The 130,287-nt window shown below is 57.0% G+C and overlaps 4 protein-coding genes across 4 annotated transcripts; 2 read left to right on the top strand and 2 right to left on the bottom strand.

Annotated features, from left to right (window-relative positions):
- Positions 1-23,799: 23,799 nt before the first annotated feature.
- PIGR (polymeric immunoglobulin receptor) lies at positions 23,800-32,251 on the top strand. Its single transcript, XM_054176422.1, has 10 exons — positions 23,800-23,962; positions 24,183-24,515; positions 25,669-25,998; positions 26,676-26,999; positions 28,106-28,420; positions 28,832-28,979; positions 30,196-30,314; positions 31,059-31,184; positions 31,297-31,355; positions 32,093-32,251. The coding sequence occupies exons 1-10, from the start codon at positions 23,881-23,883 to the stop codon at positions 32,222-32,224; spliced, it is 1,968 nt and encodes a 655-aa protein (XP_054032397.1). The 5' UTR covers positions 23,800-23,880; the 3' UTR covers positions 32,225-32,251.
- Positions 32,252-36,850: 4,599 nt separating this feature from the next.
- Positions 36,851-39,084, bottom strand: LOC104297264 (interleukin-20). The gene is made up of 5 exons (XM_009897171.1): positions 38,926-39,084; positions 38,752-38,817; positions 37,852-38,004; positions 37,040-37,114; positions 36,851-36,931 (listed from the first exon to the last, which is right to left on the bottom strand). The coding sequence occupies exons 1-5, from the start codon at positions 39,082-39,084 to the stop codon at positions 36,851-36,853; spliced, it is 534 nt and encodes a 177-aa protein (XP_009895473.1).
- A 23,668-nt stretch (positions 39,085-62,752) lies between these two features.
- IL10 (interleukin 10) lies at positions 62,753-67,461 on the top strand. Its single transcript, XM_009897170.2, has 5 exons — positions 62,753-62,914; positions 64,259-64,321; positions 64,565-64,717; positions 66,003-66,068; positions 67,369-67,461. Exons 1-5 carry the CDS (start codon positions 62,753-62,755, stop codon positions 67,459-67,461), a joined length of 537 nt encoding a protein of 178 aa, XP_009895472.2.
- Positions 67,462-74,144: 6,683 nt separating this feature from the next.
- Positions 74,145-108,757, bottom strand: MAPKAPK2 (MAPK activated protein kinase 2). The gene is made up of 10 exons (XM_054176379.1): positions 108,275-108,757; positions 82,136-82,275; positions 79,344-79,408; positions 78,535-78,614; positions 78,301-78,427; positions 77,015-77,090; positions 76,703-76,827; positions 76,014-76,099; positions 75,546-75,626; positions 74,145-74,400 (listed from the first exon to the last, which is right to left on the bottom strand). The coding sequence occupies exons 1-10, from the start codon at positions 108,530-108,532 to the stop codon at positions 74,257-74,259; spliced, it is 1,182 nt and encodes a 393-aa protein (XP_054032354.1). The 5' UTR covers positions 108,533-108,757; the 3' UTR covers positions 74,145-74,256.
- Positions 108,758-130,287: the final 21,530 nt, after the last annotated feature.

Genomic DNA, 130,287 nt, shown 5'->3' with positions numbered 1-130,287 from the left:
GCAGCCCCAGGTCTTCCCCTTTCTGCTTGCAGGGGGAGCAGGGAAGCAGCCTCAGCCACAGCAGCCGCTCTTAATGACAGACACTGCCTCCCTGAAGCAGCTTTGTCGCAGGCATCAGCAGGAGCCTTGGGGCTGCTGTCCCGCAGGAGGTCAGGGAGGTGGCTCGGCTGCTGCTGGCCCAACCTGGCTCCAGCTGGGGAGCATCAAACCTGGGCTCTGAGACCCAAAGTCCTGCCTGAGCTCTGTGGGAGAGGACTGGGGGTGTCTGAGGGGTTTTAAACCACAGCCCAGCAGAGTTTGGGCCATGACTGGTAGCTGAGGCTCTGCCCTCTCCCTGCTCCTGTGCAGATGGAGGGAAGGACCCTCTCCAGCCTCAGCTACTCTGGCATGAGAGAGGCATAAATTGCCCCTGTTTCAAGGAGTGTTGGATCCCTCTCTGCTTCATAAAGTCACCACACTTCCCTTTGACTCACCTCTTCCTCCTCCATTTGGTGCTCTGGGGTGGTGTCCAGTGATGGGTGGCAAAGGGAGGAGGCATGGGGAGTGTCCCTGTGCCCATGCAATGGCAGCTCCTGCAGTCACAGCCCCCATGGATGACCACACAAGGAGGGAGGCAGTGGGACTCAGACCCTGGTGTCTCTGCAGGACCTCAGGGTTTGGGCTCACCCAGCTGTGTGCTGTGTTCAATGCCACAGGCTGCTGCTTCAGCTGAGCTTCTGGGCAGTGCCCTGATCCCTGTGGGCACGCTGAGCACCTCCAAGCCTCTTGGTGGTTATGGCAAACTGAAGCTTTGGGGAGTCAGGCATGGCAGAAAGGCTGCTGGGCTTCAGCTGCTGGTGGAGCCCCCATCCCTGGAGGGGTCCAGGGAACCTGTGGCCATGGCACACTTGGGGAGGTGGTTTAGAGGCCATGGTGGGCTTGGGTTGCTGGCTGGACTCCCTGACCTTAGAGGGCTTTTCCAGCTGAAGGGATTCTGTGATTCCTAGGAGGGGCTGCTTGTTTCTACCCCTGAGATTCACCTCTGTCAAAGGCAATCTGCCCCCACCCCAGATTTCTTGCCACCTCTTTGCTGTTCAGATCATCTTGGGCTGTACCTGGCCTGACTGGCTCCTCTCAGGAGAGCTTGTTCCACAGCAGTGGCTGCCTTTGATCTCTCCTTGCTGAGGCAGGAGGTGCCCTCCTGAAAGGCAGCCTGCATGCTGTGGGGGTGGGTGGCCCTCACCACTCTCTCAGTAAAGACATTTTTCCTCATACCCAACCTAAAGCTCCCCTGGTGCAGCTTGAGGCCATTTCTCCCTGTCCTGGCATTTGTTACCTCAGAGGAGAGACCAACCCCCAGCTGGCTCCAGCCTCCTTTCAGTGAGAGCTGGAAGGTCCCCCCTCAGCCTCCTCTTCTCCAGACTAAAGACCCCCAGGTCCCTCAGCTGCTCCTCACCAGCCCTGCTCTGCAGACCCTTCCCCAGCTGCTTTGCCCTTCTCTGGACCTGCTCCAAAGCAGTTTTCCAGCTGGGGACTGCTGGGTTTTCCCCCTGCTCACAGGCTGCAGCACAAGCAGAGCAGTGGAAGGAGCTCAGTCTGATACTCACAGTCTTGGGGTAGCAGGCAGAAGCTCCAACCTGCTCCAGGGTCAAACTCAGGAGCTCTGCAGAGAAAAAACCACAAACAGCTTTGTGGCTTGGGTTTGGATGCAGATGTGAGGAGCAGAGGTTGTGGATGGAGCTGGGAAGAAGCCTGCTGCTCCCTGGGGGTGGGCAGAGGGCTCCTCGTTGGCTCCATCCCTCCTCAGAACCCTCAACCCTTCCCCCGGGACGCTGCTCTCTGCAGGCTCATGAGAGCGGCAGAGCAGTGTCAGCGCCTCCGGGATGCGCTGCCGGTGGCCGGCTGCGACCTCGACGCGGGGTGGCACTGCGGGTCCGGGGACAGGCTGCTGGCCGCGGGAGCGGGGAGGGGAGGAGCTGGGGGGAGGGCGATGTTGAGAGGGTGGAAAGGCTGCAAGGACGATGCTGAGGATCCACAGCCACCCTGTGAGCCCGGAGTTGACCAGGGGGCTGCTACTGGGAGCGTGAGCAAGTTGCTCACCTGGGATTCAGTGGGGTCAGACCCACACCCCACCATCCCCCCAGCCACAAGGTGAAGCATGGATAAAGCCCAGGGCTGGTCCTGGCCCTCTGTGCACGAATCCGGCTGGGAACTGCAGCCAGGGGCAGTAGGGATGGGGACAAGGCAGAGCTGGCCAGGCTTACCCAGGGCAGGGGCTTCAGCTCTCCCAGAGCCGAGGTCACACAGAGAGTTGGAGAGGGGCAGAGAGCAGGGGGGGGGGGCAGGAGGAGCAGAAGGGAGGGGGCAGGAGGAGCAGCAGGGGGGAGGGGGGCAGGAGCAGCAGCAGGGGGGAGGGGGGCAGGAGGAGCAGCAGGGGGGAGGGGGGCAGGAGCAGCAGCAGGGGGGAGGGGGGCAGGAGGAGCAGCAGGGGGGAGGGGGGCAGGAGCAGCAGCAGGGGGGAGGGGGGCAGCAGCAGCAGCAGGGGGGAGGGGGGCAGGAGCAGCAGCAGGGGGGAGGGGGGCAGCAGCAGGGAGGGGTTTGTGGTAATTAACCCTGGTACCAAAGTTAAAATGAATTCTCAGGAGAGGCTTTGCCTGACAGGAAGCAATAAACCAAGGAGCACAACCCCTGAGCACACAGAGCAAGTCCCAGACCCGGGGCACAAGCTTGTCCCCCAAGTCCCTTTGGTGCACCCCCCCAGAGCTCGGTGTCTTCTCAGGGTGGCTGCAGGTCCCCACCCCTCACCCTCACCACAGCAACAGCTTGACCCCAGCAGGGTCCTGTGGGGGTACTGCTGCTGGGCTGAGCTTCACCACTCCTCACCCTGGCGAGGTCAGCTGGGGTGAGGAGGTTGGAGGAGGCAGAGGAGGCTGGAGGAGGGCAAGGGCAAGGATCGGCAGCTCAGCTCTGGTGCACAGCTTCAGCCTTCTCTTCCTTGCAGAAGTGGCATCAGCTCTGCTTCTCCTTTGGCACCCTGAATGCCAATCTGCCTCTCTTAAGCGCTGAAGGAAGGAGCTGCACCCCCAAACCATCAGCTTCCCCTTCTACATCTCTCAGCAGGCTCTCACCAAGGAGAAGGTCTCTCAGGGGTTCCGGGCAGGCCACTTCCAGCCACATTTGCAGCATGGAGAAGTGGCACTGAGCAGTCCTAGGGGCTTCCCACCACCACATCTTTCTTCTCTGGCAAACACCAGAGCAATCCTCTTGCTTTGCTGCTGGCAATAAAGGTCCTCAGAGGGATTAATTCTGCAGAAGCCTGATCAATACTGGGCCATTAATTGCACAGATATGGTGCAAATCAGCCTCAGTTACTGCCACACAGGTCATTATTCGATGCCAAAGCAAGCAAACCTGCTTGGCAGAGATTTCTCTTCAGCCAAAGAGATTCCAAAGTGCTTCTGTGGTTGGCTTGCACAAACACAGCCTGGCTTTAAAGCAGGCCTGCACACAAGGAGGGCTAAAGCAGGACCTTTGGACCATCACACCCTCAGGTCAGAACAAAGTCATTTCTGCCACCTCTCCTGTGAGCACTCTGAGCCCAAAGCCTCTTCTCAGTGTGATGCTGCAAACCCTGGAGAGATGCAGAGGGCTGGGAGCAGCTCAGGGCAGTGGCAGGAGCAGATTTTTTCCCCCCCCTCCAATCTATCCATTTGTTTTTAATTCTTCCTAACATCCAGCCTGAACCTCCCCTGGCACAGCTTGAGACTGTGTCCTCTTGTTCTGGTGCTGCTTGCCTGGGAGAAGAAACCAGCCCCAGCTCCCTCAGCCTCTCCTCCCAGGGCTGTGCTCCAGACCCCTCCCCAGCCTCATTGCCCTTCTCTGGACACCTTCAAGTCTCTCAATGTCCTTCTTGAACTGAGGAGCCCAGAACTGGACACAGGACTCAGGATGTGGCCTCAGCAGTGCTGAGCACAGGGCACAATGACTTCCCTGCTCCTGCTGGCCACACTGCTCCTGATGCAGGCCAGGATGCCCTTGGCCTTCTTGGCCCCCTGGGCACACTGCTGGCTTATGTTCAGCCTGCTATCAACCAGCACCCCCAGGTCCCTCTCTGCCTGGCTGCTCTCAGCCACTCTGCCCCCAGCCTGGAGCACTGCCTGGGGTTGTTGTGGCCAAAGTGCAGCCCCTGGCACTTGGATTTGTTGAATGCCATCCTGTTGGCCTCTGCCCATCTGCCCAGCCTGGCAAGGTCCCTCTGCAGAGCTCTCCTTCCCTCTAACAGATCAACTCCTGCCCCCAGCTTGGTGTCATCTGCACATTTCCTGCTGATGCACTCAACCCCCTCCTCCAGATCATCAGTGAAGATATTAAACAGGCTGGGACCCAGCACTGATCCCTGGGGGACAGCACTGGTGGTGGTCCCCCCCCACTAGACCACAGGAGTTGGGGGGAACAGACCCAAAGCCCTCAGCTGCTGTGAGGTTCTGCCTGGAAGTGGCTCCCAGCACAGAGCCTTTTGCTGCCTGTGTTCAGAGCTGCTTTGTGCCCAGCTCTGCTGGCTGGCTGCAGAGCAGGGGAATTCCTCTCAACCTCTTGCAATTTCTGCTCCTGGCCTCTTCACCTTTTCCTTTTCCCCTTTTCCATGATGTCACTCACATCATCAAGCAGCTAAATATGCCCAGTTTGGGGTCCCATGCTCAGCACACTGGTGACACCTCTGCTGTTCCTGGTCAGGCTTTTGACCCTCTCCACTTTCCTCTGCTTTTAGTGCCTCCACTTTTCAACTCTGGCCCCCAACAGAGGTCAAAAGCCTTAACCCTGAAGATCTGAGCACAGACCAACTGAACTGCAAGCTACACAAAAGAGTCAGAATCCACTGTAAGAAACTAAACCCAAGCTGGAAGGCAGAGCAGGAGAAAATTCCCAGCAGCAGGAGCATCACAGCCTAAGGTAGGTGACCTTCATGTTGTCCCTAAGTTACTACAGGGGACTAGAAAGGCCAATGGCATCCTGGGGTGCATCAAGAAGTGTGTGGCCACCAGGCTGAGGGAGCTCCTCCTGCCCCTCTACTGTGCCCAGCTGAGGCTCCACCTGGAGTGCTGGGTGCACTTTGGGGCTCCCCAGTTCAAGGAGGACAGGGAGCTGCTGGAGAGGGGACACCAAAGGGCTACAAAGATGCTGAGGGGACTGGAAGAGCTCTGGTGAGGAAAGACTGAGAGAATATGAGGACAGACTGAAGGAGTTGGGGCTGTGCAGTCTGGAGAAGAGAAGGCTCTGAGGTGACCTCATTGTGGCCTTCCAGGATCTGAAGGGGGCTCCAAGAAGGCTGGGGAGGGACTGCTCAGGATCTCAGGGAGTGATGGGACCAGGGGGAATGGAATGAAGCTGGAGGTGGGGAGATTCAGGTTGGAGGGGAGGAGGAAGTTCTTCCCCATGAGAGTGGTGAAGCCCTGCAATGGGTTGTCCAGGGAGGTGGTTGAGGCCCCAGCCCTGGAGGTGTTTAAGGCCAGGCTGGATGAGGCTCTGGCCAGGCTGATCCAGTGTGGGGTGTCCCTGCCCATGGCAGGGGGGTTGGAACTGGCTGATCCTTGTGGTCCCTTCCAACCCTGACTGATTCTATGATACTATGAATTTGGGCTGGTTGGCTTGGAGAAGAGAAGACTGAGAGAGAAACTGATCAATGCTGATCAATACTCACAGGGTGGGTGGCAGGAGGATGGGGCCAGGCTTTTCCCAGTGGTGTCCAGGGACAGGAGAAGGGGCAAGGAGCACAAACTGGACCATAGGCAGTTCCATCTGCACATGGGGGAGAACTTCTTTAGTTTAAGGGTGCTGGAGCCCTGGAGCAGGCTGTGCAGAGAGGTTGTGGAGAGATTGAAACCCACCTGGATGTGTCCCTGGGTGACCTTCTCTGGGTGACTCTGCCTTGGCAGGGGGGTTGGACTGGGTGGTCTCCAGAGGAGGTGCTTAAAAAGCCACATGGATGTGGTGCTGAGGGGCATGGCTGAGTGGTGGTGGCTCAGCAGCAGGGGTGGGATTGTGAGCTCCAGGTGAGCAGCCAGACTTGATGCTCTCCAAGGTCTCCTCCAGCCTCAAGAGCTCTGTGGCTCTGTGTTCCTCTCACATGGGTGGAAAACAAAAGAGGAGAGGAACCTTTCTGAGGAGGATGCTGTGCCAGCTGCTCCACCACAGCCCTGGAACAGGAACAGACCACTTCTGCTGGCCCATCCCACACTTCTGAGCAGGGGAGAGCTGGATGGGAGCTGAGTTGGCAGTTCAAAGCTGGGGCAGATGCATGTTGTGTCCCCCCAGGACACAGAAGGCACAGCAAGGGATGGGTGCAAGGCTAAGCCTACCTCCCACTCCTCTGCAGGAGGGTGGGTAAGAAATGGGCTCCTGTGGGCAGCCAGCTCAGGATGCTCCTGGCAGGACTCAGCTCTGCACCAGGGCAGGAAGGACTAGGTGGTGTAGATGGCCCTGCTCTAGACGACCCCAGTGCCTGAAGGGGGCTACAGGGGAGCTAGGGAAGGGCTTCTGACAAGGGCTGGGAGTGACAGGATGAAGGACAATGGCTTTGAGCTGGAAGAGGGGAGACTGAGACTGGAAATTAGGAAGAAATTCTTTGCAGTGAGGATGGGAAGATGCTGGAGCAGGCTGCCTGGGGGATGCCCCCTGCCCAGAGGTGTTCAAGGCTGGATGACCACCCTGGTCCAGTGGGAGCTGTCCCTGCCCATAGCAGGGGGGGTGGAACTGGCTGATCTTGAAGGGTACTTCCAACCCAAACCATTCTGTGATTCTGTGCCCCTCAGAGGTTCCTTCCAACCCCCAGCACGCTGGGATCCTGTGACAAAGGCTCCCCAAGGCATCAAGCCTCTGTCCCTTCCTTGTTCTTGTTTCCTGCTTGCTTTGAAGTGATGCCAAACATCCAACAGGCATTCAAATAAAGCACGTGATTTCCACCTCCCCAGGTCTGAAGGGCAGGGGTGGGGGGTGGGGGGGGTTGGACAAACCTCTGGCAAAGGATTTTAGTAGAGACCCTTGAGGATAAGGCCCTGCAGTGATCCACAGCCAATGCTTAACTGACATGAGGAAGGAATTCCTACCTGAAAGGAGGCTGGAGCCAGGTGGGGCTCAGTCTCTTCTCCCAAGGCAGGATGAGAGGAAAAGGCCTCAGGTTGCACCAGGGGGAGGTGTAGGTTGGACATCAGAAGGGAACTTCTTCACTGAAAGGGTTCTCCAAGCCTGGCACAGGCTGCCCAGGGAGCTGGTGGAATCCTCATCCCTGGAGGGGTTGAAAAGAAGCAGAGATGTGGTGCTGAGCACCTCAGAGCCACCTGGGGGGGGGCAGGTGGGTGTTTACCCTGGCAGATCCCAGCCACAACCTTTCTCTCCTGTTTGATAGGCACCAGCAGAAGCCAGGAGCCAGGGTGAGGTCTGTGGAGCTTGCTGGCTGCCCAGCTGGCCATGGTGGTTCTCCTCCTCTTAGCAGCTTTGCTGCAAGGTGAGTCCCCAGCAAACCAGCTCTGCAGCCTCTTACACCTCTGGGAACAGGCAAAGCTGAAACTGAGGCCTCACTTGGACACTAGACCTCTCCAGCTGAGGAATGGAAGCTGGTCAAAGCTCCCTGCCCACTCCAAGGCACTGCAGAGAGCTGGCAAAGGCATGGCCAAGCTGGGAAGGAGCAGATGATGCCCAGCCCCTACCACCCTCTGACTATCTGCCCACTGCTTGGTGCTGCAGCCACACTTCTGCTCGTGCAGGAGGGAGAGAGAGGCCAGCTGAGGTGGTCTGCAGATGCTGAAGGTTGCCCTTAGGTGTTGGTTCTTAGCTGCTGTCCTCAACAGGGCTGATGGGCACTTGGGGTGCCAAGGGGGAATGGAACAAAACTGGAAGTGGGGAGATTCAGGTTGGATGTGAGGGAGAAGTTCTTCCCCAGGAGGGTGTTGAGAGCCTGGCACAGGCTGCCCAGGGAGGTGGTGGAAGCCTCACCCCTGGAGGTGTTTGCAGCCAGGCTGGATGTGGCTGTGAGCAACCTGCTGTGGTGTGAGGTGTCCCTGCCCATGGCAGGGGGTTGGAACTGGCTGAGCCTGGAGCTCCCTTCCAGCCCTGACAGCTCTGTGATTCTGTGATCTGTGCTGTGGCCTCTGCAGCAGCAGCTGTCCTCCAGTGGCACTGAAGGAAGGTGACACATCACATCCAAAGTCAGCTCTGAGCTTCCTCAGCCAGCCCTCCCACTGCTGCCACTCACAATCCCATCCCTGTGCTGGGGTTTCCCAGGTGAGGATCTGGTGGTCTCTGAGCATCCAACAACATCTGTTTCACTCTTTCTTTCCCCCCCAAAGGACCAGCCTCAAGCACTTTGTTTGGCCCCAGCTTTTTGACAGGGGAGGTTGGAGGCTCTGTCACCCACCAGTGCTTCTACTCCACCACCCCAGCCAACAGGCACGACAGAAAGTACTGGTGCAGGGTGGCAGGAGGTGGAGTTTGCTCCACCATCATCTCCACAGCTGGCTACACCTCAAAGCACCATCAGGGACGAGTGGCCCTCCAGGACATCCCCCAGAATGGGACCTTCATGGTGACAATGGCAGAGCTGACAGAGAATGACACAGGGATCTACAGGTGTGGCATTGGCAACACCAACAGAGGCCTCTTTGTCTACCTGAACCTCACTGTTTCAGCAGGTAGGACAGGGGCAGGGGACCAGAGAGCTGCTGGCTCGCAGGGGGTGGCCTGGGGACACTGGGGCAGTGGCTGGTGGAGCACCAGCACACATCAGCTTTTCCTACCCTGCCAGGGTGGGCAGGGGACTTGAACATCTCTCCCATGAAGGAAGGCTGAGAGCCCTGGGGCTGTTGAGCCTGGAGAAGAGGAGGCTGAGAGCCCTGGGGCTGTTGAGCCTGGAGAAGAGGAGGCTGAGAGCCCTGGGGCTTGCTGGGGAGCAGTTCCTGGCCAGAAGGGTTCACAGCACTCTGGCAATGTGCCCCTGTGACCAAAGAAGGCCAAGGCTCTCCTGCTGTCCATGAAGAAAGCTGTGGCCAGCAGGTTGAGGGAGGTTCTCCTGCACCTCTGCTCTGCTGAGACCACACCTGGAGTGTCCAGTTCTGGGCTCCCCAGTTCAAGAGGGACAGGGAAATACTGGAGAGAGGTCAGCAAAGGCTACAAGGATGCTGAAGGGACTGTGGGACACCTCTGTGAGGAGGAAAGGCTGAGAGCCCTGGGGCTGTTGAGCCTGGAGAAGAAGAGGCTGAGAGGGGATCTGCTCAAGGTCTATCAATCCCTGAGGGGTGGGAAGCAAGATGAAGGTGCCAGGATCTTTTCACTGCTGTCCACTGATAGGACAAGGCACAACAGTGATAAGCTGGAAGCCAGGAGGCTCCATCTGAACAGGAGGAGAAACTTCTTTGGTGTGAGGCTGCTGGAGCCCTGGAGCAGGCTGCCCAGAGAGGTGGTGGAGTCTCCTTCTCTGGAGAGCTTCCAAAACCCACCTGGACACAGTCCTGTGGGACCTGCCCTGGGTGGATCTGCTCTGGCAGGGGAATTGGAGTGGATGATCTCCAGAGGTCCCTTCCAGCCATTCTGTGATTCCACCCTGAGCCAGATATTTGCAGCCATGGGATGTAGAAGGGCCCAGATTTGGTCCAGTCCAAGGTTTCTGGCCCTGGCTGGGGGTTGCACGCAGGGCAGTCACACAAGGATGGGGGCTGAAAGGATAGGATAGGGTAGGATAGGGTAGGATAGGGACCAGATGGGGGCTGAAAGGGACCATGTCCATGTTCTCTCCCTACAGATGCTGGTGCAGTAGTGACAATTGAGCTTGTCCAAGGACAGCTCCATGGCTCTGTCATGGTCCTGTGCCCAGCTGGGGGCACCCAAAGCAGGGAGAAGAGACTCTGGTGCAGGGTGGGGAGGGCCAGCTGCCTGCCCATAGCTGACACCGACGGCTACGTGGCCAAGAGCTACCAAGGCCGAATCTCCATCACCCCCCAGGAGAGCTCTGGAGCCTTCAAAATCTTGATAAATGACCTAAAGAAGGAGGACTCTGGGCTGTACAGGTGTGGGACAGGAGGACTGAGCAGCTGGCACGGCCCACAGCTGGTGGCTCTGCAGGTGACCACAGGTAGGACGGGGAGCTGCGAGGGCTCCGCAGGGACCTGGGTGAGGGTCACGGGATGCTAACCCTGCCCTCTCCAACCTGCAGCCTCCAGCCTTCCCAGGAGGCCACAGCTCCTCACTGGCACGGTGGGAGGCTCCCTGTCCTTCAAGTGCCACCATGATCCCAAGGGGAGCTACGAGAAGAAGTACCTGTGCAGGTGGAGGGCAGGCAGATGCTCACTGCTCCTGGACCTGGATGGCTTCGTGGAGGAGTCCTACAAAGGGAGAGTCCAAACAGCCAGCAGGCAGCAGGAGCCTGGGACCTACACAGTGGTGCTGAGCCAGCTGAGAGAGGAGGATGCAGGATGGTACTGGTGTGGGGCTAGGAACAGGCACACAGAGCACACATCCCCACTGAAGCTGCTCATCCAGAAGGGTAGGTGGTGGGCTGGCTTGGAACACAGCAAAGCCTTTTGCCTTCTCTCTATTGCTCTTTCCTCTGTACCTTCAGTGAATCCTTGAGGCTGCAAAAGACCTCTCTGAGGTCACCAATCCAACCATGAGGCTGCAAAAGACCTCTCTGAGGTCACCAATCCAACCACGAGGCTGCAAAAGACCTCTCTGAGGTCACCAATCCAACCATGAGGCTGCAAAAGACCTCTCTGAGGTCACCAATCCAGCCATGAGGCTGCAAAAGACCTCTCTCAGGTCACCAATCCAACCATGAGGCTATAAAAGACCTCTCTGAGGTCACCAATCCAACCATGAGGCTGCAAAAGACCTCTCTGAGGTCACCAATCCAACCATCAACCCAACACTGCCATCACCAGTGAACCATGCCCTGAAGTGCCAGCTCCAGGGGCACAAGGAGAGCAGTGCCTCCTTTGGACTGGGCATAAACACAGAACCAGAGGTTCACAGAAGGCAGCTCAGAGATCATCTGCTCCAACCTTCCTACCATGAGCAGGGACACCTCCCCCCAGCCCAAGCTGCTCAAGGCCTCTTCCAACCTGACCTTGAGCACCTCCAGGGAGGAGACATCCACAACCTCCCTGGGCAACCTATCCCAGAGTCTCAGCAGCCTCATACTGAAGGACTTCTTCCTAAGCTCCACTCTGCCTCAGCTGCTCCCTGTAAGGCAAAAGAAAATCAACTTGCTTGGCTTTGCTCATGTGCTGCATTGTGGTTTTTTGCTGCCAGGGTGAAAGGTGGAAGCCTTTGGTTCCTCTCACAGTTTTCCTCTGCAAATGCCTGGGTACTGAAGCCTCCAAATCATTGTCTCCACAGAAAGCTGCTCCTCCCAGCACCTAGCAAGAGCCACTCCTGTGAAACCCACCTCAACAGGTCCAGCCCCCTCCAGCAGCCCCCCAGAGAGGAGCTCCACAGGCCTGAGGCACACAACAGGCAGCACCACCGCCAGCACCAGCCCCCTGCTGCCCACTGCCTCCCCCAGCACCTTCAGCACCTCCCCAGGCAGGATCTATCACAAGAGGTCAGTTTGGGGCCAGGCTTCTGCTTGGTGCTAGCTTAGACTCCTAGAAGGCACTGGGTTGGAAGGGACCTCTAGAGGTCATCCACTCCAACCCCCTGCAGGCAGCAGGGACATCTCCCACCAGAGGAGGCTGCTCAGCCCCTCCTTGAGTGCCTCCAGGGATGGAGCCTCCACCACCTCCCTGCACAGCCCTCAGTGTACAGAGCTTCTTCCTAATGTCCAACCTAAACCTACCCTGCTCTGGCTTAGAGCCACTGACCCTCAGCCTGCCCCTGTCCAAAGTCCCTCCCCAGCTCTCCTGTACCCCATTCCAGGTCCTGGAAGGCTGCTCTCAGGTCTCCCTGGAGCCTTCTCTTCTCTAGGATGAACAGCCTCAACTCTCTCAGCCCTAAGGGAGGCTCTCCAGCCCTCTGACCATCTCTGTGGCCTCCTCTAGACCCTCCCACCAGTTCCATGTCCTCCTAAGCACTGAGGGCTCCAGACCTGGACACCATACTCCTGGTGAGGTCTCACCAGAGCAGAGGGGCAGAATCACCTCTGTCAACCTGCAGGGTTCTGGCCTGCCTGTCCCATCTCCCAGGACCCCCCCGAGGCTGTGTACAGGTTGCAGAGGAGACATTAGAGAGGCAGAAGAGAAGGCTATCTCCTGTCTGCCTGTGGCAAGGATCTTTGACCTTGCCTTCCAGGCTGCTGGTGCTGGCCAGATCCTGCAGAGCAGCTGCCAGAGCCAATAGCTGTGCTGCTGTCTGTTTTCCTTGCCCCAGCATGGAGAGAGGACGTTAGGAAACACCAGGCTTGAGCAAGGCTGCTGGTGAAGCAGCAGCTGCCACACACTGCACTGCACACCACAGCCAAGCCCCTGCAGGCAGCCAGTGACCAGGGGGGTGCCTGGGGGCTCAGAGCTGTGTAAGGAGCTGGCTTTGGATGAGGTTGGCCCTCCCTAAATGAATTTAAGAAGGACATTGAGGCTCTTGAAGGTGTCCAGAGAAGGGCAACAAAGCTGGGGAGGGGTCTGGAGCACAGTCCTGGGAGGAGAGGCTGAGGGAGCTGGGGTTGCTTAGCCTGGAGAGGAGGAGGCTCAGGGGAGACCTCCTTGCTCTCTGCAACTCCCTGCAGGGAGGTTGGAGCCAGGTGGGGGTTGGACTCTTCTCCCAGGCACCCAGCAGCAGAACAAGAGGACACAGTCTCAAGCTCACACCACAGCAGGTTGCTCACAGCCACATCCAGCCTGGCCTTCAAAACCTCCAGGGATGAAGCTTCCAGAACCTCCCTGGGCAACCTGTGCCAGTATCTCACCACCCTCTTTGGTGTCAAAACAACTTCCATTACCTTCAGCCACCCTGTAGGCTGAACCAAAAGCCAACCCAACCCTCCTGCTTCATCTCTGCAGCTCCTCAGATGAATCACATCTGCTCCCAGTGCTGTTACCAGCTCTCATTTTACTGCTTCTCATCACTAGCACTTTCCTCATCCTAACCAAAATAAAGCTGCAGAAGGAGAGAGGTAAGTTGGCCAGGCTGGGTTGTGGTTCTGTTTTGCAGCAGCTTTCCTTCTCCCTTCCCAGAGCTGCAGCCTGAGCCCTGGAGATCTCCACCTCTGGGGTCAAGCAACCATTCTGCAATCCCTTTCCTTGCCAGCTCCTAAAGCTGCAGCCTGAGCCCTGGAGATTTCCATCTCTGGGGACATGAAACCATTCTTTCCTTGTGCCTTCCAAGAGCTGCAGCCTGCTGAGCCCTGAAGATCTCCACCTCTGGAGTCATGCAACCATTCTGCAATCCCTTTCCTTGTACCTTCCAAGAGCTGCAGCCTGCTGAGCCCTGAAGATCTCCACCTCCAGGGTCAAGCAACCATCCTGCAACCAGAGCAGCCTGAAAGTGCAACTGCAGCTGCATGGAAGCCACGTCCTGGAGAAGCTGCTTTGGTTTTCCCTGCCTTCAGTCTATGAGAGACACCAAGTCCTCAAGTGCTACTTTTTCTTTCCCTTCCACCTCTTCCTCAGAACTGGCCACACCTTCAAAATCGAATCCTTTCAGCCCAAACCCAAGCCAGAGCAGCAGTCCAAGGCTAGATGCAGATTAGATGCCCTGCTGCAAAGTGGGCTTTGGTCTGAGGAAATAAAACCAATAAATCAAGAGGCAAAGCCAGCTCAAGGCTGTTTGCTTTCTGGAGGTGCCAAAGTGCTTTGGAACCTGTGACTTGGCAGGAGGATGCTTCCTCCTCAGTAAAGGTAAGTAAATATATACACAGGGGACAACAGATTGCTTTTCCCAGAAACCTTAAAGGTGAAGACAGTGGTTTGGGTAAAGAAACTCTTCAGCCACCCTGGACTCTTCTTCCTCAGGATGAGTTGCAGGACCCCACAGGTGGTTGCTGCCAGGGCTTCCCCTGCCCACAGCCATTCCACCTTCCTCCAAGGCCACACCTTGAGTTCTGGGCCCCTCAGTTTGGGAAAGATGTTGAGATGCTGGAAGGTGTCCAGGGAAGGGCAAGAAAGCTGGGGAGGGGTCTGGAGCACAGCCCTGGGAGGAGAGGCTGAGGGAGCTGGGGTTGCTTAGCCTGCAGAAGAGGAGGCTCAGGGGAGACCTCATTGCTCTCTACAACTGCCTGAAGGGAGGTTGGAGCCAGGAGGAGGTTGGGCTCTTCTCCCAGGCACCCAGCACCAGAACAAGAGGACACAGTCTCAAGCTGTGCCAGGGGAGGTCTAGGCTGGATGTTAGGAAGAAATTCTTCCCAGAAATAGAGGTTGGCCCTTGGGATGTGCTGCCCAGGGAGGTGGTGGAGTCCCTGAACACCTCCAAGGATGGGAAGAGCCTGGATGAGGCACTTGGTGCCATGGTTTAGTTGATCAGATGGTGTTGGGTGATAGGTTGGACTGGATGATCTCAAAGGTCTTTTCCAACCTGGTTAATTCTACTCTGTTCTACTCTGTTCTGTTCTACTCTACTCTTCCTGCACACCCCTCATGAGCCCAGGCTTTGCCTGACTCCCTCATTAGGAGAAATCCCTGCTCTTGCATCACTGCTGCAGGGTAAAGACCCATCCTCCACAGTACAAAACCTTCCATCTTCATTGATTTGACTTTCTCACACAGTTCCTCTTCTGTCAACCCAGCAGAAGCCAGGTCAGTCCTTGCAGCAAGGAGCTCTCCTGCCTGGGATGATGGGAAACAGCTCCAGGGTGGTGTTGCAAAGCCAACAAGGAGGAGGGAGCTGGCTGGACCCTTGTAGGGTTCCCCCGGTGCCTTGGGCATCTTCAAGCCAAGCTATCCCAGCCGCCTTCAAAGTTCCCTGGGTGCTGTCCAAGCAGAAAGCTGTCTCAGAGACACTCTGCTGCCAGCAGAGCAGAAGACCTGCCATGGATCTGACCTGGCAGAGGTGCCCTGGCCCGTGCCTGCTGCTCACCCTTGGGGCTGCTGTTGTGCAATGTGCAAGCAGGAGGCCAATAACGACCTGCAGGCTCCAAGTGCCAGCAGAGCTGGGCTGGGCACCAGCAGCGCTGGGCTGGCCGTCGGCTCCCCGGCTCTCACGTGGGCTGTGCTCACCTGCCAGAGCTTTTGGATGCTATTCCTTTAAGGCACAACAGGTGGAAATACAGGGCTAGAGGTCCCAGGAGTATTTAAAACAGCCTGGCACTGCCAGAGCCCTCGTCCAGCTGTGGCAGGGAGGCAGGACACCCACAGCAGGACCCGGGGCTGGCCACCGAGACAGCAAACACAGGAGTGGTCAGGCCCCAGGAGAAAGCAAGGAGGCCAAGAGAGTCTGCAGGAGCAACGTGGGCTGTAAGTAAAGCTTCTTCCCTGGCTCTCCTGAACTGCAAAACCTGCTGTGCCACTGCTTGGAGAGGAACACAAGTGCTGAGACACTGCTAAGGGGGAGCAGCAGGAGGTGGTTGTGCTGGGGGGGGGAGGCTGAATTCTTCTGAAAGAAGGTCAGAAGCCTAGGAGCAGGTTTGAGATCTTACAGGTTGGACTTGATGGTCTTTGAGGTCTTGTCCAACCTTGTTGATTCTGTGATTCTATGTTTTCTTCTCTGCTGCAGATTTGGAAGCTCTCCTTTAAAGAAAAGGGGAGGGGGGGAAGAGAGAGAAAGGTTAATCAGGATAAGATTTGCATTTGGGGTTAAGGTAGACAATAACTGCTGGTAGTAAGGCTTGGTCCGGTGCAACTCAACCTGTGGCCACTGCAGTCTGGAAGCACAGCATGGAGGTAGTTGTTGGGCTTGAAATGGAAGAGGAGAGCTGGTGCAGGGATGTGCTGCATGAGCTCTGAAGGAGCACCACCCTTGGGCATTCAGAAGGGGGAGAAGGAGCTACCAGAGCAGAAGGGAAGGGTCCTGCAAGGGGAGTCAGAGAGCTGCCAGACTCCTTTCACATCACACCAACAGTGAAGGGGGAGGCTGCCCAGAGAGGTGGTGGAGCCTCCATCTCTGCAGGCATTCAAAACCCACCTGGAGGTGTTCCTGTGTGACCTTCTCTAGGGGGGTTGGACTGGGTGGCCCCTTCCAAAGGTCCTTTCCAACCTCTACCATTCTGTGATTCTCCACACCTGAATTCTCACCCTGCAAAGGCAATGCAGCAGCAGCCTTGGTAGTGTTGGCTAACCATAGAACCAGTCAGGGTTGGAAGGGACCACAAGGATCATCTAGTTCCAGCCCCCCCTGCCATGAGTAATGGTTGGACTCAAAGAATTCAGGATTCATTGAAGGGTTTGGGTTGGAAGGGACCTTGAAGATCAACCACTTCCAACTCCCCTGCCACGAGCAGGGACACTTCCAGGTCTGGCCTCGAACACCTCCAGGGAGGGGACATCCACAACCTGTTCCAGGGTCTCCCCACCCTCACTGGAAAGAATTTCTCCCTCATCTCCAGCCTCAATCTGCCCTCCTCAAGCCCCAATCCATCCCCTCTCATCCTATCACTATCTTAAAGACCTTCAGCAGCCCAAACAATTCTGTGGTTCTCTGCAGGACCTTTAATCCTTTCCATCTAAAGGACCCAGGGATCCCATCTCTGAAGAGCCCTCATGCTGCTGCTAGTGATAGAACAGAATAGAATTAGCCAGGTTGGAAGAGACCTTTGAGATCATCCAGTGCAACCTATCACCCAGCACCGTCTGATCAACTCAACCATGGCACCAAGGGCCTCATCCAGGCTCTTCCTAAACACCTCCAGGGATGGGGACTCCACCACCTCCCTGGGCAGCACATCCCAATGACTAACAATTCTCTCTGGGAAGAACTTTCTCCTCCCCTCCAGCCTAAACCTCCCCTGGCACAGCTTGAGGCTGTGTCCTCTTGTTCTGGTGCTGGGTGCCTGGGAGAAGAGACCAACCCCCACCTGGCTCCAGCCTCCCTTCAGGGAGTTGTAGACAGCAAGGAGGTCTCCCCTGAGCCTCCTCTTCTCCAGACTGAGCAACCCCAGCTCCCTCAGCCTCTCCTCCCAGGGCTGTGCTCCAGACCCCTCCCCAGCACCTTCCAGCACCTCAACCTCTTACCTAACCTGAGGGGCCCAGAACTGGACAGCCACTGATGCTCTCTGCCCAGGACAGGCTCTGCAGTGGGCTTGGATCACTGGAAGTTGCTGCTCCTTGCAGGAGGAAGAGCTTTAGACTGGAAGAATGCTTTAGCTGTGTGGAGTTGGTTTCACTTTCCAGCCCAGGTCAGGAGAAACAGAAAGAAAGCAGCAAATGAGCCTGGGAGCTGAAGGGCAGCCAGCTGGGGTGTGGGGCTAGCACAAGGCAGTTATGGGAGAGCTGACAGCTCAAAGGAACAGAACAAGACAGCAGCAGCACAATCTCAGCTGGGATTTCAGTCACTGCCATCAGGGATCTCTGATCAGTCTTTAGCATTTGTCTCCCAGAATCATAGAAGGGGTTGGGAGGGATCTCCAAAGCTCATCCACTCCAGCCCCCCTCCAGTCACAGGGACATCCTCCACTCAGAACCCTGTCCAGCCTCACCTTGAATGTCTCCAGGGATGGAGCCTCAACCACCTCCCTGGGCAACCTGCTGCAGTGTTCCAGCAGCCTCCTGGGGCAGAACTTGCTCCTCACATCCAATCTCAATCTCTTCTCTCATTTCAAACCATTGTTGCTCATCCTATCCCTCCAGGCCTTTGCAAACAGTCCCTCTGCAGCCCCTTTCAGGTACTGGAAGGCTGCTCCAAGGTCTCCCTGCAGCCTTCTCTTCTCCAGGATGAACAATACTTATTGGGGCCAGGTTTCCCTGGTGCTTACTGAATGTTCTCAGCTGGGAGGGTCACAAATGCTGCAGAAAGGACTAAGAAATCAGCAAGGTTTAGGAAACTGAGAAGCTCCAATGAGACCTTCCCAGCAGTTTCTGCTCAGTGCATGACAAAGGCAGCACCTCCTGGTTCATCTCTTGCCATAGAGCCAAGGAGGCATTGGCTTGGAGCAGGAAAGGTTCCCTTTCTGTCTGTTGAGGTCAGCTCAGTCATCCTTCCTCAAAGCTGATTGCTCAGCCCTACTTTGATGAAGATGAAGTGGCCTGGGGGCTTTCCCCCATCCCACTACAGCAAATAGACCTCACAGTGAGGCCATGACCTCGATGGGTAAAGATGTAGAGAGCCTCAGCCCTGTGCAGAAGGTTCACTGCTGTGACCTTCTTCTGGGCACAGAAGTCTTCAGCACTTCCATAAATCACAAATCATTGTGGCTGCCTCCTCCCTGGAGGTGTTCAGGGCCAGGCTGGATGAGGCCTTGAGCAAGCTGGGCTGGGGGGAGGTGTCCCTGCCCGTGGCAGGGGTTTGGAACTGGATTGTCTTTAAGGTCCCTTCCAACCCAAGGCACTCTATGAATCTCTGAATCACAGAGCAAATGCTGCTGCTCAGCCTGACTCTACAACACTTCCCATCTCTACAGCTTCCTTAGGGGGTCAAGAGCTTGTGTCCAGAGAAGGGCAATGAGGCTGGGGAGGGGTCTGGAGCACAGCCCTGGGAGGAGAGGCTGAGGGAGCTGGGGTTGCTTAGCCTGCAGAAGAGGAGGCTCAGGGGAGACCTTCTTGCTCTCTACAACTGCCTGAAGGGAGGTTGTAGCCAGGTGGGGGTTGGACTCTTCTCCCAGGCAAGCAGCACCAGAACAAGAGGACACAGTCTCAAGCTGTGCCAGGAGAGGTTTAGGCTGGAGGTGAGGAGAAAGTTCTTCACAGAAAGAGAGATTGGCCATTGGGATGTGCTGCCCAGGGAGGTGGTGGAGTCCCCATCCCTGGAGGTGTTCAAGAGGGGATTGGATGTGGCCCTTGGAGCCATGGTTTGGTTAGCCAGGAGGTGTTGGGTGACAGGCTGGACTTGATGATCTCTTAGGTCTTGTCCAACCTTATTGATTCTATGCTTTAAAAGGATTTAAGGAAGGGAACCAACTCCTGCCTCATTGTCCATGTTGTTATTTCTCAGCTGTTTTAATAACAGGAAACTTTCTGCAGGACAAAAGGGATCCAGAGCTGGAGTTACAAATGTGACAGCTCAGTCTCTGTGCTTCTTTGATCCCCCAGCATGGCCTTGACACTGGGCATTGTTAAGAGGACTGGTTAATAGCTAATGGATTGGGCTGATCCCTGGCAAGCAGCAGCAGGGGTGTAGGCAGCTCCTCCAGGGCTCAACTTTTGCAGCTGAGTCAGCAGAATTTGGGGACTGAACTCTGGCACCTCAGACCCAGCAGGAACAGCTGCTTGATCAGGTTTGCATAACTCAGAGGGGCAGGGCCTGGGCTCCTTGCAATCGTTGTAAATGTGGAGATCATAGAGTTATGGAATGGGTTGGGTTGGAAGGGACCTTCAAGATCATCCAGTTCCATCCAGGGACACATTCTACCAGCCCAGGTTGCTCAAAGCCTCACCATCCAGCCTCCCTCCAGGGAGGGAGCATCCACAACCCCCCTGGGCAACCTGTCCCAGTGTCTCCCCACCCTCACTGGAAAGACTTCTCCCTAATCTCCAGTTTAAATCTGCCCTTGCTCAAGCTTCAATCCATCCCCTCTCACCCTATCACTACAAGCCCCTGTAGAAAAGGTTCTTCACAGACCTTCACAGCTGCCCTTAGTGGGGTTTCAGCCTCCCACATCCATGGTCACAAACCTGGCAACTCAAGGTGGGCATGGAGCTGGGTGGCCAGGAGGAAATGAATGCCACTTCCCTCTGTCACAGAACGCTCTGGGCTGGAGGGGACCTCAGAGCATCCATCTGAAGGCAAGCTACAACTAAACATTTGGGTTTGCTGGTGATTAGCCCACCCTGGACCGGTCTGTGTGTGGTATAACTCTTTGGAATCCCAGCTGCTTTGTACACACAGCCCAGCAGCAACTGCAAACAGCCAGAGAGCACCGAGCCAGCGAGCCTGGCACAACCTCCCTGCCAGGGCCATGCCATTGCCCTGATCCTGGTGGCATTGCTGTCCAGAGCCTGGGTCATGAGTGGCCAGGTCATGCACCAGCATGCAATCTCCCAGCTCCCCAGTCCAGCTGCAGTGTTGCTTTTGGGCTCTAAACCCTCCAGAAGCTGTTGTGCTGGGAGGGGGAAGAGAGGGCAGCTGACAGCTGGGCCGATGCAAACCCAAAGTCAACACAGAGGAACAAGTTCTGCCCCCCAAGAAACCCCAACCAAACAAAGGAGCACAGCCCCAGCCCACGCCTGGGCATCATCCAGGGGACCACTGTTGCAAGAGGGACTCTGCAAACACCAGCCACACGTGGCTGTGCAGCTGAAAGGCCTCCCCATGGCTGCTGCTCAGCCAGAGGAGAGGTGGAGAGCAGCCACAAGGGTTTAACCTCTGCCCCCCCTTCACCTGTCCAAACCTTTTTAACTGACCACAAAAAGCCCCCAGCAGGCCACAACTGCTCCCTAGTGGGAATAACTGGGTTCTCCTCCCTGCTCTCCACCTGCACCAGTCCACTGCTCTGCCTTGCAGGCAGGGTTTGGTGATGCATCAGGTTCAAGGCAGCAGCTTCCATGGATGCAGCAGGCACCACCTCCAGGCACACAGCAGGGTAAGGGCACTGCAGACCAGCAGCACATTTCCTTCCCAGCTGCTCTGGGGGCAGCACACACAGCATTTCCCTCTGGTTTCAGCCCTCTTGACTCTTCCATAGCCCCCTGCAAACCTCTCACCTCCCCCCTCCTTTTGACTGCCCCTCCACCTGCAGAGCCATGACTACAAACCACAGCCACTTACTTGCACTCCCTTTCAGCTCAGCAGCTTTCCTCTTCCCTGGAGCTCTGAGCTTTAGACCTTGTGCTCTGCCTAGAGACAGCCAATCCAGCAGCAAATGTCCTGTGAAAGCAAGGAGGAACATCGAGATCACCTTGATGAAGCTCTGCTCCAGCACCTCCACCAGCTGTTGCTCACTGCATTGAGCAGCAAAGCCCATCTGAACCATCTCTGTGGGTGGGGAAGTGTCAGTGTGTGAGTGCCACAGGGTGCCAGGAGCAGAGAGGGGGTTTCCAGCCACCCAGCTGGCTGGATCAGCATGGAAACACAGCCCAGATTTGTATGCAGCTGGTGGCTGTGCTTGCTCAGACTTGCTCTGCACAGCAGTTCTCTCCAGTCACTGAGCAGGGGAAGGTTTCAACAGCATCTGGGAGGTATCTGGCCCTCAAAAGTTGCCCCAGGGGAGGTTTAGGTTGAATAGTAGGATAAACTGCTCCACTGGAAGGGTTCTCAAAGAGTGGAACAGGCTGCCCAGGGAGGTGGTTGGAGCTCCATCCCTTGCAGGTGTTTAAAAGCCACAGAGATGTGGTGCTGAGGGACATGATTCAGCATCAGATTTGGTAGTTAGAGAAGGGTTGGACTGGATGATCTCCAAGGTCTTTTCCAACCCAGATGGTTCTGTGATTCTCTAAGAGGACTAGAGGCAGCTCAGAGTGGCAGATGTTGGTCATGCAAGCGCACAGGGACCACTGGTATTGTTGGGGCACAGACACTGAGATGCAAACATTCTTCCCTGCACATGAACAGCCTGAAGCCACCACCCTCAACCCCTCTCTCTGCACACAGCTCTACCTTTGTTCCAAAAGAGAGGTCTGGGGAGCTCTTCCCAGCCTGGCAAAATGATGTTGTCTGTCCCTGGAGCAGCCAGGGAAAGAACATCAATCCAGATAAGTTGGACTTGATGATCTCAAAGCTCTTCTCCAACCTGGTTAATTCTGTTCTGTTCTACTCAGATTGCTCTGGGAAGGAATCAGCCTCACAGATGACTCTAACTTTGCCAAGAGAGGGAAAGCTGAGCTGGGATCCTGCTCGCCCTGCAGAGCCATGGGTGGAGGGTAGCGAGGTGACCCTCAGCCAGAGGACCTGCTGTGGGCAAGGGGCAAACCTCAAGGCCCTTTTCGTGCCCTATTGTTTGCTCTCTGCTGAATGTGTGATGTTTGTCCTGCTGGCTCCCTTCTGGGAGATGCATGAAAGAGCATTTTTCATGCTCAGTGAGTTAATGATTAGCCCTGGCCAAGTGGCCAGGGAGCAATCAAGACAGCACAATAACAGGAGGAAGAAAGCACAACAGAGCCTCTTTCATCTCCACACGGAAACTAAAGCCTTCTCTTCTGCTGGGAATTGCCCCTCATAAAGATGTCACTTGACACCCTGAAAGCAAGTCCCTCTGAAGGCATTCCTTGGCATCTGGCAGCTCTAGAGCTTGAAACAGGCAGGTAGGGCAACAGCCACGTTCAGGAAGAGCTCATTCCCATCACCACAACCCCCCCTGAAGTGGCCAACGACATGCTCCAGGCAGGCAAAAGGAAAGAGGAGGGGAGAAGGAGAGCCTGGAGGGGAGAAGGAGAAGGAGAGCCTGGAGGGGAGAAGGAGAAGGAGAGCCTGGAGGGGAGAAGGAGAAAGAGAGCCTGGAGGGGAGAAGGAGAAAGAGAGTCTGGAGGGGAGAAGGAGAAGGAGAGCCTGGAGGGGAGAAGGAGAAGGAGAGCCTGGAGGGGAGTGAGTGAATCAAGAGCTTTGGCTTCCTCCAAGCCATCAATTCAAAAGGTCAGAAATAAGAATCCTGAAGACTATGGACACATCCCAAGAGATTCACAGGTTGGTTTGGCAGTCTCCAACGAGGAAGAAATCTTCACAGTGAGGGTGGTCAGGTGCTGGAAGAGGTTGTCCAGGGAAGTCAGAGATGCCCCAGCAGTGGAAGCGTTCAAGGTGAGGTTGAATGAGGCTTTGAGCAACGTGGCCTAGTGAAAGACATCACAGCCCATGGCCTTCCTGGCACTGTGTGGAGGATCTTTTCCAACCAAAACAATGCTAGGAACAACACTGACAGGCAATCTGACCCAAGTTATGGAACCCTCAGACGCAAGGGTCAAGTGCTCAGCTGGTCACTTGACCCTCCTGGCAAGAGCCAAGTGACCAGCTGAGCTCTTGGTTGCCACCTAACTTTCCTGCCTGACAGGGCTCAGAGGCTTTTGGACCATATCAGCCTGGTGAGAAGCTGTCCTGATTCCAGATCCACCTCTGATCTTGATCCAAGGTTCTTCTAGTTTGGCCCAAACCACTTTCTGTGCTGTTCACAGCAGCCCTGTTGCCAGCCCAAGGGACACTCTGCTCTGATGGACACACTGGTGGCTCGCAGGCATTGCATTATCTTGGGCAGAACAACTCCTCCTCTCATTTCCTAGAGGGGAAGATTGGGATGAGACCCACAGGCAGTCATGATGCCATGGAGCAACACAGGCAAGAGCAGAGCCATCAGCTCCCTCTTTGCCATTCAGCCCTTGACAGAAGGGATGAAATGCTGCATTTCCCTCCAGCTCCAGAAGCCACAGCCTGGGCAACAAAGCTGGGGAGGGGTTTGGAGCACAAACCCTATGAAGAGGCTGAGGGAGCTGGGGTTGCTTAGCCTGGAGAAGAGGAGGCTCAGGGGAGACCTCATTGCTCTCTCCAACTCCTTGAAGGGAGGTTGGAGCCAGGTGGGGGTTGGTCTCTTCTCCCAGGCAAGCAGCACCAGAACAAGAGGACACAGTCTCAAGCTGTGCCGGAGGAGGTTCAGGCTGGATATGAGGAAGAAGTTCTTCCCAGCAAGAGAGATTGGCCATTGGGATGTGCTGCCCAGGGAGGTGGTGGAGTCCCCATCCCTGGAGGTGTTCAGGAAGAGCCTGGCTGAGGCACTTGATGCCATGGTTGAGTTGATCAGATGGTGTTGGGCGATAGGTTGGACTGGATGATCTCAAAGGTCTCTTCCAACCTGGTTAATTCTCTTCTGTTCTATTCTTCCTTTCCTCCAGGCATGAGGACTATTAGATGAGCTGCTCAGGTAACCATTTTGCAAGTGATTAGTCACCAACTTCTGTGCCTCTTCCAGGGAATGAAAGAAAAATGACCCTTCTGGTGGTGTTCTTCGTGCTCACCCTCCTGCCAGCCCAGTCTGCAAGCAGCAGATACCTCCCCAAGTCAGCAAGTAAGTGGAACCTCCCTGGGGCACAGCTCTTGTGGGTGTCCTGAGACCAGTTTTAAGGGGGAAGCAGGGTTCAGGGAGTGTCTCTACCTCATCAGTGCCAGGGGACCTTGGAGACCACACCAAGCTGGGTCCGTGCCTGCTGCGGTGCACCCAACCTGCTCTGCAGTGCCGGCCGGAGGTGGAGCGCTTCTGACACAGCCAATGTGCTTTCCTCTTGCAGTCTCAAGCCCTGTGTTTGGACCATGGCAGGTCTATGGTCTGCTCAACGGCTCAGTCACCATCACCTGCTTCTACCCTCCCACCAGTGTCAACAGACACGACAGGAAGTACTGGTGCAGGGAGTCGGCCATGAGCTGCAGGACCGTCGTCTCCAGCAGCGGCTACGTGGCTGCAGGCTACGAAGGCAGAGCCTCCCTCATCGACTACCCGGAGTCCAAACACTTCCAGATCACCATCTCTGGGCTAACAAAGGCAGATGAGGGTGCCTACCTGTGTGGCATTGGCATCAATGGCCGAGGGCTGTCCCACAAAGTCAGCCTGGAGGTTTCTGAAGGTAATGACAACTCCTGGGGCTCCTTAAAGGGTTATCTTTTAGATAGTGCTGGGTGATAGGTTGGACTCAAAGACTTCAAAGGTCTCTTCCAACCTGGTTTAATTCTATTCTATCTTAGGTTGGATGTGGGGAAGAAGTTCTCCATAGAAAGAGAGATTGGCCATGGGGAATGTGCTGCCCAGGGAGGTGGTGGAGTCCCCATCACTGGAGGTGTTTAGGAGAAGTCTGGATGAGGCCCTTGGTACCATGGTTTAGTTGATTAGATGGTGTTGGGTGACAGGTTGGACTCAATCTCAAAGGTCTCTTCCAGCCTGGTCACTTCTATTCTATTCTATCTTCCTTCCCTTGTTTCCCCTCCTCTTGACAAGGCTGCACAGGGAGGCTGCCCAATGCCCAAGAGCTCAGGGTGCTCCCACTGAAACAATTCCATGCTTTCCTCCTTTCCCTCTGTGCTCTCACAGGGTGAATTTTTGGACCCCAAAATCTGGCATCCAAATCCAATTAAATGAGGCTCATCTCCCAAACATTGCTTAGAAACTTCAGCCTCCTCTCAGCCACCAAAATGTGGGGAGGTGCCATCAGAAGGTGGCCATCACTCCAATGTAGCTTCCAACCCATGGCTGTAAGCCAAGCCCTGGGACAATTCCATGTGGACATGGTGCACAGGACGAGGCCCAGGGTGCAGAGCATGCTGCAAGCCCCTGGAAGAAGAAGGGTCTGGGTTAGGGCAGTGATACAGCACAGAGACCTCAATCCTCAAATGAGGGACAGGCACAGGACAGAGCTGGGGAGACCATGGAGTACAATCATAGAATCATTCAGGCTGAAAAGAGCTCTAAGATCACCCAGCCCAGCCATCAACCCAACGCCACCATGGCCCCAGGTTTCTTGAACCCCCACCCAGGGATGGGGACTCCACCACCTCCTCAGGCAGCCTGTTCCAACCCCTGACCACTCTTGCAGTCAAGAAATTAGTCCTAATCTCCTACCTAAACCTCCCCTGGTGCAACCTGAGGCCATTTCCTCTTGTCCCATACGACCCAGCAAAGCAGAGAGGAGCTCTGCTGGAGAGAAGCCTTCAGAGACCCCAGGGTGCTGCACACCCTTGCGGACAGAGCAGGCAGCAGACTCTGATGGCTCTCCCTGTGCACAGGTCCACGTGTACCCGAGGGTGCTGAGCTCTTCTACGTGGAGCTGCACAGCACTCTGACCATGACCTGCAACTTTGGGGAGGAGACTGCAGACGAGAGGAAGTTCTTGTGCAAGCTGGGCAGGAGCGGCTGCCGCAACATCATCGATACCTACGGCAACGTCGACGAGGACTACACAGGGAGGATTCTGATGAGCAGTGAGGACACTCGAGGCTCATTCAGCATCACAATAACTCAGATGGGCTGGCAGGACTCTGGCTTCTACCTGTGTGGGTATGGTGTCCAAGGGGAGAGCGGAGAAACGAAGGAGCTGGACGTGCATGTCTATGAGAGTGAGTAAGCTCTTCCCAGGGAGCTTTGCCCTTCCCAGAATCCCAGAGCTGCCTAGACTGGGAAAGACCTCTAAGATCAGAGAGATCCACTGAGCCAGCACTGCCAGGTCCTTGGCTAAACCATGTTCCCAAGCACAATGTCTGCACAACTCTTAAATACCTCTAGGGATGGGGACTGTGGCAGCCTGTTCCAGTGCCTCACCACTCTTGCAGCTCCTAATACCTAACCTGAACCTCCCTTCCTCCTGTCACTCATTGCATGTAAGAAGAGACCAGCACCCACCTCACCCCAACCTCCTTTCCAGGGAGTATTAGAGAGTGAATTCTGGGAGCAAAAACAGCTCTAAGAGACACTTTAGGGCAACTTCCTAGCATCAGAATTCCACCACTGAGCTATGGAGCACTGGGACAGGCAGCCCAGAGAGGCTGCAGAGTCTCCTTCTCTGGAGACATTCAAACCCCACCTGGACATATTCCTGTGCAGCCTGACCTAGATGTACCTCCATTAGCAGAAGATGATCTCCAGAGGTCCCTTCCTTCCAGAGGTCCCTTCCACCGTTCTGTGATGCTGTATCTGCACCCCTTAGCTTCACCCTGCTGGGCTTGCTCTGATCTCTGTCCTCTTGGGAGAGTGCCCCAGGGCCCCTCACAGCTGCTCCTTTCCCTTTTGCCTCCAGAGACCGACGTCCCTCAGGGCAAGCCCACAATCATTGCTGTCAAAGGGAGCTCAGCCACTTTTGAGTGCCACTATGCACCCGCCAGGAGCTCCTCCCTCAAGTACTGGTGCAAGTGGAGGCAGAACGGCTGCGGCCGCATCATCGACAGCTCCGGGTTTGTGGCACCGCTGTACGAAGGGAGGGTGGCCATGTACGACGACCCAGTCAACAGAACCTTCACCATCATCCTCAACCAGCTGAAGGACAGCGACAAAGGCTACTACTGGTGCATGACAGAAGATGAGAAGGAGCAGCAGTCCTCCACCGAGCTGAAGGTCATAGACGGTAGGAGCTCGCGCGCCGGCAGCGCTCTGCCTGCTCAGTAGGTACAAAACAACCTCCTCAGCACCCCAGGGGAGCAGAGCTGCCTTTGGGGGGAAGAGATGTGAAGTCCACCTATGGCTTTTTTACCTCATTGTGGTCATTCTCCCCCCAGTGCCTTTCAAATGGAGACACAAGGTTTTATGGGGAAGCAGGAGAGGCTGAGGGAGCTGGGGTTGCTTAGCCTGCAGAAGAGGAGGCTCAGGGGAGACCTCACTGCTCTCTCCAACTCCCTGAAGGGAGGTTGTAGCCAGGTGGGGGTTGGTCCCAGGCAAGCAGCATCAGAACAAGAAGACACAGTCTCAAGCTGTGTCAGGGGAGAGGTTTAGGCTGGATGTTAGAAAGAAGTTCTTCATAGAAAGAGAGATTGGCCACTGGGATGTGCTGCCCAGGGAGGTGGTGGAGTCCCCATCCCTGGAGGTGTTTAGGAAGAGCCTGGCTGAGGTCCTTGGTGCCATAGTTGAGTTGATCAGATGGTGCTGGGTGATAGGTTGGACTGGATGATCTCAAAGGTCTCTTCCAACCTGGTTTATTCTATTCTATTCTTCACAAAAGCTTCTCACACAAGGAGGTCTCAAGCCTTACCAAAGCTCCCCCCAGCTTCCAGCCAGAGGTGAATATAGAATCATAGAATTGTTTTGCTTGCAAAAGTCCTCTGAGATCAGCAGCTCCAACCATCAGCCCAACCCCACCATGGTCACTGAACCAGGTCCCCAGGCACCATGGCCTCACCTATCTTGAACACCTCCAGGGATGGGGACTCCACCACCCCCCTGGGCAACCTCCACCCTCACTAATTTCTTTCTAACCTCCAGTCTAAATTTGCCCTCAGCAAGCTTCAACCCAGTCCCTCTCATCCTGTCACAACAAGCCCTTCTAAACAGCTCCTGCCCAGCTCTCCTGTAGCCCCTTCAGGTACTGGAAGGCTGCTCTAAGGTCTCCCCACCACCTTCTCTTGCCCAGTCTGAGCAGCCCCAACTCTGCCAGCCTCTCCCCACACGGGAGCTGCTCCAACCCTCTGATCGTCTTTGTGGCCCTCCTCAGCCTTGACCTTCTGTTTGCCCTTGCAGGAGAGCCTGGGCTGCAGGGCCAGGAGGACGTGGAGGCACAAGTGGGTTCCCCGGTGGATTTGACTTGCAATTACCTGTGCAAGTACTACTCCTACCAGAAGTACTGGTGCAGGTGGAACAGCACCGGCTGCACCCCCATGCCCGCTACTGACCAGCGGCAGCCGGGACCGGACGTGAGCTGTGACAGCGACAACAGGACGGTCACCCTCAGCTTCGACTCGGTGACCAAGGCAGACCAGGGCTGGTACTGGTGCGGAGTGACCCGGAACGGCCGCCTGGGGGAAACCAAGGCCGTGTACCTGTCTGTGACCGAAGGTGAGCCCCGGGAGTGCTGCGCACGGAAGGGTTTCCTGCTCCTCAGGGCTGCGCAGCCTGCTGCCGAGAGCGAAGCCCTCTCCGTTGCCACTAGGCAGCAGCACCTCAAAGGAGAAGAGCTCTCAGCATCCCCGGCTGGGCGCTGAGGTCACCCTGGGTGCGCCTAACCTACAGCATCCTGCAACTGCTCTCTAGAACAGCCCCCTACGGTCAGCAAGTCCACCTTACACCACCCTGCCCAGCCGAGCCACGTCCCCAAGTGCCACATCCTCACGTTTCCTGACCACCTCCGGGGATGGCATCCAGCCAGAACCCACCACAACCCCCCCCCCCCAGCTGCTGTGTGTGCCACCACCTCCACACTGCTGCTCACACAACTAACCAACCACTCTTCTTCTCTGGGAGGCACAGGGCACAGTGATGACCACAACCTGGAGATTCAGAGCCTTGATGCCCCCTCCAGCCGTGCTGAGCCTCCCAGCCAGGCTGAGCCTGGTGTCAGACCCCAAGGAAGAGCCTTCAGTGATGCTGGGGTGCAAGGTGCAGCTGGCTCAGAAAGGTTTGTTCTCTCCAAGGCTCTCTCCTGCCTCATTTTCATAGCAACCCCTTGTCAGCTCTCTGTTTGCACACTGCCCATGGGGCTTGGTAGCAAAAAGAATCACAGAAGCATGCAGGTTGGAAGAGACCCTCAGGATCACCAAGTCCAACCCAGAGCTCTGCTCTACAAGGCTCACCCCTAAGCCATATCCCCAAGCACCACATCCAAACCACCTTTAAACACATCCAGGGCTGGCAACTCCACCACCTCCCTGGGAAACAAGAAAGATTCTTGTCCCTAAAGGACTTGTCTTAAAAAAAACCATCAGGAGAGGAAAATGTTCCAGCCAAAGGCAGGATGGTTTGAAATGTCTCTAGCTCAAGGCAAAACCAGTCCCAGGAGGGAATGCTTAGAGAGTCAAGAGCAGAGGGCTTCCCTTCACACATTTCTAACCAAGCTGCTGATGTAGGAACAGTGTGGCCAGCAGGAGCAGGGAAGTCATCCTGCCCTGTGCTCAGCACTGGTTAGGCCACACCTGGAGTCCTGTGTCCAGCTCTGGGCTCCTCAGGTCAGGAAAGATGTTGAGATGCTGGAAGGTGTCCAGAGAAGGGCAACAAAGCTGGGGAGGGGTCTGGAGCACAGCCCTGGGAGGAGAGGCTGAGGGAGCTGGGGTTGCTTAGCCTGGAGAAGAGGAGGCTCAGGGGAGACCTCCTTGCTCTCTACAACTACCTGAAGGGAGGTTGTAGCCAGGTGGGGGTTGGCCTTTTCTCTCAAGCAACCAGCACAAGAACAAGAGGACACAGGCTCAAGCTGTGCCAGGGGAGGTTTAGGCTGGAGGTGAGGAGAAAGTTCTTCCCAGAGAGAGTTGTTAGCAATTGGGATGTGCTGCCCAGGGAGGTGGTGGAGTCCCCATCCCTGGAGGTGTTCAAGAGGGGATTGGATGTGGCACTTGGTGCCATGGTTTAATCATGAGGTCTGTGATGCCAGCTTGGACTTGATGATCTCTGAGCTCTCTTCCAACCTGTAGCTGCTCAGGCACAGCCTCTCTCCTCCATTTTCCTGTGGGTTTGTTTTTTTCTCCTGTGCTCTGAGGCCCAGTTCATTCCCTGAAGCGCAGCACACTCCCCCTCCTCACCATCCTCTCCAGATGTGGGCTGCAGGACACTCACACACAGGATGGAGTAATGAACCCCAAAATGCAGCTCACAGCTGGGTGACATCTTCCCCTCCATTCCAGCCCTGCCCAAAGCCAAGGCCCCAACACTCTTGTGCTAAGCCTGAGCCTTGCTGGTGCTGTGCTCCTGGTGCTGGTGACAGCCTTCGCCGTGTTCAGATACAGGCAGCTGAAGAGATCTGGTGAGTCCCTGTCCCACTGCCCCAGGGGCTGGCAGCCACCAAGGCCAGTTGAGAGGTGTCCCTGCCCCTGCAGGGGGGTTGGAACAGCTGATCCCTAAGCTCCCTGCCAGCCTAAGCCATTCTCTGATTCTGTGAAGATGAATCATGGAAGCATTAAGGCTGGAAAAGAGCTTTAAGATCATCGAGTCCAACCCCGGCAACAGCCGAAGGCGGCACCCTGGGCATGCCACAGCCTCTGCTGCCCCCCTGCTGCCCCCCACGCAGTGGGCAAACAAGGGACCCTGCCTCTCCCTTTGACCACATCCATAGGGCTCCAACACCCAGCACAGGGGGGGTCTGGGCTCAGACACAGACCTCCCCCCTCCGCGGGCACAGGGCAGGAACCACTCCCCCTCCCCTCCGCGGGCTTAGAACAGAGACCACCACCCCCATGCGGGCTCAAGACAGAGACCAACCCCCCTTGCAGGCTTAAGACAGAGACCACCCCTCCATGGGCTCAGGACAGAGACCACCCGTCCATGGGCTCAGGACAGAGACCAACCCCATCTTGCAGGCTCAGGACAGAGACCACCCCTCCATGGGCTCAGGACAGATACCAACCCCCCTTGCAGGCTCAGGACAGAGACCACCCCCCCACAGGCATTACCCAGAGGTGCTTAGATGGCAGGGAGCTTTCACCAGCTCCAAAGAAGCCTGTGGAGCAGCTCCCTCAGGTTATCTCACGTTTCTCCTCCCTCTCCCCAGACCTGGTGTCTGTGGGCAGCTACAGGACCAACATCAGCATGTCAGACTTTGAAGGTGTGAAGGGCTACACAGCAAGCAACAGTGCCTGTGTGAAGGAGAACGAGGAGACCCAGATTGGAGGGGAAGGTAGGTGGCTGCCCCAAGGGCTGGGCAGAGGCTTGCAAAGGACCCTGCCACAGCCACAGCTTGCCCACCCGTGGTGCCTACACCCTGATGCCTTCCCCTTCTCTCCCCACAGAGTTCATCACCACTGAGGTCACCCCAGAAAGCTCTGCTGAGACAAAGAAGGCAAAAAGGGTAAGGAGGCAGGAGAAAGCTCACTGACCTGGGAGGTGACACCACAGCCCTCCAGCTTCTGCCACAGGAGCTGCCCTCTCCCAGGGGCCTTTGTTGTACCCAGGTGCTCTCCATCCCTGGGGCCTTATTCAGACCCAGGTGCTCTCCATCTCTGGGGTCTTGTTTAAACTCAGGTGCTCCCCATCCAGCAAGACTCAAAGTCAGCCCCAGGAGCTGTCAGGAAGGTTGGGATTGGGTTGTTAGCATACATATGAAACAGTGGCACAAGCACACAGCCAGAAGGCAGAGCACATCCCATCTCCCATCCTTACCCCCCTCTGTGGACACTGGTTCAGAGGGCAGAGGTGGGCAAGGAGGTCACTGCTGTTGCAAGGGCTGTGACTTGCTCCTGTGAACCTATCTTCTCCCTGCTTTCATCTGTCTTTCCCTACCCCTTGTTTTGGTTGGAGAAGACCTCTGAGGTCATCCAGTCCATCCATCAGTCCAGCACCACCATGGCCACCAAACCCTGTCCCCAAGTGCCATGGCCACACATTCCTTGAACCCTTCCAGGGGTGGTGACTCCACCACCTTCCTGGGCAGCCAATGTTCTCACACCAGCACCAGCACGACCTCCTGGATTGTCCCCCTTGTCCAGTCTGTCCCTACCCTCACAGCCCACAAAACCCTGCCCTTTCCCCTCCACATGCTGCTGTCCATCCCAGCCCACCTACCAGTGTCCTCCTGTCCTTCCCCAGAGCTCCAAGGAGGATGCTGACCTGGCCTACTCCACCTTCCTCCTCACCTCTGGCACCATCACTCAGGGTGGCTCCAGAGGGGACAGCGCTGCCCCAGAGGTGGCCTCTCCAGCCTGGGAGGGTCAGATCTGAAGGCAAGGGACCAAGAGGTGACAACAACTGGGATTGAGCTCTGCCTTGAAGATCAGAGCAAGCCCTCAGCAAGCAGCACTCTTTATTGCTACCACAATTTGCTACAGCTTGACCTTTTTTTTTATGGTTTGGGTTTTTTTTGTTGTTGTTGTGCTTGGTTTGGGGTTTTTTGGTTTGTTTTGTTGCTTCAATTCAGCTTTCAGCAGTGATTTAGGGAGGAATTGGCTGATCCCAAACAGGGCAAGCTGGGCTGGTTGGACTGGGAAGTGGCAGGAGCTTGAGGGGTTTAAGCCACCCTCTAGCCCCACCGGTGCCCTTCCACCCCAGGGAGCTCTCAAAGGGCAGAAGGCACACTACAAAAAAAGGCAGAATAGAATGGAATGGAATGGAATGGAATGGAATGGAATGGAATGGAATGGAATGGAATAGAATAGAATAGAATAGAAAGGAATAGGAATAAACCAGACCAGGTTGGAAGAGACCTTCAAGATCATCGCATCCAACACCACCTAATCAACTAAACCATGGCACCAAGCACCCCATCAAGTCTCCTCCTAAACACCTCCAGCTGGCAAACCCTCTAGAATAGTCTCCTGCTTCTGATTCCTCTAAGCTTCCTCCTCCAGAGGACCACATCTGTGGGCTGGGCACGGTCTGGAGGGGCTTCTGTGCACAAGCAATAAAGACCATCACTGGCTTCAGCAGAGCAGGGGACTTGGGAGTGCATGGGGAAGAGAGCACCCAAAGAGGGCTCCTCAGGGTGCACTCGTGGCGGGGAGGGGAGGGTGTTTCTCCTCCTTTCACTGCAGCAGTGGAGCATCAGGTCTGGTCTTGCAAGCAGCACAGGATGGGAGAAGAAACCTACAAGGGACGGAGAGAAACAGGCGAGGCTCTGAGTGATGTTTCACAGCTGCCCTTGCACCGGCTGCGGGGATTGATCCCAGCGTGGCATTAATTAGTCTGACAACCTATTAGCAGCCCCTGTAGCTGATGAAGCAACAGGCACCGGTGCTGGCTGGGGCTGGGTCATTTGCACAGCACAGACCTGAGGCCCCAGGGCAGCTGAACCAACACCCTCCCCTCTCTGACCTGGAGGTGGAAGAGCTGAGCCCAATCCCTGCTCCTCTGCCACAAGCCACCCTGCTGGGGGTGGCCTTGGAAACCCACCCTGAGCTTCCTACACCTGAGCACACATCGCTCTCATCACTTTCCCTGGCTGACTTCGTGTTCACCCAGGTGGAAAGGAGGATGGCTGTAATTAAAGGTTGTCTCTTGGCCTTGTTTTGCAGGGGGGGGGTGGTGTGGGGTGTGACTGAACAGGGGAAAAGAGTTCGTTGGTGTGTGGATTTCCAAGCAGCAGCACGACTCTGCTCTCAGCCAGGGGGAGGGGGCTGCAGAAAGCTGAGTACCTCGCTGACAAAGTGATGCAGGAAGCAGCAGAGGAGGAGGGGCTGGGAGAAAGCAGGGAAGCAGTTTTCCATGAACACCAGGAAGGGGATGAGCTGGTGCCAGCCTGGCACAGAGAGGGGCTCTGGAGGTGCCTGGCAGGACCAGAGCTGGGAGAGAAGGGGTAGAAAGGGGGTAGAAAAATGGTAGAAAAGGGGTAGGAAGGGAGAGGAAGGGGTAGGAGGGGGTAGAAAAGGGTGGAAATGGGGTAGGAAAGGGGTAGAAGGGGGTAGAAAAGGGGTAGATGGGGGTAGAAAAGGGGGTAGGAAGGGGTAGAAGGGGGTAGGAAAGGGGTAGATGGAGGTAGAAAAGGGGGTAGGAAGGGGTAGAAGGGGGTAGGAAAGGAGGGAGAAGGGAAGAGAAAAGGGGATAGAAGGGGGGAGAAAAGGGGGAGAAAGGGAATAGGAAGGGGTAGAAAAGGGGGGAGAAAAGGGGGTAGGAAAGGGGTAGAAACTGCACAGAGAACCCCAAATTCCTGAGCCTGTGTTGGTTCCATGCAGCTCTGACAGCAAACCATCGAATGCAGAGGGTGATGAGCATCCCCTTGGCAACAGGGTGGGAAGGGGCTTAGCTATCAGGAAAGGTGTGGAGGGGCCAGGGCAGGTCTGTGCCTGCCCGGAGTTGCCCGAAGTGAATGAACGATTCTGGTGCAATAAGGCAAGGTGTGAGCTTGGGAAGTGTCCCTGGGGGTGAGCAGTCACCAAGCTGCAGGAGAAAGCTAAGGTTTGGAAATTTCTGAGAGGAGAAAACCCCTTCTGCTCTCCCTTTGCAAATCCTCTTCCTCTCCAGGTGCCTGCTGGCATCCTTCCCTCAGCTCAGCTCCTCCCGCGCCGCTCTGGGAGCAGCAGGAATCAGCCAAGGGCCCAGGAGAGGGCCAGGGGCCGTGGGTGGGCTGAGCATCCTGCCAGCTGCCCTGCTGGGCAGTGGGTGGGGAGCTGTAAACCTGGTTTGGACATGAAAGCCATGAAACAGGCATGGGCTGAGGCAGGAAACCTCAGATCCAGCCAGGAGCTGAAATCAATGAAATCTGATAAAGGAGATTAGAGCAATGGGAGCTGAGAGCCTGAGCTGAGGCGGAATAAAACCCCCACTGCTCTCTCAAGCTGTGATCCAGGCACACCATGGATCCACCAAGGAGCTCCAGTTCCTTCTTTCCTGCAAGAGTGGTCAGGGATTGGAACAGGCTGCCCAGGGAGGTGGTGGAGTCACCATGCCTGGAGGAGCTCAGGAAGCCTGTGGCAGTGGCACTTGGGGACATGGTTTAGTGGCCACGGGGGTGTTGGGTTGATGGTTGAGCTGGGTGAGCTTTGAGGTCTTTCCCAATCAAAACAACTCTGTGATTCCTTCTGACTGCCCTGGTTTGTGCTGGTAAGCAGCATTTAGCTGGGTCTTGACACCAGGAGTCCACAACCCCTTGTGGCTGCTGCATGAAGAGATGACTTCTCTCAGGCAAGCAGCACCAGAACAAGAGGACACAGTCTCAAGCAGTGCCAGGGAAAGATTAGGCTGGAGGTGAGGAGAAAGTTCTTCATATAGAGAGTTGTTAGCCACTGGAATGTGCTGCCCAGGGAGGTGGTGGAGTCCCCATCCCTGGAGGTGTTCAAGAGGGGATTGGATGTGGCACTTGGAGCCATGGTTTAGTAGTCAGGAGGTGTTGAGTGAGAGGTTGGACTTGATGATCTCTGAGGTCTTTTCCAACCTTATTGATTCTATGATTCCATGAAAACAGAGCAGAGCTGTACATAATGCACACCAAAAATGGTCTCAGGGACAAGCTGGGGGTCTTGAGCAGCCTGGTCTAGTGGAAGGTGTCCCTGCCCACAGCAGGGGGTTGGAATTAGATGAGCTTTAAGGTCCCTTCCAAGCCAAACCTCTCTAGGACTCTATGATTCAGCCTCACTCAGGTCCAAGCTTTGGTCTCCCTGGCACACCAGGAGTGCTGCACCAGCCCTGGGGTGGGCAGGACAGCAGGAGGGACAGCAGCTGCTAGGAAAGGGCAGGCTGGTGAGCTGGGCAAGTTTCAGCAGCAAGAAGCACCTAACTCTTCAGAATTTCAACACATGGAGTCAGCAGAGTTTCCAGTGGGGTTTATTTACAGTAATTGCAGCAGGTTTCCACCAGCCTCACAGCTGTCAGTAAATTACCCAGCACACACAAGAGCCTTTTCTCCCTTCAGCAACCACATCTCTTGCACAGACATTTAGGTTTTTCTTTCTCCCACTGATAAGGCAGAAAATGGCATCTAGAAAGGCAACACAGAACCTCTGAGGTCTGGCTCACAGGCTGGGACCTCATCTTGGAAGCTTTTCCCACCCCTTGCACCTGGCTTCAGCCAGGACAAGCAGCAGCAGCAGCCTCATGAGGCTGAGGGCAGAGTTTGGAGCACTGCTGTGCTGCATGGACTACACCAGAGTCATTCCACAGACACTCAGGGAGAGCTGGCTGACACCCAGCCAAGCTGTGCTACCACTCAGTGGGACCTGGACAGGCTGGAGAGCTGCACCTCAAGAAGTACAACAAGGGCAAGTCCTGCACCTGGGGAGGAAGAACCTCCTGCACCAGTATAGGTGAGGGGTGACCTGCTGGACAGCAGCTCTCTGGAGAAGAACCTGGGAGGGATGGGGGACAAGTTCATCATGAGCCAGAAAGGTGCCCTCATAGCCAGGGAGGGCAGGGGTGGTCTGGAGTGGATTAAGAGCCAGCCAACAGGTCAAGGGAGGTTCTCCAGCTCTGCTCTGCCCTGGTGAAGCCACAAGTAGAATATTGTGTCCCATTCTGGGCTCCCCAGCTCAAGAGAGACAGAGAACTACAGGAGAGGGTCCAGTGGAGGCTGCAAAGGTGCTGAAGGGCCTGGAGCAGCTCTGTGGGGATTTGTTGAGCCTGGAGAAGAGCAGCCCCAGAGGGGATCTGCTCAATGTTCAGCAAGAGCTAAAGGGTGGGGGGCAAGAGGCTGGGGCTGGGCTCTCTTAGATGGTCCCTTGGAGAGCAACCTTTGAGAGAGGTCAGCAAAGCAAGTGCAGAATTGAGCCTGCTCCATTTTCCCATCCCAATGCAAGACTCACCAAGGCACCTGGCTAGCAAAACCCTCCATGCCCTGCAGTCCATGGGAACCTGCACTGAGACAGGACATCATCACCCTGCAGCAGCCCCACAGCCTCCTCAGCCCTGTCCTGCGGCTCCTTAGCTGCTCTCCTTCTCCACCCAGTCCAGCAGGATGTCCAACTCACCCAGGGATTTGATGGCTGCTGATGTGACATTCAGCTGGAAGGAGAGGAAAGAACAGGCTGTCAGGAAAGGTAGTGAGCAAAACCCCATGGAAAGAGGAGCTGGAAGAGCTGTGTTAATTCCTGGACTTAATCCCCAGCTTACCCCCTCATAGTTCACAAGGATCTGCTTCAATTTCTCTGTGGATTCCTGGCCACACACACACTTGTTCTGCTCGTGCTAGAGGGGCAAGAGAGAATTTGTTGGAGAAGGGAAGGCTCCAGGGAGACCTTAGAGAAGCCTCCCAGTACCTGAGGGGAGCCACAGGAGAGCTGGGGTTGGGACTTTTGACAAGGGCTGACAGGATGAGGGACAATGAGCTGGAAGAGGGGAGACTGAGACTGGAGAGTAGGAAGAAATTCTTCACAGTGAGGGTGGGGAGACACTGGCACAGGTTGCCCAGGGAGGTTGTCGATGCTCCCTCCCTGGAGGTGTTCAAGGCCAGGTTGGATGAGGCTTTGAGCAACCTGGGCTAGCAGGAGGTGTCCCTGCCCATGGCAGGGGGCTGGAGCTGGATGATCTTCAAGGTCCCTTCCAAGCCATTCTATGAGTCTATGGTCAGACACTGCAACAGGCTGTGCAGAGAGGTGGTGGAGACCCCAGCCCTGAAGACATTCAAGGTCAGACTTGATGGGGCTGTGAGCAGCCTGAGCTAGCTGGAGCTATCCCTGCTGACTGCAGGGGGGTTGGAGGAGATGATCACCAAGCCCAACCATTGACCCAACACCACCGTGGCCACTAAACCCCTGTCCCCAAGTGCCATGGCCACAGGTTTCTCGAGCCCCTCCAGGGCTGGGGACTCCACCACCTCCCTGGGCAGCCTGTGCCAGTCCCTGACCACTATTGCAGGGTAGAAATTTTTGGCTAAGATTCAATCTAGCAGAAGAAAGAAAAGCACAGCCATACTCCAGACTTACACAGTGCTGGAGGTTCCTCCTGACACTGAGGAAGGAGTTGGCTATGCTGCTGATCTTCCTGTTGATGTAGGAGTCCTCTGTCCTGCAGTGCTTGAAAACTTTGTCCACGTAGAAGGTGAAGAGCTGGTGAGTGATGCAGCATCTCTCTGAAGACTTAAGGAATACCTTTGCTTGCTTCAAAAAGCTCTCCCAAAGTGCTTTAAAGCTGGAGCCACCAAGCCCTCCTGGGGTGGTCATCTCAAGCTCTCATTGAGAGGCCTCGAGCACAGCCCTGTGAGGAGAGGCTGAGGGAGCTGGGGTTGCTTAGCCTGGAGAAGAGGAGGCTCAGGGGAGACCTCATTGCTCTCTCCAACTCCCTGAAGGGAGGTTGGAGCCAGGTGGGGGTTGGGCTCTTCTCCCAGGCAAGCAGCACCAGGACAAGAGGACACAGCCTCAAGCTGTTCCAGGGAAGGTTTAGGCTGGAGGTGAGGAGAAAGTTCTTCCCAGAGAGAGTTGTTAGCCATTGGGATGTGCTGCCCAGGGAGGTGGTGGAGTCACCACCCCTGGAGGTGTTCAAGAGGGGATTGGATGTGGCACTTGGTGCCATGGTCTAGTAGTCAGGAGGTGTTGGCTGACAGGTTGGACTTGATGTGCTTTGAGCTCCTTTCCAACCTTCTTGATTCTATGATTCAAGGTTAGGCTTGATGGGACTCAGAGCAACCTGATCTGGTTGGAGATGTCCCTGCTTACTGCAGCAGGGTTGGACTGGATGGCCTCTAGAGGTCCCTTTCAACACAGTGCATTCTATGATTCTCTGCCTGGAGGAATGGTCACAGAGTCACCAAATGGTAGGGGTGGGAAGGGACCTCTGGAGGTCCTCTAGTCCAGGATGCTCGCTGGAAACATCATAAGGACACCTACCTTAACCTTGTGGAGAGAATGGGGGTAAGACAGGATGCTGAAGGTCCTGATGGGGTCTCTGGCTTGCTGCATAGGAGAAGACAAAGATACAGATGATGCTGATGGACATGCTGGCTCCAGATGAGCTTCAGGAGCAGCTTGTTCAGCTCCACAGGAGCCCAGAGCCATACTTACGACGCTGGCTTTAATCGCGTTGAAGCCAGACCTGATCTCAGCCATGCTCATGGGCACTCTGCAGGGCCCAAAGTGGAAGATTTTGTTCCCAGCTGTTGGCATCAAAGTCAAGCAGCAAGTCGTGGAGAGGAGGCAGAGGAACAGACAGGACCCCTTCATGCTGCCTCAGGGTGCAAACACAGCGAGGTGCCTGGGAGACCTGCTCAAGGGAGACAATACTGCCTCGAACAGCTCAGTTGTGATGCTTCTGGGACTAACCAGATTGGTTTGCTTAGCACTTGTACACTGCAAACCCCACTCTGAGCAGCATCTCTTCCCCATTTCCTCTTCACTCCCCATGTGCAAGAGAATAAACCCAAATATTCAGCAGAAGAGAAATCAAACCCAAGCCAAATCAAACCCAAACTAAACCAGCCCCGACCCAAATCGAACCCAACCCAAATCAAAGCCTGAACCAAAGTAAACCCTGAAGCAAATCAAACCTGACCTGACCCTAAACCAGCCCAAACCAACCCCAGCACAAATTAAACCCAAACCACATTAAACCCAAATTAACTACAACCAAATGAAATCCAAACTAATTTAAACCCAACCCAAATTAAACCCAACCCCAAACCAAATTAAACCCAAACCAACCCCAAACCAACCCCAAACCACATTAAACCCAAATCAACTCAAACCATATTAAATCCAACCTAAATTAACCCCAAACCAACCCCAGATCAAATTAAACCCAAACCAACCCCAAACCAAATTAAACCCAAACCAACCCCAGATCAAATTAAACCCAAACCAACTCCAAACCAAATTGAACCCAAACCAACCCCAAACCACATTGAACCCAAACCAACCTCAGATGAAATTAAACCCAAACTCCAACTCAAATTAAACCCAAAACAACTCCAACCAAATGAACCCCAAACCAATCCCAGATCAAATTAAACCCAAACCAACCCCAGATCAAATTGAACCCAAACCAACTTCAACCAAATGAACCCCAAACCAACCTCAGAGCAAACTAAACCCAAACCAACTCCAACCAAATTTGAACCCCAAACCAATCCCAGATCAAATTAAACCCAAACCAACCCCAACCAAACTGAGCCCAAACCAAACTGAACCCTAAACCAAACCAAAGCAAGCCAAACAGAGGACAAAAGCTCCCAAAGGAAAGAAAGAAAGAAAAAGACAACAAAAGATTGCATGGAAACAACCAAAGTGCTCCTGAGCAATGCTCAGCAGAAAAATGATTGGAGATGAACTGAGCTGTTTGAAGCCCTTTGCCTGGGAAGCAGCAGGAGAGGACTGCAGCCGCAAGCAGCAGATCCCCGAATCGCATCCCCAAGGGAAATGCTTCCCCTCAGAACTCTCCAACTGCAAGTGCTGAAAATGAAGGTTATTCATGAAAGAAGAGGAAAAAGAAAGAGGCCTCCTGGAGACAACCTGCAGGACTGAGAGAGGAGCCAAAAGCTGCCCCCAGTGCTTTACCTGCTGCTTGGAGGTGGGCTCCCCCCGCCCCGCTGGCGTCCGACCTGCAGAGCTCCGCTTTTATCCAGGCATTGGGAGGAAATAACTCTTGGCTTCACTTTTGGGATTTTTCTTGCTTTCCCCAGCACCTATTTCCCTCTGTCGTTGGCTGAATTAATGAGGGAGTGAAAGGGACCAGCTCCTTCACCCCCAGGTGTTTCCCGAACCCACGGAGGCGGGAAGAAGTCTTGGCACTGCCGCGCCGTTTGTCATCCGGGGAGAAGGACACGAGCGAAAGGAGAGGCCGTTGGGGGGGGTTCCATCCCCAAAGCACCAAGCTCAGGGGCTTCCCCAGGATGAAAACACACTCTCAAGCCCTCCTGGAAAGGGGCTGGTCCCAGCTCATCGAGGAGGTGTTGGGGATCTGGGAAGCTGAGTGGCATCACCCCCCCGCCCCGGGATGCCGGTGGTCCGAACACCCCAGGGCTACTGGCAGCAGGTCATGGTGGGTTAGCAGAAGTAGAGTGACTCAGGAAGCTGCTGGCAGGACCTTTCTCCATCCCTGTCCTGCTACATGGGACCTTCACCCATGAGGTTATGAGGAGCTGTGCAGACAGGCTTGCTCCTCAGGTTGGTGGACAGCTGTCTCCATCAGCACAGCCCTGGTGTTTGGAGCCTGGAGATGCAGGGACGCAGGAGGGGCAGAGCTGTGGGCTGGCAGCTCCCAGGAGAAGTCACTTCGTTTTCAGGAGCACAAATGACTTAGGTGATCATTGTGGACAGCCCCAAGCTTTCCCCCTGCAGGAGGACAGAAATAATCACTCAGCCCTCCAAAAGCCACAGCCCAGTGGCAGCAGGGGCAGCCCCACAGCAAAGACTTTGCAAAGCCTGCCGCAGGCAATAGCTGCTGAGCAAACCTGATGCAGCCTAGGTCCTTGAGCAGACCAGACGTGTTCTCATAGCAGTGTCCCAGATCCAGACTGTCCCCAGGGAGCCAGAGTTTGCCAGCTGGGCCATGCTGTCACATGAATGTGGCATTACTCCTGCAGAACCCAGCCTCACCTTGCTGTTGGCTCTGAGGCCGATTGGGTTGTTCCTGTAACCCCTCTGGAGATAGCTGCCTTCAGTCTGCAAACAAAACTGAGCAGGTAAAAAGATACCTTGGACTATTTATGCTCAGAAGAGAAGGTAAGATGGACTTGGAGGGTATGGACGTGGCAGAGAGACCTTTCTGATCCCACAGGCAACCTCTGGAGCAGCCCTGACACTGTGGTGAGCAGCAGCAAGCTGAGGGATGTGAGTGTGTCAGTGCCTGTGGGCCAGGGCTGTTCTCACAGCTCTGCTGGGTGAGTAATTTATTGATAACCAAGCTGCAACTTGAGCAGCTACCCGTTATCAGGGGAGGGCTAGGCAAATGCTTCTTATGCCCAGGCTAGTCAGAGTATTGCACACCCAGCAGTGCTGAAACCACCCTAAATGCACCCAACCTGCCTCCCTCATCCCACTCTGAAACACCCAAAGCCAGGTCCAAATTGGCAGCAGGTCACAATGACCCTCGTGGGGGTGTTGGAGGGCTCCTCAGCAGCACCAGGTTGTCCATCTCTGTCATCCTCTCCCAGTGCCCAGCTGCTGCTAGCTGCAGGTTTTGCTTGGAGCAGAGGAAGTGGCACCAGCAGCATTCCCAGGGGGCCTGGTGCACACCCAGGCTGGGTGAGGAAAGGAGGGAAGAGGTGAGGAGCTGTTACCTCATTATGTAAATTGTAGATGAGAAGGGATTTCTTTTTGGGTTGGTTTGGGGTTGGTTTTTCCTTTTGGTAACTGAGCTGATGCCCAGGACAGGTCAGCCAGATGCTGACAGGCAAGAAACACCCCTGGGCTACAACTTGCCAACCAGGCTGGAGGAGGAAAGATGCTGGAGTGATGCAGGAATGGAAGTGAAATGTTGCACTTTCAGGGGGCTCCACTCCAGACCTCTTCATGGTCCTGGGTGAGGAGCCCTTGACCTTTCCATCCTGTCAATGACCACATGCAAAGCAGGGACCACAGAGTGACCCTCATCCAAGGGCAAGGAGGAGAAGAATGGCATCAGAGCAGGGAGACAACCCAGGCATCTTCTTGTCTGAGGATTTTAAGTGTGTGGAGTATTGATTACCCCACGTGCTGGCCCTGGGGGAGATCTGAAACCATCTCTTATCAGGACAGATGTGATGGCATCAGCAGGGATCCTGGCGTGAGTTGGACCAACTCCCGATGGGAGCCAACCACCCAGGCTTGGCTTTCCCCTGGCAGCCTGCCCAAGGGAGGCTCTCACCTACCTGCCAGCCACAGCAACGTGAAAATATCCTCGGCAAAACAGCAAAGCCCTTCCTCAGATGCTCTGGGGAGGAAGTGGGAAAGCAGATGCAGGGATTTCTGAGCTGCAGCAGCCTGCAGATGAGCTCAGAGAGTGAAATGGGAGCCGACTGCCCCAGGCACTCTCACAACGATTAAACATTTCCTGCTCTGCAGCACCTGGGAGCCTGCTGGGAGCCTGCTGGGAGCAGGGAAGGGGTCCTCTCCCCGGGAAGCCTTCCAGGCAGCTCCCAGCTAACAAAGGAGGACTCCTCCCTCGGGATTTTATGGGAGATGTGTTGTGAAAGGGCACGGTAAGAGGGGTGACAACCCAAACAACGTGCAGAGGCAGCACAGAAGGTTGTTAGCCAGCTGCCAGCGTGCAGAGGAATTCAAACCCAAGGCCGGTGGCTCACTTATAAGTGAGAAATCCTTGGCACAACGTCTGTGGTGAGCAGCACAGCTCCTGCACCTCTCACGTCCGCGGTGATGCAACTCAAAAAGGCACAAAAGGGACTGGAAAACCACCCTTGGGGCAACCTCCTCGACCACTCCAGCTCTCAGCAGCTCTGACCACAGGCAGGGCTGACGCTCAGCCTCATAGGAGGGTTAGGGCTTGGAAGGGACTTTATCTTGCCGAGGAAGTGGCCGCGTTCCCATCGCCAGCAGCACGCAAAGCTGGCATCGCTGCCATGGTAACGGAAACAGCTCAACAACAGAGAAAGCAGCCGGCTGCTGCAGACGAGTGCCTTGCTGAAATGACTAACAGGGCAGACGTTCCTGGAGAGCCCAGGACCGTGACAGGAGATGAGACACTCACTCACCCGCAGCCTCTTGCATCAAGGAAAGTCAGCGGCAGCTCCCAGCCCTGCTCCGCCGCTGGGGCTGGAGCTGGAGCGTCAGGACCCCGGTGCCAGGAGCCGTCGCAGCCCTGCGCGCTGTGACCCACTGCTGACCCAGCCTGAGTCACTCCCAAGAGCCGAAAGCGTTTGGCTGACCCTAAAATAATACAGAAAACCTTTAAAACAACAACAGGCACCAAACAACAACCCAAACAAAAACGCCAAACCCCGAAGAAAACCAAACGAAAGCCCAAAGAAACCAAACAAAAGCCCAAAGAAACCAAACAAAACCCCAAACAAAAAACAACAAAACAACAAACAAAAAACAACAAAACAACAAACAAAACCAACAAAACCCCAAAGCAAACCAAAGGAAAACCCAAACCAAACCAAAACCCCAAACAAAACCAAAAACCCAAACCAACAAACCCCCAAACAAAACAAAAAAACCCAATCAAACCCCAACCAAACCCCAAACCAAACCAAAACCCAAATAAACCCAAACAAAACCCCAAATAAATCCCCAAATCAAACCAACCAAACCCCAAAGCAAACAAAACTCCAAACAAAACCAACAAACCCCCAAAGCAAGCCAAACAAAACCAAACCTCCAAACAAAACCAACCAAAACCCCAACCAAAACCAACCCAAAACCCCCAAACAAAACCCCAAACCCCCAACCAAAACCCCAACCAAAAATCAACCAAAACCCAAACAAAAAACAACCAAAAAACCCCAAAACCCCAACCAAAACCAACCCAAAACCCCCAAACAAAACCCCAACCAAACCCCCAAACAAAAATCAACCAAACCCCCAACCAAAACCCCAACCAAAAATCAACCAAAACCCAAACAAAAAACAACCAAAACAAAACCAAAACCCCAACCAAAACCAAAACAAAAAACAACCAAAACCCAAACAAAAAACAACCAAAACAAAACCCAACCAAAACCCCAACCAAAACCAACCCAAAACCCCCAAACAAAACCCCAACAAAAATCAACCAAAACCCCAACAAAAATCAACCAAAACAAAACCCAACCAAAACCCCAAAGAAAACCAACCCAAAACCCCCAAACAAAACCCCAACCAAACCCCCAAACAAAAATCAACCAAAACCAAAACAAAAATCAACCAAAACCCAAACAAAAAACAACCAAAACAAAACCCAACCAAAACCAACCCAAAACCCCAACCAAACCCCCAACCAAAACCCAAACAAAAATCAACCAAAACAAAACCCAACCAAAACCCCAACCAAAAACCACCCAAAAACCCCCCCTCCAAAACCACCAAACAGACAAAACCCAAACCAAAACCAACAATAAAAATCAATCAATGAACAAAAGAACACCAAACCCAAACAAACCACACCCCCACCCCCAACCAAACCCCCAATCAACCAACACCCCCCCCCCAAAAACAGCCAACCAAATCAATCAGTAAGCTGCGGTCTGCAGGAGCCCAGACTGTCAAAACCGGACCACAGGCTCTGGTTTAAGCCTAGACTTCCAGTAAAGGGTTTCAAGGGTGGTGAGGACCAGTTTCAAGAGTACATTTCGAGGCGGTTTTGAGTGATAAGAGGAGCTGAAAGCTGCTTGCAGCATGCTCTTGGGCTGCCACTCTTTGTCACCGGCCCTGTTTCGCAGCAGGGCGGCAGATGGGAGGCTGATAATGGGCTGGAGGTAGGTCCCCCCCAGCGTGGGAACCCAGCGTGGGAACCCAGCGTGGATGGGAGAGATGCCTCCTGTAGCAGGCAGTCAATAATAATCAAGAGGCAATTAGAATAGTAATAATCGAGGCTTAATAATCATAGAGTCAATAAGGTTGGAAAAGACCTCAGGGATCATCAAGTCCAAGCTGTCACCCAACACCTCCTGATGACTAAACCGTGGCTCCAAGTGCCACATCCAAGCCCCTCTTGAACACCTCCAGGGATGGGGACTCCACCACCTCCCTGGGCAGCACATTCCAACAGCCAACAACTCTCTCCTTGAACAACTTTCTGCTCACCTCCAGCCTAACCTTCCCCTGGCACAGCTTGAGACTGTGTCCTCGTGTTCTGGTGCTGCTTGCCTGGGAGAAGAGCCCAACCCCCACCTGGCTACAACCTCCCTTCAGGGAGTTGGAGAGAGCAATGAGGTCTCCCCTGAGCCTCCTCTTCTCCAGGCTAAGCAACCCCAGCTCCCTCAGCCTCTCCTCACAGGGCTGTGCTCCAGACCTCTCCCCAGCCTCATTGCCCTGCTCTGGACACAGTCAGGTAGCTCAGTCTCCTAAATAATGAAGTACAGCAGCAGGATCTGAGCCCAGGAACTCTGCCTGGTATCCTAAGAATGGCCTGCTTGGAAAAGACCTTAAGATCATTGAGTCCAGAGGGCCAGGGGTTTGAAATTAGAGAAGAGGAGATTTAGACTGGATGTGAGGAACAGGTTCTGCACCAGGAGGCTGCTGGAACTCTGCAACAGCTTGCTCAGGGAGGTAGCTGAGGCCCCATCCATGGAGATCTTCAAGGTGAGGCTGGACAAGGCTCTGAGCAGCCTGATCTGGTGGAGGATGTCCCTGCTGAGTGCAGAGGGTTGGACTGGATGAGCTTTGGAGATCCCTTCCCACCCAATGTGTTCCCCATCCCTTCATCACAGAATCACAGAGCGATAGGGGTTGGAAGGGACCTCTGGGGATCATCCACTCCAAGCCCCCTGCTAAAGCAGGGCTCTCACAGCAGCTTGCCCAGGAGCACAATGGCCAGGGGGGGTTGGATGCTCTGCAGAGGAGGAGACTCCACAACCTCTCTGGGCAGCCTGCTCCAGGGCTCCAGCACCTTCGAAGTGAAGAAGTTCCTCCTCCTGTTTAGATTTAACTTCCTATGTTCGAGTTTTCATTCTTGCCACTGGCTTCTGCTTTGCTTTTCAGGGTGGAAAGGTGCTCTGTGGCTTCCAGGTTCCCCAAACCTGGCTGCTCTTCTCCCTCCTAATCAGCCCAGCTCATTACCAGCAACTACGCAGGGGCCACCTGTAATTCCCTGCATCCCTACAGCTCCCTGCAGCCCCATGGCTCTCTCAGCCCCACGGCTCCCTGCAGCCCCAGGGCTCCCTGCATCCCTACAGCTCCCTGCAGCCCCATGGCTCTCTCAGCCCCACGGCTCCCTCAGCCCCAGGGCTCCCTGCAGCCCCAGGGCTCCCTGCATCCCTACAGCTCCCTGCAGCCCCATGGCTCTCTCAGCCCCATGGCTCCCTCAGCCCCAGGGCTCCCTGCATCCCTACAGCTCCCTGCAGCCCCATGGCTCTCTCAGCCCCACGGCTCCCTCTGCCCCAGGGCTCCCTGCATTCCTACAGCTCCCTGCAGCCCCACGGCTCCCTCAGCCCCACGGCTCCCTGCATTCCTACAGCTCCCTGCAACCCCATGGCTCCCTCAGCCCCATGGCTCCCTGCATTCCTACAGCTCCTTGCAGCCCCACGGCTCCCTCAGCCCCACGGCTCCCTGCATTCCTACAGCTCCCTGCAGCCCCACGGCTCCCTCAGCCCCATGGCTCCCTGCATTCCTACAGCTCCTTGCAGCCCCACGGCTCACTCATCCCCAGGGCTCCCTGCAGCCCTACAGCTCCCTCAGCCCCATGGCTCCCTGCAGCCCTACAGCTCCCTCAGCCCCATGGCTCCCTGCATCCCTACAGCTCCCTGCAGCCCCAGGGCTCCCTCAGCCCCAGGGCTCCCTCAGCCCCAGGGCTGCAGCACTGCTGACAAAAGTGAAAAAAAGAAAAAAAAAAAAAAAAAGAAGAAGAATTCTAATTCTTTTTCTCAGTAAACTCCAGAAATGAGTCAGCAGAGGCTGTGTGAGGAGCTCTGGTGACAGGTGTGGTACATCGTGTGCCCTCCGCTGGGTCACGTTTCTAAACCATAACCACTTGAAGAACTCTGCAAATCAAACACCGGGGACTGCCTTTTAGGGAGCCACCAGCCAAGGCAGGGCTCAGCTTCGAGAAGGGCAGCTGTGCCTCAGCCTAGCCCAAGGGATCTCCAAAGCCCAAGGAATAAAGCTCAGGTTGCTGTCCAGGACCTCTTCCCAAGCAGCTCTTGGCGGCTGTAGGATCTGTCCTCACGAGCACAGAGTCAGAATCATAGAATCAATAAGGTTGGAAAAGACCTCAGAGATCATCCAGTCCAACCTATCACCCAACACCATCTGCTCAACTCAACCATGGCACCAAGTGCCTCAGCCAGGCTCTTCCTAAACACCTCCAGGGATGGGGCACCACCACCTCCCTGGGCAGCACATCCCAATGGCCAATCTCTCTTGATGGGAAGAACTTTCTCCTCACCTCCAGCCTAAACCTCCCCTGGCACAGCTTGAGACTGTGTCCTCTTGTTCTAGTGCTGCTTGCCTGGGAGAAGAGACCAATCCCCACCTGGCTCCAACCAAGTGCCACATCCAATCCTTTCTTGAACACCTCCAGGGATGGGGACTCCACCACCTCCCTGGGCAGCACATCCCAGTGGCCAATCACTCTCTCTGGGAAGAACTTTCTCCTCAGCTCCTTTCCAAGTGCTGAGGGACTTTGGGAGAGCATCTCCCACCAGGAGCTGCCACCTGAATCACCCTGCCTTAGGGCCTCACCCATCCCTGTCCCTCTGGGGCTGTTCCTGCCGTTTCCTCCCCCTCGCCGCCCGACCCAGGACGTCCCCAGGTGCAGGAAGGGGCCAGAGCCACCTCTACCCAAGGGAAGGGCACCAGCTTGGGGTGGGTGGCCCCAGGCCCACCCCACCCCTCCCTGCTTGGCCTCAGTTGCATCATGGTTGGCTCCTGGCCCGGGGAGGGCTGCATGTCACAGAAAGATGACACTGCTTCAGCCACCCCCCTGATGGAGCAGACGTGACACTCAGCGAGGTGAGTCACCCGTGGCAGCGCCAGCACCGAGCCAGGGCTTCACCCAAAGAAGGTAAAATGCACTATTTAAAAGTGCCTCTTTTTTTTTTTCCCCTCCTCCTTTTTTGGGCTTTTGGGTTGGTTTTTTTTCTCCCTCTCTAAAATTCACCTTTGTGCAAGGGGAAAAGCGTGGTGGAGGATCTCCTAGAGCAGCATCTCTGTTCTGTAGAAACCCATCTGTTTAGTCACCAGGGTGGGGGGGGGTTGAAGGTTGCTCCCCCTGACCTGAGCTTTGGTTATCAGAAAGGGCATCTCCCCCCTCCCCCCAAAGGGAAATGCAACTTTTCTAGGGTTTTGAAGCCTGTAAAGAGCAGCTCCTGCAAGCTTTTCTCCAGCTGGCCAGCACCTGGGGCTCAGCAGCCACACTTGTGCCCAAAAGGAGTGTGCAGAAAGCCAGTGGCCCAGCCACAGTGCTGCTGGGCACAAAGCTGAGCAAGCACACGAGGTCTGTGTGATGATGCTTCTCCCCTATGCTGGGCACTCACCTTGCCAGGCTGCTGGGCCACCTCATTTCAACTCCTCCATCACCTAGAAAGGTTGGCCCAGGTGAGCCCTGGGGGTCCCTTTCAAACTTGGCACCGATTCTGGGATGCTAAGGAGCAGCCCAAGGGTGTTCAACACAGCCCTGCCCTGCTCAACACACAGCCCTGCTCTCCTCAACAGCTCTGCTCAACACACAGCCCTGCTCTGCTCAACAGCTCTGCTCAACACACAGCCCTGCTCTGCTCAACACACAGCCCTGCTCTGCTCAACAGCTCTGCTCAACACACAGCCCTGCTCTCCTCAACAGCTCTGCTCAACACACAGCCCTGCTCTGCTCAACAGCTCTGCTCAACACACAGCCCTGCTCTGCTCAATAGCTCTGCTCAACACACAGCCCTGCTCTGCTCAACACACAGCCCTGCTCTCCTCAACAGCTCTGCTCAACACACAGCCCTGCTCTCCTCAACAGCTCTGCTCAACCCACAGCCCTGCTCTGCTCAACAGCTCTGCTCTCCTCAACACACAGCCCTGCTCTGAACAACACAGCCCTGCCCTGCTCAACACACAGCCCTGCTCTGCTCAACACACAGCCCTGCTCTCCTCAACAGCTCTGCTCAACACACAGCCCTGCTCTGCTCAACAGCTCTGCTCAACACACAGCCCTGCTCTGCTCAACACACAGCCCTGCTCTCCTCAACAGCTCTGCTCAACACACAGCCCTGCTCTGCTCAACAGCTCTCCTCAACAGCCCTGCTCTCCTCAACACACAGCCCTGCTCCATTCAGGAACTGGCTGGACAATCAAATTGCTGCTGAGACATTTTTCACCCCCCCAAAAAACCCTGCAAGGGGATTGATCTGGAAGGCTCTGCAAGAGGATTGATCTGGAAGGCTCAGCAGCTGCTGCCTGGGTGCATTTCACCCCTCTGTGACCATCTCTGGTTTCCCAGGCAGAGTGTGAATTTCAATGGTTTGGGTTTCCCTTCTTTTTCTCCCCCCCTCCCAGCACGGTAAGGAAATTGCCTCTTTCAGCCAAAAATAAACCCCAATAAAACAACATGATACTGAGGTAGAGTTGGCTGAAAGCACTGTCCTGGGTTGGAGATGAAGAGCAGCACCCTTGAGAGGAGGATGTAAAACCCAACACCCACGCTGAGGTTTGCAGTGGCCTCCAAACCTGCCTCTGTCTGAAAGGACTCGAAGCTAGCAAGGAGGTTAAACCTGGGCTGCATCAAGGAGGCTTTTGCCGTTTCCAGGAGGTTTCAGGAGGTGTTTCCTGTTTGATGTGGGCACCTGACCTTAGCAGTTGGGCTTCTCTAAGCAGACACCAAACCAACATACAGAAAACGCTGCAGCAGGGTCATGGTCCCAGCTGCTGCGGTGGCCTGGGAGGCTGTGGCTGCTGGGAGGCCAAACATTTCACAGAGAAATGAAACTCCCTTGAAAGGGATTTCTGGAGGGGAGAGAGAGAGCTGTGATCAGCAAATAGAGGGGGGTGGAAATTGCTCTGAGCAGCTCAAACTGCCACTTCCAAAAGGCACAAGAAGCCCCTGGGCACATCTGCCCTGCAGCGCTCAGAGTTGTTTGCTGTGGGTTGCAGCTTTCCCCTCCTCCCCTTCTTTCTCTCTTGCAATTAACACAGCAAGCAGAACTTGCATCACCAGCCACACCTTGGGGCTTCACCTCTTCCTCAAGCCCTGGGCAGCTCCTGGGGGACAGGCTGCCCAGGGAGGTTGTGGAGTCTCCTTCTCCGGAGACACTCAAAACCTGCCTGGATGCATCCCTGTGTGACCTGCTCCAGGTGATCCTGCTCTGGCAGGGGCCACTGGACTCAATCTTTTGAAGTCCCTTCCAGCCCTTAACATTCTGTGGGTTACAGAATCATAGAATGCATCAGGTTGGAAGGGACCCTCGAAGGTCATCTTGTTCCATCCCCTGCAGTGAGCAGGATGTCTTCAACTCGAGCAGGCTGCCCAGAGCCCTGTCAAGCTTGACTTGGATTGTCTCTAGGGATGGGCAGCTCACACACACACACAGAGTACATTAGAGGTTGGAAGGGACCTCAAGAAACCATCAGGTCCCTGCCAGAGCAGGATCACCCAGGGTAGTTCACAGCAGGAATGCATCCGGGGGGGGTTGGAAGTCTCCAGAGAAGGAGACTCCACAACCTCTCTGGGCAGCCTCACTGTAAAGAAGTTTCTCCTGATGTTGAGGTGAAATCTTCTGTGTTCAAGCTTGAAATTGTAGTTCCTTGTCTAATTACTGTGCACCACCCAAAAGAGCTTGGCCCCCTCCACTTGACACTCACCCCTCAGACATTGATAGATGTTGATCAGATCCCCTCTCAGTCTTCTCTTCCCAAGACTTCACAGCCCCAGGCACCTCAGCCTCTCTTCAGAGGGGTGATATGTGAAACTGGATAGGAAGGTGTGCTCATGGATGTGCTCTTTGGGGCCAGAGGAGAGCCATGAAGATAATCAGAGGGCTTGAACAACTCCCCTGTCCATGAAGATAATCAGTGGGCTTGAACAACTCCCCTGTGGGGACAGGCTGAGAGAGCTGGGGCTATTCAGCCTGGGGAAGAGAAGGCTCTGGGGAGACCTTACAGCAGCCTTCCAGTATCTGAAAGGGGCTGCAAGAAAGCTGGGGAGGGAATTTTGGCAAGGGCTTGTAGTGATAGGGTGAGGGGGAATGGCTTTGAGCTGGTTAAATTTAGACTGGATGCTGGGAAGAAATTCTGTCCAGGGAGGGTGGTGAGACACTGGAACAGGTTGCTCAGGGAAGCTGTGGATACTCTGCTCCTGGAAGTGCTCAGGGCCTTGAGCATTTTGGTCTTTCTCTCACCACCTCTCTGGGCAGCCTGTTCCACTCTTCCACCACCCTCACTGGAAAGAACTTCCTCCTAGTGTCCAATGACTTTATTATGCTGCTGAGCTACCAAGTTGGCATCTTGGAGTGTGGGCAACCTAAAAGAGAGAGGAGACTGAGAACCAAAGAGGAGACAAAAGTCAACTCAGCCCAAACTGAAGACAAAGAACTCATTCTCTTTTTTTCAGTGGTGCCCAGAGACAGGACAAGAGGTAAAGGGCACAGACTGGAACCCAGGAGGCTCCATCTGAACTGGAGGAGAAACTTCTTTGGTGTGAGGCTGCTGGAGCCCTGGAGCAGGCTGCCCAGAGAGGTTGTGGAGTCTCCTTCTCTGCAGAGATTCCAACCCCTCCCTAGCCATTGTGCTCCTGGGCAAGGTGCTGTGGGAGCCCTGCTTTAGCAGGGGGCTTGGAGTGGATGATCCTCTGAGGTCCCTTCCACCCCTATCACTCTGTGATTCTGTGATGAAGGGATGGGGAACACATTGGGTGGGAAGGGATCTCCAAAGCTCATCCAGTCCAACCCTCTGCACTCAGCAGGGACATCCTCCACCAGATCAGGCTGCTCAGAGCCTTGTCCAGCCTCACCTTGAAGATCTCCATGGATGGGGCCTCAGCTACCTCCCTGGGCAAGCTGTTGCAGAGTTCCAGCAGCCTCCTGGTGCAGAACCTGTTCCTCACATCCAGTCTAAATCTCCTCTTCTCTAATTTCAAACCCCTGGCCCTCTGGACTCAATGATCTTAAGGTCTTTTCCAAGCAGGCCATTCTTAGGATACCAGGCAGAGATCCTGGGCTCAGATCCTGCTGCTGTACTTCATTATTTAGGACACTGAGCTACCTGACTGTGTCCAGAGCAGGGCAATGAGGCTGGGGAGGGGTCTGGAGCACAGCCCTGTGAGGAGAGGCTGAGGGAGCTGGGGTTGCTTAGCCTGGAGAAGAGGAGGCTCAGGGGAGACCTTGCTGCTTGCTGCTTGAATTGGATGATCTCCAGAGGTCCCTTCCAGCCCTGGGATTCTGTGGTGGAGAGCTGGCAGTGCCACCAGCACCCAGCCTTGCCCTAGAGAGTGAAATGTGCTGGTGGTGCAGCAAGAAATGACGCTCCCTAATGATCTGGGGAGCAAATGAATCACTCCAGGGGCCAGGCAGAGCTGTCATCGATTCAGCTTTCACCAAAACTGAAACCCCTGTGTCAGTAAAGTGAGCTGAGGGTGCTGCACACAGCCCAGCTCCTCAGCACAGGTTTCAGTTTTGGCTGGTTTGGTGCTGCCTTGCCTCCACATTTATCTTGAGACTCGAATCAGTCTCAATTTCACAACCACCAGGGGCCAGAGCTGCTGTCCTTGGGCTCCCCCAGTTCAAGTAGGACAGGGAACTGCTGCAGAGGGTACAGCAAAGGGCTGTGAGGATGACCAGGGTGTTAGAACATCTCTCTTGTACTGCAAGGCTGAGGGATGTCAGGATTTTAGCCTGGAGAAGAGAAGACTGAGGGGAGATCTGATCAATGCTGATCAATATTTCAAGGGTGGGTGGGTGGCAGCAGGATGGGGCCAGGATGTTTTCAGTGGTGCCCAGGGACAGGGCAAGAGGTACTGAGCACAAAGTGGAAGAGAGGAAGTTCCATCCAAAAATGAGAGCACACTTCTTCAGCCTGAGGGTGGAACAGGCTGCCCAGAGAGGTGATGGAGTCTCCAGCTCTGGAGTCATCCAAGGGCACCACAAGGACTGAGGCTTTCACATCTGGTGCCAGCCTCTCCCAGGGGGCAGGCAAGGAACTGCCTCTCTCTCCTTTCCTGACAGGCAGAGAACAGCCAGCAGAGGAAGTTCTCTTCAGATCTTTTTCTTCCCTTCCCCTTCTTCCTCCTTTAGTTGAACATCATGTTCAGTGAAAGGGGTTTTCCACCACTCAGATTCTTCTTCCACTTCCTAGTGCCAGCCCTCAAAAGCTTCATGGACCAAACCCATCTCCCAGAGGGCCATTTCTGCACATTTGGTTTTTAACACCTCCCTGGGCAGCCTGCTCCAAGCCCTGACCACTCCTGCAGGGAAGAAATGGTTCCTAATCTCCAACCCAAGCCTCCCCTGGTGCAGCCTGAGTCAGTTTCCTCTTGTCCTGATAGTAGGGAGAGGAGACCAAGCCCACCTCACTCCAACCTCCTTTCAGGGAGTTGCAGACAGCAATGAGGTCTCCCTCAGCCTCCTCTTCTCCAGCCTGCACACCCCCAGCTCCCTCAGCTGCTCCTCACCAGCCCTGTTCCCCAGGCTCTTCACCAGCTTTGTTGCCCTCCTCTGGACACACTCCAGCTGAACTCTGCTGCTTTCATGAGACAAGTTCATCTTTTCCTTGGGTGTCTGTCACTAAGGCATCTCCTGGGAGAAGCAGCCAAGCTCTCTTTGCAACCAGCACCAGAACAAGAGGACACAGTCTCAAGCTGTGCCAGGGGAGTTTTAGGCTGGAGGTGAGGAAGAAGTTCTGCAGGGAGAGAGAGAGAGAGGTTGGCCATGGGGATGTGCTGAACAGGGAGGTGGTGGAGTCACCATCCCTGGAGATGTTTAGGAGGAGACTGGATGGGCTGCTTGGTGCCATGGGTTAGTTGATTAGATGGTGTTGGGTGATGGGTTGGGCTTGATGACCTCAAAGGTCTCTTCCAACCTGGTTTATCCTATTCTACTCTACTCTACTCCATTCCATTCCATTCTACTCTATTCCATTCCATTCAAAGAAGAGAAAACAGAAGTGGGATCTGACCACAAGGAGCTGGGAAGTCCTAACACACCATTTCAACCCCTCTGACAGCTCTGAAGAGCAAACCTGAGAGATGATTGTTCTAATCAAAGGCAATCTGTGCTGATGCAGGTGGACCCAAGGCAGGATTATTCATCCTCCCCCAGCTCAGGGCACTGCTGGATGCTCGCAGTGTGCTGAGGCTCTTCAGCAGAAATTCCTCAACTTCAAATGAATTCAGCAGAATTTTCCTCTGAATGGGCAGCAGAGTCAGCAGCAGCCTCTGCTTCTAGGAATTCACACTTCACAGAATCCCAGCACAGTAGGAGCTGGAAGGGACCTCTGGAGATCATCCACTCCAACTCCCCCTGGCTCCAGCAGGGCTCCCACAGCACCTTGCCCAGGAGCCCAATGGCCAGGGGGGGTTGGAAGCTCTGCAGAGAAGGAGACTCCACAACCTCTCTGGGCAGCCTGCTCCAGGGCTCCAGCAGCCTCACACCAAAGAAGTTTCTCCTCCAGTTCAGATGGAGCCTCCTGGGTTCTAGTCTGTGCCTTTTACCTCTTGTCCTGTCTCTGGGCACCACTGAAAAAAAAAGGGAATGAGTTCTTTGTCTTCAGTTTGGGCTGAGTTGACTTTTGTCTCCTCTTTGGTTCTCAGTCTCCTCTCTCTTTTAGGTTGCTCACACTCCAAGATGCCAACTTGATAGCTCAGCCGCATAATAAACTCATTGCACATTTTGCTTAGGTTCAGGTTTGGGGGTTCCTGGGTTCCAGTTTGTGTCCATTGCCCCTTGTGGTGTCCTCCACTGACAAGAACCCAGCCCCATCCTTTTGGCCCCCACAGGTCCTTCAGCTTTTGCTGAGCAATGATCAGGTCCCCTCTGGGGCTGCTCTTCTCCAGGCTCAACAGCCAGCCTCAGGGCTCTCAGCCTTTCCTCCTCACACAAATGCTCCTTCCTCATCCTCATAGCCTCCTCTGGCCTCTCTCCAGCAGTTCCCTGTCTCTCTCGAACTGGGAAGCCCAGAACTGGACAATACTCCAGATGTGCCCTCACCAGAGCCGAGCAGAGGGGGGAGAAGAACCTCCTTGACCTGCTGGCCACACTCTTCATCATATACCCCAGGAGACCCTTGGCCTTCTTGGCCACAAGGCCACGTTGCTCTCTCTGGTCGAGTAACGCACCGAGGGCAGAGCCTGGCCTCCAGAGCAGCGCTGCCTGGGGCCGTGGTGTTAGCAGGCAAACGATTTGGGGGGGCAGAAAGCCAGAGGGGAGGCAAGAGAGGGAAATTCCCCAGCAGCAGTGGAGGAGCTGCAGCATCCCTCGGGGCAGCAGGGCTGAGCCACGGTCACGCTCGGCGCACGTGCTGCGCCGGGGGCTGGGGGGGGAAAGAAACCCCAGGATTTCTCAAACCCAGAGAGTTGGTTTCTGTCTTATGACCTCTCATAACCACAAATAGGTTGCATTGGTGCTACCAGCCAAGGGCTGGGTGCCAAATCATGGCGGTGTTCCTCCAGAAGGTCTCTTTCGAGACCTGTCCGGGGGTGTTCCTGGGGTCACCTGCCCTAGGGGGTCCTGCTCAGGCAGGGGGGTTGGAGTGGGTGGTCTGCAGAGGTCCCTCCCAACCCTTAGCATTCTCTGATCCTCTGGTTCTATCTACACACACCCTCAGTAATACCAAAACCAGAGAAAAGAAACTGATCAAAACCACACCTGTGAAAGGACTCTGCCACCCTCACAGCAAAGAATTTTTCCCTCGTGTGGATGTAGAACCTCCTGGGTTCCAGTTAGTGCCCATTGCCCCTTGTCCTGGCTCTGGGCATCACTGACAAGAGCCCAGCCCCAGCCTCTCGACTTCACCCTTCAGCTCTTGCTGAGCATTGCTCAGCTGCCCTCTGGGGCTGCTCTTCTGCAGGCTCTCAGCCCCAGGGCTCTCAGCCTTTGCTCCTCACAGAGATGCTCCAAGCCCCTCAGCACCTTTGCATCCTCCACTGGACTCTCTCCAGCAGTCCCTGCTTATCCAGCCAGGATCCCCATGAGAAACCCTTCCACACACCACACCATGAGGGAATATCCCCCAAAATTACTCAGGTCATAGAATCAATAAGGTTGGAAAAGACCTCAGAGATCATCAAGTCCAAGCTGGCACCCAACACCCTCTGACAACTAACCCATGGTTTCAAATGCCACATCCAATCCTTTTTTGAGCACCTCCAGGGATGGGGACTCCAGCACCTCCCTGGGCAGCACATTCCAGTGGCCAATTCCTCTTGCTGGGAAGAGCTTTCTCCTCACCTCCAGCCTAAACCTCCCCTGGCACAGCTTGAGACTGTGTCCTCTTGTTCTGGTGCTGGGTGCCTGGGAGAAGAGCCCAACCCCCACCTGGCTCCAACCTCCCTTCAGGGAGCTGCAGAGAGCAAGAAGGTCTCCCCTGAGCCTCCTCTTTTGCATATTGCATGAGTTTGGAAAGGATCCTCAAAGGTCAGCTTGTCCTGTCCCCTTCCAGCACCAGCACCCTGCTGAGCACTGCTGCTCTGAGCAGCTTCTGGGGTGAAAGCAGCTTTCCAGTCCCACACTTTCCTTCCTGCAATGACCTTCTTGGCATCTATGGAAGCTGTTTCCTAAAGGTTGAGCAAAGCCAAGATTTCATAGGCTTGGAAAGGACCCTCAAAGGTCAGCTTGTCCAACCCCTTTGAGAAACAGCACCCTGCTGAGCACTGCTGCTCTTAGCAGCTTTTCAACACCACACTTTCCTTCCTGCAATGACCTTCTTGGCATCTATGGAAGCTATTTCCTAAAGGTTGGGTAAAACAAAGATTTCATGGGGTTGGAGAAGACCCTCAAAGGTCAGCTTGTCCTGTCCCTTTGGGAAACAGCACCCTGCTGAGCACTGCTCCTCTTAGCAGCTGGTGGGGTGAAAGTGGCTCTTCCATTAGACACTTTCCTTCCTGCAGTGACCTGCTTGGCATCTAGGAAAGCTATTCCCTAAATTTTGAGTAAAACCAAGGTTTCATGGGGTTAGAGAAGACCCTCAAAGGTCAGCTTGTCCAACCCCTTTGGGAAACAGCACCCTGCTGAGCACTGCTGCTCTTAGCAGCTTTTCAACACCACACTTTCCTTCCTGCAATGACCTTCTTGGCATCTAGGAAAGCTGTTCCCTAAAGGCTGAGTAAAACCAAGGTTTCATGGGGTTAGAGAAGACCCTCAAAGCCCAGCTTGTCCTGTCCCTTTGAGAAACAGCACCCTGCTGAGCACTGCTGCTCTTAGCAGCTGGTGGGGTGAAAGTGGCTCTTCCGTGAGACACTTTCCTTCCTGCAGTGACCTGCTTGGCATCTAGGAAAGCTGTTCCCTAAAGGGCTGAGTAAAACCAAGGTTTCATGGGGTTAGAGAAGACCCTCAAAGCCCAGCTTGTCCTGTCCCTTTGGGAAACAGCACCCTGCTGAGCACTGCTGCTCTTAGCAGCTGGTGGGGTGAAAGTGGCTCTTCCGTGAGACACTTTCCTTCCTGCAGTGACCTGCTTGGCATCTAGGAAAGCTGCTTCCTGAAGGCTGAGCAAAGCCACCCACGTTGTACCCCGGACACTCTTTAGGAAAAGGTGTTGCATCCATTCCTGCAGCAGCTTGGCAGCCCTGCAGACTCAGCTCCTTTGCACAGCAGGAGTGAGTCAGAGCGAAACTGCACCGTCAAGATCGCTGACGTGGGGAAGGAAACGCAGGTAAACACCGGGCAGGGACAGCCCTGAGCAGGCCCAGAGTTTCCTTTGTGGAATGGACACTTTATGCTTATATCAACAACCCCCAAATAAACCAACAGCAGCTAGGGAAAAAAAAAGAAACCCAAACCTCCCTCAAAGGCCAAAGCAGCCAGGATCCAAAGCAGGGAGGGGAGGGAATTGCACAAGACCGAGAGCCGCGCGCCGCCGCCGCCGCCTGGCATGGCTGAGGTGACCTCATGGACAGCCACAGCTCGCTCAGAACAAGGCAGGGGTTGGAAATGAGGGCTCAGCTCCTCAGCTGGAAGGAAAGAGGGCTCCCAGTGGCCTGCTGCTGCTGGTGGTGGAGGATGTGCCCGTGTGCCCAAAGAGCTTTTGCTTTGCAGGCCACCCCTCAGCGAAGGGTTTCGGTTGGAAAAGACCTCCGAGACCACCGAGTCCAACCCTCAACCTAAGGCCACCATGGCCATTAGACCATGCAGAACAGGGCTGGTGAGGAGCAGCTGAGGGAACTGGGGTTGTTTAGTCTGGAGAAGAGGAGGCTGAGGAGACCTCATTGCTGTCTACAACTCCCTGGCAGGAGGTTGGAGCCAGGCAGGGCTTGGTCTCTTCTTCCTCGTATCCAGTGATAGAATAAGGAGAAATGGCCTCAGGTTGCACCAGGGGAGGTTTAGGTTGGACAACGAGGCTGGGGAGAAGCCTTGAGCACAGCCCTGGGAGGAGAGGCTGAGGGAGCTGGGGTTGCTTAGCCTGCAGAAGAGGAGGCTCAGGGGAGACCTTCTTGCTCTCTCCAACTCCCTGAAGGGAGGTTGGAGCCAGCTGGGGGTTGGTCTCTTCTCTCAAGCAGGCAGCACCAGAACAAGAGGACACAGTCTCAAGCTGTGCCAGGGGAAGTTTAGGCTGGAGGTGAGGAGAAAGTTCTTCACTGAGAGATCTGTCAGCCATTGGAATGTGCTGCCCAGGGAGGTGGTGGAGTCCCCATCCCTGGAGGTGTTCAAGAGGGGATTGGATGTGGCACTTGGAGCCATGGTTTAGTCAGGAGGTCTGTGGTGCCAGGTTGGACTTGATGAGCTTTGAGGTCTCTTCCAACCTTGGTGATTCTGTGACATGAGGAAGAATTTCTTCCCCAAGAGGGTTGCCAAGCCTTGGAACAGGCTGCCCAGGGAAGAGGTTGATTTACCAGCCCTGGAGGGACTGGAAAGCTGCGGAGATGTGGTGCTGAGGAACAGTTTAGTGGTGACCTGGCAGTGCTGAGTTACTGGTTGGACTTGATGATCTTAAAGGTCCTTTCCTCCCCAAGCACAGAGAAGTTGTTGGGAACCTACCAGTGCAAATGGGCTGTGTTTATACCTTGTGGGTTCTGAGCCCTCTGCTCCTGCTGGCTCTTCTCCTTTCTCACAGCTTCTGTGTTAGAGCAGGGGAAGCCAAATGGGTCACCCAAGAGATGACAAAGGCTGTGATTCAGCTGGAGTAGTGTGCCAGCAGTGATTCACCAGGAGGAGGCTTCCTCATGCCCTCTGGAAGAGGCAACATCAACAACAAAGAGACAACAAATCAGTTGACCAAGTCCCACAGTGCCTCAGCCCCATCCATTACTAATGCTCCATCCCCTTTACTCACACAGACGTGCAGCAAACCTTCCCCTCCTTTGCTCCCCAAGATAAAATTCCCAACAGCTGAACCTGTGGTTGCAGACAGCACTTGGCATTTCCCCCCAGAAGCACAGAATCAGTGAGGGTGGAGAAGAGGGGAGGCTGAGACTGAAGGTTAGGAAGAGATTCTTGGCAGTGAGGGTGGGGAGACACTGGCACAGGTTGCCCAGGGAGGCTGTGGCTGCCTCCTCCCTGGAGGTGCTCAAGGCCAGGCTGGATGAGGCCTTGAGCAGCCTGGGCTGGTGGGAGGTGTCCCTGCCCACGGCAGGGGGGGTTGGAACTGGATGAACTTGAAGGGTGCCTTCCAACCCTGACCATTCTGTGAACCTCTGAAGAATGATGTGGGAACTTTCAAAGCCTGGTAGCAGCCTCTCCAAGTTCATCTCCACTTTCTCTTTCTTGGAGGACAGATTCCCAAGTTTTCCAGTGAAGTCTTTATCACAAGGAAGCAGGGTGGGGGCTGTGCTCATACAAGAGGAGAGGGGAGAGGAAGGCAGAGACGTCAGAGGGATTATCTCCAGCTCTGAAGTGGTCATTTTATCAGAGCTGGGACAAGAACTCTCTGTTACTACAGCTTCACAGAGCCAGCACTGGGCTGCTTGGATGGAGCTCCTGTCCATTGCCAGGAAACAAACTGGGATGAAAAAGCCAGAAGTGAGAATGCTCCCAAATGCTTCTACCCTTGAACCCCCCCACACTGATGTTCAGATAGTGGCTTCCATGGCACAGCCTTGGTAAGCAGCCAGGCACCGTGCTCCAGCCTGCAAGGACCTGAGCAAAGCTTACTTTGGATCCAGAATACAGAATTAGCCAGCTTGGAAAAGACCTCAGAGATCCTCAAGCCCAACCCATCACCCAACACCATCTGATCAACTCAACCATGGCACCAAGTGCCTCAGCCAGGCTCTTCCTAAACACCTCCAGGGATGGGGACTCCACCACCTCCCTGGGCAGCACATCCCAGTGGCCAACCACTTGGCTTCCCAGCCAGGCTGGGCTCTACCACCTCATCCCAGCACATTCCATCATGCCTGAAGGGAGGCTGGAGTGAGGGGAGTGTTGGTTCCTTCTCTCTGGTTTCAAGTGATGGGATGAGAGGAAAAGGCCTCAAGCTGCACCAGGGCAGGGTTAGGCTGGAGATTAAGAACAATTCCTTGACTGCAAGAGTGGTCAGGGGTTGGAACAGGCTGCCCTAACACAGAGAATTATATAGGTTGGGAAAGCCCTTTAAGATCCTCCAGTCCAACCAGCAACCCAACCCCACCATGGCCACTAAACCCCAGCCCCAAGTGCCATAGCCTCAAGTTTCTTCAACACCTCCAGGGATGAGGACTCTCTGCAGCCTGTTCCAATCCCTGACCACTCTTGCAGCAAAGAAATGTTTCCTCATCTCCAGCCTAGCCCTCTCCTGGCACAATTTTAGGCCATTTCATCTCCTTCTATCACCTGATACTGGGGAGAAGAGACCAAGCCCCACCTGGCTCCAACCTCCTTTCAGGGAGCTGTAGAGAGCAGTAAGTTCTCTCCTCAGCCTTCTCTTCTCCAGCCTAAACACCCCCAGGTCCCTCAGCTGCTCCTCCCCAGCCCTGTTCTCCAGACCCTTCCCCAGCTTCATTGCCTTTCTCTGGACACACTCCAAGCCCTCAGTGTCCTTCTTGGTGTGAGGAGCCCCAAACACTGCCAAGTCCTCAATGAAACCTTATCCTTAAGCATTACCTCTACTCAGCTCTTCAATACCTCCAGGGATGGGCACTCCACCACCAGCCCTACTCAAGATTTCAGCCCACTGCAGGCTGGCCTTAGAATGGCCACGGAGGAGGCAGTGGGTGTGTGCAGGCTCATTAAAAGTGATGCTGTGATTCCATGCTGCTAAATTCTGCCATCTAGAATAGAATGAACCAGGTTGGAAAAGACCTCAAGAGAGCCTCAAGTCCAACCTATCACCCAACACCATCTGATCAACTAAACCATGGCACCAAGTGCCTCAGCCAGGCTTTTGAACACCTCCAGGGATGGGGACTCCACCACCTCCCTGGGCAGCACATCCCAATGGCCAACCTCTCTTCCTGGGAAGAACTTTCTCCTCACCTCCAGCCTAAACAGGTTGGACTCTATGATCTTTGAGGTCTCTTCCAACCTTAGTGATACTAAACCTCCCCTGGCACAGCTTGAGGCTGCGGCCTCTTGTTCTGGTGCTGCTTGCCTGGGAGAAGAGAGACCAATCCCCACCTGGCTCCAACCTCCCTTTAGGGAGTTGGAGAGAGCAAGCAGCTCTCCCCTGAGCCTCCTCTTCTCCAGGCTAAACAACCCCAGCTCCCTCAGCCTCTCCTCCTCCCCTAAGTGGAGGCTTGATGGGAGGTTTGTTGTTGTTGTTGTTTCCCCTCTGACAGGGCACAAGAAAACTCAGCTGTGAGAATGCAGAAGCAACCTGACACAGCACCTCTGCTGCTTTGCTTTTCCTTCTCCAGCCACAGGCAAAATTTACAAGAAGCAAGCAAGGAGGAAAGGAAAAAACTAAGAAGAGAGAGAGGGGAGGAGGGGGGGAAGGAAAAGTGCAGAGTCTAAGCACAAAAGACTTGATGGGGTGTGAGGAGAGGAGGGGGGTCACAAGAGAACAGGAAACCAAGTTGACGGGAAACCCAAGTGACATTTGTGTTTAATGAATGACTTAAAACCCCAATATTGCTCCCCAGGAAATGGGGAGAGGAAACAGAGTGATGTTTTGAGCGTATAAATGAGGGGCTGCAGCAAGGTGAAGGCTGCAGATCGGCTTCGGAGCCCCCTCCCGCGCTAATCCAGCTGGGGCAAGGGGAGAGCCAAGCCGCCGCCGCGCCATGCCGAGCCACCCAGCCCTGCTGCTGCTGCTGCTGCTGGCTGCCAGCACCCTGCCTGCCGGGGGCTCAGCCCCTCAGCCCAGCTGCCTCCACTTCTCCGAGCTCCTGCCTGCAAGGCTCAAAGAGCTGAGGAGCAAGTTTGAGGAAATCAAGGACTATTTTGTAAGTAGAACTCTGCTGGGCTCCTCTTCCTCTTCTCCTGCTGCTGCTTCTCTTATTGCAAGCTTTGGAGCGGGGTGGGGGCAGGAGAGCTTCCTCCTGGCAGAGAAAGGCTTCGGTGCTGTGTTGTGTTGGGGGTGAGCAAGGGCAGCTCAGGGTCACTGCTGCCCGGGAGACAACCTGCACAGCCTCTCCCTTCCTAGTTCTGGCTGCAGGGGACTCAAGAGGTTTCATCATGACCCTTTCTAGCCAGACTTCCCCCTAAATGCTGCAGAGCAGATTGTTCTCTGGGTTCCCAGGAAGGAAATCGTCCCTTCTTCAGGGCAGCAGCTCCAGCCCTGCTGAAGTCAGTGGCTGCATGAAAAGGGAAATTCGTTGTGTTGCTGCAGGCTTCTCTTTTGTGTCATTTGAAAGAGCCACCACAGCCTGGCCCTGGGGGTTTCTGGGCTGGAGAAGTGCTACAGGCTACCTGGGCAAGGCCACTGGCTCTGCTTGGCAGCTCAGTGGGGATCCCTGGGGCTGCTGGAAGCAGCAGGAGATACTACCCAGGGCCTTTGGCATTGCAGCAGTGCTGACAGAGATGGTTGGTGGCATCTCTGTCACTGCTTTCATAGAACCATAGAATCAATAAGGTTGCAAAAGACCTCAGAGCTCATCAAGTCCAACCTATTTGAAGCAATCAGACAGGATGATGCTCCAGGTTCCACCCCAGCCCTACCATCACAGCTTGCCTTTGGTACCCAAAGAGCACAGCCAAGGGGTTTGGAGTCAAAGCTTGCTGTCAGCCTCCCAGTTGGGGTTGGGAAGGAATCATTTCAGCCTCTCTGGGAACCTTTTTAAGCACCTTGGTGCCATGGGGTGAAGCTTTGGCTGCTGCCAGCCTACAGCTCTGGTCTTCCAGAGCTGGTGGTGCAACAGGAGCACCACAAGGACAGACATCTGCAGCGGGATGAAACCCTCCTGCCCAGGGGAGCAGAGGGGCAGCCAGCCTGGGCTGGAATCCTCACTTCCAGAGGCTGTCAGCAGCTCTCTGTGGGCGGTGGGGGTGGCATCTGCCCTCTCACACCAACGCCCTGCAGCACTGGGAGGGGTTTCACATCCACAGAATCGCTGCTGCTGAGGTTTGGGACTTCCCTATCTGGCTGCCTCCACCCGAGGGTGGCTGCAGCAGGAGCCTATGGACCAAAGGGCTGGGGACTCCTGTGCCTGGTGTCACCGTCCTGTGCTGGGTGCTCTTTGCCTTCCCACCAGCCAGCCCAAAGGAGCCCAGGGAGGGTGTGCTGAGGCCAAGGGGAGGCAGTGCTGGCTGCCCCTCCAGGCTCACCTCTCTGTTGCCTCCTCCTGCAGCAATCCAAAGACGATGAACTCAGCGTCCAGCTGCTCAGCCCTGACCTGCTGGATGAATTCAAGGTAAGAGTTATCCTTTCCTTCTAAGTCCTTCCTTCATCCCTTGGCCAGTGCTTTGCAATCCAAGAGGCAGATTGGAGCTTAGGACGTGTCCTAATGTGACACAAGGATGGTTCCCACCCCACCATGCAGCTGCAGGGGGTGGTTCTAACACCTGACCCCCAGCACCACCATTCTGCTTGCTAAGAACCCCCAGACACGAGTGCTGGTGGCCAACCCCACCATGGTTACCTCCTCTCACCCCAGGGGACCTTTGGCTGCCAGTCAGTGTCAGAGATGATGAGGTTCTACATGGAGGAGGTCCTGCCCAGCGCCATGAGGACCAGCACAGACCATCAGCAGAGCATGGGAGACCTGGGCAACCTGCTGCTGAGCCTGAAGATGACAATGAGACGTTGTGTGAGTGGGGCTCAGCATCATGGAGGGGATGAAATCACTGCTGTGGGGAGGCAGGACCACGGCCAGGGAAGCAGCAGGGCTGGGAGAGGGAAGAGGGTCTCCCAGGGAACAGGACCATGGGTGCTGGGATGGTGCAGGGGAGCAGGGCTCTGGGCTGGCAGGGGCTGGCAGATCCCACAAGGATGGGGTTTCAGAGTCACAGAGTGGTGAAGGCTGGAAAAGGCACCTTAGGATTAAAGACACTTCATGCCTCCCCCAGTCTCCCCTCCCTGCCTCCCCCAGTCTCCCCTCCCTGCCTCCCCCAGTCTCCCCTCCCTGCTTGTGTGGCTGTGAAGGACCAACTCAGTGCTCCACGCTGGGCAGCTCCCCTCCTGGGGTCTTCAAATGGCTCTCTTGGGGTTTTCTTTAACACCAAAGAGGCTGAACTCACAGCATCCCAGCAGGGTGAGGGTTGGAAAGGACCTCTGGACACCATCCACCCCAACCCCCCTGCTCCAGCAGGGCTCCCACAGCAGCTTGCCCAGGAGCACAATGGCCAGGGGGGGTTGGAAGCTCTGCAGAGAAGGAGACTCCACAACCTCCCTGGGCAGCCTCTGCTCCCAGCTCCTGCTCTCCAGGCTTCCATTGCTTAAATAATGCTGGTTCTGGGGCTCTGCTCAGGAGCATCTCTTAGCTGCAGCCAATTCCACCCCACAAGGTCTGGAGGAAGAGAGAGGGGGAGGGAGCTTGGAGTGTCCAACCCTTACCTGGGTGATGGAGCAGCTTGGCACCGAGATGATGCCTCCCAAACCCACCTCTGGGTTGGGGTTGGGGTTGTGACCCCACCACAGGCTGAGCCACACAGCCCTGCCCCAGGCAGAGAGCACCCACAGCAGCTTGCCCAGGAGCACAGGGGCCAGGGGGGGTTTGGAATCTCTCTGGAGGAGACTCCACAACCTCCCAGGGCAGCCTGCTCCAGGCCTCCAGCACCCTCACAACGAAGTTGTTTGTCCTTAGGTCAAGTGAAACCTCCTGGCAGAGAGGCACTACAGGGCTGCCCTCACCTGGGGCCAGCACCAAGGGCCACAGGGCTGGGAAGGGCTCAGAGTCCACTCTTAGGTCCAGCTGAGCTCCTTTCAACAGGCCATGCTGCAAAGCAGCCTCAGTTGCTGCCCCCCACGGCCATGGGGAAGGTGGAGGGCAGAGGTGCAGCAATGACAAGAGGCAGGAGGGAGGGAGAGCCACTGCTGCACACCCCAGGGAGGAAACTCCTGTGGTTGAAGCTGTTGCTCTTGCCCCTTTGCAGCACAGATTCTTCACGTGTGAGAAGAGAAGCAAAACCCTAAGGCACATCAAGGAGACCTTCGATAAGGTGAGGTCCCTGCTGCCATGGCTGGGCTGAGCTTGGGAAGAAGCCAGGGTCCAGGGCAAGGCTGTTGGATCTTGCTGCTGCCTCCAGCTTAGAACTGTGCAAAAGAGCTCCTGAATGAACCCCTGGGGGCAGAGAAATGCAGAGGGTGATGCTTGAAGGAGCAGCTGGGGGGTTGGGCAGAGAAGCTGGAGGTGGTGGTGGAAGGAGAGTACAGAATCATGGAATTGAATGATCTTAGAGGTCTTTCCCAACCAAAACAAGTCCAACCATTCAGCCTAACACCACCATGGCCATTGCATCATGTCCCTAAGTGCCCTATCCACACACTTCTTGGACCCCTCCAGGCATGGTGACTGCACCACCTCCCTGGGCAGCCTGTTCCAATCCCTGACCACTCTGGCAGTCAAGAAATTGTTCCTAATCTCCAAGCTGAACCTCCCCTGGCACAAGTTCAGGCCTTTAAAAGCTCATCCAGTCCAAGCCTGCTGCAGTCAGCAGGGACATCTGCCACTGGAGGAGAGGCTGAGGGAGCTGGGGTTGCTGAGCCTGGAGAAGAGGAGGCTCAGGGGAGACCTTCTTGCTCTCTCCAACTCCCTGAAGGGAGGTTGGAGCCAGGTGGGGGTTGGTCTCTTCTCCCAGGCAAGCAGCACCAGAACAAGAGGACACAGTCTCAAGCTGTGCCAGGGGAAGTTAGGCTGGAGGTGAGGAGAAAGTTCTTCCCAGAGAGAGTTGTTAGCCACTGGGATGTGCTGCCCAGGGAGCTGGTGGAGTCCCCATCCCTGGAGGTGTTCAAAGAAGGATTGGATGTGGCACTTGGAGCCATGGTTTGGTTGCCAGGAGGTGCTGGGTGCCAGCTTGGACTTGATGATCTCTGAGGTCTTTTCCAACCTTATTGATTCTATGAGATGAACTCTATGAGCAGCTGTGCCAGGGGAGGTTTAGGCTGGAGGTGAGGAGAAAGTTCTTCACTGAGAGAGCTGTCAGCCACTGGAATGTGCTGCCCAGGGAGGTGGTGGAGTCCCCATCCCTGGAGGTGATCAAGAGGGGATGGGATGTGGCACTTGGAGCCATGGTTTAGCTGTCAGGAGGTGCTGGGTGGACTTGATGATCTCTGAGGTCTTTTCCAGCCTTATTGATTCTATGATTCTACGACAGAGAAGGTTGCTCAGAGCCCCCAGCAGCCTCACCTGGAATGCTTCCAGGGTTGGGGCCCCCTCCCAGGTCTGGGGGGGCCACCTGTTGAGCACTCACACATCACATGCAACCCCCCCCACTAAAGGGACTTGGTTTTCCCCTGCAGATGAATGAGCAGGGAATCTACAAGGCCATGGGAGAGTTTGACATCTTCATCAACTACATTGAAGAGTACTTGCTGATGAAGAGGAAGAACTGAAGACCCTCCACACACACACAGTGGGGCTGGCACCTCCCCCACCCAAATCCTGCTGGGTGTTCACAACTCACTTGGGGCTGGAAGAGCACACAAGAGGTTTAAGTTATTTAAAGGTCAATATCCTCCAGTTCTGCTCCCTATTTAAAAGGGTTGGGGAGGGGTTGGGGGTTTAAAAGCAGCTGGAGTTCCTATTTATTACTTCCAATACCTCAGTCTTTCTGTTTACAAGGGTGTGAAGCAAAGGGGGTGGATGAGCTTGTAAAATAACAACCTATTTATTGTCCTCATGCTGATCCTGGCAGTGCTCTTTTGTTCTCAGCTCCAAAACACCCCAGGGAGCAAAGCAAACAACGAGCAGAGCTTCTCCTGAGGCCAGCCTCAGCTGGGCACAGGAGCAGTTCCAGCCCTGAGGCCAGCAGAGGTTCATGGTCAGCAAGTGAGAGCTCTCCTCACGTCCCAGCCCTCTGTTTATTGATGGCTTCAGGCACAATCCTGTCAGTGCCTTCTGGTTCTGCCGTTGGAACCAAGCTGAAAGAGGCAGGAGTGTGCCAGGGGCTTGCACTGAGCAAGAGAGGGGAGGGAGGGAATCACCACAAATGCATTCGAGGGCAGTTGTGAGTCCTTTGCATGAAAAACAGTGTGGAGGAAGGAGGGAAAAGGAGGGGGGGGAGGGGGGGAAGAAGGCAAAGGAGGGAGGGGGGGAAAAAGGAGGCAAAGGAGGGAGGGGGGGAAAAAGGAGGCAAAGGAGGGAGGGGGGGGAAAAAGGAGGCAAAGGAGGGAGAGGGGGGAAAGGAGGCAAAGGAGAGAGGGGGGAAAAGGAGGCAAAGGAGAGAGGGGGGAAAAGGAGGCAAAGGAGAGGGGGGGAAAAAGGAGGCAAAGGGGGGAGGGGGGAAAAGGAGGCAAAGGAGGGAGGGGGGAAAAAGGAGGCAAAGGAGAGAGGGGGGGAAAGGAGGCAAAGGAGAGAGGGGGGGAAAGGAGGCAAAGGAGGGGAGGGGGGAAAAGGAGGCAAAGGAGAGAGGGGGGAAAAGGAGGCAAAGGAGGGAGGGGGGAAAAAGGAGGCAAAGGGGGGAGGGGGGGGGGAAGGAGAAGGAAGGGAAGGCCTTGCACTCCCATGACCAGCACCAATCCTGCCAGGGCAATAGCTGAGTTCCCCTCCAGCCCTGAGCCTACCTGTGACAAGCAAACAAAAGCAGCACTGCTTGGCTCTAACAATTTGGCTTCAGTGCTGGCTCCCAGAGCTGCTGGGTTGGCCACTGTGTGCTTTGAGCAGTTCCTCCTCCTGTGGTTTCCAGCCTCTGACTGAGTTTTCCTGGCTGTTTTGGGGAGACCTTCTTGCTCTCTCCAACTCCCTGCAGGGAGGTTGTAGCCAGGTGGGGGTTGGTCTCTTCTCCCAGGCAAGCAGCACCAGAACAAGAGGACACAGTCTCAAGCTGTGCCAGGGGAGGTTTAGGCTGGAGGTGAGGGGAAAGTTCTTCCCAGAGAGAGTTGTTAGCCACTGGAATGTGCTGCCCAGGGAGGTGGTGGAGTCCCCATCCCTGGAGGTGTTCCAGAGGGGACTGAACGTGGCCCTTGGTGCCATGGTTTAGCTGTCAGGAGGTGCTGGGTGGACTTGATGATCTCTGAGGTCTTTTCCCACCTTGGTGATTCTGTGCCATGATTCTTGCAATGGCCCCAAACAACCTGACCTGCAATGGTTGCAGGGAGAAGGCATCTCCCACTCCTCCTCTGGGCAACCTGGGCCAGGCTCTCCCCACCCTCAGTGCCACAAAAGTCTTCTTTTTCTCTAGCCTGAGCATCCCTCCTCGAGTTCAAACCCTCACCCCTGCTCCTGTCCCCAGCTTTCCAACCAGCCCCTTGCACTGACTTCTCTTCCACCCGGAGCTCTCAGACCCTTGTCACCACCTGGAGGCAGGAATCCAGGGGCCTCGAAACTGGCGGCCAGGCTGTGCCCTGCATGCAGCAAAGGGCAGAGTCAGCTCAGGCTGTGGTGGGGTTTTCAGTAAAGCTCTGGTTAAAAGCCACCACAGGAAGGAAGCAGCTGGGATGCCTCCTGCTGCACAGAGCCCGAAGGTTTCCAGTTACCTGCTGCCACAGGAGAGGTCTGATGCAGCAGAAAACGGAGGCAGAGCAAGTCAGCAGCCGCCAGCTCCGGGGGACATCGGCGTGGGAGAGGAGCTGGCACCAGGGGCAGGTGAAGCTTCCCTCCTCCAGCACGGGGCTCGGAAACAGCAGGGACCGCAGGAAGGTGCTGAAAGGTCGCCCGGGATGAGGGACCAGAGCCTGGGGACGCTCAGGGCTGCATCAAGAGCCTGGAGGAGACACTCGGTGCCAAGGGCTAGTTGAGCAGCCAGGGCTGGGTTGTTGGCTGGACTTGAGGCTGGGGAGAGGGCTGGAGCACAGCCCTGGGAGGAGAGGCTGAGGGAGCTGGGGTTGCTTAGCCTGCAGAAGAGGAGGCTCAGGGGAGACCTTCTTGCTCTCTGCAACTCCCTGAAGGGAGGTTGGAGCCAGGTCGGGGTTGGGCTCTTCTCCCAGGCAAGCAGCACCAGAACAAGAGGACACAGTCTCAAGCTGTGCCAGGGGAGGTTCAGCCTGGATGTGAGGAAGAAGTTCTTCACAGAGAGATTGGCCATTGGGAAGTGCTGCCCACATGCATGGGGATCACAAAATCAACCACAGGATCATAGACTCAAAAAGGCTGGGAAAGAGCCCAGAGAGCATCAAGTCCAACCTCTCACCCAACACCTCCTGACTAACTAAACCGTGGCTCCAAGAGCCACATCCCATCCCCTCCTGAACACCTCCAGGGACAGTGACTCCACCACCATCCCAATGGCCAATTATTCTTTCTGGGAAGAGCACAGCCCATGGCTGCCAGCAAAGGGGCAGTGGGGAGCAGGGGGCAGCCCCAGCACCCAGGGACGTCGGTGCCCAAGAGCCTGCAGCCACGATGCTGGAGGCAGAGTTCCCTCTGCTGGCCCCCGGGGTGCAGCACCCACAGCCACCTCCCCATGCCCTCTGTCCCCCTGGCCCCAGCAGGGCTGGAGCAGCTGTCTGCAGCAGCTGGCACAGACAGGGCCACAAGATCTTGCTCCCAAGCACCCGACCAGAGCCCTGCAGCCCCCCCCAGGGAACCTGCAGTGCAGGGAGAAGGGTGGCCAGAAGGGCAAGGAAGCTTCTCCTCCCCCCTCCCCTCTGCCCTGATGAGGCCATGGCTGAAAACTGGCTCCAGTTCTGGGCTCCCCAGCTCCAAGAGAGACAAGGAACTGCTGGAGAGAGCCCAGCAGAGCCTACAAAGATGCCAGGGAGGGGCTGGAGCATCCCTGGGAGGAGGAAAGAGAGGAGACACAGTAGGGTGGGGAAGAGCAGCTCCAGAGGGGATCTGAGCAACGCTCAGCAAGAGCCAAAGGGCAAGGAGGGGGCAAAAGAATGGGGCCAGACTCTTCTCAGTGGTGCCCAGGGACAGGACAAGGGGCACTGGGCACAAGCTGGCACCCAGGAGCTGTCACTTGGCCTTAAGGACAAACAACTTCGTTGTGAGGGTGCTGGAGGCCTGGAGCAGGCTGCCCTGGGAGGTTGTGGAGTCTCCTCCAGAGAGATTCCAACCCCCCCTGGCCCCTGTGCTCCTGGGCAAGCTGCTGTGGGTGCTCTCTGCCTGGGGCAGGGCTGTGTGGCTCAGCCTGTGGTGGGGTCACAACCCCAACCCCAACCCAGAGGTGGGTTTGGGAGGCATCATCTCGGTGCCAAGCTGCTCCATCACCCAGGTAAGGGTTGGACACTTCAAGCTCCCTCCCCCTCTCTCTTCCTCCAGACCTTGTGGGGTGGAACTGGCTGCAGCTAAGAGATGCTCCTGAGCAGAGCCCCAGAACCAGCATTATTTAAGCAATGGAAGCCTGGAGAGCAGGAGCTGGGAGCAGAGGCTGCCCAGGGAGGTTGTGGAGTCTCCTTCTCTGCAGAGCTTCCAACCCCCCCTGGCCATTGTGCTCCTGGCAAGCTGCTGTGGGAGCCCTGCTGGAGCAAGGGGGTTGGGGTGGATGATGTCCAGAGGTCCTTTCCAACCCTCACCCTGCTGGGATGCTGTGAGTTCAGCCTCTTTGGTGTTAAAGAAAACCCCAAGAGAGCCATTTGAAGACCCCAGGAGGGGAGCTGCCCAGCTTGGAGCACTGAATCACAGAATCACCAAGGCTGGAAGAGACCTCAGAGATCACCAAGTCCAAGCTGGCACCACAGACCCCATGGCTAAACCATGGCTCCAAGTGCCACAGCCAATCCCCTCTTGAACACCTCCAGGGATGGGGACTCCACCACCTCCCTGGGCAGCACATCCCAATGGCCAATCTCTCTTTCTCTGAAGAACTGCTTCCCAACATCCAGCCTGAACCTCCCCTGGCACAGCTTGAGACTGTGTCCTCTTGTTCTGGTGCTGCTTGCCTGGGAGAAGAGACCAACCCCCACCTGGCTCCATCCTCCCTTCAGGGAGTTGGAGAGAGCAAGAAGGTCTCCCCTGAGCCTCCTCTTCTGCAGGCTAAGCAACCCCAGCTCCCTCAGCCTCTCCTCCCAGGGCTGTGCTCCAGACCCCTCCCCAGCCTCATTGCCCTTCTCTGGACACCTTCAAGTCTCTCAATGTCCTTCTTAACCTGAGGAGCCCAGAACTGGACACAGGACTCAAGGTGTGTCCTGAGCAGCGCTGAGCACAGGGCACAATGACCTCCCTGCTCCTGCTGGCCACACTGTCCCTGCTGCAGGCCAGGATGCCCTTGGCCTTCTTGGGCCCCTGGGCACACTGCTGGCTCCTGTTCAGCCGCTGTCCATCAGCACCCCCACCGAGCTGGTTCTTCACAGCCACACAGGCAGGGAGGGAAGAGTCTGAGGTGAGGAGGGGAGGGGGAGGCAGGGAGGAGAGGGAGAGACTGGGGGTGGAAGGGGAGAAGGAGAGAGAGATCAGGGGGGACAGGGAGGAGAGGAGACAGACTGGCTGGGGGCAGGGCAGGGAGGAGGGAGACACACTGACTGGGGGCAGGGAGGGGGGAAGGCAGGGAGAGGGAGAGGGGGAGAGGTTGGCTGAGGCTTGGAAGAGAGACTTGGCTGAGGCATTAAGTGTCTTTAATCCAAAGGACTGAAGAGCAGACCAGGAAGGTTGGGATAAGCCAACAGACAACAAGGGAGGGGGGGAAAAAAACCAACCCAAAAAATCCTCAAAAGAGGACAAAAAGAGGAGGAAAAAAACCAAAAGGGAGGTGGGGGAGGGGGAAAAAGGGAAAATAAACCAAACAAACAAAGGATTAAAACCAAATGAGGCTTGGAAAACAACTTCCAAGTTCCCCAGAGTGGCTCAAAGTTCACCTTAGAAACTAAACATTGCCTTAAAAACCTTGGCTGGGGGTGGGGTTTGCCTCCCCTCCCCCTCCCCTTCCCCCTGCCCTCCCCCTCCCCTTCCCCCTGCCCTCCCCCCCTCCAGCACACTGACCACAGAGAAAGGTTGGGACTAAGAATAATGAGGAGGGGAACAAGAAACACCAACACCACCAAGGAGAACAACGTGAATAACCCAGGGGCTAAAGGGCTGGGGAGCAGCCCCCCTGCCCCCACCTGCTGGGGAGGGGGAAATCACTCCCAGCCCCTCTGGGAGCTGCTGGCACTGAGCCTCCCCAGGGCTCACCAACAAGACCCCCACCCCCGACCCACCCCAGCCCCCGGGCAGGGAGGGGGCAGTGCTGCCATCTCCACTCAAAGCTGTGGCCCCCTGCTGCCCCCACACCCCCCCTACCGCCTCCACACATCCCCCCAGGCCACCCATGTGTCCCCAGAGACAACTCCCCCTCCCCCCAAAACCAGGACAGCATCACCCCAGAGCTGGGGGCTGTGGGAGGGGGGGAGGTGGGAGGGAAACATCTTGCTGGGGGGATGCTGGAGGGGGAGGGGAAGGAGGGAGGGAGATGCTGGGGAGGGGAGGGGAGGGAGGGAGGTGCTGGGGAGGGGAGGGGAGGGAGGGAGGTGCTGGGGAGGGGAGGGAGGGAGGTGCTGGGGAGGGGAGGGAGGGAGGTGCTGGGGAGGGGAGGGAGGGAGGTGCTGGGGAGGGGAGAGAGGGAGATGCTGGCAGGGAAGGAGGGAGGGAGGGAGAGGCACTGGCCTCCTGCTCAGCCCCCACCCCAGGGCCCCTCTCCTGAGGTCAGAGCTGGCTTCCAAAGACCAACCCCCACCCCCCCATGCCAACCCTGCCACACACAGCAGGGTGGGCATCAGGCAGCCCCTTGCCCCCCAGCCCAAAGCCAGCACCCCCCACCCCCCCTGCCCTCTCCTCCCTGGCTCTCAGCTCTCCCAGCAGCTCCTTCAAACCCATTTCTGAGTGAGAGGCAGCCCCAAAAGGGTCACCACAGGCAGCTCCATCTCTCGGGGGAAGAAGGCAAAGAGCAGTCAAAACCAAACCCAAACCAAACCAAAGCCACCTCCCCCCAGCCCCAACTAAAAAGCAACCCAGACTGTACCACAAGAGACACAAAAGCAACCCCCAAAGCCCCCCAGCCCCAAGTCTTGGTGGTGCTGAGCTACAGAACACCAAGCCCCTGGGGGTGGGGGCTGGTGATCTGCTCCAGGGAACAGAGGTGAGGAGCTAATAAAAAACACCAAAGACAGACCCCAGGGGGGTAGAAAAGTTCTGAATGCCAAGCTCTGGACAGCAGAGTCTCTCTCTTTTTGTCTTTCCTTAAAAAATATATTTATATATAATAGAGTTATTGCTTTTTTCTTTCCCTCTTCTCTCTCTCTCTCTCTCAAGGGCTGGTGGGCTGAGAGGGGGCCTCAGTGGGGGAGAGCAGCAGGCTCAGTGGGGTTGGCTTTCTTCCTCCTCTTCATCAGCAAAGGGTTGGAGGAATCTTCTATTTTCTTGATCTTGATCTGTTCATAGTCCACTCTCATGGTGGCCAGGGCACTGGTCATCTCCTCCTGCAGGCAGCAGGCAGGGGAAGCACCATCAGCAAGGGCTCAGCAGGTCACTTCCCCCCACCCCAGCAGCCCCAGGGCAGCTGTGGCCCCCCTGAGCCCCCTAGGAACCAACTGGAGCAGGGATTGAGAGCCCCAGCAGCCATTCTTCCAGCCTCAGCCCATGCACAGCTCCCCCCAGCAGCTAGGAATGAGCTGCAGCAGGGATTGAGAGCCCCAGCAGCCATTCTTCCAGCCTCAGCCCAGGCACAGCTCCCCCCAGCAGCTAGGAATGAGCTGCAGCAGGGATTGAGAGCCCCAGCAGCCATTCTTCCAGCCTCAGCCCAGGCACAACTCCCCCCAGCAGCTAGGAATGAGCTGCAGCAGGCCCCCTTTCCCCCCCCCCCCAGCAGGATTGAGGAGCCTCAGCAGCCATTCTTCCAGGCCTCAAGCCCCGGGCACAGCTCCCCCCCAGCAGCTAGGAATGAGCTGCATCAGGGATTGAGAGCCCCAGCAGCCATTCTTCCAGCCTCAGCCCAAGCACAGCTCCCCCCAGCAGCTAGGATTGAGCTGCAGCAGGGATTGAGAGCCCCAGCAGCCATTCTTCCAGCCTCAGCCCATGCACAGCTCCCCCCCAGCAGCTAGGAATGAGCTGCAGCAGGGATTGAGAGCCCCAGCAGCCATTCTTCCAGCCTCAGCCCATGCACAGCTCCCCCCCAGCAGCTAGGAATGAGCTGCAGCAGGGATTGAGAGCCCCAGCAGCCATTCTTCCAGCCTCAGCCCAAGCACAGCTCCCCCAGCAGCTAGGAACCAACTGCAGCAGGGATTGAGAGCCCCAGCAGCCATTCTTCCAGCCTCAGCCCAAGCACAGCTCCCCCCCAGCAGCTAGGATTGAGCTGCAGCAGGGATTGAGAGCCCCAGCAGCCATTCTTCCAGCCTCAGCCCAGGCACAGCTCCCCCCCAGCAGCTAGGAACCAACTGGAGCAGGGATTGAGAGCCCCAGCAGCCATTCTTCCAGCCTCAGCCCAAGCACAGCTCCCCCCCAGCAGCTGGGATGTTCACACCAAGCCCAACCTGGCCCTGTTTGCAAAGAGAGGGCAGAAGAGGACAGTCCCCAGACAGCCCCCAGGGCACAGAGTGTTTCAGACAGCAACAGAGAGAGGCTTCACCTTCACATCCTCCCACAGATCCTTCTCCTCCTTCAGCACACGGCTGGTGTGCAGCGGGGTCTGAGGCACCTGCATGGACTGCTGCAGAGAGCAGAGGAGCTTCAGCTGGGAGCCATTCATAGCTCATCTCATCCCCCCCTCCAGCCCCAGCCCTATCTCATCCCCACTTCCATCCCTCCAAGCCCCAGCCCCACCTCTTCACCTCCATCCCTCCAGCCCCATCTCATCCCCAGCCCTACCTCTCCACCCCCATCCCTCCACCCCCATCCCCATCTCATCCCCAGCCCTACCTCTCCACCCCCATCCCTCCACCCCCAGCCCCATCTCATCCCCAGCCCTACCTCTCCACTGCCATCCCTCCAGCCCCAGCCCCATCTCTAGCCCCAGCCCCATCTCCAGCCCCAGCCAGCCCCTTATCTCTGCATCCCCAGCCCCATCTGACCCCCACTGCCATCCCCAGCCCCTCACCATGATCCAGGGGTGGTTCATGAACTCGGTGATGGTCATGCGCTGGGTGGGATCTGTCTTCAGCAGGTTTCGGATCAGCTGCTTCACTGCAAGGGTTTGTGCAGGGCTGGGCACCAGCAGGTGCCAGGGGGCCCTCTGCCCACGCAGAGGTGGCACCCAGCAAGCCTGCACACACCTCCCAGCCCCTCTGTTCCTGGGCCACATCCTTCAGCCAAAGCCTCTTGGGCAAAGAGGTGAAGCTGCTTCCCCGCTGAGCTGCCCAGCGCCAGGCAGGGCAAGGGAGATGGCTCTGCCCCTCTGCTCTGCTCTGCTCAGAGCCCACCTGCAGCCCTGCATCCAGCTCTGGGGCCCCCAGCACAAGGAGGACCTGGAACTGTTGGAGAGGGTCCAGAGGAGGCCACAGAGATGATGAGAGGGCTGAAGCACCTCTCTGTGGGGACAGGCTGAGAGCTGGGGCTGTTCAGCATGGAGAACAGGTGGCTCCAGGGAGACCTGAGAGCAGCCTGCCAGCACCTGAAGAGGCTCCAGGAGAGCTGGGGAGGGACTTTTGACAAGGGCTGGGAGTGCCAGGAGGAGGGGGAAGGGCTTTGAGCTGGGAGAGGGGAGACTGAGATGGAGATTAGGAAGAAACTCTTGAGAGTGAGGGTGGTGAGAACCCAGCCTGGGGCCAGCACGGGGCCCATGCTTACCTTCCTCTGACACTTCTGACCACTCAGGGTTGGGAAACTCATACTGCCCCATCCTGATCCTCTTCTTCATGCCAGGGGAGATGGCCAGGCCGTGGTTGGAGTAGAAGGGAGGGTACCCACACAGCCTGCACCAGGACGGGGGGCAGAGAGTCAAGCCCTGCCCCCAGCACCTCCCCAGCAGCACCCACGGGGCACAGGGCAGGGCAGCTGGGAAAGGTTCAGCCCTGCCAGCCCCACAGACAAGCCCAGGAGATGCATCCCCCCCCCCAACTCCTGACCTCAGGAGGCTGGAGGAGGAGGTGTGGGACTTACAGGATGTACATGATGACACCAAGGGACCACATGTCACAGGACTTGTCGTACTTCTCGGGGCCCAGCACCTCTGGGGCTGGTAAAGACAGAAACAAACTCCTCAGACAAAGTGGAGCTGCAGAGCCAGCTGAGAGGGGCCTGACCCCCCCACCATGGAGCTGCAAAAGACCTCCATGAGGTCCCAGCAGCCCTGCTCAGGACGGTGGAAGTGCTGCCACGTGGGGGCCACTGTGACTGTGCAGGCAGCAGAGGCAGGAGCGATGCAGGATGCTGCCAGCCCTCAGCCCCCAGCACGACACAAAGGAGGCTGCAGCATGGCCATGGGACAGAGTGAGGCCTGAGAATCACAGTCACCAAGGTTGGAAGAGGCCTCAGAGATCATCAAGTCCAACCTGGCACCACAGACCTCCTGACTAGACCATGGCACCAAGTGCCACATCCAAGCCCCTCTTGAACACCTCCAGGGATGGGGACTCCACCACCTCCCTGGGCAGCACAGCCCAAGGGCTAACAACAAAGCTGGGGAAGGGTCTGGAGAACAGGGCTGGTGAGGAGCAGCTGAGGGAACTGGGGTTCTGGAGAAGAGGAGGCTGAGGGGAGACCTCCCTGCTCTCTACAGTTTTGTGTTGTCTCTCCTCTTCCTGTGATGAGAGCTGGGGTTGCTCCAGGCTGCTCCACACGGCAGCCTTCCAAAATCTGAAGGAGCTACAGGAGAGCTGGAGAGGAGCTGTTCATGAAGGACCTGTGGTGACAGGACAAGGGACAATGATCTGAAAGTAGAGCAGGGCAGACTGAGACTGGAGGTGAGGCAGAAATTCTTTCCAGTCAGAGGGGTGAGACAGTGGAACAGGTTGCCCTGTGACCCTGAAGCTCTCTTCCAACCAAGATGATTCAACAAGCCAAAGGATTCTGTGATTCCATCCACCACAGCCAGAAGCGCTTGGAGAGCCAGGCAGGAAAGGTGGCCTGGCTGCAGGAGGAGCTGCACAGGGGGCCCAGAGCAAAAGAAACTCTTTCCAGGGAGGATGAGGAGAGAGCAGGCTGCCCAGGGAGGCTGTGGCTGCCTCCTCCCTGGAGGTGTTCAAGGCCAGGCTGGATGAGGCCTTGAGCAGCCTGGGCTGGTGGGAGGTGTCCCTGCCCATGGCAGGGGGGTTGGAACTGGCTGATCTTCAAGGTGCCTTCCACTCCAACCCATTCTGGGAGTGTGATGGGTGGCAGCAGCCAAACCTGCCCAGCTGTGGCCTCCAGCCCTGCCAGGCTCCCAGCAGGGCCCCCCCAGCACTCACCCACGTAGTAGGGGGTGTAGCACGGCGTGGCCAGGGAGTTGTGCGTGGTGGTCTCCTTGGCGAAGCCGAAGTCGGTGAGCTTCAGCACGGCATTGGGCCTCTTGGAGGTGTACAGCAGGTTTTCTGGCTGTGAAAAGGCAGGGAAGGAGTGAGCAGAACGAGCTGCTGCAGCAGCCTGGGCACAGGGGGCCCAGCAGGGGCTCAGCAGCAGCAGGTGAGGGCGCAGCGCCCTACCTTCACGTCCCGGTGCGCGATGTTGATGGAGTGCAGGTACTGGATGGCTTCCCCGATGCTCTTCATGATCTCTGAGGCCTCTGAAGCAGGGAAAAAACCCACCCAAGCCCAACCCTCAGGAGCCTTTATGGGCAGGTTCCAAGGAGCACCATGCCCTGGGTTGCTCTGCAAACCAGGAGCCAAGGAACCTGGCTGAGGCCAAAGGGCTTCCTCTACTCGTAGCCCTCCTTCCCGAGCAGAGCCCTCCCACTAGCACCATGCCCAGGTCAGGAGCCTGCAGCAAACAGAAGAGAAACTCCCAGAAGGAAGGGGGGCAGCACCCAGCCCTTGACCCCAACATCAACTTCACACCCCCCAAGGAGGGGCTCGGTCTGGAGCTGGGAGGCTAAGCCAGCTGGGACCCCACACCTGCATGGAAACCAACTGGGAAAGCTTCCTCTGCAGGGTGGGAAGCCAAGGGGGCAATGGGCTCAGGGGTGAGGGGCTGCAGACACTTCTCCTGGCCACAGGAGCAGTGGGGATGAGACTAATGGGCTCTGGGAGAACCTCAAGCCTGGAGCTCAGTTTCTGAGGGAGGTGCTCCTGAAGGCCAGTGGAGCAGGGCAGGCTGGGGGCAGCTGAGCAAACCCCCCCTGACCCTGCTCTGTAAGTCAGCATGGGAAACAGGACCACTCCCACCCCCAGCCCCCATTCCCCAAGTGCAAAACCCTGCTGAGGGTTCAAAAGAGGGCTTGAGAGGATGGGCTGGACCAGGGACCCCCCAGAGCCCAGGGACCCCCCCAAAGCCCAGGCCCCTGTGGGCTCCATACCCCGTTCTGTGAAGGCCTGGTCTCCCCTGTCTTGAATCCTGCTGAAGAGCTCCCCACCATCCAAGCTGGAAGAGAAGCAGCTGGGGTGAGATGCTGCACCAGCCACCCCCCACCAGCACAAGCAGGAGCAAAGCCTCTGCAGCTCCACCAGGAGCTGCCACAAGCAGGACCAAAGCCTCTGCTGCTCCACCAGGAGCTGCCACAAGCAGGACCAAAGCCTCTGCTGCTCCACCAGGAGCTGCCACAAGCAGGGCCAAAGCCTCTGCTGCTCCACCAGGAGCTGGCACAAGCAGGACCAAAGCCTCTGCTGCTCCACCAGGAGCTGGCACAAGCAGGACCAAAGCCTCTGCTGCTCCACCAGGAGCTGCCACAAGCAGGACCAAAGCCTCTGCTGCTTCACCAGGAGCTGCCACAAGCAGGGCCAAAGCCTCTGCAGCTCCACCAGGAGCTGCCACAAGCAGGGCCAAAGCCTCTGCAGCTCCACCAGGAGCTGCCACAAGCAGGACCAAAACCTCTGCTGCTCCACCAGGTGCTGCCACAAGCAGGACCAAAGCCTCTGCTGCTCCACCAGGAGCTGCCACAAGCAGGACCAAAGCCTCTGCTGCTCCACCAGGAGCTGCCACAAGCAGGACCAAAGCCTCTGCTGCTCCACCAGGAGCTGGCACAAGCAGGGCCAAAGCCTCTGCTGCTCCACCAGGAGCTGCCACAAGCAGGACCAAAGCCTCTGCAGCTCCACCAGGAGCTGCCACAAGCAGGACCAAAGCCTCTGCTGCTCCACCAGGAGCTGGCACAAGCAGGACCAAAGCCTCTGCTGCTCCACCAGGAGCTGCCACAAGCAGGACCAAAGCCTCTGCTGCTCCACCAGGAGCTTGCAGAAGCTCAGCAAGAAACGAATCCCTTCCCCATCCAAGCCCTTGGGTTGGTGTTTCTGGGCACAGGCTGCTGTGGAGCCTCCTCCTTCCAGAAATGAGGAGGGCAGAGGCCTGATGCTGCTGCTGGAGGTGCAGGGCTCGAGGGGATGTGGTCTCCCCACCCAGCCACAGAATCACATTTACAGTAAAGACAGCAAAGGTGGCTGGAAGGTGGTGAGGAGGCAGGGCTGGCCTGCTTCAGCTGAGAACCCAACCCCCTCAGGCACAGCAAACCCCTGCAGAAGTGCTGAGCTAAGAGCAGGGCATGGCTGAGATGTCAGCAGCACCAGTTTGGGTTCAGCCATGGGCTGGGGGGAGGGAGAGACTGAACCTCCAGCAAGTTCTCACCGCAGGCGTTGGAGAAGGAGCACAGGAAGCTGGGTGGGGTTCCCTCACCTGGCACCTCAAGGGAAAACTCAGCTCCCAGAGAGAGCAGGGGGGAGAGCAGGGACAGCTCCCCCCGAGAGAGAGCAGGGAGAGCAGGGACAGCTCCCCCCGAGGGCAGGGGGCAGAGCAGGGACAGCTCCCCCCCGAGGGCAGCAGGGAGAGCAGGGACAGCTCCCCCCGAGAGAGAGCAGGGAGAGCAGGGACAGCTCCCCCCGAGAGAGAGCAGGGAGAGCAGGGCAGGGACAGCTCCCCCCGAGGGCAGCAGGGAGAGCAGGGACAGCTCCCCCCGAGGGCAGGGACAGCTCCCCACCGAGGGCAGGGGGCAGAGCAGGGACAGTTCCCCCCCGAGGGCAGGGCCAGCAACACTTCCTGCCCCTGCCTTATCTCCCTGCAGCAGCAGTGGCTTCTGGCTTTCCCAGCACAGAGAGCATCTCCCTGCCATTTGCTGGACACCTGCAGTCCAGGCAGCTCCAGGCACACCAGCAGGCACTCCCCCCCCTCCCTTGCTGAAAGCCAGATGCCACCCTGTGCTGGCACAGCCAGCAGGCAGCCAGGCCCTGTGGCAGGGACGCTGCAGGGAGCCCCCAGACTGCCCCAGGGTCTCATTTCCCACCCCTCCCCTGCTGCTCTCCTCCCACACCGGCAGCTGCACCGACAAACCTCTCCCCTCCAGCTGCCCAGCGGCTCTGCTGTGGCTCTCAGCAGCCTCCTCCCTCAGAGGGAAGCTGCAGGCTGCCCCGGGAGCCGCTCCTGGTGCTCCCTGCAGCCGCTGCCCCCCCCCGAGGCAGCTCAACCAACCTGCCAGGGGAGAGGTTTTGGCAAGGAAGCTGCAGCAAATCACAGCTGCGGTTGGGATGTGGTTTCAAGACTTTCCCCTTCATTCCTCCTCCTCCTCCCCAGGTTAGATCAAACATCTACCCAGCCCCGAGGCACTCAGCTGCTGCTGCTGCTGCTGCAGTGACCTCAAGGGATGTGTCACCCCGGCTTGGCTTCCTGCTGCCCAGCAGACCCCACCAGGGGCTGCTGGGGGCACCAGGAACCTGCTGACCACCCCCACTCTCCATGGCCAAAGGGAGCCTGGCTGTGATCAGCCTGCAGCAGGAGGCACAGGGCCTGAAGCCTCCTGCCAGGCTCTCGGTATGACTGGGAGCCTATGCAGCTCCCGTGGCATCGCTGCAGCGCCCCTGCCAGGGCTTGGCTCTGCCAGGGCTTGCCTCCCCCACGGCAGCACCTCCATGGGGTCCTCAGCACCTCAGCAGCAGTGCAAGGAAGGGGCTGAGCCCCCTCTCTGGCATCATCCCCCGGGGCTGTGGTGCTCCCTTGGGGACACAGCACCATGCAAGGTTCGCCTGGGCCAACCTCGCCAGGTGCCGGTGGAGCTGAAGCGAGCTGGCCCAGCAGCCCATGGAGCTGAGCAGTGGAAGTGCCCAGTGCAGGGCAATCCACTGCTCCCCTCGGGGAGGTGACTGCAGGCAGCCACCAGCAGGGACTCACCACTCCATGACGATGAGCAGACACTTCCTGCCCTGGTAGAGGTTCTCGTAGACGTCCATGATGCGGACGATGTGGGCACACTGCGACGCCCTCCAGTGCAGCTCCACCTCCCTGCGCGCCTTTGGGCAGTCCTGCAGCATCTGAGAGACAAAGCAGAGCCCATCAGCCCTCCCTCCTCAAGCAGCCAGGCCCTGGCACCTCCCTGGCACGGCACACCCCCGAGGAAGGCGCAGGGGGAAGGCCAGGCCTGGGCGCTGGCTGTGGGTGGCATCGAGATGAGCTCCGGCAGGCTCTGAGCAGTGCCTCCATCCCCATCTAGTGGGAAGAGGGTGAAGCCAACTGCCCTCACAACCTTCTTAACCTTCCTGCCCTTCCTCCCTTGGCTAGCAAAAAGCTTATCCCAGCTGCCTGGCACCTCCTTGCCCTCTGAGATGCCTCCAGCCAACCTGTGCCACCGGCCAGGAGGCCTCCTGCCGCACTCAGGAGCTGGGACCTCAAGCACTGCCCCCCTGGGTGCCACCAAGCATCCTCTTTGCAGCCCCCCAGCAGCACTGCCCACCCACCAGCAGCCTTCTGCTCCCTGGGGCCAGCAAGACCCTCCTGCTCTGTGCCCTCACACCCAAATTAGGCACAGCAGGACCCTTGCCACAGCTCCTGAGGCCACCAGCACCCAGCCACAGGTGCCTGGGGAGGGGACAAAGATGTGCCCTTCCCAGCAGCTCTCCTCACCAGCAGCAGAAGCTCTTTAAGGAGACCCTGGCCCTTCCCACAGGCAACTCTCAGCTCCCAGCTGCAGGAAGGATTTGCTCCTCTGTCACAGACCATTAATTACCATGTTTGGCAGGATAAACAGCCAGCCTTAATTAATGCACTCCTAAATATAGAGCAACAAACGTGGCTGTCTTGAGCCTACTTCCTTTTCCTTCCTGTCTCCAGCAGCTCTTGGGCTTGGGTTCAGCAAAACACCCTGGAGCAGGGATGCACCAGGAGCTCCTGCTCCCTGCTGCACCCAGGTGCAGGGAAATCACAGCATGGGCTGGGTTGGAAGGGACCTCAGAGATCAGCCAGTTCCAAACCCCCTGCCATGGGCAGGGACACCTCCCACCAGCCCAGCTTGCTCAAGGCCTCATCCAGCCTGGAGAAGGCAGCCACAGACCACCCCCCCCAGGCAACCTGCTCCAGGGTCTCCCCACCCTCACTGGATAGAATTTCTCATCTCCAATCTAAATCATTTCCCCTCACCCTGTGCATCCCTCCCTGTCCTTGCAAAGATCCTGCTTTGGTCATTTCACCAAGGCAGAAACAGGCATTTACTTCTGGCCTCTCTTCCAGCCAAGCTCCTGGGGCTGGTTGGTGATGGATGATGCCCAGCCAGCAAACAAAGAGCCCCTGAGGTCTAAAACTACATCTTTAAACTGGAGCAGGGCAGCCTGGAGCTGGGCAGGAGGAGGAAGAAGCAGGGCAGCCTGGAGCTGGGCAGGAGGAGGAAGGAGCAGGGCAGCCTGGAGCTGGGCAGGAGGAGGAAGGAGCAGGGCAGCCTGGAGCTGGGCAGGAGGAGGAAGGAGCAGGGCAGCCTGGAGCTGGGCAGGAGGAGGAAGGAGCAGGGCAGCCTGGAGCTGGGCAGGAGGAGGAAGGAGCAGGGCAGCCTGGAGCTGGGCAGGAGGAGGAAGTGCTTCACAACAAGGGTGGTGCAATACTGGAACAGGCTGCCCAGAGAGGCAGCAGAAGCCCCATCCCTGGAGGCATTCGAGGTCAAACTTGATGGGACCCCAGGCAAGCTGTTCTGGCTAAAGGTGTCCCTGCTCACTGCAGGGGGTGGGGGTTGGGTAAGTCACCATCCTCTGGATTTGTTTAAATGCTGTGTGGATGTGGTGCTGGGGGCTGTGGTTTGGTGCTGGAGGCTTAGCAGCAGTTCCATCTCTAGGTCAGGGATTGGACTTGATGACCTCCAAGGTCCCTTCCAGCCTCAACACCTCTGTGCTCATTTGCACCTTGGGCTGAGAGGAAGGTGGGACAGGAGGTTGCTCCTCTAAATCTTAGTGAAGCCTAACCCCAGATCCTGCTGAGGCCACAAAAAGCTTGCAGAAAGCCAACCACAGCCTGGGCTGCAGCAAGAGGGAATGGGAAAAAACTGGAAGTGGGGAGATGCAGATTGGATGTGAGGAAGAAGTTGTTCCCCAGGAGGGTGGTGAGAGCCTGGCACAGGCTGCCCAGGGAGGTGGTGGAAGCCTCAGCCCTGGAGGTGTTTGCAGCCAGGCTGGAGGTGGCTGTGAGCAACCTGCTGTGGTGTGAGGTGTCCCTGGCCATGGCAGGGGGTTGGGACTGGCTGAGCCTTGAGCTCCCTTTCAGCCCCAACAATTCTATCAGTCTATAAGCAAGCTCCACTCCAGCTGCACAGGCTGGAGTTGAAGGGAGAGAGTTCACAGAATCACCAAGGTTGGAAGAGACCTCAGAGATCATCAAGTCCAAGCTGGCACCACAGAGCTCATGGCTAAACCATGGCACCAAGTGCCACATCCAATCCCTTCTTGAACACCTCCAGGGATGGGGACTCCACCACCTCCCTGGGCAGCAAGGAGGTCTCCCCTGAGCCTCCTCTTCTGCAGGCTAAGCAACCCCAGCTCCCTCAGCCTCTCCTCACAGGGCTGTGCTCCAGACCCCTCCCCAGCTTTGTTGCCCTTCTCTGGACACCTTCAAGTCTCTCAATGTCCTTCTTAAACTGAGGAGCCCAGAGCTGGACACAGGACTCAAGGAGTGGCCTCAGCAGTGCTGAGCACAGGGTACAATGACCTCCCTGCTCCTGCTGGCCACACTCTTCCTGATGCAGGCCAGGATGCCCTTGGCCTTCTTGGCTACCTGGGCACACTGCTGGCTCATGTTTAGGCAGCTGTCAACCACAACCCCCAGGTCCCTTTCTGCCTGGCTGCTCTCAGCCACTCTGACCCCAGCCTGTAGCTCTGCCTGGGGTTGCTGTGGCCAAAGTGCAGCCCCTGGCACTTGGATTTGAAGGGAAAGAGCCTGGGGGGGAAGGAGGAAAAAAAAAGTGGGATATTTACAGCTGAGCTCTGCAGAGCCTGGCCTGGGGAGCCAGGATGCTGGGGAGAAATGAAGAAGGGGAAGGACAAAAAGGAGAAGAAAAGGCAAACAAGGGCCCAGTTGGTAATGAGATGCTGGGAAAATGGAGCAGCAGGAAGCAGCCAGCTCACACCATGCTGCAGCAGACAAACAGGAGATGGACAGAAATGCACATCCAATTTGGAGAGGTCACTCTGAGAGCTTCTGAAAGGAGTTTAATTGTGCTCCTAAGGAAGCAGGAGGCAGCAGCCTCCATTACCTGCCCCAGCACGGCCCTGCCCTTGGCTTTTGTGCTCAGCCACCTGCAGAGCAGCCAACAGCTGTCCCCCTGCTCTCCAAGCACCCCCAGCTGCCATCCAGCTCCCTCTGCAAGCCTGCCAGCCTGGGATGAGATTGGGGATGGAGAGGTCCTCACCCAGCTGGGAGAGAGGCAAATTAAACCTCATTCAGAGAAGGAGTTGGTCTGTTTGGGAAGGGATGCTGGTGGCAGGTGATAATGGAGTGATGGAGAGCTGAAGGCCAGGTGCAAGGAGGAGGCATGGGGAAGGTCAGGGGGGACAGGGGGATGCCTAAGCCACGGTTGAAGCAACCCACAGGCATCACCCACTGCACCCACACAACCTCCACCCTGCCCTGGGCACTCAGCACCAGCTCCCTGTGCCCCAGGGATATGCTGAGCATGGCACAGGGGCAGGGGAGCACCACTTGGTCCTGGGCCAGGCAGGGTGAGGGCAGTGGTTCCACCAGTTTCTCCTCCAATGACTTCCCCTCCTGCTCCCTCCTCCACTCCCTGGCCACACTCAGGAGTGACACCACCAGTGGGTGATGTCCTGGTGTGTCAGAGGTTGCTCCACATTGAAGATGCCTGGGGGGGGAGGGGGTGGTAGCACTGCCCAGGTGCCCAGTTTGGCTCTGGCATCCAGGGCAGCCCAGGAGTTGTGTTCCTTGGCTGGCAGCAAAGGGGCTGGGGAAGGGGAAAGCACCTCCTGTGTGGTTCACAAGGGTGAACTTGTCCCCATCCCACCTCAGCTGAGGGTTCCAGCCTGGGGCCACTCTCAGCTTCCACTTGAGCAATCCAGGGTTAACCCTTTGCAGAGGGGAGGTGGCAGCAGGTGGTGCCCAGGGGACAGGACAGGAGCTAATGGGCACAAGCTTGAACACTGGAAGTTCCAAATAGAGATGAGGAGGAACTTCCTTGAGTGTGGTGGAGCACTGGAGCAGGCTGGCCAGAGAGGCAGGTGGTGGAGTCTCCTTCTCTGGAGACTTCCCAAACCCTCCTGGACATGTTGCTGTGTGACCTGCCCTAGGTGAAGCTGCTCTGGCAAGGGGCTTGGGACTGGCTGAGGTCCCTTCCAACCCCAATCACCATTCTCTGACAACCTGCTGGGGGCCTCCACAGCTGCTCTCAGTTCAGCTTCTCCATTTCTGTTCCCTTTCCAAGGGAACAGAATAGAATTGAATTAACCAGGTTGGAAGAGACCCTTTGGGATCACTGAGTCCAACCTATCACCCAACACCATCTGATCACCTCAACCATGGCACCCAGTGCCTCAGCCAGGCTCTTCCTAAACACTGCATGGAGATCAAACTCATCTTCACTTGGGGGGAGAAGCCTGCCTGCACTGCCTGCTCCCCCTCTCCAGAGCTGAAGGCTCCAGCCTGGGCACTGCAGCAGGCAGTAACCAGATCCCTGGGTTACACAACTGTCCCTGGGCCAAGGGCAGAGCTGCAGAGGTGGCTCAGCCACCACCTCAGAGGCAAAACCCCAGGTTTCAGAGTGGCATGGAATTGTTTCAGCTGGAAAAAGACCTCTAAGATCACTGAGCCCAACCAGCATGCACAAAGGAGTCCCAAACCATTCCCCTTCAGGGTGCTTCAGGTGGCAGCGTGGCAGGGCTCCAAGCCTCCTCTCTGCCCCTTCACCACCATGCAAGGGTCAACCAGGAGAGCTGTGCCACCCCAGAGCCCTGCACTGTCCCACCTCCACTTCCCCCCTCAGGCATCTGCCCACAGGAAAGGGCCAGTCCAGCCTGCAGCTTTCAGGCAGCTTTCAGCTCCCAGGGCAGCACTTTGACACCTCCCAGGTCTTGGCAGACAGCGTTTGGTGCCCTCCTGTGCCTTGGCTCAGCCCAGCCCCCCCCAGGAGCCATCACAGGCTGGGAGAGGAATCAGTCACCAAAGCCAAACACTCCCATCAGCTCCACTGGAACCCTCCAGCTGAAGCTGAGGGCTCTGAAATTGGTCCCTTCAACCCAGCCCAGCATCTCTGTATTTGGGACCCCCCCTGAGCAGCAAAGGCTCCTCCTGAGCTCCTGCAGCAGCTCTGAGCTTTGACAGAGCAAACCCTGGAAGCAGTTCCTGAAGCACAACAGCTGAGCAGGGTGCCTGCAGGGGGGTGGCACCCACCCAGCAACCCCAAACCCCAAGAAGCTGCCTCTGCAGGGCAAGGAGTGAGGCTGCGAAGCCAGAGGACTGCAGCCAGCTCCTGCCAGCAGCCAGCTCCTGCCAGCACCCAACCTGAGCTTCAGCTCCAAGGAAAGGGCTGGGGTCTCAGCCTGTTTGCTCAGCACCACGTGGAGTTGAATTCCCCCCCCATTCCTCACCCCAAGGTGGTGAGGGTGGGTGCCAGGAAGGAAGGAAGGGGCTGGGGGACACCTGGGGGCCGGAGCCACCCCAGCTCGCGCTCCCTCGCCTGTCCTCAGGCACCACTGATTCAGCCTCTCCACCTCCCCCTGGGATGATCTGCCATGAATCATGGTGGGTGTGCAAAGGAAGCTCCTTCCTCCTCCCTCCTCCTCTGGCAGGGCAGAAGGTCCCAAATGTCACCATCCTGCTGCTGCTCCTCGCCGTGGGGCCACCAGAGCCCCAAGCTGCTGCCCCTGGGAGAGCCACGGAGAGCACTCTGAGCCCTCCCAGCATCCTGCAAGGCCAAACTCACCTCCCCATGGGCCATGGCCATGAAAAGGGAGGCTCAGGCAGAGAGCAGCACACCAAGCTCTTCATCTTCCAGGGCTGCTCCTCTCTGCTGTGGCTGCAGGCTCAGCCCAGGCTCCCCAGCTGCAGGCAGGGTATTTTGACCTCCCCGTGGCTATTTTGCTCACAGCTGATTCACCTCAGTGCCACTCACCACCACCTGCCTGCCCTGGGCAGCAACCAACCTCACCAACCACCTCCTGCCAAGGGGACCCCCAGCAGGGTGCCCACCTCCCACGTCACCTCGAGGCGCTCCCCCCTCAGGACCTGTCTACACCACGGGGGTGAAAATAAACTCCTCTCAAGTTGCAGTAAAAATAACCCCTCCAGGGGAGGCAGGCAGGTGGCCACCCCTCAAAGCAGCCCCTGGAATGGGTTTCCCAGAGGAGCTGTGGATGCCTCATTCCTGGAACTGTGTAAGCCCAGGCTGGATGAGGCTCTGAGCAAGCCTGGTCTTAGAGGGAGGTGTCCCACAGCAGGGGGGGTTGGAAGTGGATGATCTTTAAGGCCCCTTCCAAGCCAAACTGTTCTGTAATTCTGTGACCCTGAAGCTCTCTTCCAACCAAGATGATTCAACAAGCCAAAGGATTCTAGGATTCCATCCACCACAGCCAGAAGCGCTTGGAGAGCCAGGCAGGAAAGGTGGCCTGGCTGCAGGAGGAGCTGCACAGGGGGCCCAGAGCAAAAGAAACTCTTTCCAGGGAGGATGAGGAGAGAGCAGGCTGCCCAGGGAGGCTGTGGCTGCCTCCTCCCTGGAGGTGTTCAAGGCCAGGCTGGATGAAGCCTTGAGCAGCCAGGGCTGGTGGGAGGTGTCCCTGCCCATGGCAGGGGGGTTGGAACTGGCTGATCTTCAAGGCCCCTTCCACCCCAACCCATTCTACCAATCCATGATCATGCCCCAGCCTGCAGCACTCTTTAGAACCACAGAATCACCAAGGTTGGAAAAGACCTCAGAGATCATCAAGTCCAAGCTGCCACCCAGCACCTCCTGACGACTGAACCATGGCTCCAAGTGCCACATCCAATCCCCTCTTGAACACCTCCAGGGATGGGGACTCCCCCACCCAGCAGCATGGCTGCTGCTCCCTCATGGAGAGGACTCCATCCAGGCCCTTATGGATTGCCAGGCAGGATGCTGCCAACCTTCTGGAGGGACTGTGGCTGGTGCCATCAGCACCCAGGTGGGGGCCGAGGCTCGGGCAGGGCACCAGCGCAGCCAGCTCCGGGCAGCAGCGGCTCCAGGAACCAAAGCTCCCTTCCCAGACTCAGAGAAACACAAAGAGGTTGGGGGAAAAAAAACAATCAAACCATCTCAGGGAGAGAGAATTATTCAGCTGAGAGCTGCAAAGAGGGAGTGAGGCTGGAGGTGCAGCTGCAAGTGACACAGAGCTGCTCTGGCTGCTCGGCAGCATCCTCCCAGCCCTTGGAGGGAGACCTGGAGCCAGGGCAGGGCAAGGCCTCCCACCGAGCTCAGCCAGGCATGAAGGGGCTGTGTGTGTGAGCAGACAGCTCAAACCCACCCAGCAGCAGCCCCCCATGCTCAGCCAGGCTCATACCCCCTGCTCCTGAGGGCACCGAGACCGAGGGAGGGATGGAGGAAGGGAAGGAGGAAGGGATGGAGGCTGTTGCACAACGCTGCCACCAGCAGACCTCTTGCCCCAGGGCCACACTGGCCTGCCCACAGCCATTGCACAACCCTCTGTGCCCTGCCAGCTGGGGCTCCTGCAGGGGTCTGTGCCCAGCAAGGGATGCTCAGGAACCCCTAACCCCATGGGGATCTAGATCCAGCAAGGGATGCTCAGGATCCCTACCCCATGGGGATCTAGATCCAGCAAGGGATGCTCAGGAACCCCTAACCCCATGGGGATCTAGATGCAGCAAGGGATGCTCAGGAACCCCTAACCCCATGAGGTTCTAGATCCAGCAAGGGATGCTCAGGATTCCTACCCCATGGGGATCTAGATCCAGCAAGGGATGCTCAGGAACCCCTAACCCCATGGGGATCTAGATCCAGCAAGGGATGCTCAGGAACCCCTAACCCCATGGGGATCTAGATCCAGCAAGGGATGCTCAGGAACCCCTAACCCCATGAGGTTCTAGATCCAGCAAGGGATGCTCAGGATTCCCACCCCATGGGGGTCCATGCCCAGCAAGGGATGCTCAGGACCCCCACCCCACATCCCCCCTTCCCCAGGGCATCTGCTGAACACTTCCTCCCTGCACTCTCCCCCTGACAGATGCAGCAGCTATTCAGCCTTTTCAGGCTGCAACAAAAGCCTCTCCAGCACACAAAGGAGAGGAGCAGAGGAGAGGCCCTGGCTTAACCAAGAGCCACCTGCCAGGGGCCTGTTCCCCCCACACCCCTCCAACCCCTCTGGAATCGGGGTGCTGCCCCCCAGCCAGCCCTGCAGAACCCATTTCCCTCCACCAAAACTCACCTTGGCACATTAGTGTCAGGGGGATGAAGCTCCCAAGTGGGTACCCTGGCTGCCAAGGGCAGGGGGAACCAGGAGAAGGGCCACCAGCATACTGGGGACAAAGAGGCAGCTGGTGGGAGGGGGCAGCAAAGCTCCTGAGAAGGCTCAGAGCAGGTAAATGGCACCAAGGCAGCAGCACAAAGCATCCCTGGTGACTCATGGCACCAGCAGCAGGTTGGAGCTGGAGCTTCATGAAGAGAAATGAACACTCACAGCCTCATTTCTCCAAGAAAAACAAATTCAGGGACAAAAAAAGCAGTCCCAGGGGGTGAGGTTGGGACCATCCTCTTCTCCCCACACATGAGAAGAGGCCTTGGGTTTTTGGTGGTGCTCCTCTCTCCAGGAGGCACCAGGGCTGGGGTCAGGAGCCAAGATCTTAGCCACGGTTAGCAAGGAGCTGCCAGGCAGGAGGGCAGCCCAGGAGGTCCCAGGGAGCAGAGCTGCCTGGAGCCATGGAGCCACCACCCTAGGCAAGAGCTCCTGTGAAGCCTGGAGGGGGTGGCATGGCCAGAATGCCCCATGCCAGCCTGTCCCTTCCTGTGGGCATCCAAGATGTCCCTTCCCACGAGAAGCCACCAGGACACCAGGCTGGGAGATCCGAGTGGGGAGGGGGTGAGAGACCCCCAGAGACCCCCTCTCTGCAAACCAAACCCCTACATCCCCCCCGTGCCTCCTCTGCAGCCCCCCACAGGGACAGGCTGCGGCCCCCCCCGGCCCTTGGTCTGCACAACACAAAGTGCAAGGAGCAGAACCCCCCCAGGAGGGGCTGAGGTGAGGCAGAGCTGTCACCAGCGGAGCTGCTCCTCCTCCTCCTCCTCCTCCTCCTCCTCCCCGAAGCCTCGGGGCTGGGCTCAGCTCCTCCTGCCGCCCCCTCCCCAGGTTTCCTGCCGGGGGGGCAGAGCTCCCATTCGCCTTTCACGGTGGGAAGTGGCTGCTCTCTGCAGGAGCGATTAGCACCGAGGTAAACACCGCTGCCAACCATTAACTCGGCACTGACCTACGGCCTTTGCACTCCCCTCCCACGGGCACAGCCGGGGAAAAAGCCTCTTCTGCCCCCCCGGCATCCTCCCCAGCCCAGCACCGCCGCTGCCAGCTCCGCCAGCCCTCCGCGGCTCGCCCGGGACCTTCCCTCTCGCCTCAGCGCAGGCTCAGCCTCCCCCGCGGGCAGCACCGAGCATCCCAAGCAGCTTTTTGGCTCCCCTGCTCCACCAGCCTCCCAGCGACCCCGGGGACCACCCTGCCCAACCTCCCCCAGCGCATCCCTGGGAGGGATTCCCCACACCCACGTCCCAGAGCTGCTGTCGGTTTTAGACGTGGAAGCACTCGGGCTGGAGAAGAGCTTCAAAGCTCACCCGGGCCAACGGCACATGCACCCCCCCGTGCCTCACTTCTAAGCTGGAAGGGAGAGGCTCAGCCCAGACCCAACCCCCTGCCAGAGCTGGAGCCAGAGAGCCCTGCCAGAAGCCCCACAAACACCCAGCTGCTTCCCAGCAGCTCCTGGCCAGCACAACACAGGAAGCCTCTTGGAGCTTAACCCATGGGCAGGGCCCACCTTGGGACAGGGAATAGAATAGAATAGAATTAACCAGGTTGGAAAAAGACCCTTTAGAGCATCCAGTCCAACCTATCACCCAGCACCATCTGATCAACTCAACCCTGGCACCAAGCAGCCCAGCCAGGCTCTTCCTAAACACCTCCAGGGATGGGGACTCCACCACCTCCCTGGGCAGCACATCCCAATGCCCAATCTCTCTATGAAGGATTTCTTCCTCACCTCCAGCCTAAACCTCCCCTGGCACAGCTTGAGACTGTGTCCTCTTGTTGTGGTGCTGCTTGCCTGGGAGAAGAGACCAACCCCCAGCTGGCTCCAACCTCCCTGCAGGGAGTTGGAGAGAGCAAGAAGGTCTCCCCTGAGCCTCCTCTTCTGCAGGCTAAGCAACCCCAGCTCCCTCAGCCTCTCCTCCCAGGGCTGTGCCCCAGACCCCTCCCCAGCTTTGCTGCCCTTTGCTGGACACCTTCCAGCATCTCAACATCTTTCCTAAGATGAGGGGCCCAGAACTGGACACAGAGGAGTGGCTGCCAGCCCCTTCCCCAGCCCAGTGATCCCCAACACAGATCTTAGAGCAGTGTGAATAAAGGTATTCAAAGGGAGGGGAAAAAAACACCAACCCCAGAGCCACAGTGAAGGTCAATCACCCTGGAAGCACCATTCCCCCTGCTGCTGGAGCCAGGATGGCCTCAGGACATGCCTCCTCCACCAGTGCCAGGCCTGAGGAGGGGTTCACTGACACAGCCCTGGAAGCTGGGTGATGGCAGCACACCTTGCATCCCTCTGCCCCCCCCTCAGCTGTTTGTTCAACAGAGTCTCACTCCCCTCCTGGGCTTTGGCAACACCAGGGCACAGCAAAGACCTTCCTCAGATGAAGCCAGGGATGCACAGCCCAGCTCTGCCTTCCCCAGGTGATTCCCTCGGGGCTGCAGCCAAGAGCACCCCACCAGCACCCCCAACCCAAAGCCAGAGGCACCCAGCTGGTGTCAGGCTAAGGATGCCAGCAGCAGGCTCCTGAATGGGCAACGTGCACCAGGCACAATGCCCACAGTGCTCTGCACAGCTCTGGGCTCTCCAGTTCAAGAGGGACAGGGAAACACTGGAGAGAGTCCAACATAGCTGCTGAGGGGCCTGGAACATCTCAGGCTGAGAGCCCTGGGGCTGAGAGCCTGGAGAAGAGCAGCTCCAGAGGGGAGCTAAGCAATGCTCAGCAAGAGCTAAAGGGAGGGGGGCAGGAGGCTGGGGCTGGGCTCTTGGCAGTGGTGCCCAGGGACAAGGAGCAATGGACACAAACTGGAAGCCAGGAGGCTCCATCTGAACAGGAGGAGAAACTGCTTTGGTGTGAGGCTGCTGGAGCCCTGCAGCAAGCTGCCCAGAGAGGTTGTGGAGTCTCCTCCTCTGCACAGCTTCCACCACCCCCTGGCCACTGTGCTCCTGGGCAAGCTGCTGTGGGTACCCTGCTGGGGGATTGGAGTGGATGAGCTGCAGAGGTCCCTTCCAACCCCTCTGGGCAGGGGCTCTGTGACTCTGTGCAGGGTGCCAGGGTGGCAGGGCTGGGGCTGCAGCTCTGCCCTGGTGACACCAGCAGCTCCCAGGCCTGGGTGGCCTCTCTTTTGTTGGCAGCTGGTTCAGTTTTGTCCAGGCCAGGAGTGACACGGGGGGTGTGGGGGGGATTTCACAACATCCTTTGTCTGCACAGGCACTCAGAGAGGCTGGGGCCCCACGGCCACCAAGCAGCCTCCTCCCAGAGCTGCTCCCTGCACCTCTCACACAGCAGACACACAGCCTCCAGCACTGCCAGCTCCAGGGCACCTCCAGGGAGCAGGGAGCCACTGCTCTGGGTGGGAAGGGCCCTTCAAAGCTCATCCAGTTCAACCTCCCTGCACTCAGCAGGGACATCCCCAGCTACAGCAGGTTGCTCAGAGCACCAAAGGACCTGACCTTTGAATCAACCAGGTTGGGAAAGACCTCAGAGACCATCAAGTCCAACCTAATACCCAACACCTCCTGACAGCTAAACCGTGGCTCCAAGTGCCACCTCCAATCCCCTCCTGAACACCCCCAGGGATAGGGACTCCACCACCTCCCTGGGCAGCACATCCCAATGGCTAACAACTCTCTCTGGGAAGAGCTTTCTCCTCACCTCCAGCCTAAACCTCCCTTGGCACAGCTTGAGACTGTGTCCTCTTGTTCTGGTGCTGGGTGCCTGGGAGAAGAGCCCAACCCCCACCTGGCTACAATCTCCCTTCAGGTAGCTGCAAAGAGCAAGAAGGTCTCCCCTGAGCCCCCTCTCCCCCAGCCCCTCTCTTCCTCTCCCTCAGCCCCTCTCCCTCTCTCCCCCTCTCCCCCAGCCCTCCCGAGGCTCCTTTAGCGGGGAGGAGAGCACAGTTGTGTTTCTATTTTAGCGAAGCCCTGCCCTGCACCCTGCTGGCCCCTCATTAAAGCTCTCAGGACACAGAGGCTATTCTTAGCTCCCCGCAGGCTGCGGGCAGCGCCGGGAGCCCCCGGGGCAGCTGTCGGCAGCGGCCGCCTGGCCCCGCAGCCTGCGGAGCTGTGGTGAAGCCGCAGCGGAGCCCGGGCCCGGCAGCAGCTCAGCTCAGCACCACCCCCACCCCCTCGAAAGCCCTCAGCCACCAAGCCTGTCAAACTTGAAAGAGTCACAGAATTGGATCCCCTGGGAAAGAGGTCTTCAGCTCCAGCCCGAGCAGCAGCCCAACCCCACCGTGGGCACCAAACCCTGGCCCCGGGTGCCACGGCCACAGGCTTCTTGACCACCTCCAGGGATGGGGACTCCACCACCTCCCTGGGCAGCCTGTGCCAGTCCCTGACCACCCTTGCAGCAAAGAAATTCTTCCCATGTCCAACCTAACCCTCCCCTGGCACAATTTCAGGGCCAGTTCCCTACCTGGTACTAGGGGAGAGGCCCCCAAGCCACACCTCACTGCCTCCTCCCTGCAGGGAGCTGCAGAGGGCAATGAGGTCTCCCTTCATCCTCCCTTTCTCCACACTAAACTACCCCAGGTCCCTCAGCTGCTGAGTCTCAGCACCATGGGCTCTCATGTCCTGCCACAGAGCTGTTCTTCATCATCAACTCTTCCTTGCAACGAAATGATGGCATTCAACAATCCAAGTGCCAGGGGCTGCACTTTGGCCACAGCAACCCCAGGCAGAGCTACAGGCTGGGGGCAGAGTGGCTGAGAGCTGCCAGGCAGAGAGGGACATGGGGGTGCTGGTTGACAGCAGCTGAACATGAGCCAGCAGTGTGCCCAGGTGGCCAAGAGCATCCTGGCCTGCAGCAGGAAGAGTGTGGCCAGCAGGAGCAGGGAGGTCATTGTGCCCTGTGCTCAGCACTGCTGAGGCCACACCTTGAGTCCTGTGTCCAGTTCTGGGCCACTCAGTTTAAGAAGGACATTGAGAGACTTGAAGGTGTCCAGAGAAGGGCAACAAAGCTGGGGAGAGGTCTGGAGCACAGCCCTGGGAGGAGAGGCTGAGGGAGCTGGGGTTGCTTAGCCTGCAGAAGAGGAGGCTCAGGGGAGACCTTCTTGCTCTCTCCAACTCCCTGAAGGGAGGTTGGAGCCAGGAGGGAGTTGGTCTCTTCTCCCAGGCAAGCAGCACCAGAACAAGAGGACACAGTCTCAAGCTGTGCCAGGGGAGGTTCAGGCTGGATGTTAGGAAGAAGTTCTTCCCAGCAAGAGAGATTGGCCATTGGGATGTGCTACCCAGGGAGGTGGTGGAGTCCCCATCCCTGGAGGTGTTTAGGAAGAGCCTGAATGAGGCACTTGGTGCCACGGTTTGATTAGATGGTGCTGGGTGACAGATTGGACTTTGTGATCTCTGAGGTCTCTTCCAACCTGGTTAAATCTCTTCTACTGTGTCCCAAAGCAGCAGCTGTGGGAGCTGTGAGGGCCAGCACCGGTGGTGACAGCTCCCTGACACAGTGAGCACAGCCCCTGGCTGCTTGCTAAGCCAAGTGGAAATAAAAGGAGATAGTTCTTAAGTGGGCTGGGTTGCAAGGGACCTTGAAGCTCATCCAGTTCCAACCCCCCTGCCATGGGCAGGGACACCTCCAATCCTGTCCTGCTGTGACACAGGCTTAGTCTGCCCCAGCACGAGGGGTGGGGGACACTGAGAGCCCCAAGACATCTGCCATGGCCTGGAATCTCATGCAGGCATTCAAGGTCAGGCTTGATGGGGCTCTGAACAACCTGATCTAGTTGAAGATGGGCAAGATGAGCTTTAAAGGTCCCTTCCAGCCCAATGCTCTCTCTGCTCCTCTGGGAAGAGCAAAGGTTGGAGAGGTTGAGCTCAGCAGGGACAAGCAGGAGAGCTGGCTGGAGGCAGGGCCACGTGAAGCAAGGCAGCAAAGCCAATCATGATGACAAAGGACATGAGTCCATCCCTCCAGCCATCCCAAATCCACCACCCAAACTGGGTAAGGCTCTCCAGCAAGAGCAAAGCCCCAGCCTGGCTGGGTGCCCCAGGAACATTCAGATCTGGGGTTGCATTTGGAACTTCATCTCCAGTTCGGGCTGCAGCTCCCTGGGCAGCCAGGCACACAATCACATGGGGCCCTGACGCCAGCAGCTCAAATCCTCTCCTTACCTCTGAGGGCAAACCCTGCTGCCAGCTGCAGAGTGCCCCAGCCAGCATCTCCACCTGCCCTCTGCCACAGCAAAGCTACCAACCAGCCCCACAGCCTCAGCCCTGGGAGGATGCCATCAGCCTCCCCAGCAGCAGCTGGGAGTGCTGGTGAACAGAGAGCTCCCCATCAGCCAGCAGAGTGCCCTCCTGGCCAAGAGGCTCCTGGGCTGGGGGAAGAAGAGTGTGGCCAGCAGGTCCAAGGAGGGTCTCCTTCCCCTCTGCTTTGCCCTGGTGAGGTCACATCTGGAGTACTGTGCCTACTTCTGGGCTCCCCAGTTCAAGAGGGATAGGAAACCACTGGAGAGAGTCCAATGAAGATGCTGAGGGGCCTGGAGCAGCTCTGCAAGGGGGAAAGGCTGAGAGCCCCTGGAGGAGAGCAGCCCCAGAGGGGAGCTGAGCAATGCTCAGCAAGAGCTAAAGGCTGGGGGGCAGGAGGCTGGGGCCAGGCTCTTGTCAGTGATTCCTAGTGAGAGGACAAGGGGCAATGGGCACAAACTGGAACCCAGGAGGTTCCATCTGAACACCAGGACAAACTCCTTTGGTGTGAGGCTGCTGGAGCCCTGGAGCAGGCTGCCCAGAGAGGTTGTGGAGTCTCCTTCTCTGGAGACTTTGAAAACCCCCCCTGGACACAATCCTGTGCAACCTGACCTAGGCAAACCTTCCTTAGCAGTGGGGTTGGACTGGATGATCTCCAGAAGTCCCTTCCATCCCCTACCTGTCTGTGATCAGACCAAAGATGGACCCACAGCAGAGCTCCAAGATGTGCCCCACACTGCTACCCCATCCTGCATCCCCCTCCAAAGAGCTGCTGCCACCCCACCCCCCCACCCCCAAGCCATCTCTGTGTCTCTTTGCATCTCCAGCTAGATCTCACTAGGTAACAGCTGGGACTCGATGCTCTGAAAGGTCTTTTCCAGCTGAAACAGTTCTGTGATTCATGTCTCAGGTCCTCTCAGGTCAGGGGGGTGGAAATCTACCAGAACTAAGGGACTCAGGGCCCTCAGTCCTCTCCCGAGGCCCTGAAGGATGCATTGAGTTAATGCAACCATTAAACCTGAGGGCTGCTCTGATCCCCACCTCGAATTGGGAAGATCTTGAAAGGCTGAAGCCTTTGAAATGACTCAGCCAGGAGGCACAAAGAAACAACAGCTTGAAAGAGCTGTTAGAGCTCTCCGCATTCAGACCTGCTCTTGCATGTCCTGCTCTAACCCCATCCACCCCCGGGGAGGAACCAGCCGCAGAGAGCAGAGCAGAGGAGGGGAGAGGAGAGGAGAGAGCCCTCTCCAGAAGGAGCCCCCAGGCACAGGTCACACACACAGCCCCTGTGCCAGCCCCAGCTGCACACAGACCTTGTGCCACCATCCCACAGCCAGGAGAGGGGAAGGTCACCCAGGCAGGGGATGGCACCCACTGAACCTGGGGGGGCCATGGGGCTCAGGGCAGTTCAGAACTCAATGCAAATGTTGCCACCAGACAACACAGAATCATAGATCCACAGAACTGTCAGGGCTGGAAGGGACCTCAAAGCTCAGCCAGTTTCAACCCCCCTGCCATGGCCAGGGACACCTCACACCACAGCAGGTTGCTCACAGCCACCTCCAGCCTGGCAGCAAACACCTCCAGGTAGGAGGCTTCCACCACCTCCCTGGGCAGCCTGTGCCAGGCTCTCACTGCCCTCCTGGGGAAGAACTTCTTCCTAACATCCAATTTGAATCAGTGAAGTTGGACAAGACCTCTAAGGTCATCAAGTCCAACCTTCCACCCAACACCTCCTCCATGACCAGGCCATCTCCCAAAGTGCCACAGCTACTCCTTTCCTGAACCCCTCCAGGGCTGGGGACTCCACCACCTCCCTGGGCAGCCTGTGCCCATCCCTGACCACTCTGTCAGTGCAGAAATTCTCCTTAACACCCAGCCTGATGCCCACAGTGCTCAGCACCTCTGGACCATGCTGCAACTGACTCAGCATGACTGGTGAGACTCTGGCACAGGCTGCCCAGGGAGGCTGTGGATGCCCTACCCCTGGAGGTGTTCAAGGCCAGGTTGGAAGAAGCCTTGAGCAAGCTGGGCTGGTGGGATGGATCCCTGCCCATGACAGGGGGGTTGGAACTGGATGATCTCTAAGGTCCCTTCCAACCCAATCCATTCTGTGATGATTCTGTGACTGTCCCAGCTCTAAAGAGGTTTCCTGGGGAGCAGTCAGCTGAAGCTGTGTTCCTGTGCCAGCCTCTGAAGCTGGATCACCCTGATCTTCAGACCCACCCCCCCTAAACCCAGCCTGCAAGCTCAACAAGTCCTGGAGACCCTCTCCCCAGCTCCTGCCTCACCTCTGCTGCCTGCAGCCCTGCCCAGAAGGGGCAGAGGAGCTGCAGAGCACTGGGCAGACCCGGGGCTGCCCGTGGGGCACCGGGCAAGAGCCGGGAGGCCACAGGAGCCACCCTGGGCTGCTGCAGACAGCCCCAGCGAGGGGAGGGGAGGCACCAAGTTATTCTTGGAAACCAGGAGGTGAGGTCATGCTGCCTGAATGCAACTTGAGGCCAGGCACACGGGGCCAGTTGTGCTTGGAGAGGAGCCTGGCTCCTGCTTCAGGCTGGGAGCGAGCAGGAGGAGAGGGTTTCTGAGCCACGCAGGGCTCCTTCCTCCCAGCTCCTCAGCAGCTTGGGAGCAAAGCCCCAGCAAAGGGATGGTTTGTTGGGAGAGACCTCAAGGCTCAGCCAGTCCCAACCCCCTGCCATGCCCAGGGACACCTCACACCACAGCAGGTTGCTCACAGCCTCCTCCATCCTGGCTGCAAACACCTCCAGGGATGAGGCTTCCACCACCTCCCTGGGCAGCCTGTGCCAGGCTCTCACCACCCTCATGGGGAACAACTTCTTCCTCACATCCAATCTGAATCTCCCCACTTCTAGTTTTGCTCCATCCCCCCCCAGTCCCATCCCTTCCTGACAACCTAAGAAGTTCCTCCCCAGCTTTCTTGGAGCCCCCTCCAGACACTGGAAGGCCACAAGAAGATCTCCTCAGAGTATTCTCTTCTCCAGTCTGAACAACGCCAACTCCCTCAGCCTGTCCTCACAGCAGAGCAGCTCCAGCCCTCTGCTCATCCTTGTAGCCCTTCTCTGGACACCTTCCAGCACCTCCAGATCCTTCCTGGAACAGAGGCTGCAGAACTGGATGCAGTGCTCCAGGAGGGTTCTCACCAGAGCAGAGCAGAGGGGCAGCATCCAGCACCCCACCACCACCATCCTCAAAGGTGTGAGATGACCTCCAAGGGTCTCCTTCAACCCCCTGCATTCTGTGATTCTCTGAGGATTCCAGGATCCCATCACAGCCCAGAGCACACCCTGAAGGTTCTGGGAAGACAGAAGTGAGAGAACAAGAGGGAATGACCTCAGGCTGCCCCAGGGCAGGTTTAGGTTGGACATTAGGAGAAACTTCTTCACTGAAAGGGTTCCTCAGAGGCTGGCACAGGCTGCTCAGGGAGGTGGTTGAATCCTCAGCCCTGGATGTGTTTCAAAGCCACAGGGATGTGCTGCTGAGGGCCATGGTTTAGCCCCAGCCTTGGTAAAGTTAAGGAATGGTTGGACTGGATGATCTTGAAGGGTTTCTTTCCCCAACCCAAATGATTCTGTGAGTCTACAAGTCACCATCTCCCCCTTTCAGCCTTCCTAGGCAGGACCTTTCTGGGGTTTTCCTCACTGCTACCTGCTCACAGCCCAGCAAACACACCAGGAGACCTGGCTCTGCCTGCACAGCTTCCATTGATTCCTCCCAAACTGCCTGAGATGCTCTGGAGCAGGCAGCATGTGCCTGGCAGAGCTCAGTGCCCAGAGGCAGTGCCAGCACCTCCAGACCACCTCTGTCCCACAAGGTATCGGTCACAGACAGTTATCCATCTCAGGCTTTGCCACCAGATGGCAGAGACCTTGCCAAAGGCCAGCAGGAGCTCAGTGTGAGGGGAAAAGAAGCATTTTGTGCAGCTCTGCTTGGCTGTTAAAAGCCAAACAGATCCATGTGCAGCACCTCCTCCCTGCCCCTCTCCTGGGGGTTGGCTACATGGCTGAGCAGCAGGCAGGAGGGGAAGGCAGCCAAACCCTCCTGCAGTGCTGGGCTGGGGGCATCAGAAGGGGGCAGCCCTTTGGGTTCAGCCTTACACAGTCCCTTAGCTAGGAAACAACATCCCTGGGGGAGCATTTCAGGGGAGAAATGATGACTGTGCTGTGCCCAAGAAGGCTTGGACCAGGTGATGCCAGAACATAAAACCCAGGAGCAGCAGGTACAGGCTGGAACCCAGGAGGTGCCACCTCAACAGGAGGAGAAAACTCTTCGGTGTGAGGGTGCTGAGCCCTGGAGCAGGCTGCCCAGAGAGGTTGTGGAGTCTCCTTCTCTAGACACATTCAGGACCCATCTGGATGCATTCCTGAGTGACCTACCCTAGGTGACTCTGCCCTGGCAGGGGGCTTGGACTCAATGATCTCTAGAGGTCCCTTCCACCTCCTACCACTCTGTGATTCTGTAACCACAGAAGTGTTGAGCTTGGAAGAGACCTTGGAGATAACCAAGTCCAAGAGCTTGTCCAGAGCTCACAGCACCACCACTGCTGCCAGCCCACCACCACTGCACCACATCCATGCAGCTTTTCTGCACCCCCAGGGCTGGTGACTCCACCACCTCCCTGGGCAGCCTGGGACAGTGCCTGAGAAGCTGTCCTAGGAAGAAACTGTTCCCAATATCAGAACAAGAGGACACAGTCTCAAGCTGTGCCAGGGGAAGTTTAGGCTGGAGGTGAGGAGAAAGTTCTTCCCAGAGAGAGTTGTTTGCCATGGGAATGTGCTGCCCAGGGAGGTGGTGGAGTCCCCAGCCCTGGAGGGGTTCAAGAGGGGATTGGATGTGGCCCTTGGGGCCATGGTTTAGCCAGGAGGTCTGTGGTGCCAGCTTGGACTTGATGAGCTTTGAGCTCTCTTCCAACCTTGGTGATTCTGTGATTCAAGATCCACCCTGAACCTCCCCTGGCACAGCTTGAGGCCATTTCCTCTTGTCCTCTCAACTGGCTGCCTGTGAGGAGAGACCAACTCCAACCTGCTGCTGCTCAGTGGCCCAGTGATTGCCTCACACTCCCTTTGATCCTGTGGGACAGGGAAGGATCGATCCCAGCGGGAGCAGCTCAGCTCCTAAACCCAGCACTGCTTCTGAGGGGCTGCAAAGCCCTTCAGGGCATCACAGCACCTCGGTTCTCCCCCTCTGAAAGCATGGGCAACACCCAGCTCCTCCTGCAAGGCCTCTGGCTGATGACACTTGATTACCATTAAAGAGGAAGAGCCCCACACCACTTCCTGAGCATGTGCCAAAGTGGAAACCCAGCCCCCTGCTCCCAGGCTCTTATCAGCCCATCTCAGCCAGAGCTTCCACTCCTCAAGAGCATGCAAGGCATTTAAGAAGAGATTAGGGCAAATCCCCAAGTGGTTTAAACAAACTCAATCCCTCCCTCCCCCCCCCCCAAAAAAAAAAGAGTCAGGAGGCTCCTTTGGGTCAATGAGATAACAAAGCACTGCCTGGGAAAAGCCCCACTGAGGTCAGTGCCCCTTCCACAGCTTTTTCACCCATGGTCTGCCCCAGAAGGCCACAGCAAAGACATTCCCAGCGCTGGAAAGCACATGGCAGAGCTCCTCAGAGTAAAACCCCTCCACTGAGCGAGGGGCAGAGGTCCAGCAGACAGCCAGGGAGCTGTTTGCCCACGAGTGTGAGCCCAGCATCTTCATCTGCCTCATGGCTTTGGGTTCCCAGCTGGATTCTTCTGGGGGCCAAAGCATTGGATGCCAAGTGAAGCTGCAGGAAGCCATGGGAAATGGGGCTCTGTGCTCCTCTGAACACCTCTGGATCAGAGAATCAATAAGGTTGGAAAGGACCTCAGAGATCATCAAGTCCAAGCTGTCACCCAACACCTCCTGACAACAAAACCATGGCTCCAAATGCCACATCCAATCCCCTCTTAAACACCTCCAGGGATGGGGACTCCTCCACCTCCCTGGGCAGCACATTCCAAGGGCTAACAACTCTCTCTGGGAAGAACTTTCTCCTCACCTCCAGCCTGACCCTCCCCTGGCACAGCTTGAGACTGTGTCCTCTTGTCCTGGTGCTGGGTGCCTGGGAGAAGAGCCCAACCCCCACCTGGCTCCAACCTCCCTTCAGGGAGTTGTAGAGAGCAAGAAGGTCTTCCCTGAGCCTCCTCTTCTGCAGGCTAAGCAACCCCAGCTCCCTCAGCCTCTCCTCTGGATGTTCACCGTGGCAGCACAGCCAACAGGAGGCCACCAGCCACACAAAGCTGCTGGGTTATCAGCTCTGCCCTGTTTCCATGACAGGCACCTCAGAAGAATAACAAACCAGTGGAGTGCTGGCCTCCTCCCTCCTCCTCCATCAGAGGAGCCCTTGCTCCCAGACTATCTGATGGGACCAAGGCAGAGTGTTTCACAAATGTGCCCTCAGGCACCGAGGATGCTCCAGAAAAAAGGTTGCCAGAGAGGAGGAAATCTGCAGTCAGCCTCCATGGTCCTGGGAAGGCTCTTTCAGCTCTTCCAGAGTTCCATCAACCCAGGTATGGACATCCTGCTTTGGAGCTGGGGTGAGGAGTCTCCTTCTCTGGACACATTCAGGACCCATCTGGATGCATTCCTGAGTGACCTGCCCTAGGTGACTCTGCCCTGGCAGGGGGCTTGGACTCAATGGTCTCTAGAGGTCCCTTCCACCCCCTACCACTCTGTGATTCTGTAACCACAGAACCCCTCTGGAGACATTCAGGACCTAGCTGGATGTGTTCCTGTGTGAGCTGCTCTAGATTCTATGGTCCTGCCCTGGCAGGGGGCTTGGCCTTGATGATCTCCAGAGGTCCCTTCCATCCTGTGGTGCATTCCTGGGTGACCTGCCCTGGCTGATCCAGCTTTGACAGAGGGCTTGGACTCAATCTTCCAAGCCCTAAGAGTCTACAATGCTGTGATTTGTTTCAAAGGCAACCTGCTCCTGGAAGAGCTCCATCAGGTGATGTGCACAACAAAGGAAACCCTTCCCATCACTACCCTCCAGTCTGCCTTACCTGCCATTTCCTTGCCAAACCCAGGCAGCCAGCCAGCAGCCTGCTATCTGGCCTGGAGATTAGTCTTAGAAGTGGAATTTGCAGAGGCAGACCTTGCTGCCAGCCCCACCATCACAGCCTGCCTCACTAATGCCAACAGCCTGACCACAGTGAACAAGCCAGGTCAGCAGTGACCTACATACAGCAGCCTGCACCCAAAGCCAATTTCACCTAACACCAAATCAGAGCACAGCACAAGGAAGAAAGAGTAAGAAGCCACCTAGACCTCACCTTTCAGCCCCACTCACCATCTCTCCACCAAGCTGATGTCCCCACCTCCAGGGAAATCACTAGGCCAGGTCAGGAGGTGACTGAGACCATCAGTGGCCTGCTTCCCCATGGCTCATTCAGGGTGGATGTGGCTCTGAGCAACCTGAGCTAGCTGGGGGTGGCCCTGCTTTGGGGGGGGGGTGGCAAGATGACCTTCAAGGCTCCCTTCCTAGCCACTGCATTCCACGATGCCACACTTTAGGTGTTGCTCAGCACAACAAATTGCTCAATCGAGTAAGAAGTAGGGGTGGGAAGGTGCAAAGCAGACAATGTGTAAGGAAGTGGGGGGTGGGGAAAGTGAAGGACTATGTCCTGCTGTCACCCACACAGCAAATCAAAGCAGCCCCAATTAACTCACAGGCAGCAGCACGGTGTTTAATGACGTGTCTCTGCCAGGGCTGATTGCACTGGAAGGAGGAGAACATTGGCTGTCACATTTCCACTGCTGCTGGGACACCAGCTCCAAGCTCCAATCCTCCTGGAGCACTGCAAAGTTCTCTTAAGCCAAGTGACTCTCAGCAAAACCCTAACCTAAGTCATGGAAGTTGAGGTGAAGAAGTTCTTCCCCCAGGAGGGTGGTGAGAGCCTGGCACAGGTTGCTCAGGGAGGTGGTGGAAGCCTCATCCCTGGAGGTGTTTGCAGCCAGGCTGGAGGTGGCTGTGAGCAACCTGCTGTGGTGTGAGATGTCCCTGGCCATGGCAGGGGGGTTGGAACTGGCTGAGCCTTGAGGTCCCTTCTAACCTTGACAATTCTGTGACAGAATGTCAGGGATTGGAAGGGACCTCTGGAGATCATCAAGACCAACCCCACCTCTTAGCTTGGGAGAAGCTGATGGCTCATGATCCAAGAGGGAGCACAACAGAACCAGAAGACATCACCAACATGAGAGGAAGAGACAATCATAGACTGGTGAGGGTGGAAGGGACCCCCAGAGACCATCCAGTCCAACAAGCCCCTGCTAAAGCAGGGCAGCCACAGCAGCTTGCCCAGGACCGCAACATCCAGGTGGGTTTGGAACCTCTCTGGAGAAGGAGACTCCACAACCTCTCGGAGCAGCTTGCTCCAGGGCTCCAGCACCCTCACAACCAGGAATCTTCTCCTTAAGAAACTGGGTTTGTTGGAAAAGACCTTGAAGATCCTTGAGTCCAAGCATGACTGCTTTCCCTTCAGGGGAGGATCACATTGGCAGAGCAGATCTGGGGGGCCAGGAACGGCGGAGAGCCACGCTCCAAACAGAAGAAGCTTTGCTGCCCAAGCAAAGCAGGCAGCACAGAGAGCTCTCAGCTGCAGCTTCTGGCCATGGGCCATCAGGATTCTTTTAAGCATCATCTGAAAGATGACAACTCGATGCAATCACTTCTGCAGATCCTGCTTGAGGTCATCTTTCCGCGCTGATGCAGCCCGTGAGTAATCCGGATCCAAATACCTCTCAGCAGGTCCCTCACAGAGCCCTCAGCCTGGCTGTGCTCCACAGCAGGGGATGACTTCAGCAGCCATCACCTCTAGGGCACTTGGCCCTACCAAGTTTGGGCTCAGCAGTTCAGTCCAAATACCACAACCAAACCAACCAAGCCCTGGGCTGAGGCTGACCAGGGCAAGCTGGGTGCACAGCAGCTCACCCAAGCTCACAGCGTGGCACTTGGGAAGGTGCAGGGGGAATCACTTACAGCAGCAGCTGTGCTGCTCTTTGAAGGGCCAGAGACACTTACAACCACTCAGCTGAACTCTCCCTCTTCCCAGCAGGGATGTGTGAAGGGGCCAGGGCAGGGGACAGAGGGAAGACAACCAGCAGTGCTGAATGTACCTCACACTACAAGAGCCATGCAGGACACTCTGCACCCCCCTCCTACATCCTGGGCTCCAAGATGCTTATTGCTGAGGGCAAAGGAACAATCAAATCATAAAATGACAGAATGATAGGGGCTGGAAGGGATGTCTGGAGACCACCCAGTCCAAGCCCCTGCTAAGGCAGGCTTGCCTAGATCAGCTTGCCCAGGATCACTATGTCCAGGTGAGTTTGGAAGCTCTCCAGAGGAGACTCCACAACCTCTCTGGGCAGCCTGCTCCAGGGCTCCAGCAGCCTCACACCAAAGGATTGTTTTCCTTAAGTGCCAAGTGAAACCTCCTGGGTTCCAGTTTGTGCCCAGTGCCCCTTCCCCTGTCCCTGGGCATCACTGCAAGGAGCCCAGCTCCATCCTCACAGCCTCCACCCTTCAGATGTTTATATGCAGCCAACAAAACTCCTGGTAGTGAATCCTGACCTCACCTGCTGCACCCCACACCTGGGAAGGGGCAAGGTGACAGCACCAAGCCCAAGCCCCAACCACCCTTACCCATAGAGACATGGCATGGTTTGGGTTGGAAAAGATCTTGAAGGCCATGCTGGGGCAGGGAGGAACCACCAGCCCTTGGTCTCTCTGTCCTCCTTCCCCTTTCAGGGCTGCAAAGGGGAAGGGCTAGAATCGGTGCCTCAAACACGTGAGCCAGCTGCAGGAGCAAGGGGCAAGGAGCAGCTCCTGTCAAGACAGAGAAGGATTTCACCAGCTCCCAGCCCAACCAGATGACAACCTGAGTCCTCTTGGAGCACAGAGAAGTGCTCTGTGCTCCTGAAGGAAAAGTCAAACCTCAACTGAATCCCCACCTCAACCACAGGGGTTCAGCATCATCCCCTGCTGACCCCACCAGCCCCACGAAGCCTCTTGTGCCTCCCAAAGGCCCTTGGTCATTCATTCACCCAGGTTAGCAATCTCAGCTCCACCTGATTCAGAGAATCATAGAATGGTTTGGGTAAGGAAGGGACTTCAGAGATCACCCAGCTCCAACCCCCCTGCCACAAGCAGAGACACCCTCCCACCAGACCAAGTCCAAGCTAGCACTGAACACTTCCGGGGAGGGAGCATCCACAACCTCCCTGGGCAACCCCGTTCCAGCACCCCATCACCCTCACTCTCAAGAGCATAATGATGGACAACCCTAAAAACAAGGGGGGGTGGGGAGGGGTGCTGGCTTTAGGTGGGGTTCTTTTAGCCTCCCCAGTTCTCAGGGTAACACTGCTGAGGTTTGAACAGCTCATGTGTGGGCGCAAATTGCAGCGCCGCTCCGGAACACGGAGCTCCCACCCAGCAGCCCGCCTGGTGCCCGCCTCACCCCACCCTGGGAACCCATTCAGGCTGCCCAGAGCCCCTCCAGAGTCCCTTCCCCTCAAGCACCTCATCAGGAAAACGAAAACACAAGGAAGAAGCAGGAGAACTCATCCCATCACCCGGTGCCTGCTGAATCAAGCAACACCTGAGCCGCTGCTGGCTGCCTTGCGAAGGGAAGCAAAGGGTAAACAGGACACCAAAATCTGTCCCCTGATGGAAGCGAGGGACAACTGCCACCCCGCATCGCCCCTTGTGCTGCTCGGTGCCACCGTGTCTCTCGCTACCGCCGTGTCGCTCATCGTCACCCTTCCCCTCGGTACCGCACGCCGCTCGGCACCGCCGGAGCCAGGAGATCCCTGCCACCGAACGGGGACGCCCGGGACAGCGTTACCCAGCACAGGAAACCCTGAGGTGCCAACTCGGTAGGGTGACCCCGGCCACACCGAGGACTCCGCTCCTCTCTGGACCCCCCAGAGCAAGGCACCGAGATGTCCTCTCGCTGCTTTTCCCATGGGAAAGCCCCCTCGGGCTGCTCTTAACCGGGACAAAACCCCACTGAAGCCCGGCGGGACCGACGGGCAGCAGCCGGTTCCATTGTCCCCGGCGGCCCCGATGTCGCTGCCCGTTCTCCCATACCCGGTCGTGTCCGTCCTCCCCCCGCCCCCAATTCTCCTCCTCCTCCTCCTCCTCCTCTCGGGACCCCCCCACCCCACAGCAGACATCTTCCATCACTGTCGGCCAGCAGCTCCTCCTGCCCCTTCCGCGGCCCGACAGCGGGGCGGAGGCAGCCCGGAGCCGCCCGTCCGGTCCCTGCTTTCCTCCCCCACCTTCCTTTCTATCCCGGCCAGCCCCGGCGGCGCGGAGCAGCCCCCGGTCCCCGGTCCTCACCTTGAGAGCGAACTTCTCGCCGCTTTTCTTACTGAAGATCTCCAAAACTTTGCCGTTGATTCCCAGCCCCAAGACTTGCGTGGTGACCTTGTAGTCGTCCGTGATGGCATTCTTCCGGATCTGCAGGCCGCCCTTCACCGGGAACGGCAGCAGCGGCGGCCCGTGGGGGGGAGCGGCGGGCGGCGGGGGCGGCGGCGGCGGCTGCGGGGGCGGCGGGTTGGGGAAACCGGCGGGCGGCGGAGGGGCCCCGGAGAGCATGGCGGAACTAACCGGGCTCCGGGACTGGGGAGCGCTGCGTGGAGTCCCCTCGGCAGCGGGATGGGGCTGGGAGGGGATCGGGGAGCGCTGGAGGTCGGGGGGGGGTTAAAGCAGCAGCAGCAGCAGGGCCGCCGCCGCCGCCGCCCCCCGCCGGTCCGCCCCGGCCCCGAGAAGAGCGATCGGTTCGCTCCGGTACGGCGGCTACGGCGGCTCCACCTCCTCCTCTTCCTCCTCCTCCTCCTCCGCCCGGCCCGGCTCTGATGTCAGCCCCGGCCGACGGGGGAGGGACGGGGCGGGGCGGGCACCGGGCCTGCGCCCGACGGGACAGCGGGGAGGGACCGGGGGCGGGTGGGACCGGCCTGGCCGCTTCCTCCGTGGGGCTGGGTTGGGGGCTCCTGCGCTTGTGGTCGGGGGTGTGGAGGGGGTCCTGGTGCGTGAAAGGGGCTGCGGGATCACGGGGGGTTGAAGCGGGGTAGAGGTGAGTCCCGGCTCTCAGCTGCCTGCTCCCCCCCGGCCCCATCAGTTTTCCAGCGGCGGGGTGCCAACAGATCGTGGGGTTCCCACTTGCTGCCGGTGACGGCCAGATGGAGCCTTCGCGGTGTCCCTAAAGCATCCCCGAGGTGGCAAAAGCTCCGAGGAGGCGCTAACTCTCGGTGGCCAAGAACTTCATCTGGAAGCAGTTCCAAGGAGGGTGAGAGATGGAGCAGAGAGAGCAGCGGGGCAAAGGCAGGGGAGGAGAAGCCAGCCCAAAACGACTGATGGCCATCCCGACTGTGAGCCCTCAGTCCAGGTCCAGAGTCCAGCAAAGACACTGGTGAGGCAAAGGCAGAAGGGATCCGTGCCAAGGGGCAAGGTGCCGATGAGCTTCCCAGCATCCAGCTGAATCCAAAGCACACTGCTGGAGCTCAGCAGGGAATCAGGACTGTGTGCTTATGGACACGAGCAGCACAGCCTGCTTGTCACCACTAATCCCTGGTTTCTACATGGAAGAACATGGAGTTTTGGCTATTTATCCTTCCCTTGCCCAGCTGTCCACAGAAAAGCTGTGAAGAGATGAAGAAACACGCCCAGAGCCACAGCAGCAGCAAAATGCCGAGCCCAGAGCGATCTCCTGGGGCCCAGCCACCACCCTTTGGCAGCTGGTACATGTCCAGCCATGGACACCAGTCCCCACTGTGTGGCACAGCCAAGGGGGCACCACGCCACCAGGACAGCAAGGGGCAAGTCCCACTCCTAGGCCCTGTGGATCCAGCAGCCACGTCCTTGGGGGCCCCAGCCCCAAGCCACACATGGGCTCCAGTCTCCCTGTGAACCACAAAGAGCTCTGGAAACCCCTTTGAGATGCACCAGTGGAGGGGTTTGGTGAGAAACCCCCATCTCCACCTGCACTGATGTCAGCAGTTGCATGGTGTCACTAGGACAGAGCAAGCCCTGGAACTGGGACTTCCCTCTTCTGTTTAGAATGAATAGAACCAAACCAGTTTGGAAAAGACCTTTGAGATCACTGAGTCCAACCTATCACCCAACACCATCTAACTGACTAAACCATGGCACCAAGCACCCCATCCAGTCTCTTCCTAAACACCTCCAGGGATGGGGACTCCACCACCTCCCTGGGCAGCACATTCCCATGGCCAATCTCTCTTTCTGTGAAGAACTTCTTCCTCACATCCAGCCTGAACATCCCCTGGCACAGCTTGAGACTGTGTCCTCTTGTTCTGGTGCTGGCCTTTGCCACTAAAGGAAAGCAAAAGGAAATTGACTGGAGAGAGGAGGAGGAGAGAAAACAGCAGCGTGCAGGACCCACAGCAAGTCCTCAACGAGCAGCTGCCACCTGAAGAAAGCAGAACCCAGAGGCTGAAAGAAGCAGAAGAGCAGGACCAGAGGAGGCAGGGCACAACCTCTGCTGGGCTCTTTGTACCAGAGCAGGACTCATCTGGTCCATGTTTGCCATCCCAGCACCTTCTGTGATCGATAACATCCTCTTGGATGACTCAGGCAAGCCAGCAAAGCCTCTCCCCCCACCTGTTAAAAAGCCACCTCACGCTGTTGGAGGGCAGTGTGGAACCAGGGAGTGCTGGACAGCAGGGGAAGCCTGGGATCCAGCTAATCAAAGCTCATCACTAGCAGCAGGAGACGAGTGTCTGTCAGGAGGTGGCAGCGACAGTCACCAGATGGGAGAGTGAGTAAACCTACACCAGGAGCTGGCAGCTTGATAAATAGAACTCTGGTGGAGCTGCTGGTGCCTCTCACGGCGGGCCCCAAGTGTCCCAGCGAGCAGCAGAAGGCCCTCACCAGCCCCCAGCACATCCTGGTGGAAGCAAGAAGCCTTCCTGCTGGGCAAGTGGATCAGTTCTGGGACTTGCAGCATCTCCCAGGATCTGACTGTGCGTCCTTCATCTCAATTAGAGAGACAGGGAACGACTGGAGAGAGGCCAAGGGCGGCTAAAAAGCTGCTGAGGGGCCTGGAGCAGCTCTGTGAGGAGGAAAGGCTGAGAGCCCTGGGGCTGTGGAGCCTGGAAAAGAGCAGCCCCAGAGGGGAGCTGAGCAATGCTGATCAACAATTAAAGGGTGGGTGGCAGAATGGGGCTGGGCTCTTCTCAGTGGTGCCCACTCAAGGGGCAGTGGGCACAACCTGGAACCCAGGAGGCTCCATCTGAACAGCAGGAGAAACTTCTTTGGTAGGAGGCTGCTGGAGCCCTGCAGCAGGCTGCCCAGAGAGGTTGTGGAGTCTCCTCCTCTGCAGAGCTTCCAACCCCCCCTGGCTGTTGTGCTCCTGGGTAAGCTGCTGTGGGAGCCCTGCTGGAGCAGGGGGTTGGACTGGATGATCTCCAGAGGTCCCTTCCAGCCCCCACCAGGCTGGAATTAACCCGTGGGGCAGAGTTAGCTCCCATGGACCCTGTAAGAACAGGTCACAGACACTTTCCAGCTGCCAGCAGCTCTCTGGGGTTTTCCCAGCATCCCCCCACCCAGCTTGTTTCGCCACATCCAGGGGAGGGAGCCTCCGATCCCAAGTTTCTCTGTACAGAGGAATCCGGTCAAAGGAAAACGTTTGACCCATTTCGCCACCCAGTTTCCGCTGGCTCCGTTCCTTATTTGCTTTGTAACCCGAGCGGAGCCAAAGCCCTCCCGGCGGGGCTCAGCCCCGTGCCCTGCATTCCCCCGGGAAACCTCCGCGGCTCCTCATCCGAGGACAGGGCTCCGACCTGCCCCCAGCAGAAGATGCCAGCTCGGATAAGCCTTGTCCCCCCCGCAAAACCCGGGACACCAGTGCCCCCCGGGCTGCACCACCGGACCGAATCCCTTCTGCTTTCCACCCTGGGCGGAGCGACGCCGGGGCTTGGGGGGGACACTAGGGCTGGGGGTGATTCTACCCATCCCGGGGGTGCAGCGAGGGCACCCAGCTCGTTGCAGACCTCGTCCGTCCGACACGCATCCCGGTGCCACCACGAGGTGGCCCCCGGTCCCCGCTCAGCCCCGGCCAGCCCCGGGAGGGGTTCGGCAGAGGCTGCTCCCCAGCCCCGCTTCCCCCTCCCCGGGGCCACCCATGCTGGGGAGCGACTTGCGACGGGTGTGGGCTGCAGGATGGAGCTCCCCCCCCCGGGAGTCTAGTTTGGGGTCCCCATCCTTTCACAGCCTCATCCAGGGTGGGACACAGATGTGACCCTGACCCATCGTGCCCCCAAAAAGGGACCCGTCTGGGTGGGCTGCTGGCTGCTTGCTTTCCCCAGGGTCTCTCCCCACACAGGACCAGAGAAGCTCTCTGGTGTGAACCAGCCCGGTCCATCCCTTCCCACGGCAGCTCCCAGCCCTACTAGGAAGGAAGCCAAAGCTCTGATTTATTGCTCAGGACCTGCCAAGCACTCTGGAGGCACCGAGGTGAGCAGCACCCCGCGGCTGGCACAACATCCTCACAGCAAAACCTCCCCCCTGACCCTGCAGGCAGGCTGGGATCAGGCTGCTCCTCAGGTTCGGGGGCTTATGTCCAGCTTCTCCATTAACTCCTTCAGCTCTGGCCCAGGAGCACTGACATGTCCTTCTCACAACCATGGAGCTGTCAGGTGGCAAAGCCCTCTAAGTCCATCAAGGCCAACCATCAGCCTAACCCCACCGTGGCCACTGAACCCTGTCCCCGAGTGCCATGGCCACAGGTTTCCTGAACCCCTCCAGGGATGGGGACTCCACCACCTCCCTGGGCAGCCTGTGCCAAGCCCTGACCACTCTTGCAGCAAAGAAATTGTTCCACATCTCCAACCTAACCCTCCCCTGGTGCACCTTGAGGCTATTTCCTCTCATTCTGTCACTTGATACTAGAGAGAAGAGACCAACTCCCACCTGGCTCCAACCTCCTTTCAGGGAGCTGCAGAGAGCAATGAGGTCTCCCCCTCAGCCTCCTTTTCTCCAGACTGAACCTCCCCCCAGCTCCCTCAGCTGCTCCTCACAAGACCTTGTTGTCTCCTGTGCTGTTTCAGAGGCAGAGGGACATGAACACGGAGCACACCCAGAGCTTCTGCCAGCCACCCACTCCCCTCCCTGCACATCACAGAGCTTTGCACAGCAGAGGAAGAGCCACCACAGGAGCAACCCCTTCTGCACCAGCCACCAGCTCTGGCTGCTTCAGCCTTTGCTGTTGCCAGTGAACCACAGAATGGTTTGGGTTGGAAGGGACCCTTACAGATCACCTAATTCCAGCCCCACCTGCCACGCGCAGAGCCACCTCCTACTAGCCCAGGTGGCTCGAGGCCTCATCCAAACCACCAAACACAACTCCCTCCAAACCAGAGGAACCCCTCCAAGCACCAAACCCCAGCAGCAGTGACCTCCACTCTCCAGCCAGGACAAAATCCATCTGGATGTGAAGGAGGAGAGGTTTCTCCCTCCTTCCAGCCCCATCAGGGACGAAAAGCAGCATCCAGCAGCATGACACAAGTGGCTGCTCTGCTCACACACTTCCCCCCCTGGCACATCACAGGCTGGGTTGTGCTTTGATTAGAGCAGAGCTGCTGAGGAAACCAGACCATGGAGATCTGGATGATGATCATTAAGGCTGCTGCATCCTGTTCTCCTCCCTGGGTGGGAGCAGGAGGCTGGCGAGAAAGCCGCCATGGAACCGTTGCAGTTGGAAGAGACCTCTGGGATCATGGAGCCCAAGTGGGGAGGGGAGGAAAAAATAACAACAATGCTAATGCCTTTAGCTAATCCTGCCTGCTTTTCAGGATAGGGGTAATAGACTGAAAAGATATTGCTAATCCCCATCCCAGCTATTAATGTCACTCACAGAGCCACGGGAGGCTCGGAGCGAGGGGAGGGAGCGCTGGAAGCAGAGCCCCCCCAAGGGTTTTTTTCCATGCAAAGGGAACACAAGCACGGCTCTGTGGTGCAGAGGGAGATGAGATCTGTGCAGACACGGTGGGGTGTGAGGAGCTGCCAGCCCTCTGAGCCCTGTCCCCCTCCCCCAAGGCAGCCAAGCCCAGCGATCTGGGTTGCTGTGCTCCGGGAGCTCCAGCGCTGCTCCCACCAGCTGCTCTGCGCTCCCGGGAAGCGGCTGCGTGGCAGGGCTTGGAAGGGATCCTTGTGCTTGGCTTGGGAGGCTATTTATAAAGCACTGTGGGATCCTTCAGCATGAAAGGAGCTATTAGAACCTGGATTTATTACCCCCCAAAAAAAAGAAGCAACCAGGAATTCTTCCCCACCCTTCATTTGCTCGGCTCCGGACGAGCGCTTAGATGGAGAGCTTCCCTCCTGACCCTGCCAGGCCAGGGGATGTTTCTGGCTGGCAAAACCCAGTCCCTTGCCAGGGATATTCCCTTCTGTGGCAGAAGAAGGAGAGATGCCCCTTGGCACGTGGTGGGGGAGAGGTGGCAGCTCCAGGGCTGAGCTTCCCCTCGGCAGATTAGCACCCGGCAGGCTCCGGCGTTGCTCACATACCCGAGCAGGGCTTCTCCCCACACCCTCCCCACTGCACATGCTTGAGCTGACACACAGAGCCCAGCACTGCAAGACATGTCAGAAGAGATGGAGCAGGATTAGAGCTGTCCCACTGGTGGGGATGAGGAGTTAATTTGCCTCCTCTTTCCCTGGCCAGCCCCTACACACGGTGTGGGGAGGAGGCACAACCTATGGTCACTGGCCTCTGGACCAGCCTCAGCTGGACCCACAGGGCACACAATTGCAGCATCATTGCCTCAGCTGTGGTTGCCTGCAGCCCAGAGGCCAGCTGTATCCTGGGCTGCATCAGAAAGAGTGTGACCAGAAGGATGAGGGAGGAGAGTCTGTCTCTCTGCTCTTGTGAGAGCCCACCAGCAGCACTAGAATGATGTGGAACTGCTGGAGAGGGTCCAGAGGAGGCCATGAAGATGATCAGAAGGCTGGAGAGGGTCTAGAGGAGGCCATGGAGATGATCAGAAGGCTGGAGAGGGTCCAGAGGAGGCCATGGAGACGATCAGAAGGCTAGAGAGTATCTAGAGGAGGCCATAGAGATGATCAGAAGGCTGAAGAACCAACCCTATGGTGGCAGGCTTAGGGAGCTGGGGCTGTTCAGCCTGGAGGCTCCAGGGAGACCTTAGTACCTGAAGGGGGCTACAGGAGAGCTGGGAAGGGACTTTTGACAAGGGCTTGTGGTGACAGGATGAAGGACAATGGCTTTGAGCTGGGAGAGGGGAGATTGAGACTGGAAATTAGGAAGAAATCCTCTGCAGTGAGGATGGGGAGACCCTGGCACAGGTTGCCCAGGGAGGTTGTGGATGTTCCCTCCCTGGAGGTGTTCAAGTCCAGGCTGGATGAGGCCTTGAGCAACCTGGGCTGGTGGGAGGTGTCCCTGCCCCTGGTAAGGAGGTTGGAACTGGATGATCTTTAAGGTCCTTTCCAACCCAAACCATTCTGTGCAAACCATTCTGGGGCAGTGTCCCTTCCCCTGTGGGAGCATCCAGCCCCAGGCATCAGCACATGAGACACACACAAAAGCTCCCAGCACTGCCCCCCACCCTTGTGCTGCTCTTTCTCAACTCAGAGGGGTTTTTTTTTCCACCTGGAAACTGAAACCTGATTCATCATGGCCCACAGGATGGTACCAAATGTACTTCCTCAGTGGCCAGTCACAAACCCCACTGCTCAGAGATGCAGCAATCTGCCTCCTGAAGGAATTTGCCTTTTCCAGGGCCCTGCTCCAACCAGCAAGCAAAACCACAGCTCCCACACGAGGGAAAACCGAGCTCTCAAGCAAGTATTAGCTCTTACCTGAGCAGCTCAGATGGCCTCAGAGCAAGGAGCCATCAGCAGCTCCTGCCTGACCCTCAGATCACTCTCAGTCCAGGTTTGGTTTATTTATTTGCTAGCAAAAGCCACAGCAAAGCCACTGAGGAAAAGGGGCTGAGGTTCCAGCTGGGTGTGTGACAGGATGAGAGGGAATGGATTGAAGCTTGAGGAGGGCAGATTTAGGCTGGAGATTAGGGAGACATTCTTTCCAGTGAGGGTGGAAGCAGGTTGCCCAGGGAGGTTGTGGAGGACACCTCCTTGGAGGTGTTCAAGGCCAGTTTGGATGGGACCCTGAGCAGCCTGGGCTGGTGGGAGGGGTCCCTGCCCATGGAATCATAGAATCAATAAGGTTGGAAAAGACCTCAGAGATCATCAAGTCCAAGCTGGCACCCAGCACCTCCTGACTAACTAAACCATGGCTCCAAGGGCCACATCCAATCCCCTCCTGAACACCTCCAGGGATGGGGACTCCACCACCTCCCTGGGCAGCACATCCCAATGGCTAACAACTCTCTCTGGGAAGAACTTTCTCCTCACCTCCAGCCTAAACCTCCCCTGGCACAGCTTGAGACTGTGTCCTCTTGTTCTGGTGCTGGGTGCCTGGGAGAAGAGACCAACCCCCAGCTGGCTACAACCTCCCTTCAGGGAGCTGTAGAGAGCAAGAAGCTCTCCCCTGAGCCTCCTCCTCTCCAGGCTAAGCAACCCCAGCTCCCTCAGCCTCTCCTCCCAGGGCTGTGCTCCAGACCCCTCCCCAGCCTCCTTGCCCTTCTCTGGACACCATCCAGAGCCTGATGACCTTTGAGGTCCCTTCCAACCCAACCCATTCTCTGAATCTGAGTCTCTTGCTGGAAAAGGGATCCCTCTGTGCCATGGATCCCATCAGAGAGACAGCAAATTCCCTGCAGCTGCTGGACCCCTACCCAGCCACATGGTCCCTGGGAGGCTCCAGGCAGATGCCACAGTGTGCAGGACAGGGCTGCCTCGATGACAGCAGATCCTGCTCCTGCCTCTGCCTCACTCATCACTAGGTGCAATTCAACAAGCAGCTCTGGAGCAGAGATAAGGAGCCCAAAGGCTTCTCTGTGAGTGTGAAATAACTTGGATGAACTTGACCAGACCCAGCTCCTTGGCAGTGTTGGAGTGGGTCAGGCTTTTAAGGTCATTAGGGACCATGCACTTCTGCATGCTTGTGGCACAGAGACCCCTCCCAGGGGCCCAGCTGGGAACATTGGTGATCTGAAAAGATTACCAGGGGCCAGGCACCAGGAGATGAGCTAAACCAGCCCCAGAAATGGAGCAACAGCCTCCCCAGCTTTGCCCCAGCCTGAGCCCATCAGCCCAAGGTGGGTGAAGCACAGAGGGACAAGCTGCAGGACCATGCAGAGACTTGGAGATGACCTTGGAGGTGCCAGCAGGAAGGGATTAAAATGCAAAGCAGAGGAGGACCCAGCGTGGGCATTGGGGGGGCAAGCACTGGGCTGGGGCAAAGGGCCTTGTGTTCAAACCAAGCACCTCAAGGCACATTGCCCCTGGGCAGCAGCTCAGCCCAAGCTGTGGAGGGATGAGGGAGTGAGATCCTGGAGCAGGTGCAGGAGAGGGTTTGTGCCATGAGCTGAACCCAAGCTGGCAAAGCCCCCACGAGCCCCAGATGTGTCTGCCCTCTGTGCCACCTCCCAGTGCCCTTCCATCTGCTGGCATCCACACATAACCCAAATCCTCCCCAGTCTGCCAGCAGGGAGGAGGCATTTGTGTGATGAGATTATGGAGACTAGCTCCATTAGCATAAGCAGCTCCTGGGCTGGCCCTAATCCAGAGGGGCATATGCAGCCCCTGTGCCACCACTTGTAACCTTCCCTGGGCTGTCCTGAAGGGCCCCTGGGAGCTGGAGGAGATGGTTTCCACCAGTGTCTCCCTGTCAAGGTGGCAGCAGGGACCCCAGGGATGCTCCCAGGTCAGCCCAGCCCCTCCTAATGCCATGGCCACACTGGGCTGGTTCCCTCTGCTCCCACAGCCCTGTGGGTGCTCCAACGTGAGCACAAGGTGCTGGGGCAAGAGCTTGCCCCCTGTGGCTTTTGATGCATCCTCTCCAGGTGCTTTGTACAGCAGACAGAGGCAGGGCTGGGGAGATAAAACAGGGGGAGAAGGGGGAGAAGGGGGAGAAGGGGGAGAAGGGGGAGAAGGGGGAGAAGGGGGAGAAGGGGGAGAAGGGGGAGAAGGGGGAGAAGGGGGAGAAGGGGGAGAAGGGGGAGAAGGGGGAGAAGGGGGAGAAGGGGGAGAAGGGGGAGAAGGGGGAGAAGGGGGAGAAGGGGGAGAAGGGGGAGAAGGGGGAGAAGGGGGAGAAGGGGGAGAAGGGGGAGAAGGGGGAGAAGGGGGAGAAGGGGGAGAAGGGGGAGAGGTTGTGGAGTCTCCTTTTCTGGAGACTTTCAGGACCCACCTGGATGCCTTCCTGTGGCACCTGCCCTAGCTGCCCCTGCTTTGGCAGGGGGTTGGACTGGCTGACCTCCAGAGGTCCTTCCCACCCCCTACCATTCTGTGATGGTTTCCATGAAAGGGGAGCAGGGGGAGCAACCATTCCAGCCCTGCCTGGATGTGCTCCTGGGTGATGTTCTTTAGCTGACCCTGCCTTGGCAGGGGGCTTGGACTGGCTGACCTCCAGAGGTCCCTTCCAACCCCTCCCCATCCTGTGACTCCCCAGGGGGGTGCTGGGGGCAGCAGGGGTGCTGACAGGGCCTTATCTGGCTTTCTGCTGTGCGTGGTGGAAAAACACTTGGGCCACCAAGCAACAGGCTAAAAGTGCCCAGGGAGAGGGCCAGCAGCTGCTGGGGGCCGTGCTGGGGAGGGCTCTGCTCCCCCAGGGCTGCAGCCGCCCCGGCGTGCCCAGCCCAGGGACAGGAGATTACATTGCAGCAGGCTGGGAGCTGGCATGTGGGGTGAGCCAGAAATAAAACTGTTTGTGTGGCAACTGAGAAAACAGCAACAGCAGCTAGGTGAGCTGCAGCAACCTCTCCTGAGGTCCATCTGACCTGCTGTGTGTGCAGCTGGACCCCAGGGGCAGGAAGCTCTGCTGTTAGTCTGACAGGAACCAAAAGCAAACCATCAAAGAGTATGGGCTGAGGTCTGTGCCATTCCTGTGCACCTCCCATCACATGAGGATGTGTCAAAGCATCATGCTGAGGCCTGCAAGTGCTGCAGAGAGGGGGTCTGGAAACAGTTAGAGCAGAGCATGTGATCCCATTAGGCCAGGGGAAAAGAAGCAGCAAATCCAGCCTGGAAGCTTTGGGTTTCTCTTACCCCTCCTGCTCCTCCAGCAAGCACCAGCAGTGTCCCAGGCAGGGAGAGCAGTGAGATGGAGAGGGAGACAAAGAAGCTGCTGCACGTGTGGCTGCAGCAGGGACCAAGCCCCCAGGGGCTCAGCTCCACGCAATTGTGGCTGCAAAACCACAGAACAACCTCCTGAATCAGCAGCAGCTGGCTGGGAAATGCAAGCTGGGCTGTGTGCTCCCCTCCTGCACCTCCCAAAATAGCCAGTGACTTCCCCATGCTGCCCCCTCCGAGCACACAGCCTCCCACCTCCCCCAGCGAGGCAGTGAGCGGCAGGAGCCGCAGCCAGCGTGCCCAGCCCGGTGCCCACCCTGCCCCCAGGAGTGACCCCTGAGCCTCTCCAGCCTGGGGGGAGCTGGGGAGCGGTGGAACAGTTGGTTGCCCACTCCCAGTGCCCAGAATCCCATGCAGAGGCTGAGAGGGGCTGGGGGGCACCTCCAGCAAAGAGGCAGAAACCTCTATCACAGAGCTGTCAGGGCTGGAAGGGAGCTCAAGGCTCAGCCAGTTCCAACCATGGGCAGGGACACCTCACACCACAGCAGGTTGCTCACAGCCACCTCCAGCCTGGCTGCAAACACCTCCAGGGATGAGGCTTCCACCACCTCCCTGGGCAGCCTGTGCCAGGCTCTCACCACCCTCATGGGGAAGAATTTCCTCCTAACATCCAAGCTGAATCAGTTTCTTCCATCCCCCCCAGTCCTATCCCTCCCTGACACCCTCAGAAGTCCCTCCCCAGCTTTCTTGTAGCCCTCTTCAGATACTGGAAGGCCACAATTAGGTCTCCTCAGAGCCTCCTCTTCTCCAGACTTAATAGCCCCAACTTGTTCAGTCTGTCCTCACAGCAGAGCAGCTCCAGCCCTCTGCTCAGCCTGGAAGCCCTTCTCTGGACACCTTCCAGCACCTCACACCACAGCAGGTTGCTCACAGCCACATCCAGCCTGGCCTTAAACACCTCCCAGGCATGAGGCTTCCACCACCTCCCTGGGCAACCTGTGCCAGGTTCTCACCACCCTCAAAGGGAAGAACTCCTTCCCAACATCCCATCTGAATCTCCCCTTCATCCATCCTCATCATTTCCACTTTGGTCTCCATCTAAAGAAGAGCTGAAGCACCTAGATCCTATCAGCAGGGAACAAACTCTACAGCTACCTGAGAGGAGGTTGGGGTTAGGCTGGGGTTGGCCTCCCAAGTGATTCATGACAGGACAAGAAGAAACAGCCTCAAGTTGCACCAGGGGAGGTTTAGGTTGGGCATCAGGAAGGATCTCTTTGCTGCAAGAGTGGTCAGGGCTTGGCCCAGGCTGCCCAGGGAGGTGGTGGAGTCCTCAGCCCTGGAAGGGTGCAGAAAATGAGCAGCTGTGGAGCTTGGGGACATGGTCTAGTGGTGATGGAGGTGTTGGGTAGAAGGTTGGACTGAATGATCTTAGAGGTCTTTTCCAACCTGGAAACCACAGAATCAATAAGGTTGGAAAAGACCTCAAGGATCATCAAGTCCAACCTGGCACCCAACACCTCCTGACAACTAAACCATGGCTCCAAGTGCCACATCCAAGCCCCTCTGGAACACCTCCAGGGATGGGGACTCCACCACCTCCCTGGGCAGCACATCCCAGTGGCCAACAACTCTCTCTGGGAAGAGCTTTCTCCTCCCCTCAGTGGCTCTGTGCACCCCTGAGCAGCACAGCCCTGCAGGCACCTTCAGAAGCCTGGAGGCAGCGGCCAAGGAGCTGCACGAGCCCTGGGGGCTGCCCATCTCCAGCCTCCTTCTATCCCATCTCAGACAAGAGCTGGCAGCATCAAGCCCAAACCCTGCCAAAGGCTCATTGCTGCCTGAGCTGCAGACAGGGCAAGAGCAATGAAGGGAATTGTGCAGGGGATCTAGAGGGGATCTACAGCTCGTGGCTCCGAGGTGCAGCCTCAGACACAAAACATCCCTCTCTGCTGGCCTGCCCACAGCCCTGCTGTGCTGATGGCTCTCAGAGCAGAGACCTTCTGGTGTAAATTACTTGCCTGACCTTTCCTGGCTGCTGCCCACACCTCCAGAGTCATTTCACGTATGCCATCCCTCAGCAGCACCTGCTGGGGAGCCTGCCAGCCAGGGCCATTAACATTACTGGCAGCCAGTGTGGTGGCAGTGGCTGGGCAGAGGATGGGCACACAGGCAGGCTGGGAAGGTGTCAGTGCATCACAGCCCTGTGTGGTGCAGGATGTGAACCAGGAGACCACCTTGGAGACCATCAAGTCCCAACCCAGAGCTCACAACGGCAGCGCTGCTGCCAAGCCATCACCACCAACCCACAGCACCACATCCCTGTGGCCTTTCAACACCTCCAGGGCTGGTGGCTGCACCACCTCCCTGGGCAGCCTGGGAGAGTGCTTGGCAAGCCCTTCTGGGAAGAGATTGTTCCTAATGCCCACTCCCAACCTCCCCTGCCTCAACTTGAGGCCATTTCCTTTTGTCCTGTCCCTTGTTGCACGTGAGAAGAGACCAACCCCCACCTCACCCCAGCCTCCTTTCAGGCAGTTGTGGAGGGTGAGGAGCTCTTCCCTCAGCCTCCTCTTCAGGAGGCTGAACAACCACAGCTCCCCCAGGCATTCCTCACAAGACCTGTGGCTGAGGCTCTTCCCCAGCTTGGTTGCTCTTCTTGGGACCTGCTCCAGCCCCTCCATGTCCCTCTTGGAGTGAGGGGCCCAAAAGGGAGCCCAGGGGTGACCTCACCAGTGCCAAGCAGAAGGGGACAATCACATCCCTGCTCCTGCTGGCCACACTCTTCCTGACCCAGGCCCCTTCTTGCCCACGTGGGCACACTCTGGCTGCCAGTCCACACCCCCCAGGTCCTTCTCCACTCTGCAGCCACTCTTCCTCAAGCCTGTAGTGATGCAGGAGGGGAGACCACCTTGCTCTCTCCAGCTCCCTGCAGGGAGGTTGGAGCCAGGTGGGGGTTGGTCTCTTCTCTCAGGCAATCAGCACCAGAACAAGAGGACACAGGCTCAAGCTGTGCCAGGGGAAGTTTAGGCTGGAGCTGAGGAGAAAGTTCTTCCCAGAGAGAGTTGTTAGCCCTTGGAATGTGCTGCCCAGGGAGGTGGTGGAGTCCCCATCCCTGGAGGTGTTCAAGAGGGGATTGGATGTGGCACTTGGTGCCATGGTTTAGCCATGGGGTCTGTGGTGCCAGCTTGGACTTGATGAGCTTTGAGGTCTCTTCCAACCTTGGTGATTCTGTGAGGTGGTTGTGGCCCAACAACCAGGTCTCTGCCATCAGAGACCCCTTGCCCAGCAGGAGTTCTCCCTGACAGCCTCCCCTCTGCTTGCACAGCCAAATACCACAGCTCCTGAGCTGGCAGGAGGAATGCAAACCCTTACATGGCTGAGGCTGGGGCTGCCTCCCTGTCATCTTTAGAAAGCTCCTCTCAGCACTGAAGAATGGGCAGGCTTAATTCAGGCAACGATTTCAGCCCTGCAGACAAAGCAAACAAGCTGGAGCACACTTCAGGGACCGCTGGGGGCCACGCTGCGGAGTGCTCCTGCTGCTGAGCCCTGCTCCCTGCAATCCTGCTCTCATCCCAACCCCTCCCTCAGCTCCTTATAAGTTCAGGCTGCACAGAAGCCTTGGGGCACAGATGTCTGCCCCTGCAGAGCCTGTCAGGCACATCCCTGCACGTTTATTGTGCCTGCAGAAACACCCCGGGGTGAGCCAGAGGTGGGACCAGAGGAGAACATTCCCTGTATGCCAAAGCTGCTGTCATGGAATCATAGAATCAATAAGGTTGGAAAAGACCTCAGAGATCATCAAGTCCAACCTCTCACCCAACACCTCCTGACAACTAAACCATGGCTCCAAGGGCCACGTCCGATCCCCTCTTCAACACCTCCAGGGATGGAGACTCCACCACCTCCCTGGGCAGCACATCCCAATGGCTAACAACTCTCTCTGGGAAGAACTTTCTCCTCACCTCCAGCCTAAACCTCCCCTGGCACAGCTTGAGACTGTGTCCTCTTGTTCTGGTGCTGGGTGCCTGGGAGAAGAGACCAACCCCCACCTGGCTACAACCTCCCTTCAGGGAGTTGGAGAGAGCAAGGAGGTCTCCCCTGAGCCTCCTCTCCTGCAGGCTAAGCAACCCCAGCTCCCTCAGCCTCTCCTCCCAGGGCTGTGCTCCAGACCCCTCCCCAGCTTCGTTGCCCTTCTCTGGACACCTTCAAGTCTCTCAATGTCCTTCTTAAACTGAGGAGCCCAGAACTGGACACAGGACTCAAGGTGTGGCCTGACCAGTGCTGAGCACAGGGGCACAGGTCCAGGTGCTTTGATCCAAGGGGTGGTGTGGAGAGAAGAAAGCCTGCAGAGGAGATGTGTGAGTGCCTGAGCTCCTGAGAGGCATTTGGGAAGCCTGTGAGGCTAATTTGACAAGAGGAAGGAAAACAAAGCCAACGCTGCCTCCCCTTCAGTCATCATCTGAGCAGCGAAGCAAAACACAGACCCTGAGCTTCTAAAAAGGATTCAATGCAAATGAGTTACTAAAAAGGATTCAGTGAGTCACAGGAAGGCTGGCACTGGCTTGAAGAAAACCTAACTGTGGGTAGAATAATCAACCCTTCTGTCTGCACAGCCCTGAGCCACACCGAGCTGCGAGCACAGCCTGGGCCTAAGCACCGAGAGCAGAGAGCAGGATGACTGCCCCAGGGCAATGCATCCCTGCAGTCCACTGCTCCAGCAGACAACTCATAGAATCAGTAAGGTTGGAAGAGACCTCAGAGATCATCAAGTCCCAACCTGGCACCCAACACCTCCTGACAACCAAACCATGTCCCCAAGTGCCATGTCCACACATTTCTTGAACGCCTCCAGGGACTCATCACCAGTGCACACACAGCAGCCTCACCTCTTCCAGGTGCTATCTTCCCTGGAGATATTCATGGTCAGGATCAACAGGGCTCTGAGCAACCTGCTCTAGTGGAGGATGTCCCTGCTGACTGCAGGGGGGTTGGGCTGGATGACCTTTGGAGGTCCCTTCCAGGATGAGGTCCCTTCTGTGCAAACCAGTGAGCAGGGCAGGCAGAGCAGGTCCCATCCCTGCAGGCTCTACACAGCCACACAAACCAGGAACAAAGCCATTCAGGGAGCACTCCAGTGCCTGCAGGCAGAGGTTTTGTCCCTGTTTCCAGGCTGTGAACATCCTCAACTCCAACCTTTGCCATTCTCCTGCATTTAAACCTGGAGAACCTGCAGAGGCTTCGGTGCTGGCTTCAGGTGGCAAACCTCCTCTCATCCCACATCTGGCATTCAGCTGCCTTACAACTGATTAAGAAACAAAACCCTCAGCTCAGTGCTGTCTGCAGCCTTCCTGCATGTGCCATGTCCTGGCTGATCAGCCAGCTCCTGGCCAGAGGCCTTTTTGCTGCAGCATGATTTCACCTCCCAACCATCCCACTAGCCACTCGTGTCCGGCAGGTTACCCATTTAGAGGTTTCTAATAAAAGCAAATCTTCCTTAAGTGGCTGTTACTGGGATTTGCTCCTGTCAGCCAAGGCCTAAGCAGGATTCTGGGCTTTAAAAAGCTCTCTGGTGGGCTGAGTTGGAAAGTGACAACTGAAGGATGCCAGGGCAAAGCTTTGCTGTGTTCCGATCCCAGCGGCGGCAAGGAGGAGGCTCAGCAGAGCACTCAGCACAGCCACACTGCAACCATCTGCTCACAGCCAGCCTGAGAAGGCTCTGCTCTGCTCTAGCTAGGAAGAACCATGGCACTGTTTGGGTTGGAAAAGCCCTCTGAGATCATCCAACCCAACCATCAACCCAACCCCACCGCGGCCATTAAACCGCGGCCCCAAGCGTCTGCAGCGCCCCCAGGGCTGGGGACTCCACCACCTCCCTGGGCAGCCTGGGCCAAGCCCTGACCACTCCTGCAGCAAAGAAGTTGTCCCTCATCTCCAACCCAACCCAACCCAACCCTCCCCTGGCACAATTTCAGGGCCATTTCCTCTCCTTCTATCACCTCACACTGGGGAGAAGAGACCAACCCCCACCTCCCTCCTCCTTTGCCAGGGAGCTGTGAGGAGCAAGGAGGTCTCCCTCGAGGTCTGGCAGCAGGATGCGAAGCAGCAGCACCTGGAAGGGATTCAAAGTGGCTTTTGGAACAGGTTAAGGACTTGCAGGAACTGGCAGAGCCTGCTGCTAAAGAAAACCAAGAAGAAATCTGTGTTTATTTCCTGTTAAAAACAACCCAAAATACAACTGGAGGGAAAGCTCTGTTCAGGAGACCGAGAGACATCCTGGGAGGCTGATTGCCAGAGTGTCCCTTCACAGGCTTAGATCCACATGCACCTTAGAGCTGCACTCCCACTCCCCACCCTCTGACACCTCACCACAACATTTAGCACACCGAGAAAAGGCTCACTTGCCAGTTCCTTCGAGGCTGACACTCAGTGTGGACATCTGCAGCGTGCAGGGAGCCCTGAAGAGCGAGTTGGTTGCACCAAGACAGATGCAGGCTGGTAAAAATCATAAGGCACAGTCCCAGGCATAGGGAACAAGAAGGATTTGCTAGCAACAGAGCCTCACTGACCTCCTCCAGCCTGTGCCTGGATTGAAGTCAGGGCACCCAGGACAGCCTTCACCCATCCACAGAATGGCTGAGGTTGGAAGGGACCTCTGGAGGTCCAGCTGGTGGGCTCCAGCAGTCCCCTAGGACCAATTGTTCAGAACCTTCTGCAGGCAAGGTTTTGAGGGTCTCCAAGGTGGGAGAGCAAAGGGCAACGCTTGGTGACCCTCAAGACTGTTCTGGTGACCCAGAGAGTTGACACCTCGTGGGGGAAGGTCTCAGACTCAGCTGAGGGCAGTGCTGGAGACACAAAGGGCTGCTGGGTGGGCAGTGTGATGTTGTCATGGAATGGTTTGGGTTGGAAGGGACCTTGAAGATAACCAGTTCCAGCCCCTCTGCCATGGGCAGGGACACCTCCCACCAGCCCAGCTTGCTCAAGGCCTCATCCAACCTGGCCTGGAACACCTCCAGGGAGGGAGCATCCACAACCCCCCTGGGCAACCTGTGCCAGTGCCTCCCCACCCTCACTGGGAAGAATTTCTTCCTAATCTCCACCTCAATCTCCCCTCTTCCATCTCAAAACCATTGCCCCTTGTCCTGTCACTCCCAGCCCTTGTCCAAAGTCCCTCCCCAGCTCTCCTGTGGCTCCCTTCAGCTACTGGAAGGCTGCTCTGAGGTCTCCCTGGAGCCTTCTCCAGGCTGAACGGCACCAACTCTCTCAGCCTGTCCCCATAGGGGAGGCTCTGCAGCCCTCTGAGCATCTTGGGAGCCTCCTCTGGACCCTCTCCAGCAGTTCCCCAAACTCTTCTCAGATCAGCAACAGGAGTCAATCAAGTAGGGCCTGTGAAGAGCTCCAGGCATCAGTCCACAAAGTCCAGCCTGAAAGCTCGGAGCGCTCAGCGCAGCCCAAAGCTCTCGGATCCCTTCAGCGAAGTCCTTCAGCAGAGCTTGGTTGGACTCTCAGCTGGGTGCTGCAGGTCTTCCCCTATCATTTGGGCTCTCCACTTCTCCCAGCAGCATTACACTCTGGCAGGCAGGGGATTTGCAGCAGTGGTTCCAGCAGAGGTCTCTGGGTGCAGAATCAGCCTTTCGCTTGTCTGGCCAGGATTAGGAAGACATTGCTGAGATCATCATGTGAACATTTCACAGCCAAAGCAGCTATTAAACAAGGGGGGTGGAGAAAGAAAACCAAGAGAGAAGAGCTGCAGTCTGCAGTGAGTATCCCTTTAGAAAGGAGCCCTGGCTTGAGTTTGGAGGTAGTTTTACAGAGAGTGACTGCTGCAGAGGACCCCGACTCAGACTGGCTGCTGGGAAGGGTTTCAGCTGCAGGGAAGCCCCAGCAGGGCTCAAGGTAGAATCCTCCTCAGAGTCCAAGGGTTTGAGGGTCAACACCACACTCACCCTTCCACAACAGTCACCTTCACATGGAAAAGACAAGGGGTGATGGGGCCCAGTCACTGCTGGGGAGAGGCCAGTTGGACTCCAGCCCTCCCCGTCAGGGCAGTCAGAGGTTGGAATCATCTCCCAAGGGGAGCAGTGGAGTCCTCCACACTGGACAGTGAGCTTGCCAGGGTGCTGGGCCAGCTCATTTCAACTCCACCATCACCTACAAAGGTTGGCCCAGGTGATCCTTGGGGTCCCTTCCAACCTGGCATTCCCCCACAACAGTCACCTTAAAGCCCTCCAGTCAGTCTGCTGTGGATCCTCAGCTCACAACTACAGATCCCTATTCAAGCTGGATGGGAAGGAGGGGGATAAAAAACCCCAAACCCTCTAATGAGGACTTTCTGTGGCATGCAGAAAGAGGTGACTGCTGTGAAAGGAGCTTGAAATTGAGCAGCTGGCCTCAGGAAGCTCAAACTTGCAGGGAGCTGAGGGCAGGCTGCCTGTAGCACCACATTTTGCAGAGAGGAAGAGGGACTCAGAGTCTCATCAAGAGCAAAGGAAGACAAGTTCCTCCCTGCAGCTTGGACTGGCAGGGGAGGCTTGGAGCCCAGTGTAAGAGCAAGGTGATGATGTGATGCTCAGCCCTTGTCACCCACTGATCTCAAAGCTTTCTAAAGCCCACAGCTGAAAGCAGAGCCACAGGGAGGCTGTTTACAGCACAAAGAGTGCCAGAGAAGAGAGGCAGCCTCGCAAGGGAACGTTTCCAAACAAATTCAGGTGCCTTTTACAACCATCCCAGCTGTTCTGCTGCAAACTCAAGTCATTTGCAGTTGTTTTGTGCTCCCCTCCCTACAAGAACCTGACTGAAGCCCCAGTGGAACCTTGCAAGTGCTGGCAGCTTGACAAACCCAGGCAGCAAAGTGTCACCAGGGCAAGAAGAAAGCTCTCCTGGCTAAGCTCTGTGGCCAAGTTTAGTGTTGGGACTGCTCTCAACATTCTAAGCAATGGCCTTGGGGGGCATCTCAGACCTCCCCAGTGGTCAGCTTTGCAAAGCAGTGAGGATTGGAGGTGAAAACCCAGCCACAGTGAGCCTGACCTTCTTCAGAGGTGACACCAAGCCCAGGGTCCTGCCCTCCACGTGGGGCTGTGGGCAGCTCCTGCAGCTCACAGGGGCCTCAACCAGCCAAGTGCTTGCAGGGACAGTTCTTCAGCTCCCTCTGGGAGGGCTCTGGGCAGCCTGAGCTAGTTGAGGATGCTCCTGCTCCCTGCAGAGGGGCTTGGACTGGATGACCTTTGGAGGTCCCTTCCAACCCAGACCATTCTGTGGTTCTGTGCCATCGACCTCTTAGCTCACCTGGAGGGCCAAAGCCAGGAGTTTGTAAGGAAAATGGGGCTTGGCAGCTACAGACAAGACCAAAACATTCCCAGCTGCATTCCCTGGGTTGTGAAGAAATCATTTTCAACAGGGGAAAATCATCTGCTGAGGCTGCTTCCCCTCCCTTCTCACCCATGGGGCCATAGAGGTGGGAGCCTCACTTCAGCAGGACAATTGACTCTGCACTGCATTTTAGAACACACTTAAAGAGTCACAACTCACCAACAGGGACCCTCTGCAGGCCAGGCCATGCTCAACACATTCCTCTGGATCAAAAGCAACCTTCTGGCCAGCTAATGACTTTACCTGCAGCTTCACAGCCCCAGCCTTACATGAGATTTGATTTCTCTGTCCACCAGAAGCCACCTGAGAAGCTGCCTGACTCTAAGCACTCCCCAGAAGCCACAGGAGAATCATTTCCCTGCCTTTGGTAGATGGAAATGGTTTAGAACCAAGACACTGCTCTGTGTTCCTGAGACTTCTTTGTACAGCTCCAAGCACACCACCACACTCTGGGGCTCCAGACACCATCACCACTGGGTGGTCTCTCTTTCTAAAGTGCTTTTCTATGCATCTTTCCTAACAAGACATTGCCCCTGAGATGGTCCCTTCTCCTCACTCACCAGGGGTATTTGGTAGACAAATGCATAGAGCAAAAGGGAGAGGGGGAAGGAGGAAGGGAAAGAAAAAGAAAAGGAAAGGGGGAAGGAGGAAGGGAAAGAAAAAGAAAAGGAAAGGGGGAAGGAGGAAGGGAAAGAAAAAGGAAAGGAAAGGGGGAAGGAGGAAGGGGAAGAAAAAGGAAAGGAAAGGGGGAAGGAGGAAGGGGAAGAAAGGAAAGGAAAGGGGGAAGGAGGAAGGGGGAAAAAAAGGAAAGGAAAGGGGGAAGGAGGAAGAGGGAAAAAAAGGAAAGGAAAGGGGGAAGGAGGAAGAGGGAAAAAAAGGAAAGGAAAGGGGGAAGGAGGAAGGGGGAAAAAAAGGAAAGGAAAGGGGGAAGGAGGAAGAGGGAAAAAAAGGAAAGGAAAGGGGGAAGGAGGAAGGGAAAGAAAGGAAAGGAAAGGGGGAAGGAGGAAGGGGGAAAAAAAGGAAAGGAAAGGGGGAAGGAGGAAGGGGAAAGAGGCAAGGGCAGAGGAGGAAGGAGAACGTTTTTGGCTTCTGAAAACATGCCACATCTATCTACTCACAGGCAGTGCTGTCCTCTACTCAAATCAATGCTAGCTTCTCCCACTTCTCCCCCACCCCCCCCTAAATCCACTTCCCTGACTCTCCATTCAACTGCAACTCGACTCAGCCCAGCCAAACAAACCACTCCAGCCACGTGTTGCTCTGAAGGGAGCCAGGATCATCCCACACAGGCTGGTGTGACTTGGAGCTGCAGGGATAAAGGCCTGGCTGCTATTTTGATGCCATTACTAAGCTCACCGAATTTACACTTGGGAAACAAAAGAGCTCAGCAAAGCTCCACGCAGGAGAAGCTCAGCTTAAACAAATCCTGGAAAGTTTGGAGCTCTGACTCTTGTCTCTTTTGACTTCCTCCACAAGCTTCCTCCTCCCCCCCCCAGCAGGGCTGGAATCACACAGAGAAACCAGCAGCCCCATCCCCTTCAGAGGAGAGTCCTGGATTGAAAATCACCCTGCTAATTCCTTTGTTTGTGTACTGAAAGCCTCCTTGTGTTCCACAGCCTGCAAGAGAGGGAACTCACTGCACTGAAAACCCTCAGAAAAGCTCTTCAATTGTCTTGAAAAAATGGTGCTCAGGCCCCTGGCAAGAGATCAGATGTTGCTGTGCATGGACTGGAGCCATGTGGCTGCAAGAAGCAGCAAGCAGAAGGAGCTGTGCTGCTGTCACTGCAGGTCACACCACCTCCTCCTGTTCTTGGAAGAGAAAGGAG

This window comes from Dryobates pubescens, chromosome 35 (assembly GCF_014839835.1).
Source record: "Dryobates pubescens isolate bDryPub1 chromosome 35, bDryPub1.pri, whole genome shotgun sequence".
Classification (NCBI taxonomy): Eukaryota; Metazoa; Chordata; class Aves; order Piciformes; family Picidae; genus Dryobates; species Dryobates pubescens.
The sequence above is the reverse complement of the archived record's forward strand: the minus strand, read 5'-3'. Positions and strand labels throughout refer to the sequence as shown.

Bases quoted from the DNA above. Each gene is read 5' to 3' on its own strand.
- PIGR (XM_054176422.1), top strand. From the start codon at position 23,881: ATGACCCTTCTGGTGGTGTTCTTCGTGCTCACCCTCCTGCCAGCCCAG. The intron at 24,516-25,668 runs GTAATGACAACT...CCCTGTGCACAG, and splicing joins CAGCCTGGAGGTTTCTGAAG to GTCCACGTGTACCCGAGGGT. The intron at 30,315-31,058 runs GTGAGTCCCTGT...CCCTCTCCCCAG, and splicing joins CAGGCAGCTGAAGAGATCTG to ACCTGGTGTCTGTGGGCAGC.
- LOC104297264 (XM_009897171.1), bottom strand. From the start codon at position 39,084: ATGAAGGGGTCCTGTCTGTTCCTCTGCCTCCTCTCCACGACTTGCTGC. The intron at 38,818-38,925 runs GTAAGTATGGCT...TCTCCTATGCAG, and splicing joins ACGCGATTAAAGCCAGCGTC to CAAGCCAGAGACCCCATCAG. The intron at 38,005-38,751 runs GTAGGTGTCCTT...GTATTCCTTAAG, and splicing joins ATTCTCTCCACAAGGTTAAG to TCTTCAGAGAGATGCTGCAT.
- IL10 (XM_009897170.2), top strand. From the start codon at position 62,753: ATGCCGAGCCACCCAGCCCTGCTGCTGCTGCTGCTGCTGGCTGCCAGC. The intron at 62,915-64,258 runs GTAAGTAGAACT...CTCCTCCTGCAG, and splicing joins AGGAAATCAAGGACTATTTT to CAATCCAAAGACGATGAACT. The intron at 66,069-67,368 runs GTGAGGTCCCTG...TTTCCCCTGCAG, and splicing joins TCAAGGAGACCTTCGATAAG to ATGAATGAGCAGGGAATCTA.
- MAPKAPK2 (XM_054176379.1), bottom strand. From the start codon at position 108,532: ATGCTCTCCGGGGCCCCTCCGCCGCCCGCCGGTTTCCCCAACCCGCCG. The intron at 76,100-76,702 runs GTAAGCATGGGC...AAACCCTTGCAG, and splicing joins GTCAGAAGTGTCAGAGGAAG to TGAAGCAGCTGATCCGAAAC. The intron at 75,627-76,013 runs GTGAGGGGCTGG...TGCTCTCTGCAG, and splicing joins TGAACCACCCCTGGATCATG to CAGTCCATGCAGGTGCCTCA.